At 33.0% G+C, this 144,179-nt stretch overlaps 7 protein-coding genes across 13 annotated transcripts; 4 read left to right on the top strand and 3 right to left on the bottom strand.

Annotated features, from left to right (window-relative positions):
• Positions 1-495: 495 nt before the first annotated feature.
• LOC105320621 (diphosphomevalonate decarboxylase) lies at positions 496-20,423 on the bottom strand. 4 transcript variants are annotated; one of them, XM_034482965.2, is made up of 11 exons: positions 20,274-20,423; positions 19,236-19,306; positions 18,864-18,931; positions 13,467-13,513; positions 12,000-12,140; positions 11,560-11,614; positions 10,894-11,038; positions 9,320-9,487; positions 8,526-8,648; positions 4,768-4,920; positions 496-791 (listed from the first exon to the last, which is right to left on the bottom strand). In XM_034482965.2, the coding sequence occupies exons 1-11, from the start codon at positions 20,344-20,346 to the stop codon at positions 654-656; spliced, it is 1,182 nt and encodes a 393-aa protein (XP_034338856.2). In that variant the 5' UTR covers positions 20,347-20,423; the 3' UTR covers positions 496-653. The 4 variants fall into 4 exon arrangements, with proteins under 4 accessions (XP_034338856.2, XP_034338859.2, XP_034338857.2 ...); XM_034482968.2 differs by having other exon boundaries at positions 19,231-19,306; positions 20,274-20,324; XM_034482966.2 differs by lacking the exon at positions 18,864-18,931 and having other exon boundaries at positions 19,231-19,306.
• Positions 20,424-22,525: 2,102 nt separating this feature from the next.
• LOC105320601 (heat shock 70 kDa protein 12B) lies at positions 22,526-25,662 on the bottom strand. The gene is made up of 4 exons (XM_011418598.4): positions 25,260-25,662; positions 24,406-24,624; positions 23,777-23,927; positions 22,526-23,633 (listed from the first exon to the last, which is right to left on the bottom strand). Exons 1-4 carry the CDS (start codon positions 25,578-25,580, stop codon positions 22,588-22,590), a joined length of 1,737 nt encoding a protein of 578 aa, XP_011416900.3. The 5' UTR covers positions 25,581-25,662; the 3' UTR covers positions 22,526-22,587.
• Positions 25,663-41,147: 15,485 nt separating this feature from the next.
• Positions 41,148-42,978, top strand: LOC136273340 (latrophilin receptor-like protein A). The gene has a single exon (XM_066077769.1). It carries the CDS (start codon positions 41,386-41,388, stop codon positions 42,760-42,762), a length of 1,377 nt encoding a protein of 458 aa, XP_065933841.1. The 5' UTR covers positions 41,148-41,385; the 3' UTR covers positions 42,763-42,978.
• A 9,617-nt stretch (positions 42,979-52,595) lies between these two features.
• On the top strand, positions 52,596-54,483 carry LOC117693038 (G-protein coupled receptor Mth2-like). The gene has a single exon (XM_034482970.2). It carries the CDS (start codon positions 52,596-52,598, stop codon positions 53,670-53,672), a length of 1,077 nt encoding a protein of 358 aa, XP_034338861.2. The 3' UTR covers positions 53,673-54,483.
• A 3,672-nt stretch (positions 54,484-58,155) lies between these two features.
• On the top strand, positions 58,156-67,074 carry LOC105320602 (uncharacterized). 3 transcript variants are annotated; one of them, XM_011418603.4, is made up of 4 exons: positions 58,156-58,395; positions 64,499-64,676; positions 64,890-65,172; positions 66,276-67,074. In XM_011418603.4, exons 1-4 carry the CDS (start codon positions 58,377-58,379, stop codon positions 66,279-66,281), a joined length of 486 nt encoding a protein of 161 aa, XP_011416905.3. In that variant the 5' UTR covers positions 58,156-58,376; the 3' UTR covers positions 66,282-67,074. The 3 variants fall into 3 exon arrangements, with proteins under 3 accessions (XP_011416905.3, XP_019919777.3, XP_065934771.1); XM_020064218.3 differs by lacking the exon at positions 58,156-58,395 and adding an exon at positions 61,438-61,720; XM_066078699.1 differs by lacking the exon at positions 58,156-58,395 and adding an exon at positions 63,278-63,737.
• Positions 67,075-69,195: 2,121 nt separating this feature from the next.
• Positions 69,196-96,277, bottom strand: LOC105320603 (neural-cadherin). Of its 2 annotated transcripts, none has more exons than XM_011418604.4 (36): positions 96,080-96,277; positions 94,400-95,670; positions 89,451-89,636; positions 88,953-89,214; positions 86,704-86,944; positions 86,297-86,405; positions 86,032-86,161; positions 85,677-85,933; positions 85,290-85,564; positions 84,696-85,160; positions 84,120-84,500; positions 83,714-83,917; positions 83,363-83,555; positions 82,908-83,054; positions 80,875-80,990; positions 80,493-80,666; positions 79,814-80,120; positions 79,230-79,702; positions 78,739-78,980; positions 78,454-78,602; positions 77,935-78,192; positions 77,534-77,749; positions 77,262-77,376; positions 76,979-77,163; positions 76,620-76,849; positions 76,101-76,375; positions 75,603-75,966; positions 75,260-75,493; positions 74,830-75,040; positions 74,175-74,353; positions 73,771-74,074; positions 73,121-73,325; positions 72,727-72,983; positions 72,278-72,406; positions 71,878-71,982; positions 69,196-71,736 (listed from the first exon to the last, which is right to left on the bottom strand). In XM_011418604.4, the coding sequence occupies exons 2-36, from the start codon at positions 95,643-95,645 to the stop codon at positions 71,483-71,485; spliced, it is 9,078 nt and encodes a 3,025-aa protein (XP_011416906.3). In that variant the 5' UTR covers positions 95,646-95,670; positions 96,080-96,277; the 3' UTR covers positions 69,196-71,482. The 2 variants fall into 2 exon arrangements, with proteins under 2 accessions (XP_011416906.3, XP_065934772.1); XM_066078700.1 differs by lacking the exon at positions 96,080-96,277 and adding an exon at positions 95,810-95,891.
• A 368-nt stretch (positions 96,278-96,645) lies between these two features.
• Positions 96,646-99,358, top strand: LOC105320604 (serine/threonine-protein kinase Pink1, mitochondrial). The gene is made up of 2 exons (XM_011418605.4): positions 96,646-97,011; positions 97,725-99,358. The coding sequence occupies exons 1-2, from the start codon at positions 96,729-96,731 to the stop codon at positions 99,242-99,244; spliced, it is 1,803 nt and encodes a 600-aa protein (XP_011416907.3). The 5' UTR covers positions 96,646-96,728; the 3' UTR covers positions 99,245-99,358.
• Positions 99,359-144,179: the final 44,821 nt, after the last annotated feature.

Genomic DNA, 144,179 nt, shown 5'->3' on the forward strand with positions numbered 1-144,179 from the left:
AATCAGCTGACGGTTTTCCAAACTATCGTTTGTTATAAAATCAGTATTACCATCATTTACAAAAAATATAAATATTATTATTATTTCACTTTATTTAAAAAAAATCCAAATGCTTTTTTAATTTGAGTATTCTATATATGCATCTTAAAATTGCATGTATTTTTAATAAAATTTGAAATGGAAAATATTTGTAATAAAAATGAGAAAATATGTTATAAGTTTGCCAGCGGGGTCTTGAAATTACTTCGTTATAGCCGTAAATTTGTTAGAGGCGTATTCGTTATATACAGCAATTTTCTATAGGTTTATTTAAGATACATGTGTTTTTGCCAGGACATAAATAAGAATTCTTTATAGCCGTAAATTCGCTATACACGTGTTCTTTTTATTGGAGTTTTGCTGTACCTGGTTAGTAATACAGAGCTCAGCTTATTTCATAGAATTCAATGAACTTTAAAGATCAATACCAAAAAATCACACAAACTTTTTTCAAGTTATTTCTTTATTCTGAAATACTTATTTTTAGCACTATTCGCATACAATATTTCGTACATACAAAATGAATAAAAAATTTATGAAGACATTGTATATAGAAAAATGAGGAAAATGTTGAGATAAGGTTGGATCTAGAACTTTCTACTGTTCTGTTGAAGTTATTTTGGTAATCCATCCTTTGTTAATAGACCATTATCGCTTTCCTGGACACTTGGGCCTGGTCCAGGTTTTGTGTGGATGATGAATTTTAGAGCTCTAGGAATCACTTTTATGTCACTAAATGCAGTGTAATCCACCTGTCAATGAACAGATTTAGTACAAAGTTTTATATATTGGTACATGTATGAGTATTATCATTGGATTTGGTCACAGGCTTTGACCTAAAAAAATATTACTTTTTATTGATAGATAGTTTCCTGTACAGTAACTATAATAATAACAAGCTTCATCATAATCTCCATGAGATGGCGTTAATCACAAATTTTAAAGATTTATTGATAGGAGAAGCAATTGACATAATAATTCAGAGCATGTTTTTAATGAAAGAAACAGTTGTATCGTAAATTCAAATGAATGACATAAACATAAACACACGTATCTGCATAAAAGTAGTAAGTAGTTACGATAGTAAATGTAGGAAGTAGCGATTGGAGGGTAATCAACTATTAATTCCGCAAGAATTACGAACAGAAATTTTGGCAAATGAGCCAGTCTAAAAAATTCAAAAACCAAGACAAACCTTGTTAATATTATAGTAGCATTAAACTATCAAGACAACTTATAAAAAGATATTTTTAATGTCAACTGCCTGTGAATTGGGTTGGGTGGAGCATACATTCTTATGTAAGAAAAAAAGGCTTTTTGATATATTTTCATCAACTAGACTTTGACCCGTGCGTGCACGGATTGACATTGCATATTGTACATTTACGAAATTAATACATCGACATACCGCATTGTTGACATTTACATAACAAAGCTAAAGGCCTACACTTTCCTTTGTTAGGATAATCTATCTGTGTCTCGGGAAAGGCTCTCACCATCGTTAAAGTGCCTCCCCCTTTACCCGTAATGTAGCAGAAAATTGCAGAATCGCTCCGAAACGATTTTGGAGAAAAATTAATGAAGTTGCATTGAAAATAACAGTCAAATTAATCATAATAAACTTTTTTGAGACTGTAAATACCTTTCATCTAAAAATTTAATCCATATAATGGAAAAATTCAACACTTTTTCACCAATATTTTCTTCACTCTTAAGAAATATAATGTGAATTTTTTGCATGGTTTTGCCATCACCAAAGCAAAAGTAAGTATTAAGTTGATATGTATATTTGTTATTTTAAAATTTCTCTCATAAGATATGATAAATATATTATATGAACAGAGTATATAGATCAAATTTTCAATGAAATTTTACACGTATTTGTATTATCGTTTCTGAGTTTACTCATGAAAATATGATATTGTGGAAACATAAAGATCCCGTTAGCGAAAATGTATTGCGCACGCGAACGATTGTAAAAAAAATCTAGATGATTTCCGTAATTTTTTTTTTTTAGGAATTTTCGTTGATTATTAATTAGCGAAGCGAGAAAAAATAAAAACAAATTGGTAATCTTCAAGTACCAATGATGTTTTAAAAAAATAAAAGACAGTACTCTTCTGATTTATCGGTATTGAAGGCCAAAAATTCGAGTCTATTATTTCAATATAGTAGTATAGATATGGATATTTAAAATGTTGACCTGCTTTTTTTCTAAAGGTGTGGGAAATGGAAATATACATGTTTAACATTTGAAATACCATTTTCCTGTTGTATGAAAGACACAGGATGGGGCTCGAAATGAGAGCAATAGTTTGAGCTAGACCTTGCCCAGTATATATCATAAAACAGCAATTTTTACGATCTCCGATTCTCAGCAATGTTCGATAACTCTAAATTATCAAGAATTTTTTCGTACCATAAATCTGCCTCTTTTATAGGCAAATTTAATAAGTCTTAGAATTGTTCATATAATGCTAAGCCATTCAACTAACTGTTGGCTTAGTAGCTCCGGAGACTTACTACGTGGAGGTAAAGGAGTTCACGCCACCGGTGCAACTTTTTTTTCTAATTTGATCTCAACTTGTATAGGTTATTTATTTCAATACATTCATCGTGGCCAAATATGCAATATTTTTGTATAATGCACAGATTCCATTAAAATATTTTTTTTAATTTTATTTCATTTTTAAAGTTTGAAGGATAAATAATATTTTTAAGATGAAAAAAATACTTTGAGGCTGAGGTTCAGAGAACCTTAATAAAATGTAATACCAGCCGGTTTACCAAAGAGCTAAGCATGTACATGTATGACCAACAAAGAAAGATGGGCTCACAGTTGATATTGTATGACACAATTATATCAAGATTTTGATTTTTACATACATACATACATGTATGTAATTAAAAATATATTTTGGTTGTTTGTGTACAATGGGATTGCCCATAAGTTCTATATCTGTAAAATATTGATAAAAATAAGCAAACAGTACGGTAATGTGTGTACAAAATAAGAGTTGAAAATGATTGATAACCTTACGGTAATAGGGTTATTGAAATTTAAACATTAGGAGGCAAGTTTGGTTATGGATACAATATTTTAGAAATAAATTTGATTATTTCAAACATTTGAATATCTATTTCATTTTATCATCATGGTTTTAAAATATTAAATTTTACACTTGGAGCCAATATGCACCCCCCCCCCCAACAAAAAAAGAAAGATATTAAATATTTAAATATTAAAACAGCAGAAATATGGATGAGAGTTTGATGTAAGTGATTAGAAGGAAAGAAAACTTATAGATAGCAGCTACTGAGAATCTGATTAATTAATTTTTCAATGTTTAAAGCATGTCCAAATATTGTTCATCAGCCTAAACTGCAATTGTATAGGAATTGAGGCAAAATGTGATTTTTACAGAAATTCATCTTCAGGGTATACATGGGTTACAGTTTAAAGTAACTCATTAAAACCATTCTTTTAAAAATCCTTTTGCTTAAATGTCATACAAAAGAATGAAAATAGTTTAACATGACCTACATTGAACTATGAGGCATGTTTTTTGTGTTGTATATAACTCTAATATGTACGTCTGCCTCCCAAAACATGTATTTACTAAGATTTGAGAAAAAAAATTGATTGTTATCTTTAAATCAAATGCTTAACACTTATTTTGTGCATCAAAAAATTATCCTTATTCACAGAAAAACAAAACTCTTGCAAATATTCATATTGTCACCGATTGGCTATGGGGTGCATGTTGCTGAGAGCTGATCATAGTAATAAAAAAAAAATATCACAGATACTTTTTCTTTTTTTAGTCTATCAAGTTCTAAGATATACATACATCATGAACAAGAGGCCCAGTGGCCACATCACTCACCCGAGCAACAATAGCTCAGGTGAGCAAAAAACCAATAATTTTGAGATTGATCCCATTTAGTGCCAGGTGAAGGACTACCTAAATCACACTCTCCTAGCTGCAGAACTGTAGCTCCACAGGAAATTAAGGTTAACGGACTATGGAGAACTTTACTATAGATTTACCACTTTACTTCTCTTAAATGTTTTCCTAAACACCCTAACCAACCTTTAAAAGTAAATTTTTAAAATTTCAAATAGGGATCAAGAGTCACAAATTTTAACCAGAAGATTGCGTAATGGAAGTGTCAACAGTCAACCTGTCTCCCGAAAGTGTCAATTAACTGTCAACCATCGACCTGTCCCTGATCAACATCAGAACATAATTGTGAAAATATCATCGATTATCAACCATATATCTGTATGTGATGAAGGAATACCTCAATACAATATTTATAAAAGAACTACTTTTTCCTTAGATTGGAGTTGAGCCTTTTAACTGTAAACAAACCACACTTTCATTTCACAGGGCTTGTGAGGGTGTTTAAAAGATAATCAGAGGCAAGTAAAGTAATGACATCTAAAGTAAAATGTATCAGGAATTTTTTGGTATTAAAATTAGTTAAATAATTCCAAAACCATGCACAACACTTTGTGTGCAATACTGTGGAATAATTTTTATTTGTGGGGGCTAATGTTCATGGGCAGCAAAAATTTCCCCTAATAAGCCGAGAACATTTATCCCCCACCAACGATGATGATTCCACAGTAAATATACAGTTTTTTGTATGAATGGAACCATAGCTCCACGATTTGTCCATCCCGCTGAGCTATCGTTATGGGGGTAGCCCTGTCCTACTTACATGAGTGTCATGCTTCCCTGGCACATGTATCCCTCTGATGAAATGTGGGTCGGAGCTGGGATAGAAATAATGCAGAATATCAAGAACTGTGGGTACATCTTTTTCTTGCATAAACAAAAAGGCGTTTGGTCCTGCATCAAAGCTGTAGGCAACCTATCAATGAAAAATGTCACAAAGAACTTTGTAAGCAAGTCTGTATTAAATTGAAGAAAATTCAAAATTCTATGTACAACTAGAAATATTGATCGACGCATGTGTAAATCAGAAATTGTGTGTACACAATAGTTATTGTACCAATGTGTGATCTTGCTTCATATGGACAAAACCTTAATAAAAATGTTAGCCACATCACTCAACTGGGCAACTGTGTCTTTTGATAGCTAGCAATATACATGTACATGTTTTGTAGTATTTTTATATAAGCAGGGTACAGTTTTTCCAACTCAAATTCAGTACTATTGAGGCTCTTGTTCAGTTTTGAAGTCTTCAACTTACCACATGTTTGTTTGACCTAAGTACATGTATACTAGTATATAATATCCATCCAATAAACGTACACGTAAATCTATGTGTCTTTATAATTCTTGCTTACAGAAAATAACTATCATATTCTGCAAAGATATTTTTCTACACAATTTACAGAAATTTTGGTCACAGTATCCTCCTCAGAAAATAACCTATACTACTATATTAAAATAATAGACTCGAATTTTTGGGCTTAAATACAGATAAATCGGACGAGCACTCATGTGACTGTCTTTTGTTTTCTATATTTTAAATACCATTGGTACTTGAAGATTACCAATTTTTTAAAAAATTTTCTCAATCAAGCGTCGCTAATTAATAATCAACAAAAATTCCTTTAAATAATCTGGAAATCATCTTGATTTTTTGGATTTTACAATCTTGCGCATGCACATTACATAGATGTTAAATCACGGGAGGCTCTTTAGTTTATGTTTCCACAATACATGTATTACATTTGCATGGATACACTCAGAAACAATAATACAAATACGTGTAAATTTTCATTGAAAATTTGCTATATATTCTGTTCATCAAAGAAAATACAGGAGATAACTGTACCTCAGTGCATTTAATATGAAAAATCCTGAGGTCAACATGGTGTGTAAATTTGAAGAGGGTAAAAAACATTGGTGAAAAAGTGTTGAGTTCTTAATTAAAATGAGTTAAATTTTTAGATGAAAGGTATTTACAGCCTCAAGATGGTTTGTTATGAATAATTTGACTGTTATCTTCAATGCAGTTTCATTTATTTTCTCCAAAATTGTTTCGGAGCGATTCTGCAGATTTTTTTTGCTACATTACGGGTATATGAGAAGCATTTTAACTGTTGTGAAGGCCTGTTTGAGACACAGTTAGATTATTCTAACTAAGCAGAGTGTAGTGAAATTAATAGCATTATTGTAGGCTTAAAGCTTGATTATGTAAATGTCAACACTACGGTGTGTCGATGTATCTATTCAGTGATCGGATATCATATGCAATATGTCAACCCATGCATGCATGGGTCAAAGTCTAGTTCTTATAACGAGAACAAACTTGATTCTATACTATCCATGAAATTCCCTTTGTGTCCCCATAAAATTCTGATCCTCAGTGCTCATAGTATATCTATTCTACAACTTTAAATTTCTTTCTTAGCTTACCACCATATCAATTTTGGCAAATTACAGCCTCTCTTTGCTTCAACATTTTTTAATGAATATTTCTATATAATTCAATAGGAAGTACGTCATAATATATTTATTTATTCATTCAAAAATTCAACCTTGAGCAATACAGCCCATCAGTTTACAATTATAATTAATATGCAGTCAGAATCCATAATTGTGACCCTCTCTGCCCACAGAAATTTTGATTCAGTTATAACAAAAAATCTTCATAATGGCTTAATGTTTCTACATTAGTTCTGTAAATTATAGCTTCCCTTCTCTGTACTAAATTTTTGTGTATTCAATAAACTGATTTCTTAACACAATTTCTACTATTGATAAACCCCTCCACAGTAAAAACTCTAAACCAAGTTATGATTACTTGCATTGAACATCTGCCTTTAACCCTTTAACCTTAATTAAGGGGGATGTGTGGCCATCTTTTACATTTAAAATGAAAAATGTAAACATTTCTTGAACTGGCTTGTTTCTGTCCAAAACTTACTAAAACTGTTGTCAAAAGATACAAAAGCAATAAATATGACATTAAACATGTTGTTTTGTAAACAAATTATGCACGTAAGGACAGAACAATGCATTTCAAAAACACTTAGAACTGCGCAGCTACAGACTTAAATCAAAAGATTTAAAAATCTGAAAAAATATAAAAGGAGGTCATTAGTGTCCACTCTTCAACGATTTGTTGAGAAACAGAGATGGGGTAATGGTAATTTGTAATGGTAATTGAGTGTAATTAATTACAAATTTTGATGTAATTGAAAGTAAAGTGTAATTGACCTATTTTTCAATTACATGTAATGGTAATTTAATTAATTACTTTAAAAAAGGGCATGTAATTCAAATTACTTTTCAATTACACACTAATAATTGTATAAACAAATAAGAAAGCTGTCCACTATCCAATGACCCCCCTCCCCCACTTCTAATAGTACAAAATTATAAAACAATACAAATACAAGATCAAGTTAGGAAAAGACTTAAAGCGCATTTAACTTTTACCAAATATATACATGCAGTTTTTTAAGTATATAAACATTTTCACTTATTCACTAATCATGAAGTTCCTAAATTTATGTTAAATGTGAATACCAATGTTTCTAATATTTATCAGGGACCTAATAGTTTTGATGGCATGCTCAATCTCTTTTACCTTAAAATTAATTATTTCATTGATTGATGTATTAACTGAGTTTGAATACTTTTATCTTATTTTACAAATAAAATCAATGTTATTTATTTGAACTGTATAAACTATTAGGTCATGTTTTTAAATTTCCAGTTTGCCTAGAGCTATGGCTTCAGTAGAGTTTTTAAGTTTTTCTTGCCAAATCTTGGTGGGTTCCCTATAAATGATCAATAGACCATTAGGTGTGAATTTTGTTTTGATAACAATTATAAAGTCTCTACCCCAGATTTACCTAACCTGTATTTTTACAATTTATAAAGAAGAATTCAGTAGAGATAAATGTTTATTTTCAGTATTCTAGAAAAGACAGGTAGACATGATAGATGTAGGTTAGGGAACATGGAAACTAAACAATTAATAATCATTAAAGGAAACTGTAAAAATTTGTATGTGCTGTTTCAATCATTAGTAAATTTTCATGACAATTTGTACATGTCTGTCTTGCTTTGATTCAATAATAAAATGTATAATTTGTAAATGTAATGTATAATTTAATTAATTACATTTGCAAAGTAATTGTACTTTAATTAATTACATTTTAAAATCTTTGTAATGGGAATGGTAATTTTATTGAAGGTTTTAAGCAAGTAATTGTAATTTAATTAATTACTTTTGAATGTAATTGACCCCATCTCTGTTGAGAAAAAAGACCAAAGCTTGCTTATTTAAGTTGCAACTTTGTCTCAAGAGAGGGTACCCTATTCTTAAAATGAGTCTCAAAAACCATCAATTTGCATGAGATATTTTTGTCTGTGTCTATTGAGGTACATTGAAGTCATTTTTTTTTTCATTGAAAAATATTTGTATGTGTGTGGAAAATCATGACTACATCATCTATGAATGCATAAATGATCAGAAGGATTGGAATAATTTACCATGTTGGAGCTGTTGTCTTGGTTGATGGCATGGACAAGCTGCATGATGTGATGGGAGGTGTCGGTGAGGTAGGAGATTGGAGGGTATGTGTCCAGACACACAGCATGGAGTTGATTACTGTCCTAAATGTAAAAAGAAAAATCACTTTGAGACAACTACCTGGTACATGTACTGTGGAATCATTTAAAGTCATGAGGGCCAATTACCATTATCCTGTATTGAATTTTTTTCTTACATTTTCGTGGGGACATAATTTGTTGGATTGATTTTTTTTAATAGTAGATCAAGTAGATATACAATACTGTAAATTCCTTATATAACACGAGTACATGTACTTAATTCTGCAATACCGCTGTTTTGAATCAAATTGCGAGAATATAAAATCGCAAATGCGGAACTTTTATCCTCATTGCTAATAGTATTCAGCTCTCAGAAAATAATGGCGAAATTTTAAAATCCCCAAAAGGTGCTTCCTGCAATTTTGCGCAAATATTAATTCCTTTCTTTTAATTAGGAATTTACAGTATCGATAACATTTCATAACTTGATCAGGATGTAAAATTGTGGCCTGGGTGATGTATACCCATGAAAATCAAGCCGCCATTAATGTATTGATTTTCAATTCATAAGTATCTTGTTTAATAGATAGACATTTTCAATGATCTAACATACCTTGACTTATGACAATACTAAAACTTCATAAAAGTCCCCAGCAAATGTTTGCTGCAATAGCAGGAAATGAAATGAAAGTTAAGTTATTCTTCCATGTTTGAACAGCATATACCGGTAGTACCTTCATAGTTATTTCAGCAAATGAATGAAAATCCTTTCTGAGAATGGCTTTCTTTATTCTCTCTATTCTTTTTGGCACCCCTTGTAGTCTCTGGTGAAGTAGATCAGAGGTTTCTACACTCGTCTGCATCCCTACTGTACTTGCTGTGTGTTTTGTCTGGTCTGAGACCTGAAAGAATCCAAATGATTTTAATATTTCATCATTAGGTCAGAAGGAGGGATAACTAGAAAACTGACCAGTCAGGAAGGGCCCCGCTATGACAATTAATATAGAGAAGTGAAAAAAACTTTGAATTCCATCCTCTTTATATTAACAATGATGAAAAATAAATGCCCGGCAGAAGATGTAAAGAACTGGAATATATAGGATCTCGTGATTTGTAGTTGGATATGATTTTCATCCAACAATTAAAGTGTTTTTTTCTTGAGCCTTAGTGAGGGGATAAAACACACAAGTTGGATAAAAATCATATTCTACTACAAATCATGAGATTCTATTTATCCCATATTTTATACACCGCAATCAATGTTTACACTGTTTATAAAACTCTACATTATTTTTACTTCATTATGCCTAGGCAAATCCCATTGTAAAGTCACAACTCTGGAATATCAAAAAAAATATCCAATGAGTCATATCCACGGGATAAAGTGGGTTAACATGGGATGAAATAAAATTTGTTAAAAAAACAAAGAATTGATACCAATGCAATGATACCTAGGCTTTGCCTCTATTCAATAAAACTATCATAAATCATTGTGTACGGTATTTTAACCCCAAAAAATATGAATATTATATTTCAAATCCATATTTCAAAGAATGTACACAATACTACACATCATTCAAAATTGACCTTAACTTCAAAACAAAGTTCATTTGCAGACACAGGCAGTGCAGTAATTAATCTCAATGTGACAGATAAAGATAAAGCTTAGGATTTTCTTCCTGTGGAAGGTTAATTAATCCCAAAGGACAAATATTGCACAGCCTTCCATGTATACAATGGTAACATTCTCAGCAGTTATCTCTCTTTGCCCATTCATTCTCAGCAGTTATCTCTCTTTGCCCATTCTTCTTATGCATAGTTATGAATCTACCCCACCACCCCAGCTCCAAACCAGAAGACATAGAGAACCAAACTTAGCATCAAAATATGTATTTCTGCCTACTGAACTACCATACCAAATTTGAACTTGATTGGGCAACCATAAAAAAAGTTATTAGAAAAAAACAGGAAATTTGTGGACGGAAGAGTGACAGACGGACGGACGGACAGAAGGACGGACGGACAGAGTGATTACTATAGGGCACCCGCAAATCCTTGCGGGGCCCTAATTAATCTTTGCTTCTAATTGTCATAATTTTAAGGCAATAAAACTAACAACAAAATGAGTTAAAAGTTCAAATGTGTTCAAAGTTTCACAATCCCTGCATCAATTCTACTCTGTTATTCTGAACACACATATTGGACCCGAGTTTAATATTTCGCATTACCAAAATATTATATGACACCAGTACATCATTATATATACAATATATGTGTGTTATATTATATGAATGTGCTTGATTCTTACCACAAGTATTAGAACACGGAGCTCTGGCCAGTGTGTTTCTGGAGCTATCTGTTCAGTCGATGAATCCTCCCCATCCTCTGCATCTCCTTTGTTCCAGATGACAAAACCCCCATGGATGCTTCGACAAGCACTGCCAGAGCCCAGTCTGAAAGCAGAGGATTACAAAATAAACAGTATTAGAAGTTTCTGGAAATCTTGATACAAGTGCTTACATAATCTATCACTGTAAAAGTGGTTATTTACGCATGAGGGAAATTTACACTAGTTACATGGTACGCTGAAAACCGTGTAAAATACCCCTCAAGTATGGTAAAAAAAAAATTAAAACTTTAGAGTAGTAAATCACACATCTGCATATTTAACACCCATGCGTATTGTTTGTCTATAGAAAACACGTACGTAACCATCAGCGTAAATAAACACTTTTACAGTATAGATATTACTGCCAGCTAGTGCACATGATAACTGCAAATCATTTTGAAAATCTTACTGTCTAAGAGCTATACACTCGAAAATGCCGTTTGTTTTCTTATGATCCAATATATTGTTCAGCATAGTATTGTTTAGTATAGTATAGTACATGTACTTGTATTAGCATTGTTTGACTACCATGAATCCAACATGTCTCATCTTTATTAAGATACACAATACCCTATAACTCATTACCTGGCTATTTTGGAAATATCTCCTTCCACTCCATACAACTTTGACAGAGCATACACTGAAAAAGAAAAAAAAACAATTTAAATCGCCATAATTCCTGGTTATCTCAATATATGTGTATCTGATAAAAAGCAATGTCATGGGAAGACAACTTTTACTGAACTTTAAGTTATTTGACCTTGACTTTAATAAAAGAATTCTTGTGTACTCTCAGGTAGTATCTATGCATGCAATCTTTGAACAAAGTCAATGAGCTTCATGTCCATTGCTGTTTTGAAGAGACAAAGGTACCTGATAGTTGACTGGTTTGTTGGTACTAAGATTGCTCATGACCTAAGTGAGTCCCATGACCTTGGCCTTAGCAATTTGATTCAATTTAAGCCACACACCCACATCCCACAATCTAGATACATGTATATATAAGCAATCTTTTATTTATTTACCAAGACAAGCATATCCAGCAGCAGAGGATGCCAGCCCAGCAGCTGTGGGAAAATTGTTTTCTGAGCAGATATGCAGTTTCCATTGAAGTTTCTCATTAGGTTGATCACCATCAATCTTGCGTTTCCTGCACAATCTTTTAACTAAATATATGATATAAAGTTGCACACTCAGAATGTTATTTCATTCCAAGCTACCTAAAACAAAGGATTATATAACATTTTTGAATAAGTTTTCTTGTTATTTCACAAATGGGATAATCTTATTACTTTGCCCTGAAAATTGCTGAATCACACTGGAAATAGTTGTATTTCTCTCCAAAAAAGTATTTTACAGGAAATGGTAATATTGCCCTCCCGAAACTGTTATATACCCCTTGTGTGCAATAACTCTGCATATTAATTACATCGGGTTCGAAATTTAGCTAAGCAAACGTAAATAGTTCCTCACCGGTTCCTCGAAAGTAAAAAAATGTCAGGACAGTGTCTGCTATTCAGAGAAACTTATATTGTTTAATTTGAAAATTCATCTTCTTTTTGGAAGCACCGATCGACATTTTACGCAAAAATTGATTTGTAAGATATGAAGATGCATTAATAATTAAGATACACCTGTTTATGAGGTAAAAGTATTCTTAAACACATTTTTACTTTTAAAAATGTTATATAACTTATATTACATGTCTTCTCGGGCAACAATACCAGAATATTTGTGCCTTCGGCATCGGGCGACATAACACTCCAGGGCTTTCCTATATATGTATAATGTTTTACAACTTTCTTGTATTATGATTTACAGTGTGGCATTGTATGGGAGTCGCAAAGATTTATGTACTAAAGCCTTTACGAATTTACGAAATACAATTCATTGAAAGTGTTGGGTATATTATCTTGATGAAACTCCAGACCATCAACGTTTTCTTGACATTGTGGCAGTTCTATTGTTGACTGTTGGTCTGTATTTGCCATGTTTGTAAACAATGATCAAATGTTAAAAAAAAAATAAAATGTTTTTCCTACCCTCTGCCACATTTTAAAGATGGAATAGGAAACACACAGAATGTATTTAATATATTCATTTTACTAACACTCATTGGGAAAAGCAGAGATGTGTTTTGCACCAATTATGAACCAATTAAGTTGCAACTTATGTCAGTCGTGTCAAATCCAACACGTTTGTTTTGGGGTTCAATATATCATTTGCATTAACATGTACCAGTAAGAACAAGAAAGAGGAATCTACATTATGCAGAGGATTATACTCTGCCTGATGAAGTTCTGAGGTGTCATATATGATTGTGAACATCAATTTTCATAGATTATTGACAAGTAAATATCCCAGTTTCATTTCTGGCCTATGATCCTATCAATACATGATAAGATATAGTTGCAAATTGTGGATCAAACTCAACGACAAATTCCATGAAAATTGGTAGTCAATGAATATGAATGAAACAACTGTACACTTACTTTGGGAGATCACGGATTGTAACCTTGCATTTTTCATTGACTGTTCCCTGTTAAAACAATTTCAGGAAAAACAATTTAGGTACATACTGCAGTATATGTTTGTATAAACAATAATGTCATTTTATATTAGATACATGCATCATGACATTGCATGAAATTATATCATTGAATCTCATTAACTTGAAGCTATAAAGGGCCATATCTTTGAAGAGTACCCCGGCACAATGTATATTCTTCCAATTTTTGAAAAGCTGATATTATTTGATATATTTGATAAATTTTAGATTTTTTATGCCTACTTGAGGCCAGACAAAATTATTCAAGAAAAGTAAAATTCTCTCCTTAGCTTGTACACCTGATGATCAATATTTTAGAAACAATTTGTGAAATTAACATTAAAACATAGGTAATCACAGATTACAAAGCTCACTGAGACGAGACATCATCCATATGAGACTTCACCTTATGAGACCACCTTTATCATATTAAATGAAAATCATACTTTAAGCTCACCGAGACGAGACATCATCCATATGAGACTTCACCTTATGAGACCACCTTTATCATATTAAATGAAAATCATACTTTATGATCTTGGATATTCATGGACTCTGTTTTGACACAATATCGTATATCATCTGTTAAAAAATTGTATGATAATCATATGTTCATATGTTAATCAATACAATAATATAAAATTAAATATTGCATCCTATCATATTTACAACATATATCATATAATACAATAAAATATCACAATAAACAATGATGAGATATGATATTGTAATTTGTTATACTTTCATGTTAAATACTGAAATCTGATTGGTTAAGACGCAGCTAATAATATTTACTATTACCCTCAGCGTTAGCAACGCACTTGGCAACGGGTAACATTAAAAAATGTTACATGCGCGAAAATTATGCGCGTATGGTTCGCTGTAGAATTCACGTTATTCCTTTTTTATCATTTTTGATACATAATACGATATTGTATCATATGATACAAAATAATTTGATACAACATTGTATCATATCAAATGAAACAATATTATGTGATAAAGTAAAATATTATATAATACAATATTATATTATACATATTGTATCATATGATACAATAATATATTTTACAATATCATACAATACAAGTTCATGTGATGTGATAATACATCATAATGATATTATAAACCAATATCCTATTATACAATATCGTATGATACGATATTATATAATATTACAGTTTCATATTATACAATTTCATGTGATATAATTCTTTATTACAGAAACTAATATCATATAATTTTATTATACAATATAGTATGATAAAATATTATAAAATATACAAAATTCTATCATAGGATACAATATTATATTTTGCAATATCTTATGTAATAGTATCATGTGATAAAATAATGAATTAATAATACAATACAATATTATACAATATTGTATCATAATATACAATGCTATACATAACAATATCATGATACAATATCATAACATAAAATATCAAAAAAATTGATACAATATCATATTATATCTTATTACTTTTTATAACATTACATATGATATTATATTGTATCATATTAAACAATAGTGTTTCATACTTCACAATACTATATCATAGGAATCATGTTATATCAATTATCAACAAACACATCTATCTTTCGAGCAAGTTTGAGTGAGGTAGGAAATTTCTTTAGCATCCTTGATAATGGAGATCAGGCTCTGCATCTGAAGCAACCTCTGCGTTTCATTTATAATATAGTTAAATCAACTATGCAAGCTATTATCTATAAAACATGTGACCTGTTCCATAAAAAACTAAACCTCATCCAGCATCTGAAACCTATGGCTCAGATTCAGCATTCAAGCCTGTCATGTGCATCAGTATACATAAGAAGCATCTCCATGCAAGTTTGGTGAAGTTCAGACCAGTAATAACTAAGATATCATCATCAGAGGGCACTAGCAATTAAAACCTTAACCTGCTCCAGCATCCGCAACCTATGGCTCAGATTCAACATCCATGCCTGTCAGGTGCATCTGTATCATAAGACACACCATCCATTCAAGTTTGGTGAAGTTAGGACCTGTAATAACTAAGATATACTTTTTAGCATCCTTGATAATGGAGATCAAGCTCTGCATCTGAAGCTTCCTCTGTGATTCATTCATATTACAGTTTAATCAACTATGCAAGTTTGAAATAGTACTATTATCTATTAAACATGTGACCTGTTCCAAAAAACTTAACCATATCCAGCATCTGAAACCTATGGCTCAGACTCAGCATTCAAGCCTGTCAGGTGCATCAGTATCATAAGACGCACCATACATGGAAGTCTGGTGAAGTTAGGACAAGTAATAACTAAGATATAATCATCAGAGGGCACCTGTTTCAAAAACTTTAACCAGCTCTAAAAACCTTAACCTCCTCCAGCATCCGAAACCTATCGCTCAGATTCAGCATTCAAGCCTCTTTGGTGCATCAGTATCATAAGACGCACCATCCATGGAAGTCTGGTGAAGTTAGGATAAGTAGTAACTAAGATATAATCATCAGAGGGCACCTGTTTCAAAAACTTTAACCAGCTCTAAAAACCTTAACCTCCTTCAGCATCTGTAACCTATAGCTCAGATTCAGCACCCAAGCCTGCCTGGTGCATCAGTATCATAAGACACACCATCCATGCAAGTTTGGTGAAGTACGGACCAGCAGTAACTTAGATATTGCTATCAAAGGGCACCTGCAACAAAAACTTTAACCTGCTCCAAAAACCTTAACCTCCTCCAGCATCCGAAACCTATAGCTCAGATTCAGCACTAAAGCCTGTCTGGTGCATCAGTATCATAAGACACACCATCCATGCAAGTTTGGTGAAGTACGGACCTGCAGTAACTTAGATATTGCCATCAAAGGGCACCTGCAACAAAAACTTTAACCTGGTTCAACAAACTTAGCCTCCTCCAGCATCTGAAATTTAGGACTCAGGTTCAGCATCCAAGTCTTTCAAGTCCATAAGTAGGTCCAGATGCATCATCCATGCAAGTTTGGTGAAGATAGGACAAATAATAGCTTAGATACAGGACCTGCAACAAAAACGTTAACCAGGTCCGGACGCCGACGCCGACGCCGAGGGTATAGCATAAGCTCCCCCTGACTTCGTCTTGGTGAGCTAAAAAGACTATTTATTGTCCTCTATCAAGTCTTTATAACAATTTTTAATTGCACAAAACTTTAAAATCTTATCATAATTTGATTTTAAATTTTAAAGTCTCGCTTTTAATTTTCGGACATATGTAAATAACATGAAACTTTGATAAAAATTTGGTGTCTTCCCACTTAGCCAACATTTTGAAAAAATACAGGTAAAATACAGGTAGATCTGTGTTGGCTAAGTGGGAATGGGGTGCAGGTTGAGAACAAATGAATTTAATTACAGGTAAGCTATAGTTTGTTTTCACATAAAAAGGGAATCTGAGGAAAAAATAAGCTTGCATTCAGAAGAATAAATATGATTTGAGCATCTGCCCCAGTATATTTTTTTATTTAATTTATTCCAATGAAAATGTAATTTTAAAATTATGATTTTTTAGTAATTAACTGTTACATATTTTCACTCAATGTATGCTTTAAATTGAGCTATATAATTATATAAATCTTGGATTGTCTATTAATTGTCATCATATTTTGAGTTAATTTTTTTAGTCGAGTTAAACTTAGCCTTAAAAATAATGTAATTATAAAAATACCGTTGGAAATTATAGCTATAAATCATATGGGTTTATAAAATTTCAATTTTTTTCTTCAATATTCTATGGCTTATAAAGTTATATTGAGTATTTCCAATCTACACAATATTTAAGGAATAAGGAATCATTCTTTGAGTATTATAAGGTGATAATTTTGGTCGGGACGTGATCACATCCAATAAAGCCCGAAGAAATTTGATCACTTCACATTTAATTGGATCGATTGTGTGATGATGAATACATAACTAGTTAAGAAGATAAAATTCTCCTCTGTCGTTCTGTAGAAAGTTGACTTGAACCTGAAGATAGGCCATTTTGATTTGATTTGATTTTTTAATATCTTTCAACCAACAGTTAAGATCTTATAATTTTGAGGCTTTTGATTCTGTAAATTAATTATCATAATTATGCTTACTTATTTAGTCTACATTCTTTAAAAACTGCTGATCGATCTCATTTATGTAATTATACATCCCAATTTAAACAGTTTATAATTATTTACTTAAATGTTTTAATCATACATGTATGTGTATTGGTTAATTCATACAACAGGTTTTATGTAATCATCTTGCAGAAGATTGCTTATCTATATTTTTTTTTTTTAAATATTCTATTGTTAATTTTATTTATTTTTTCTGATATAGGCAAAATAAATGTTTGGTTTTTTTAAAATAAATAACATAACAGATTTAAAGAAGATTTATGTGTAATTTAATTGGTATTAAAAGTATATTATATTAATTATATTTATTATTACCAGTATTTCTCTAAATAATTTTATGCATCATATTTAATTATTTTTAAAAATGTTATCGTTTATTTGTTTTCATCAAACTATTATCATGAAATTGACGACAAATACATTTGCATGTGAAAACAGACTATAGCCTCCTGATCACTCAGGTGTGAAAATCAAAATGTTGGCCAAGTGGGAATTGAGAATTTCAGAATGTTGGCCTTTCGGTATTTTATGTTCTCGCGATTTGATGGAAAACAGCTAAAATGCAGAATTAAGTACTCAAGTCAAATAAGGAATCTACAGTAGTTGAATACAAACTTTTGTTGTTGAGTTAATCAACTAAATTAAATACTCATTGATGTGCAATATCTTATAACTAATTGTATTCAAACTGATTAATTAATAATCCATTGAACTGTCAACAAATTTACATGTCCTTTGAATTGTAAATTTTCATTCAATCTACGAAAATCAATGCCCATCATGAGTGTTGATAGAACCATGCAGTATTATAGGCGAGTTTAGATGGTTGATCCGAGTTTTTTTTGGATTCTGACAAATTAAGGCATCTATTTTGCATTGAAAGACAATAAAAGATACAAAGGTTTTAAGTGGTTTAAGATTTTCACATTTTCTTTGTACATGAAATTGAAGACATCATGATTTTTTCTGTTGAAAATAAGTTTATATTTCATGTAGGCTTACTTTTCAACCATTTAAACTTAAACTGCTGGATTACTTTACCTGTTAATAACATGTTTATAAACAATTAAATGCTTTGTAAAATATTTTTTTTATGCATTCAATCGGTTTAAATGTGGTTGCAACAATGTTAAGTGTATGGAGAACTCAAAAACTGATTCAGATATACAAAGTTTTGGTATTAGAATTACAAAGCTACAAACCTCCCATTCAACCACATTTTGTCTTCCTTAAAATTTCTACTGACAGCTACTGTAGTTCTGGCCCTTAACTGTCAATACAAGCAAAAAAGTTATCTTATGGGGTTTTTGTTTAACCAAATCACACTTATTATTGACTTTGCCCCATTATGAATTTGCCTATGTACATGTAGGTGTGTGTTTAATTTATCATAATTGTACTGAAATTTGTTACTCTATTCATTTACCTTAAGTTTGATTAAAATATTTGAAATAAAAACTGGCATCCTTGGCCTTTGATTATTGAAATATATATGACTTAAACTATAAAACAGTGTGTTAATTTACCATAAATAAATTTATATAACTCTAAGATATCATGTTAATTTACCACACCTCCTCTTGGTTGAGTGTAACACTGACTGAAGAATTCAATGGCAAGATCAGCTTCTCATCTCTCTTTCCCCCTGTAAATGAATCATAAAATCTTTGAATAAAAAAAAAATTCTAAAGGTATTCGATATTCCACCCCACTGTTGTGACCCAAAACATACCATGGGGAACAATTGTTTCTCACTATTTATATGTTGTTTGATGGACACCCTAGACTTTTTATGCACAATGTTTCCTATTCATTATCTATGCTCTTGATTGTCTTAATTCAATTCAATTATATTTATAAGGTCCTTGTTCCTAATCTGAAAGGTACAATGTACCATTTTTCAGAAATATTTGAAAAAGAGAGTCCTAATTTTTATACTTCATTACTTGTCCTTATTCCTCAAATATTATGAAAAACATTTTATAAATTTTATATATAGATGGATTGATCTATTTGATGTATGCATGATTCATAAACAATGCAATCTCATGTTTCCTTATCTTAGCATAAGAAACCAGAAATACAGTTTTAATTGATAAAAAAAACACCATAAAACCAAAACACTGTTAAGATACCCAAAATTTAAAGTATTTATGATTTTCCCAATCAATATTAATCCCCTAACTCAGTAACTGCAAAATCATTCACCTTCCTAAATTCAGTAACAGAAAAATCAGCCAATTTCCTAAATTTCAAAAGGCCTCTGTACTATAATGAATTTTATAAGTCATTATTTTAAATAAAGTAGTTATGGTACACTAGTAGTAGCTGGCTTTTCCCACATTTCATCAAAATATTTCAGTGCAATAGTTAAAATATCACACAATTCTTCAAATATCATTATGTTTACCAACACTGTATGCTATAATACAATTTTGGAAGGAAAAAACCCAAAACAAATATTTCAGAAACCGAAAGCCTTCCTATTGATATCAAAGCTTGTGCATGTGCCGTACACATTGTATATTTCGAGGAAATTCGAAAATTCTATTTTTTCTAAACTAGGAAGAAAATCCAACTATAATTATTGGCGCTTTGAACCAAATACATACAATACTTAATGAGAGCAATATTCACAGGCGAATCACATGTCACCCACTCAACATCATCAGGAGCGAGCTCCATTTCGTATCAATCCTCAATCCGGAAATAAAATTATTTCGGTTTTCGATGCTACAATTGTAAGTGTTAATGCGTTCGTATATCATTTCGTATGAAGAAAAAAAGCAAGCGATGCTTTTTTTTCCTTTTATATACATCGTACTGCACAGAAGTGCTGCATTACTTGCCTCCTTAGATTTTAATTTCACAATAAACAACACTTTAAAATAGTGTTTTTCGGGTCATTTCCGGATATTTCGAATCAGTTTTGCTACCGAAAAGGTAGATTCTATGAATGCTGGAGCCTTGAAAACGTACCCAGGAGAAAACGTACCCAATTTATAGGGTACGTTTTCTCCAGGTTTTCTCCAAGAGAAAACGTACCCTATGGAGAAAACGTACCCTATGAAAATAATAAATAATGGTTTTCACAGATATTCTTAAATGAAACAAAATAAAATATACCATGAACATTTGAATCATTTGTTGCTGTTGTTCTTAAATGCATACAATCATTTGTTACATATACATACACGAACATGGCCTGAGCATTTTAATTAGTCGACAAATAATCCACCATAAACGGAACCGTTAAATAATTAGTTTTTATTGCAATCTCATTTGGAGAACTAAATGATGAGTATCTGAAGAAGTCGGTATCGCGTTTTTTAAAACATTTTTTTTTAATTATCTATAAAACAAAGTTGCTTTAATAAAAACCAAGTCCAAGTCTTTTAAATATTTGTTTGATTCATATATATGGAAAGTACTACGAGATGTAACATTGAACAGTCATTTTGCTTCCGACGCCACTGACATGAATAATGTGTGGAGAGTGAATATTTTTACCTCATGCACGGGGAGGCAATACATAATATTACATAATAATAACTGCTCAGGTATTTAATTGATTATCACTAGAATTAAAATCAGGGGATCTTCAATTCTTTATTCGCTCAAGATCAGTTCACTGGAATTTGAGGTTCAAAATCAGTATATACAAATGTACACGAACACAGTCAAGGATCACATGTACAGTAGGAATAATAAAGACAAAAAAAGTTTAAAATCACAATACAATAGGTTGTTAAAGTTGGTTTCTGGAAGAACAGACTTTGAAAATTTTCTTAATAAATATTGACAAGTTTTTTTTATTTTTTCTACATTAAAAGTATTCATGAGCTCGTTAAATTTTATAATATTTGGGTTTTCATAATATCTCTTGGGTAAAAACATTTTTCTGTCGTTTACAAAATCTAAAATATAATGAAATTCATCCCCAATACTATTAGAATCACACATTGTACATCTCGCATAGAGACACTCAAATCGGTAAGGCTACCGATAAATGGATAATTAGAAGAAGTAGACTGATAACACTTTATGACAGGTCATTCGTACTAAAATAAAAGTTGCTACAATTATTATAAAGATATCATTCATAAAATGAATATATTTCTATACATCTATGCATTGAAATATGCATAAAAGTAGCATTTGAAAATTATTTAAAAATATTAAAATCTATTAATTAGTATAATTATGATTTTCTTAGGGTACGTTTTCTCTTGGAGAAAACGCACCCGGGTACGTTTTCTCCTGGAGAAAAAGCAGAAACTAGTATCCACATTGCGACCGATTTATTTGCTAAATAAGTTTCACATTTAACAAATAAAGGACCAGACTATTAATTTTCAAAATATTATCACTAGAAAACAATAAAAGATTAAGTTCTTCTCAAGGGTTAAAATGCCTGTAATAAAAAAACCTGATATATATATATATATATATATATATATATATATATATATATATATATATATATATATATATATATATATATATATATATATATATATATATGAATAGAAATTTTTTATACATGTATGTACTTATTTTTTTGAGAAATGCTGGCATGAAATTTGGACAATCACGCCATTTTATTTATTTGGGCCTCTTATTACCTATAAAACATTTATCATCACACTTGCCCATGAAGAAGATTTAGATTGATAGCGTTAACTGTAAATAATAATTGTATACCCTCATATCAAATGTCTTTACTAGCCAAGGGTTTAAGATCCACACTGCTTCTGAGCAGTGGACCGTTAACCCTTGGCTAGTGAGGATGTTTCTTTTAGTCCTTTTAATTTCATATGTGGAAAAATAAACCACCTATAGCTCTAAAACAAAGTGAAAGACGTGCTTGAAACATATTTACTACATGTGCATTAATAACTAGTAACTTGCATATATTGTTCTCTATCATTGCAAGTCCAACGCCCCCTGTATTATCTCACCCGTCTCTAACACCTCTGCATAATATTTTAATTCCGTCAAGCCAAAGGTAAATGTACTTTTAATAATTCGGGGTTTTTCATTATCCTTCGGAAGAGAAAGTACATAGTTTTTCAAAAGTTTACAATTCTCATCCACAACTACCGGGTTTACATTCTCAGTGTAGTAAATTCTCTCCGAAACACTCATCTGGGTGTTTGTTATAGGTTCTGCGGTTCGTGAAATTTCCACACCAGAGGCGGATACTCTTGTTCCTTTAGCTATGAGAACTCGGAAGGCCCTCTTGCATCTCGACTCTCCATTATCATCGGAATATTTTCTTTCCTTTGGGTGCACCCCCTGTATGAATATGGAATCTGACGCAACCCCGTAGGAATACTTCATAATTCGAGAGGTTATTGAGAGAGGACTATGTCCATAAAGCACGGCACCTTTCAGGACAGATAATCCGCACTCGTTTGGAATAACAAATGTTTTTCCCTTAATATTTTCCTTAAGTTTTTCTTGCAGTAGACGGGATTCGCTAAATCCACCGACCAGGATGATACTTTTTATTGCTTCGTGTTTGCGTAGTAAGTTTTGAATTTGCTCAAGTATACCACAGATTGGATGATTAAATAAACTTTTGATCAAACATGGAGAGAATTTGATTTTGTTGTCATGGAAGGAAATTGAGCGCTCCAAACCGCACCCATTCAGAACTTTGTTAATTTTCTTTGATTTCTTTTTCAACCTTTTAGAAAGCATCGTCGGCAGATTCACACTAACATTCTCCGAGAACTCTTCACAAACCAGTCTTTTCTTTGATTCAAAACTTCTTAAAATGGCCAAGTATTCCATCATGTCATTCTCTCTTAACTTTTCCATGGTTTTTTCTCCAAACACCGTTTGAAAGAGCTTGAGATACGCCTCGTCAACGCTTGTTCCTGCGTAAGGACCCCCAGTTGCCATGTGAACTTCACTTAGAGAACCATCTTCATTCAGCTCGTGAACACTAAAATCCGCTGTTCCACCTAAAAATGTTTTTTAGTTCAAATTGCAAATGAACACTAGGATTAGTTATCAATAATCTTTCAAGTCAATATTGTTTTTGCAATGATAGGTCAAATTAAGTATACTGTTTTCGTAAGGCAATGCACATGTATATTATACGTACCTCCTATATCCGCTACTAAATATTGCACCTCTGGAGATCTTATCAAATGGCTTGTTCCAAACGACAGATGGTCGTCAGGAACCTTCTGACAATAAAGCGAGGCTGCTTCCGGTTCAAGAGCTAATATCAGTTGCTCTGTGTGTATCCCAGCCTAGAAAAATATTCGTTAGACTACACAACGCAACACAAAACACAAAATTTTACACAACGCATATGCAAATTTATTCATTGAAATACAAAACGCATTCATATGAACAATCTATTATTTTTGTTCTTAATTACAACTTTTTTTTTAGATATAATGATTTCAATGGTCAATGTAGTTTTTTCTCCTAAGAATACTCAGCAGTTGTACTGGAATTTACGTGCTTTACTTATTCCATATTTTTTGTTCATCATCCAGTATAAATCCCTTCACGGTAACTTTGGTATTACTATTTTGCAGGGCAAAATGACAAACTAGTAGTTTGGTGAAATATGACGTAACACTCAATGCTTCATTTAAGCCATTTTATAACCAGCTTACTAAAACTTCGGCAAAACATCATTTTGCCCCACAAAGAAAGCAGTACCGCAGTTATTGTACAGGGGTCTATTACTTCAAATATTACGAAAGATTAGAAATGTACCTTTACAGCTGCTTTCCGCATGAATAGTTTAGCAGACTCTGTCCATATAGCGGGCACAGTCAATACAAACATAATCTGACTGAGGTCTGCTAATGTTCCTCTTTCGTTCAGAGTCTGCACGAGGTGGTCCCTTAAGTACTGGATAGACATCGCAAACACGTCTATTGCTGGAAGACTTTTCCCAGAGATATCTTTTAACTCAGAATCATGTTGCATGTCCTATAATAGATACAGTAAAAAAAGTGAAATATGAAGCAATTATGATATAATTTGGGGATATCCAACAAAAAGTGAGACAGAGTAAAAAAAAAAGCAACGACACTATTTGTTCATTCTGCATTACCTGGATGAAACTAGTTGCATGACAAAACATTTCATGGTGCACCATTAAAATTTTTAAAAATTTGAAAGGTATTTTTATTTATAAAACAGCATCACGTTTGGTTAAATAAGCACAGGTTATTATATAATTATGTGCCTCTGCCCTATCTCAAATGCAAGATATGTAATGTAATATCAGGAGCTCATGTATTTTATCTGTATAAATTTACTTCAAACCTCTCGTAAACACGACAAAAAGAAAGTGTGGCGAATCCTTTCAGCATGTTCAGACGAATGATATCTGAACGATGAAAATATATAGAGTACTAATCCACCTCGACAAAATATGAATAAAAGAAGGTTACGAACAACATTTTTATGTCACCAGTAGTTAATAACACTTTTAGAATATGTTTTAAAACATGAAATTTGCGAGTCATACTCCATTAATATTTTTCAAAGGTATTCGTTTTGGGAACTACAGATATCGATTTCGATATAAAACTAAAAAAACCCAAACATATTCATTATACCTTCCAATGAAGATCCATTTTAAACCTTGAGAAAAAGAAGTAGTCCTGGTGTTTCCCCTCTGAAGCCAGATAAACATACTTATTTTCTGCTGTGTATCCGAACGAGTGAAACGATCGGTCCGGATTCAAAAGCAAACATGTCGGCGTCTTAAGCGAAGCGAGGTTGCCTTCACCAGCAAACCAAGTTTGAGGACAAAAGATTTTCAATGGATCCTGGTAAAAAGAATAGGCGTATCCACTGTAAGTTGTTCCAAAATCAAGCGCAACAACTACTCGGAAATCAAATATTTCGTCATAAACGTCGGTGGACTCATCGGCCATTTTTTATTTTGAAGTTTTAGTGCCTTTTTCACGGTGAATCCTTTCAAGGACAAGTTATGTTACATTCACCATTGGCTATATAACATTTCACTTCCTGAATATTTCTTAAGGAAAAAAGTATTTGTTAAAATGTACTCGAGTGGAAAAAATACCTAATTAACGAAGTTGTAAGCCGACTTTTTAAATTTACATTAAAAACCCTTTCTTATGAAAACCAAATTTGCAAATAAAGGTAACTGCATTCTAAACTGAAGTTTATTACATGTATTTTACTTATTTACCCAGGACAGCATCTCGAGTTTATCCATTACCTTTTAAGATTTTGATGATTGGCCCATCTTTTAATTGAGATTTTAGATACACCAGCTGTACACTGTTCAACATTTAATTAGGAAATATAAGGAATCATTCTTTGAGTATTATGAGGTGATCAAATACGATCGGGATAATCAAACCAAATAAAGCCCAAGGGGATATATTTTGTTATGCCCGACCGTATTTGATCACCCCTTAATTTTCAAAGAATGATTACTTATTTCTTATATCTATATCGTTTTCAGCAGTTTATAAACTTGAAAGGTTAAATACTAATATCAAAATAATCATTGATGAAATGTACTATATACTATACATTACAAAATCGATTCGTAGTGATGTCACTGACAAAGACACTGTAAAATGTAAATATTGTACAATAATTTAAATTTTAATTCATTTTATCACATTCACACAATAAAGCTCAAAGAATTACACTTAGGATAATGATGACGGGCTTATTTTGGACGAATTTTCTTTAAATCTAAAGATGGTTCATAATCCGACAAAAATAAACAATATATACAAGTATTACGAAACGTAAAATATATTGACTAAGACTTTCAATCGAAAAAAAGATTAATATGTACATTAATTGATTTTCTTCTGATATGCACTTTGACAAGATGTTGATGGGTGACCTTGTTTACATAAGCAACATATAGCTGGTCAATGTTTATTCCAGCAACGTTCACCCACAGAACCTATCCGAGTATATTCGTGATGATATAATTTTTGACTTTTTTTGGCGATAACTTACTCATCGCAAAAATAGTTTGCAAAAATTGCATCAGGTTTTGCTGGCTATTAGAAACTTTTTAAATAGCAAAAAAAAAAACAAAAACAAAAAACCAAACAATTGTAATAAAAAAAAAACGCTTATAAATTTTGTTTTTTAGAAAAAAATCTAACTTTAGACCACAATTTCATTAAGAAAAGTTTGCCACGAACAATTGAATCTGACATAACATATTTCGATCCCTAAAGTTTCCCTGGACTACAAGTAGTCGAGATTTCTAAGCTCGACGTTTTAAGTCCCGTTAGAGTAAAAATTTATAATTTCCATACAGAAGAACAAAGATAAGGCACACTCACTATATTTTCACAGTATAGAAGTAGACTAAGAGTAAGCGTTGTGGAATAAAGTTCAATTCCTTTAGAAGTTAACATCCTCATCTTTTGGTCTAAATCAATAACTTTATCTTTGACGTAGGAAATAAACCAAATCTGATGGAAAATGCTCAAAGCAACACAATATTAAAGGATATCATTGAAACAAACGGCAAAACCTGTTATAAAACCTATGACTGTTAATGCCCATCAGGTTTATTTTGTAAATCCTCTTAATATTTTTTTGATAGCATTATGGGGTGCAAATATAGAAAAAAATGCCACCACACTTTATTTGTGCTTCTTTTCAAACTTTACATAGCTGATAAGATGGATGATAAATAAAAGGTGTTTCCTGTAAGCCAAAAACACATCTTATGTGTGCGAGTCTTACGAATTTCAAAAACACTAAGTCATCTTTGAAAAAAATAAGGTTTACCGTCAAGATGAGACAAAAATCTCTGATAGATTTTAACAAGAAGAAAGTACGTTTAATATATACCTGTAATGTACATGTCTTTATAAATTTTGTTTGAGAGACAATGATAATTAATATATGGACAACCATGTTGAGTGAATAAGAATGTTTGCCGTTAATGGCTCGCAACACTCTAGCCTTATTTATAATGTATACTTTAAAAAAGCCAAAAAAAAAAAAAATAAAAACACCAACCCCCCCCCCCCCCAAACATCAATCTTATGAGAGGAAATATACTGTGGAACCATCATTGTTTGTGGGGGACCAATGTTCGTGGCTTTCTTAAGTAACCCTTGCCCACGAATTTACATACCCACGAACCTATTTAATATCTATGAAAATTATCCTGATTACACTACCAACGAAATAACCTCCACAAGAACCCAGAAAATTTGGGCTACCTATGAACATTGACCCCCACGAACAAAAATGATTCCACAGTAATTGGTATTCATAAAAGAACAATTTTAATCCCGCTCACGATTGTCTTTTACTGATTCACAATTCTAATTTTTCAATGAGTGTTGATTAATGAAAGACACTATTTATAGATTCTTAAAAACGATTGCATATGATTTGTTCACGTTTTGTTGTTTTTATTCTAGTGTCTCCACAACTGGTTTGAATATCGGTTTTATAAAACAAAGTTTATTTCTTTTTTACCTTTTTATGAAATGGTCAAATCTGATAAAAAATCAAAGGTCTGAGAGTACTGAAAGTCGGGGTCTTGAAAGTTTGAAGTTGTAATTGTCCTTGATTTTCTCGAATATGCTTCCAAAAATTATGAATTTTAATTGTTGTTTCAATCTACGTTAAATTGGCTTTTTGCAATTGTCTGATACTTTGTTTAAATTTTACTTAATCCCAACCTTCATAGTTGTAGAAATTTGACACAACGGTTTTTAATGTAAAATAAGACCCCTTGGAATTTTTTTTTAAAAATTACTACTAACCAGGAAAATCAAATCAACAAACAAACAAATCAAGGTAGATGATTTAAATCATTAGATTTATTCAAAAATTTTGATCTAAGAGAAAATCCACAAGTCGGACGGTATCCGTTATACAAGGTTTATGAAAACCCCGAAAACTCTCAAACTGCTGATTTAATAAACAAAGTTAATATTTGTATACCGATAACAAAAAAAAACACCTGACGTTAGAAATATTTCTTTTTACAATAAGATTCCAAGTACTCTAACAGTAAAAAGGTTTGTCAAGGTCGCCATTTTGATTTTTTAGCCGACTTATCTGACAAGATTTTCTTATAGCGATTCATGCAAAATTAATAGGTAAAAATAAATCCGTTCGCCACTTAATACTTTTTTGTGTAAACTCGTGCATCACCTTCACGAATTACGATACAACCGTTCCGTTCATTAAAATCATACTCCGAAAATCAGAGACATAAATAACAGAGATTGGCAACTCCGCCATTAGCTTGTAAATGTTACGGGACCAACCTTACTTTGAGAACTACAAGTGGAACAGCAATCTTGTATAAGTCATTAAATTTGAACCTGATAGTGAACACGAACCTGTAAATATGTTTAAGCATGTTATATTTATGAAACATATGCAAAAAGTTTAACTCTTTATTTAGCTTTTAAATTACTTTTTAAAAACTTATTGACTTTTCATAAAGTAATGGTTATGCATTACTTTACTCATTTAATGGTAATGTAATGCATTACCTCAAGAAAATTTAGTAATGGTAATGGTAATTTAATGCCCTAATTCATGAACAAATGGTAATGTAATGCATTACTTTACAATGTAATTCACTCCAAGCCTGATTACAACTAAGCCGGACAACATGAACATTAACATTTAACTTGGTTCTTCAATCGATAAGATTCGATTTATTATTTGATCTATATTGGCCACACAAAATGTATAATCTCTATAGATTTTGCTTACAATGCATTGTTCAAAATTTTAATTTTAATTAATTAAGGAGCCAATGAACGAGAATGCAAATTCAGACTTGTTTTTATTTCCTATGTACAAAATTCCTTTAGAGACGAACAGCAGTCATACCGCAGGTAGACTGGAAGCCAATGAAACATCTATTTAATATGTAAGACGTCTGTGTATAATCCGTCCTAATTTTAACTTCAGCTTGCGTATGAAGTTCGGTAGTATTCAGGTGAAAGATTGTCAAAATAAAACACATAAAAAGTCACAACTTTTCAAAAATGGTACATTGCGTTTGGGAACATTACATTCGATTCAACCTTCAACTTTTTCTATTGATTAATGAGCTCGAACACCAACTGAATCGTCAACGGCGTTGTGCATTCATGCAGTTACATAACTCATTCCACATTTGATCCCGAGCAAGAATATTTTGATCAATAAAACTATTTGTTTATTTTCTAAATAGAATTTAGTTTATACACAGAGGACTTAAAAAGATTTAATGCGTGTTTTTATAATATATATATTGACTGATATGCATGAAAACTTTCTGCACTATTTTCTTATGCGTAGACTCAATTCATGTGTTCTACGCGTGCCTTCCGGTTTGAGACTTCGGCTGACAGTAACTAATAGACAGGATCACGTGACCCCGTCTAAAAATATAGATTGACTAGTAAATTTAATTGTTTTAAGAGAGACACCAGTTTATGAGCAACAAAATTAGTGTAAAGAAAACAGCTAGTACGAAAAATTTCTGGTTCATCTAAACTATCACCAAAGAAGGGAACATACAAGAAACCTCTATAACGACAACAGTTTGTCTTCGTCTAATTAACGTAAAAGAAGATATGTTAACTGAAATTAAATGTCCCTTTGGTGTATATAAATAATGAATCAATAACAAATTTTGATGATCACAAAACGGAATTCGTTTTTACAACCCTGAACAGTAATGGGGGCTTTAGTCACTTCTATCTTTGTACGGGTAAATTATATTACTTCATTTTTATTCCTCTCTGGTTTTTTTTTATTATTTCATGATCAAAAATTTGTCCTCTTTAATTGCTTCAAAATCAGATTTCCATGTGACTTCTGCATTGTTAAACTCCTTTTTTCATTTCTAATAAATGTCATGAAAAGTAAATAAAGCTTTTTTTTTCTTAACATCTTGTGCTATCAAATTTTTGACTGAAAGAATAAAACATGAGTTTAATTACATTTTCTGTCATTTTGTATCTTTAAAGATAGTTTAAAATTTTGTTAATTTTCATCATTATTTAGATTTTTATTATTTTATTCATTTTTGGGAGTTGGTTATGATCAACTCTCCTATGCAGTTACTTTGGCAAAACGGAAGTGAAACAGTGTTTGGACCTAGGCACAAATCATCACCGCTGACAAGATTTAGTACTTGAAATATAATCGATAAATTCGATGTTGTGTATTCAGATGTTTTTCAAGACATCTTATACCTTGAAAATTGTCAGGTTTTATTTTGTAGGAACAAGTTAGATATTCTTTAAAGCACTATGCATAGCTAAGCGCCTTTTTGTCGTTAGACTTCTACTTCCGCTGCATCAAATAACCGCCCCCTATGAGCAGAAATATACATCATTTAAACTGGTTAGGGAACCAGTTTCAGGGGTTTACGCACATAGTTGCACGAGCTATTGTGAATACAAGCTTATCTTTTAAAAAGATTGGTGGGCTAGCGTTATAACCATCATGAAACACAGAAGCAAATTTCTAAAACATTGGTTTATATTTCTGAATCGATTCATTAAATAGAAAGGCACAGTGGTGTACTGGAATTGTGCTGGAGCCGGGTCTCACTTTAGAACTGTGAATCTAGAGGCATGGCATAGCTCATTGACTGCGCCTTAATCATTATGTATCTACTATAATTTCAATTTCGAGGTGAAAATTTTCAAGAACCATTGGTACTGTTTTGTAGCAATCATACCTTCAGGGGCCTTTCCGGCCAGCTCGGAAAACATATCCGTAGTTGTTTTCCGAGCTTGAAGAAATTTAAGATAAAGCTAGCTGTTTATTATAATATTGAAAATAATAAGACCTACTTTGTTATTTTTGACATTTACAATAAAACACAAAACTTCATGTGAAATTGATAAAACGAAATTCAAATTGTACAGTTTATCTACAGTATTACAGTATTCCCAGAATCCCCTATTATGGAGTCGAGCATGCGTATTCCATTGAAAAAGACTAACGTAGTTGCTAGGGCTCGAGAGCGCTAGCAAAAAGTACCCGTGGCTATTGTGAATTTAAGGTGCGGGACTTACGTACATCATTGCTGGGGCTGCCACACAGTGATGAGGAAATATAGTGCCTAAACAAAAGCTAAAAATCTAATTTTTTTTTCTTATAAGCTTACACAAAGTAACTTTCCTTTAGAACCAAGCTAGTCTAGCGCTTTTCAGTACTATCAGTACTTTGTTTTTTTTATATTTATAAAGCGCCATTTCTACAGTAATAACGTTTGGAATAAAGACTATCCAATATTAAGATAAAATCAGTCCTGGCGTAGGCTAGACTTTAAAAAAATTTGTTTTTTAAAAATTGCTTGGAGACAATTTTTCAGAAATATTTCGATTACTGATACATAATGCATTGAAGAGTTTGATGGCCCCACTACTATTTTTAAATTTTCTAGAACACGATCAATTTAAGTTTTTTCTGTCTATAGCTCGGAATTCTTGTAGGAAAAGATAAAAATAAAAATAAAAAAAGAAGAAAAAATAAGCATGATTATTCATATACAGCTAAGAAATTACTTGCTATATATGCGAAATTACATAACATTAAAAGTAAGTAATAATCAATAAAATCAAACTCCCATTCAATCTTCAAGTACTTTGATAATTTAGTTAATCTTTTAAAGAAGTCATTTTTACTAGAACAACATTTATATACATCTGCAGAAACATGATAAAATTGCATTTAACCTTAATATATTCTATTTAGAGACATAAGTTCCTCGATATGAACTGTTTCCTTGAATTGATATTTTTTAGACCTACAGAATTCGCAAACATTGTAATATCGAGACGGGTAATAATACTACTTAACTTGTATATCACTATATATCTTTGTTTTCCCTTGGACTGAAAAATTACATTTTCATTGGTTTAAACAAAGAACGTAATTGCCTCATATATCTCTATATTTGTTCTGTTAGAAATAATATTAGGCAATATGGCCGTCATTGGTCGACGCTTCGCTTACTTATTTCGACATTTGATAGTATTCAAATACATAAACCGCATGCCGTAAGTTCTTAAAGTATTTGGAGTAGTTGCCCTTTGAAATTCTTTAAAATTAGAGTAGTTGCCCTTAGAATATTGACGTCACATTGTTTTGTCTGGAGCAGAACAAAATGGCAGCGTCGAAATTTGCTCAAATCTCTGCAGAGGAAAGGGAGAAAACATTTAAAATTGAATAGCAACAAAACACTGTAAGTAAACATGGGTGAAGCAAGGATTTTTAAAGAGTATTTAAAAGGTGAGATTGAAAATTTTGAAGAGTTTAAATGGGATAAATTGGACGATATGTTAGGCATCTTGTACATGGCTTTACGTAGATCATCGCTATTTGTGAATAAATATGTCGCTTGATAACCCTCGGGAAAACACTTATTAGGTTAGTTACTGACTCACTACGGAAATATATTGGGTTGATCAATCTCATAGACGGCTCGGCTTCGCCTCGCCATCTGTGAGATTGATCAACCCAATAATTTCCGTAGTGAGTCAGTAACTAACCTAATAAGTAATAATGTATTATCGCACAAAATATCATTAAATTGTAACAGTAATAGTGGCTGATCACCAGAAGCGGACTATGCATGGGTGACATACTTTTAGTACTAATTAGTATTAAGTTTAGACAAAACATGATATGGACCCAACCATAATCATCTATGGTCTAAATTTTTAACTTGAGTACAGTTACTTTTGACGAGGAAATAGTCCAAACATAATTGGAATGTCTTTAGAGAAACAAACCAACGCATTTTAATAAAGTAATTCTTGAAATCATCGCCTATATCTGCTAAAAAACCTGAATTTTAATTCCCTTCAGGATATTTTGTAAACCCTCTTAATATTTAATTCGATACACTGATAGGGTTAAAAAATAGGGATAAAAAAGGCTCACACTTCGGTGTGAAAAGGGTTTGGGATTAATCGTACTTACTTACAAATTTTACATAGATGATAAATAAAATAAAAGGTGTTTCCTTTAAGTGTGCATTTTAATAGTCATGCAAATATGAAATACAACGAGTCTTGTCTGGAAAAAACAAGGTTTACCTTTAAAGTGAGACGAAAAAGTTTAAGAGGTTTTAACGTTTTGAGAGATTTAAACGTTTTAACAAAAATTATTATACTTGTAATGTTCATGTGTTTATAAATCTTGTTACAATGACAAGCAAAATGATTAAACTGATGCTAACCGTACTACCAGATCTGTCATGCAGTCGTCAGCCTTTTCACATCATTTTATTATTGTTTATACCGTTAAAACCTTTTGAAAGTAATAAATATTTTGAAAAAAAAACCCGTGATTTAGATCTAATCACACCTCCAACTGAATCAGAAGAACCAATCAACTTTATTCGTAAACATATTTAAGACATGCAAGTCATGAAGATCTCAAACTCTATGTCCATGGAAAAGATCTGAAAAACGAAGAGACAACTGAAGAAGTCCTAGAAAAGAAACTTTTAATCAACAAACAAGTAAGTTATACTTTCAAATGTTTGTTTCTATAAATTATGTTAAATTATGTAATAAGATTATTTTGCTACCGATATCATAATATGAATAATGTTATACATGTATAATAAACTTTAATGTACGAAATAAAACAGTTTTAAATAGTGAGTATGTAATAAATTAACAGTAGTAAAAAATTTATATGTTATTGCATTGAAATTCGAATCATTCGTTGTATTTATTGATTTAAATCATAAATTGACAAATTGAACCACATTCGTTTAATAATTACTTATCATACGGTTTCGAATAAAGATTTTTGTAAAGTTAATTCTACAACATAAAAGTTTTGAGCCTTGATGAATTATCATAATTATATGCATTACAACATAGTTAAAAGCTAATATATAATCGATAATATTTGTTGGAATCCTATAGCAAAAGCATATATATATATATATATATATATATATATATATATATATATATATATATATATATATATATATATATATATATATATATATATATGTAGATCTTGACTTAATCAATATGCACCCACTGGTTAAACTCTTATACTTGTGCAAACATATTGCCAACATTTTAAATGGAAGTTGCATGTAATAAAAATAATATACATTTCAAAATTAGATTATACAAAGGATTCTTAAAGAACGGTTCAATGCTAACTAATCTAATCTACTAAGGCATTTTCTTAAGATTCTTTTCTCATGTCATAAGACAAATGGACATAACAATGTTATATATATTAATAACACTTTATACCGTTAAAGTTTGCCAAATTAAACTTGAAAATGCCTAAAGATTACAGACGATATTTACTAGCAACAAGAGGCCCATAGGTCGGAATATTTTCCCTTTTTTATTTACAAATGGTACAGTATGATGCGTATAAAACAATACCGCTTTTTAAACCTACAGTGAAGTGACAATTGCTATGAAAATGTTTGGCATAAGCAACGTGTAGGTTTCAAAGGCGTGTTAGTGTGCCCATCTATTCAAACAAACAAACTTAGGAGTGAGTTTTAATGCACTTTTACTTGCATTGTGCGAATACTGCTAAGAAAATTATTGATCTGAACAGTAAAATGCTTTCTTTAGTGATTCATGCGAAAATAAGAGAATGAATTATAATTTTGATTTGAAGGCAAGTTGTAAACTTTTAATCGTAAATAAGAGCGTTATTATATAAATGCCCAAATCTGTGATATTTTACTGATCTTCAATTTCCATTTTTAAAAGAGGACAACATGGCTACAATGTGTAAAACAGGAAGCCCATGAGCCATATCGCTTACCTGAGCAACAGTTTCTTGTAACATTTTATTTTTGAATATGTACTATTTCTTTTTTAAACTTTGAACCCTTTCTAGGACCCCTAGTATTGGCTTTACCAATTTAAAATCTACACTATTTGAGGATCCTTGCACAGTAACTTCACAAACTGTAGCTTTGTCTTTTTTGTACATTTTTATATATATTTCTATGTTTAACTTTGAACTCCTCATGGGGCCCAAGTGTTAGTCTGGATGTCACAGCTTTATTAATTTAGAATCTGCATAATTCAAAGATGTTTGCATTGTATTGCATTGCATTGTAATTCTCGAGGAGATTTTAAAACATTTTATTCTATATTTACGAGTTAAACATTGAACTCCTTCTAGATCACCAGTATTTGATTGAGGATCACGGCTTGAATAATATAGAATCTACACTATTTGAAATGCGAATATTGTAATCTGACAAATTGAAGCATTATGGTTCCCGAGGAGAATATTTATAAACACATTCTATATGTATTTCTATGTTAAACTTTTAACCCGGCCTGGGGCTCAACTTTTGGTCCGGGGGACACGGCTTTTACAATTTGGAATCTTCACTACATATTCTAGCTTTTATGTAAATATTGGCATTTCTGGTGCAGTGGTTCTTGAGAAGAACATTTTAAAACATTTTCTAATGTATTTCTGTTAAACTTTAAACTCCGCCCGGGCCCCAGTTTTTGGTCCGGGGTCACAATTTTTACAATTTACAATGTTCGATATATATACAAGCGTTTGTGTAAATATTGGCATTTCTGGTTCAATGCTTCTTGGAAAGAAAATTTTTAAACATTTTTCTTACGTATTTCTTTGTTAAATTTTAAACCCCACATGGGGCCCTAGTTTTAATTCGGGGGTCACGGTTTTTACAATTTAGAATCTTCTTTATATATGCAAGCTTTTGTATAAGTATTGGTATTTTTGGTGCATTGGTTCTTTAGAAGAGGATTTTGAAAGTTTTCATATGTATTTCAATGTTCAACTTTGAACCACGCGTGGGGCCTCAGTTTTGGTCTAGGGTAGCGATTTTTACAATTTAGAATCTTCACTATACTATACAAGCGTTTATGTATATATTGGTATTTCTGGTGCAGTGGTTCTTGAGAAGATTCAACCAACGAGAGATATTAATATCAGTTGTAGAACTTGCTTATCAATCGTTGTAAAATAAATAAAGTTCAGTTCAGTTCAGTTCATTGTAAATACCAGCTTTATTGTAAAAATTGGCACTTCTTGTGCAGTGGTTCTAAAGAAAAAGATTTCAAAACATTTTCCCTACTTATTTCTGTGTTAAACTGAACCCCGTCTGGGGCTAAAGTTTTGGTCGGGGTCACAATTTTGAAATACAATTCAGAATCTTCACTTAATATACTAGCTTTTGTATAAATATTGGCATTTCTGGTGCAATGGTTACGATATTCTAACTTTTTCTTTATCATCTCCCTTTTAAAAAGGGTTTAGTCCTTTATTATAACAATTTAAAATCCCCTTTCAAAAAGTCAAAAGTCGAAAATGTGAAAATTTTTAGACGATCAGACGGACGAACGGACGGACGACGGACAATTTTTCACCAACATTTTTACAAGATTTACGTTTTGCATTGCGGTTTGATAATACCTATGAATCCGGTTTCCTTTTTTTTTTTATAGAACAAAATGGTAACCTTCAATTAGGATCAACATGATGTTACCACCTCGACTGTTTATCATACTTATAAGCCTTTCAAATTGTATTATTGGACTCAACATTTCTCGGTTGATGAGTCTTTACATCGGCGCCTGTGGAGAAAAGCACATGTGTTATGACTGGCCTGATCTAACCTACTACACACCACACCCGACTCTTTCACGGTGCCCTCCATGTTTCTGCGACGAGTCTTGTTTTCGAAACCTCAACTGTTGTCCTGATAAGTTTTTTCAAAGACCGCTGGCTGTATTAGATTCTCCGCTCATTTTCATAGCTGACTATGAGAAAAACAATAACAAGATCTTCTTGATGAGTTATGAAATTATTTCAACATGCCTTGATGCATCAGAGAAAGAAGATATAGAAAAGTGCGAAGAGCCCAAAGATAGTTTTCATTTTGACCGACCAGTTACCTCTCTAGCTACAAATTTCACTTACCGTAATATTTTTTGTGCAGTATGCCATGGAGAGAAAAATGAAGAAGATCTTATTTTTTGGGACATAGCTTTAAAAGAAACAGATATTAATTTCATAAATTTCATTGAATCAGAGAAACAACTCCAATTTTTTTCAAAAATATTCCAAATCACTCTTTTATTTACTCCACCATTCATATTAAATGGAATTGTCAAACCACATCAGGTGCTAACCGACAAAGATTTCACTGATCCATGCACTGATGACAAAGATTTACAAATAGCATGCTCATCTTCATACCACAATAGGTTTCGACTTTATCAAAACATATTTTGTTATATGTGCATGATGAATAGCATCGACAAAAGCAATTCTATCATAGATACTTGTTCAAATCCTAGTAACAAAATCACGCAAAAATGTCTACTGCAGCCTAAATCAAGCATGACTTATCCCTATAAAAATTTCTATTGTTACCAATGCAACGTCCCTCTGCAAAACGAGATTACTAATGGCAATGATAACTGCAACACAGAAGAATGTAGGTATGATTATCATTTTACAGAGCTGTCCTTCAATATAACGGAACGTTTCAAGGGCCAAGATGTAAACCAATTTTATCTTAAAGTTGAGAACATGCATTTTAACACTGGATATCTCCTACGCTTCATTCGAGAAACAGTTACCGATTCGACAACATTTGGAAATGTAGAAAAAGTTGATGAGAGAAATTGGGAAGCTGTGTTGAAATCTTTTTCGACCGTATATCCAAATCGTATCTGTAGGCAAGACCTACTGCCTGAAGGTCTAAAAAGAGAAAGACAATGTGATTGTTCATCCTCTTGTTTATTTGTCGGAAAGTGCACGTGCTGTGTTGACACAGCAATATTGCATAAAGTTGAATGCATCGATGTAACTTTGCAATCTTATGCTACGGAACAAAATGGGGAGAAGTTTAAACTAGCTGTTATTTCAAACTGTTTCGAAAGAATGAGTTTTTCCAACGAATATGAAAAAATCAAGCATTTGTGTGAAAAAAACCCTTCTCATTATGCGATTCCGATTTTTTCTGATAAAGTGACATATAAAAACATTTTCTGTTTTCTTTGTAATACTAACTTTACCACAGAAAATGATATTTTGAAACATAATTATTTTGAAGCACTGGATTTCACTGTTGTTTGTAATAATCAACTACGATTTGTTTATGCTTTAAATCTGGGTCAATTCCTGGAATTGGCAAAAACACAAGGATGCCGTATAGTTTATGATACAAGCAATTCTATCCTTTGCGACTCAGAAGACACAACAACTTTCGAATCCCAGTGTCCAAATTTGTCGGCTAGTAATCCTTTCAAATGGCTTTGTGAGAACACAAGTTCGAACTCATTTGTTTCTACTGACAAATATAAAAACGAGTTTTGTCAGATCTGTAATTTAAATGATGCAAAAGAACAACTTTCAATATCGAATCAATCCACTCACCTCACTTTCCCTTGTATTAATTGTGTTCACGACGAAAGGACACAATTATACAGGAATTTGACAGTTCACGATTGTGAGCCTTATACTGGAAACAAGTTTTATTTCCCGAGTTCTCTGATGCGTGATCTGTTCTCTCCCTCCAGGATAATCCAAGATTCGTTTCCAACGGAAAGAACTGTTCAGGTAATCTTTAACTTTATATCGATTGGTCTAGAATTAATGATTTGGAAAGAATGCCTTAATTCACAGGTACATGTAAACATGTACTTGCTGTGTGCTATTATTCATGTTAAAATTTGCTGCATTCAATTGAATAACGATGCCATTCAGAGTGAAATTAGCACGAAATAAAAACCAACAAAACAAGGTATCTTAAAGTGTCGAATCTAATACATAGATATATACTAAGCCAGCAAACAAATACATATAAAACACTGAAAAATGGCTAACGACACGTTCATAAAATTGTTATTGACCCGTTCAGACTTGTTGAAGTTGACTGTCGATTGATTACTACAGTGCGATCGGCCTCTTGGCCAACACCTTTCGAAACCTTGTGATTAAATTTGAACATGATTTATTAGCTGACATTTTTTCTATTCCATTTAAGGAGACCGATTTGGGGTTTTTTGCGGAAAAACTACAATAGCAATACTCTTTATTTTTTTTAACCATATGTCATTTAAACCAATTCTAGTTGATTTACAAAGTTTCAAGAAGATCGACCGTTTAGGTTCTTTTGAGACCATCTCAAAACAGAGGTACATTTATTCTAGGAATAAATAGGAAACTGTCATTTTGCGCACTTCGAAGCAGATTAAAAAATACTTCGATAGTTTTTTTTCTCAAATTATTAAATATGATTAGTCATATCATTTCCTACCTTTTATGTAAAAAATACTAGGTTCTACCGTCTGGGTTTTAATGGGGACTTTTTCAAAATATTAAAATGCACCAAATTTTGCTATATATTTGGAGCAATAGGAATGAAGATAGGTAGAATTGATTCATTCAAAACATTAGGAAAATGCCCCCGAGGATAGCATAATTCTCTGTATAAAATTATATTGGCGTACAATTTTTACTTTTTCTTTATTGTTTTTTCTTATAACGTACTCCTTCGTATAACGCTTCATTTTATCATAACGTCATAAAAGCGCAATGGCAACGCTCCCCAACCGCACAACGGAAAAATCGTTAAAAAAATAAAAATTTTCTTTTAAAATCTAATTATTTTTATCTGTATTTTGGTTATTGTGTGCAACTTTATAAATGATATCGTAAAAATTTCATAAGAAGTATAAATCTACTGTATTACACTAGTATGCGCAAAAACATGCGCAATGAAAACTAAAGTCGGCCTCCTTAATTAATTAATTTTTTCCTGATAATCGACTTGTCTGGTTTTCCCGAAAATCAGACAATTTTTATGTTCCTGACGTAAACCATTTTTTTAGAGCTTTAATTTTTTTTTACATACTTCCACATATAACTCGACATAAGAACCAGCGAAAGTAAAAGGTCTTTAAAGGGTTGTTTTCATTGTAATACAAAGGAAGAAAGGGAAGAACATCTTGTTGGTGTTGTGGAAGTTAAAGTAAGCAAGCGCACATACCCATTATTTGCTTTTGGATCACTTGATAGGCTTAATGTATGACAATATGAATTAAATGCAACAAATTGTTATAAAAAATAAACACATCTCACAGAAAAAAAACCAGGTATCGAATTTTCTGTAAATATGAAAATACGCTGACTTGTGGGATCGAGATACATGTATATTAAAATTAAAAAAAAAACCCCACCTAAAAGCACTGACGTATTATAAAATATAACACGAGAACACAAATTTGCATAACATGGTCGTTATTATACATGTATTAATAACGGCTTTGTTATGCAAATAAAATATTACACATGTATTTTATGTCGTTATATCGTTAACTTAATGATGAATATGATAGCTTTTAGTTCGCTTCTTTATGTAACTATTCTTACAAATATAATTATTTTTGTTCTTATCAATATGCAAATATATTGTAGAGCACGGGAGACTTTTGCTATCCTGGAAAAGTTCTAAGAAAAGGAAGATGTGTACCAGTAATTGCCAACACAAACAGAATTGAATATGCCTTGTTTATTTTTGTTCAGTTATCGATAACATCAAATTCAAATGATACGTCGCAATTGCTTCTGCTTGTCAAAGACTCTGTTCATCAGGAGTTAAAAGGAAAATTTAATTATCGTCGAGTAGAATTGAAAAACTTTTATTTTCTACCCAAAAGACCCTCTTTAGAAGAGTTCAAAAACGACATGTTTCACTTTTCTGTAAACGTTGATCTATATTTCCATGTCTCATACACTACTTATTTCAACAGAGAAGAAATAGAAAGAAAACTTTTGCAACTACCATTCACTATGTCCTTAAGAGGTTTCATAGATAATGATACCAATAATTTATATGAATCAAAAGGAATTAGGTTCTCTAATCTGAGTCAAATGCTACTATCAGAGGATTGTATTTTTAGAGAAGAAATGACTAAGTTTCGTATGTTTAAAAATAATGTTCTTGAACATAGTCCTCCATTAATGGTTTATGTAAGTCCTCTACTGTTGTGTAGACAGAAAAAGATGCTGCAATCAGAGGTCATAATAGACTTGATCAATTATCGTATAATATCAAAGAAAACGAACGAAATGTTTCACATCGGTGACTTTGTTTATGACTTAGAACTAGCATTTCGAGTTTGTTCATATGAAAGTCAGTTTGTGATTGATTCAGTAGACATGACAAATGTACTGGAAACCATAACAACCATTTTGAATATCATCAGCATCATTTCAATGGTAGCACTTTTGATTCTTTACATGGTAGTTCCGGGGTTAAGAACACTACCAGGTCTTAACATCATGAGCACAACATTTTCTCTTCTTTGCATGCAAATAACATATACCATTGCCAACGTTATGGAAAAGTCAACTCTCTTTTGTACGATAACAGGAATATTGTTGCATTATTTCTGGTTGGCCTTGTGTTGTTGTCTATTTACTTGTTCACTACACATGTGTCGGAGTTTTTCAGGTCAAAGAGGAAATATGCACAGACATACAAAAATCTATACCATTTTCGGTCGCTATGTTATCATTTGTTACACCGCACCGATTTTTATAATTACCACTAATATCATTCTCACTTATTACATACAGAACAAAATCGGGTACGGTACAACTTTGTGCTTTGTTGAGGATTTCGTTCAAAATCTGGCCACTTTTATCGCACCTTTACTTATTACATGTGTTGTTAACATTGTCATGTTTACTATAACCGCCACAAACATCAAATATGTCAAACACATACAAAAGTCAAAAGAAGATAAATCCGAGATTGTTATTTTTCTCAAACTATTTAGCTTAACAGGAATTGTTTGGGTATTTCAAATTCTAGATGGCATATTAAACGTATCTGTCTTCTCGTTTGTCGTCATAATACTGACCTCTTCACATGGTACCCTTATTTTTCTGAGCTTTGCGTGTTCTTCAAGGATTCATAACTATTTTAGATCAAAAAATGAAAATAAAACTAAAGGGGTTTTTATTGAAGGAAAGCAGATCAGAGATAATGTAAGCGATACATCCCAACAACACCACACAAAAAGTTCTACGTTCCACGATTCAAGCATCACAATATGATTCTGTTCTTCTCTACAATATTGAAGCTAATATCTAAAACTACAAAATCTCAATAGCGTATTTTAGCGTTTCATTTTAACACGGAAGCATTTATAAAACGTTTATGAATCCTTTTATACTCAAAGCTAACTATTATAAGTAAGAAAGAAAATCTAAAACATTGATTTTCATCTATTAAAAATGATAATCGAATTTCCTTTGGGAATTTGTCATATGGTTGCCGTAATAAAAATCTAGAAAATATTGTATTGCTTTCGTTGTTTGGTCTTCTTGATACTTATTTTTTAAATGATTTACTGTCAATTCATGAACTATTAGTTTTGTATATTTATACTTAATGGATATTGCTTACAGTTGTTTTTAAAAAAATCAAGTTTTTATAAAATATATATTCAGCTTTGCAGCATTTTGAATATATCTGCAGTGGTATAGATCGTATTTTTCTGAGATATTTTTGGACCGGACCTCAACTAAAAAATTAGATTATTTATTAATATATAATTATTTTTGGCGCCGGTAAAGGGACCCATTTATTTCAAATACTAGATATTAAGATAAATGATTCAACATGAAAAAAATATATTATAAAGATTTTTAAGAATAGTGCAAGTCTACAGCTTTCATTACCTAACAATTTACTATCAATTTCATAATTGCATAGAGAAGAACAGGGTCGTTTATCCTGTGCCTTATACAGATGTATCTAAAAAACTGTTTTGAGGAGGCTTGATAGTCAGGGTTATTTTAGACTGAATTGGTCTTCTTTAGAAGAAGAGCTCTATATTAAAATATAGGAAAATACCCAAATTTAAAAGGTAAATAAAACATGGATTTTTTCTTTTCTCAAAATTAATTGATAGCTAAACAAATTATACCTTAAAATTTTCGGCAGATCTGATGGTTAAATTGCTGACCATTAAGCCTCTTTAGGCTTTATGATCAAAATTTGTCTGTTGGCTGAAGTCGTTGTTGTCGATTTATCACATTTTGATATCCTTCCGTAGCCGATCATCAAAATTCAATGAAATCTTTATCAAACCATAACCATTCCGGGGTCATAGAGGATCAAAATAAAGGAGTGGTCCATATTGAATATGTAAAAGAAAACGCATCTCATAGGATCCTGCTCTTTAATGAAACAATTTAAAGGATTTAGCTCTGTTCTTAGCCTGTAACTCTAAATTTTGTTCAAGATTATCATAAAATTTTTATACATCAATCCCTTTTTGGGATGGTCTAACTCAGATAGGATTAAATTGGAAAAATGAAGATAAAAAAAAATTAACAGAAGTTTGCTAGGACCTGACCTAAACTTGATTCATTTGTTATTGCAAACCCCTAACCTACTGGAAGTTTAAGGTAAAATTTGAGGAGTTTAAGTACACAAAGAAAAAAAAAGATCTAATATGTTAGACGAACTTTACCGTGTGACATATCTTGTAATTGGTTTTAGAGGGAGTCATGTCAAATGCTATAGGGTTATTATCCCAAAAGTAATGTTACTGCACCGGTGTAAGTCCTTCATCAGTGAAACCGGAGGGGATTTTAGTCTTTATCATTATCGGTCATTCTGTGTTCCAACTTCGTTTTCCAAATATTTTTGGTTTGGTGAATAGATTTGAAATTTGCTGTGTAGCTTTATAATGAGAAATAAGTCAAATTAATCTACAGATGATGAACAAATTTATTCTCAACGGTTCCTTTTTACTTACTGAGTTCGTCCTTCAAAAACATTTCACAAAATTTTCATGAAATCTATTTAGCACATCTTAAGACAATGATGGTGGAAGAGCACATGGATTTCTTATTCAATACTCTCGGAGTGATAATGAGTCTCCTGCCGGTTTCATCGGAGGGGACTTTAGCTTTCTTCTATTTCAGTTGGTCATTCCGTCTGTATGTCTGTCCGTCTGTCCGTCCGTCCCACTTCAGCTTTTCACTCTATTTTTTAAGCGTCTGAGAAATGATATGAACTTGCTGAACAGCTACAACATGTCAAACAACAGATCAAGTTTACTCTTTTGAAGCGTTCTGTCGGTATATTTTTGAGAACAGTAGTTTTTTACATTCCAATTACTTTTTTTCATTTTTAGCAAACAAATAAGTTCTGTGAAACAGTGTCAAGTTTTGTGTTGTACGTTTTTAGACTTTGTGTTTAATTTCGATATCAACTGTATAGTTTAAATTTCCTCTGTTCTTTTTTCTCATATTAAAGTATAACATGTGAAATATTATCATGAAACTGAACAGTGGAAAATCCCATAGAAAATATGTTACATGCAATTATCTAAATAGGATTTTAAGATTGTTTGCTGTTTGTTATAACTTTTGTTAATAATTTCATACTACTCAAGATGAAATTTCCTAAATTTTCTGCATTTGTGATGGAATACATACAGGGTCTCAAAATTTTGGCATTCTCAATCAAAGGGGTTAGCGGTAGGGGACGTGTCATGCTTACGCAATGCTCTTAGAATGCTTGTTTTATCTAAATGTACCCAATTTATTTAACTGAATACAGAGTCGTGACAGGAATGATAAAAAGAGTCCTTTGAAACACAATATACGAACAACAAGGGAAGAAATTTTTCTCTATAACTGTAGGAAGTTTTTCATCAGAGCCACAAGGAGGTATCATTATGATACATCATACTTTCGATATTGTCAATTGATAGTAACAAATGCATCTGTATGTAAATTAAATTAATTTTACCTTGAATATAAAGTAAACAATTTTAAAAATATAGAAAAAAATATGTTTTGTATATATTGTATATTTTTTTTATTAATCATTGGAAAAATATAATTGGTTACGAATGAAAAAAAAAGATTGATCATAATTTGACTTAAATATGTATTATAAATAAATTTAATGTTTTTTTGGTTTGATATTTATATTGTGCATGTCTGTAGCTATAATAAATAAGTAATGAAAAGAATTGTTTTGTTACTCAATGACATTTCTTTAATATATATATATATATATATATATATATATATATATATATATATATATATATATATATATATATATATATATATATATATATATATATATAACTAGCATGTTTCTGACCGAAACTAGCCAAAACTATTGCCAAAAGATATAAAAGCAATAAGCATTTTATTTATATTTCTGAACCAGCGTCGACAGGTTTTTCACTGGACTGATAAATTATACATTTCTTTTTTATCTTAAACAATCAAATGCTATCTGCAGAGCATACTTTAGCTAATTTCTATCATATTTCCGTTACGATATATCGGTCGTGCTTTATATATCAGTCTTAAAATATTGCAATCCTTGTGTTCTGCTTTTAACTTAATTCCATTTACCTTTTGATTTTTTACCTTTCTAGTGTACTTGACACCGTTTTTTGTGGAAATCTCTTTCAACCAGCCCATATCTAACACCGAAGGAAATATAATTTTTAAAAACCTCTAGTTTACAAATTCAAAATAGAAATTAGCATCAAATATCCTTATCTTTACTCACAAGGATATTATTGACATAAAATTGTTTCAAAATTCAGTTCAAAATGCGTAATTTGTAGGACTGAAAGTAAAAGGCAGTAAAATAATTGAAAGACACTGATGTGAGAAAACCTTGAGATCCAACTCATGACACGAACGCAAAGTGAGTATTTGTATATATTCATTTTTTCGTAAGTATATTGTATTGCATGTGGATTTTCGTTACAATTTTAGGTGATTAGCACTTTATTCTATTCTGTTTCAATAGTTTTCATGATATATCTTTTGAGAATATAATTTGTATTAAAAGACCGAACTGTAAAGAGTCATGGTCACGATTTTGGTAAAATTTTATTTTCTTAATTTTATTATATACAATGCTTTAGTAATGCATTTTTATGACCGACCAAAATTTGAATCTCAGTCGTAGTTATAAGCAAGAAACAGAGCACACAATTCTTTACAGGAAAAATTCTTGCTGATTTTTCTGCTTATTTGTTTTGAACATAGATAAACAGTTCTTAGTGTTTGGCATATTCATTAAGGCCTAAACATAATGAATAAATAATGTAAGCAAAAAGTATGACCTGAGCTTTGTTTGTATAACAAATAATTGTGATTTGTAATTAATCGGACGGGGCATTGAGCACCAAAAAACTTACAGCAGCTTAGTTAAAAGCAAAAAATCTAGACCGAATTGACAGTGTTCAACAAAACCAATATGGCCGCGATGGGTACACTGTGTATTTTTAAGTAAGGCTTATTATTTTTTATGAGAAAATATATAACGTCAGGAGCCTGTCAACAGAACAGTGGCCTCACCAATGACAACAACGGTGCAATTTTTTTTTAATGAAAAACTGATTATATTCTATTATCTGATCCTGTTTTTAAGCTGTAGGGCCACATTTTAGTATCGACACAACTGCATCTCTTGCACCAATAACATTTTTCGAAATTAAATGTATCATCTCCAAAGAAATGAGTTGTAAAAGGACGTATATACACTAACGAGATTAGCAACTTCTTTATTGCAATGTTTACCTCCGAAAATTTCATGACAATGCAAGTTTTGAAAAAGAAATTGCAAATTTTGTATTAACCTTCCACTTTAGGACCGCATAAAGTAAAACATCCGCACCAACGAGAGATATTAATATAAAAAAAAATTGGTCATCAATCGATCAGAAATAAATAAGTTTTAAAATCTTGTAAAAACATTTCGTTTGATTAAAGCAAATGAATGTATTCTTCTTGTTGAGACGGATCTGTTTCATAAATTTTGAAAGATCATGTTTAAAACTGAAGGAGATATAAGGAAAATAATTTTTCAATTTTAACGGCATATATGAAAGTTTAATCATTTTAATTATGATCCTATACAGGACTGAAGTAAAATAACACATTCCTTATTTATATTTAAAGGATATTATGTTAATGTTTCCAATAGAATAAAAGAAAACTGATACATAAAACGGCCTTTGAAATCGCGTCACACGAGACTTTTGATAGTTGCTAATATGTCAATGGTTGTAAATAAATGCATATAAAGTACATGCCATGATGAATAGTATTAAAGAATGTGAACTAAAAGTAAAATTTAAACATAAAAAAGTTAAAAAAATAAAGCGTTCATAAATCTTACTAGTACTGCTCGAAGAACGACTTTGAATTTTTTTTAAATCACAATGCAATATGAGAACTAGCACCTAAGAATTTACTGTGTATAGCCTTAAAACAAGAAGTGGAACGGATATCGATATGCTTTTTGTAAAGACAGAAACAAATACCGACCAAATAGGTAAATTCTTTTGTTTTATATAAGTGATCCTTTTGACCAAAATCGTGACCATGTTCTTTTAAATCATTTAATGTAAATAGTCGATATTATTGAAAGACAAAGTAAAAAAAATACTTTAGTTGTACACACAGGAAATTATATACTGCTTGGTATCTCCTGTAAATAAATCACACAAGAGTCGGATAGACAAATTTTTTTTTGCACTGGCAATCTTTAATTAACGTATACATGTAGTATCATAACGAGGTCGAGTTAAAGTTACCAAATGATGAAATTCAAACAAGTGTTGACCTTTTGGTTTGGTTCAGGGATTATATCGAATCAAAGTTGCTTTTGATCAATGGCCAATCTCTCTTAATATAACTTGGCATATTGCAGTGTATATTGTCTTAAAAAATTATTTTGTATAGAACCAAAGCTATTTAAACTGCTTAATATATTTCCTTTTTATGCCCTGTCAATAAATTCACAGTGAACAAATCCATAGCCTACTCAAAGAAATGAGCGAGTCCTACTTTTTACTTCGACATTGTACATAGTTTACAATACTAGAAAACGATGCTGTCGTAAGCACCATTTTAGATTTTACCCGATTAAGATCATATTTTATCGGATTAAGATCATAAATTCACAATTTCTTAAACATTACGATAATGTTACTATCTAATTAAAAACACAATGCAAAAAAAGTTATCACTTTGCACCTACGATTTACATGAAAATAAAAAGATTGGCGAAGTCATGCACACTTGAACTGTACTCGGTCTCGTTAAGGTAGCACACTCCATCAAGGGCTTCACTATTCATGACACAACATCACAGTGGACGGAGACGAACGGATAAGAAATGTTGACATCTGTTGAAAATCTGTAAACATTATTCGTGTAACAGGAATATTAATCCTTCTTTTCTAGATATACATCAGGATTTTTAAGATAGGCACATCAAGATCATGGCGGTGATTTGGTTTAACGTATTTTGCATATCATGCACCATTCCTCAAATTACTGGATTCAACCTTTCTCGGTTGATGAGTCTTTACATTGACGCCTGTGGAGAGAAGCACATGTGTTATGACTGGCCTGATCTAACCTACTACACACCACACCCGGCTCTTTCACGGTGTCCTCCATGTTTCTGCGATGATTCTTGTTTTCGGAACCTTAACTGTTGTCCAGATAAGTTCTTTGAAAGACCGTTAGCAGTGTTAGATTCTCCCAGTGTTTACTTGGCAGACAATCCTGTCAGGCTCAACATTCCACAAACACACCTGAATAGTGTGAAATATCCTTTGATAAAATATGAAATCATAGAAACTTGTCCAGAATTCTCAAATTTGGAAGATAAACAAAGATGTGAAAAAACCAGTATCGATTTGAGGTTTGATGCACCAGTTACATCTTTAGCTAACAACTTTTCTTATCGCAATATGTTCTGTGCATTTTGTCATGGAGAAAAAGAAACAGATTTAATAACTTGGAACTTGGCAGTGAAAGGAAATGTAGTAAGGTTCATAAATTTCATCGAAACTGTCGAACAAATTTATATTTGTGCAAAAATGTTCGGAACTACTGTCATATATTCTCCACCACTCAGCTCAAATGATATTGTTATCGAGTATGATACACGCAGATACTACGATCTTTGTGATCCATGCGAACATGACAAAGACCTAAAAGTAGCAAGTTTATCATCTTACTTATTACGATTTGGACTTTATCAGAATATATTTTGCTATATGTGCATGATGAAAAATACTGAAAAACCTGGTTCTGTCATAGAGACTTGTTCAAGGTCGGTAAACATTACAAAACAAAAATGTTTGCAACATTCCGAATCAAGCATAACATATCCCTATAAAAATTTTTACTGCTACCAGTGTAATGTTCCTACGCATATTAATCAGTCTTTCGAAGGAGATACACCAAACAGTTATCATCGTTGTTATTTCACAGAAATGTCGTCTTTGATAAAGGAAGAAATTTTCGTTTCCTGGGACAACGTTCCAGAATTTCGAATAAAATTTGTGAACCTTTCAATCAATACAGAGTTTCTTGTGCAATTTGTGAAAAAAACACGTGTTGTTGGCAAAAGACTTAAGGACATTAAACACAATGATTTTGAAGGTGTTTTGAAATCCTTGACGACCATAGCTCCATCTCGTATCTGTAGAGCAGATCTCCTGCCGGGCGGCCTTGCACCAGACAGACAATGTGATTGTTCATATTCGTGTTTATTTGTTGGAAAATGCACGTGTTGTGTTGATACCGCAATAATGCACCCTATTGATTGCATCAGTGACACCAAGTTTGGTCAACCCCAGTCGCAAGATTTACAGCAATTCTTTACTGTTGTTTCAAACTGTTACAACAACGAATATCTGCAAGAAATAAGTGATAAATTTGAATTTGAGACAGTTAAACACCTTTGTGAAACAAATCCCCCTAACTTTGACATTCCAATCTGGTCCAAAAAAGTAACGTATAAAAACATATTTTGTTTTCTCTGTAATACTAATTATTCCATGGTAAACGATTCTCTTAAACACGAACAATTCGAAGCGTTGGAATTCACTGTAAAATGTCCAAATCAACTTAATTTTATTTATGCTGTGAATTTTACTCAGCTTATGAATCTAGCAAAAACTCAAGGATGTCATGTGACATATGCAACTGATAAATGTATCTTGTGCGAAACTGAAGACAGGGAAGTCGAGTCACGGTGTCCAGCTCTCCCGCCTGAACACCCTATAAAATGGCTATGCGAGAACACAAGCGTCAACTCCTTTGCATATGTCGACAAATACAAAAACGAGTTTTGTCAATTGTGCAATTCGAACAGAGCATACACACAAACAGAGGGGGCAAATTCATGTTTAACGCCAAACGAGGAACTGATTATCTGTCCTGAGTCAAACAATACATCAGGGGGCATACCTTTAAGTGATGAAGATGAAAAAACAACATTGTTTAAGAAACGGACCATTGATGATTGCAAGCCAACCTATGGTGACAAAGTTTACTCTGTGAGTTCATTACGCAATCTATTTTCACCAGTAAGAATCATTAAGGACACCATACCACCGAAAAGGAATAACAAGGTAATGTAATTGTTTTATTTTTGTAATAGAATTTCGCCGAGTATGTGAAAACCTTTAGGTGCATGTACAGGTGTATACATGTACATATCAGTAATAGTGATGTAAATTAGATTACTTTCGTTTTAACTGACAGTATTTCTAAAATGAAATGTATTATCTAAATATAAATGCCGTTAGAAGAATAACTTATTAAAACATAGGACTGTCAACAATACAACAATTCATAGAACATTTCGGTTCTGTATATCTCTATAAATGAAAACAATGTAAATTGACAAAGAAAAAATACATCTAAATTCTTCTATCAATTTCTTCAAAATATTCATCCAACCAATACACTGTAAGTATTTCATTTCCTCTTTCCCAAGTGATATTGAATATTGTTATATAGGTTGATTACATCATTACATTACATTACATTAATATTGTTATATAGGTTGATTACATTATTACATTATATTAATATTGGTATATAGGTTGATTACATTATTACATTAATATTGGTATAAAGGTTGATTACATTAAAAGTTACAAGGAGTTTGAATCATAGTAGGTATGTGCTATTTGTGGGATATTGTTAGGGAAGTCTATATTATCACGAACCTTCCTAATATTACCTCCGTGCATTATGGGTTCAAAATAATATCAAGCAAATTGCTAAATTTTTGTATGCGACATACGGGACCTGCTATAAAAGTTCTCAAATTGAGATAATGGGAATTAAACTTTATGGTGTTATTTGATTTTGATTTAAATGACAAAATTAAAGAATTTCAAACGATTTGAGACGGACTTCAAATTTAAAGTACTGCAAACAGATATGAAGAATTCTCTTTAGACGTGACATATCAGCTATGATTAAAAGAGTAATGCAATAAAATGTTTTGTGTATTGTAGAAAATTGGTGAATTGTGCTATCCTGGAAAGATTCTAAGAAAAGGAAGCTGTGTTTCAATCATTGAATATCCCAAAAATATAAAGTACGAGTTGTTCATATTTTCCCATTTATCGGTTATATCAAATATAACTGACACAGACACAGTGTTGACGGTTGTCAAAGAGTCTATGCATCAGATCTTAAAAGAAATGTTAGAAATCCCTAAGAGTACAGAGCTGACTAGATTTTTCTTTCTACCTAAACGTGTTTATCAAACAAAAGTCAAGAATGGTTTGTTCCATAAATTTTTATATCTACAAATTTATTTTAACCTGATGTACTTCACCCAGTTTCACAGAGAGGAAATAGAGAGATTTCTCTTGAAATTACCAAATAATTTGTCAATCAGAAAAGTTATTGAAAAAACAAACTTCACAGAATTTGATTTGAAAGGCATACGGTTCACAAGTTTACGCCAACCATTGGTATCAACTGATTCTACTGAACTGGCGTCTTTCCTATTATATCGGAAAAGGAATTTCCCTATGCCACCATCTACTGCTGTACACGTAAGCCCATTAATGTTTTGTAAACAGAAAATTATCGGACCAAGTATTGAATTTGATCGAAACAATTTTCGAATAATAGACAACAACAATAATAAAACTTTTTACTTGGGCGAATTTGTTGCTGACTTTGATAGACTGGTTCGAGTTTGTGTCGAGGAAAAACAATTTGCTAGTGCTACATTTGACTACGTTTATGTATTGGAAATGTTTGCAACCATTTTAAATGTCATCAGCATCGTTTCTATGATGGTACTTTTGATTCTTTACATGGTTGTTCCGGGACTGAGAACACTTCCGGGCCTGAACACCATGAGTACAACATTTTCTCTCCTATGCATGCAACTCACCTATATGTTTGCTAATGCTGTCGAAAAATCATCCTTGTTTTGTACGGTAATAGGTATATTGTTGCATTATTTCTGGTTGTCCCTATGCTGTTGTCTCTTTACTTGTTCCTTACACATGTGTCGGAGTTTTTCGGATCGAAGAGGATATTCGCACATTCATACAAATATCAAGTTTATTTTTGGTCGCTATGTAATTTACTGTTACATTACGCCAATTTTTATAATTACCACTAATATCATTCTCACTTATTACATACAGAACAAAATCGGGTACGGTACAACTTTGTGCTTTGTTGAGGATTTCGTTCAAAATCTGGCCACTTTTATTGCACCTCTACTTATTACATGTGTGGTCAACATCGTCATGTTCACCATAACCGTCACCAACATTAACAGTGTAAAACACATAGAAAAGTCGAAGAAAGATAAATCCGAGCTCGTGATATTTCTGAAGTTGTTCAGTCTAACAGGGATCGTTTGGATATTTCAAATTGTAGATGGTGTTTTAAACATATCGGCCTTTTCGTTTGTTGCAACTTTACTAACCTCTTCACAGGGTACTATTATTTTCCTGAGTTTTGCGAGTTCTTCGAGGATATTGAATTATCTTAGATCAAAGCGAGAAAACAAAGGTAAAAAAAAAATCAACTACAGCAAGCAAACCACACGAAAAGGAAGTGGTACTTCTCCTCTAGACCTCACAAAAAGTACTCAGGCGCAAGGCTCAAGTATAACAATATAATACTAGTAAATAATTCCCTCGTAAGACTCACTGATTAAAAACGGAATTTACAAAAAGATGAAATGTATGTAAATATAAAAAGGTCTATTTAAGGTAAAATATTTTCAAAAGCATGTTTTTACTTTATTTTTTTTTGTTCGCGTAATTCGGTTAGTTGCTTTTCGAACATAAAATCAATTCTGGCTAAATAATCGTAAATCTAAATTGAAACAAAAACTGAACCGTTTATGCTCTTATTGTTGATGTCATTTTCTGTTGAATGTTCGTAAAATGTTTAATTGTTGTCGTCAAATTACCAAACAACAGAATGCTCACTTAAGGGGGGGGGGGCACTAAGTGAGAAATATTTAAAAGAGGTTTTATGTTTTCATGTGATGTAGCACAGGACTGATCAATTTTCTAATTAATTCACAACGCATCCTTGGGGGCGTAGAATAAGAGGGCAAAACATCAGTGGAAGTTGAAAAAAAAAGTACAGAAAATGGAGAATATACTTCGTACACATTCTTTTATATGAAAAGGCATTGGAATTCATTTACAATTTAATAACTTCCACAAGTGTGTTTATAAAAGAGTGTCCAAAAACTCGCGATCGGGTGTAATCAAATCTATGATTAAGTCCTTCGAGATTTATTAGATTAGATAACCCGATCGTATTTGATTACTTCATAATAATAAAAGAATGATTCCTTGATTATTTCTTAAATAAAATCTACATGTTTATATGTAAAACCAGACCACGAATTTCAGAACAAATTTGTTTGCCATTGGTGTAATTGTATATAATTTGTGTTCGTACAATGTAGAAGTAAATTGGACTGTACTGTGAAGAATTTTACCGCGGAGATGGTCACCACGTTGCAGTTGAATTGAAAGCAAATGCCAATGTATGTGCTTATCGCAAAACTTAAATACATTTACCTGTGTAAATTGTAAAACTTGATTTGATGTACGTGTTTTAGAAATATTTCAAAGATATGTATATATTAATTTTGACTGCAGAAGCATTTTGTAATTTTTTACAATTTTCTTTTTTTATCTGTAAATCAACTGTAAGTGTATTTGATGTTAATTTTTTTTTTTTGAAAAAAAAATTCAAACAAAACCAAATCGTAAACTTTATGAACGTTGAAAAAAAAACGTAGACAGTCAAATATTGGGAATATTATGATGTTTTTTCTGTGTCTAACTCAAAATAATTTCCAAACCAACTTGATTATACCAATGAGAGAAAATGAGAAAATAAGTTTTATTACCCACTTATTACCATATATATCCTAATTTTTTTTAAAATAATAAGCATATATCTTATTCTCATAAATTAAGTTTTTTGTATTCATTTTTGTGTGTGATTTTGAATAAATGTGAAATCGCTTTGTTCTTGATTAATTGCGCCTATGAAAAAATACTAACAGTAAAACGAAGTTACAACTTATTTGTGTTGAACAAATGAACCATCAGTTCCACTTGTCGTAGAAAAATAGCATCTCTCTCTCTCTTCATAAGCTATGATTATCTATATAAAAGAAATTAAACAGAAAACAGCGAGAAGCATTAATTTACATATTGGCGTTTCGGTTTCGGCGTTACAAAATCATTACAAAAGCAGCAATGGGTCGCCAAGCAGGGCAGACCCAATGTAAGCACAAGAATGTCTTTTACTAATTACCGTTTTTTTTGTTTAAGTTTTACAACACATGTACATGTAATCATGCTTTATCATAAACACCAAAGCGGAAATTATGATAGAACCATTTTAACAAGATCTTGGACTTTGGGTAGTTGTGTCACACAGTAATGTGACGATGGCCTGTCTATTTCATTGTTGGCCACCCAGCCACGGCTCTTTGAAATCAACAAGATTTGTCTGGCTTTTGAGCTAAGACTACGCAATCGATGCATATTTCGCTCGAATCCAGCGTCATGTTTAACTACTTTTGACGCAGTAAATGGATAGTTACGTCCTACTAAAAGTCCAAGGTCTTGTTAAAATTGTTCTAATATATATTGAATGGTTGTGATAGAGAAATACAAGAAAATTTGATCATGGAGAAATCCTTGCCAAATATATATTTGATTACTTGTAAGACGTAACTACTTTCAATTTTTGTTTTGATATATCAGAAATCACGAGCCGGTAGAATAATAGGAAACATGGACATGAACAAAATTATTAACGTATGCAATGCTAAGGTCAAAAAGATTTTCTCTATTTATTGGCTGTGAACTTTATCTGTTCAGAGAGTATTTAATGTTTGATATATAACCTTTATCCTGGAAGCATTATGAATCATATTTCATGGGGTTTTTTTTTTGGGGGGGGGGGGTTCAAACGTTGGTGAGTTTAATGCAAATCTTCTTCAGGAAAACAAGAACGAGTTGTTTGAAACACGAACAAGAAAAAGGATTAGTTCACGTTTAGGTGTTGCTTACGTACTTGACGCGTCCACAACTAGATGGTGTTGTAATCCCTGCAGAAAGCATGGGGGCTATTGCAGAAACAGAAAACCATATAGATTTATTCATTTTTTTTTAAATTGGAGCTGAACTGGCAAAATTGATTATGTGATTCACTTCTTTTTTTCATATTTTGAGTTGAAATGTTGGAATTTATGTGTACTAAATGAAACACTGCATAGAAATATTACCTTCTTTCTATCACCTGTAGTAGTATTGTAAACAATATTGTATCTATTTAAATCTATAGTGAGATATACTAGTGTTAAATGCATGCATAACACCAAAAATGGAGAATGTCATTAAAAGACCTTTACTATGTGTGCAAAGCTTTTACTTTAAAATAACCGCTCATGTAAGAAAAAAACCCACAGAATTCATAGATAAAAAGGTTGAAACTGAAGGTTTCCTAATAAAATTAACTCGAGTATCGATTATGTAAACGTATTTTAGCAACACATTGTCATCCCCATATTTACTGAATTTTATATGTATAAAGAAAGATCAACTGTGAAAAAAGGTAAATAAAATATTTTTGCGAGATTGCGCCCTATTCAAGACTATATATATGATATTAACATACCCGTTTACTAGCTATGACGACGTGTTATTGGCCTCTGTGGGTGGCGGAAATTGTAAAAAAAAAAAAAAATAAAAAAAAAAAAATATGTTTTTAAAAATCAGTTGTTCGTTTTGCCTAAACGTTTTCTTTACCCTTTCCGCGGTACAAAGGCCTCAAAGCCGATGCATATAAAAAGGTAGTGTTTTTTAAATATCTGTTTTCGGAGATACAGAGTCCGTTATTGGTAAACAAATTCGAGTTATCGGACTTTGATTTCAGCATATTGGCTGCAATAACACCGGCTAAACGAGAACAAAATGCATCAAAAGAAACCAATGAACATTTTCTATGAATATCCACTATGGAAAAATAGCACGGAAATTATTTCACGTAAGCATGAACTAATGAAATAGCAGGTTTATTCGTCCTAATTTTACATCGAGGTGTGTAAGAAAAGTTTGTCGTTAATTAACGGCATTTGGACGTCCATCCGTCTTGTAAAATGAAACTAAATGACTATAAATTATTCACATCTAAACTGAAAATAATATTACAATCGGCTCTTTTTCTTAATCAATACTAACTATTTAAAACAAAATCAGGGTATACAGATACGTTGTACGATTACGGAAATAATTTTTTCACGGTAATTTTCAGTGTCCTTTCTATGCTCCATTTTAGACGTCTCAAAAATATTTGATGTCATACATGTATTATCGTATTCGTTCAACGGTATGTTTATCTTCAAAAGTTTATTCATAACATCGAATTTTATGTTTAAATGAACATATGTGGAAAAACAATTATAATTTAGCAACAATGCTTTTTCTCGTAGGAGGTCCACCGGTATTCTCTATCCCTTACCCCCACCCACCCCAAAGTATTTGTTTTCAAGTCTTAAACTTATTGACAAGCAAGCAAATGAATAGTAATCACCTATCTGTTCTTTTAGGAGCATAAATCATAATTTGTATCTAGATACATTTTCAATCTGCATGTACATAAAATATAATACTTATATACATGTACATCTCTTCGGAAAACATTACTCTTTTGAAATGCTTAAACCCTTAAATCATTGAGAGAGAGAGAGAGAGAGAGAGAGAGAGAGAGAGAGAGAGAGAGAGAGAGAGAGAGAGAGAGATTTTCAAATTAAACGTCGTCATTAGACCCTACACACATTACAAATGCGTAGCAGGAAGGGGGTCCAATGACCGTCCGGGTCACTCTATCCCTTGTAAAATCTCGCAGAAATTATCCTTCATTGACCATATCGGTAGATTTCAACTGATAATCGTCTATGGATGAAAAGACAAATTGCTTTTTAAATCCGGTAAAGATGGATATTTCCTTGTGACTTCAGCACATCTTTCTATATATCGCGTCACAAAAAAAAAACCCTTACACTGTAATTAGCTGCGGGGATACTTCGTTAGAAAATGTACATATGCTAGGGGGACACTGTACCAATACGGTATATGGATCGAGCCTTATTTTTGCCGGGAAGATGCTGGCGATGATACGCGGAATATACGCCACGCTTGACTGCTCGCCAATCAGATGATGAGTTTTTGCCTTCAGCGTGTCTCGGCGATGACATGCATTTGATATGTCACTAGAGTATAGTATAAAACATAGGAGCGGATGGTCACACAATCCGAAATTTGAATGGTGTATCTCTGGAAATGGATAAAGGCAATTCTCGTAAGTCACTTGATTAATATTTAATTTTTAGAGTCACACTGAAGAAATCATGATCAATCACGAAATCTCCTGACAGTGTGTTAATGAATGTATATTCTGGGTATACATTTTACATGTGTGTACGTATACACATAAAGGACAAAATATTTCACACTTTATTATATCATTGATGTTATACTTTCAAGTTTAAATGCATGCAGTTTTCAGCAATACTGACTGACAAATTTAAGACTTGGGTGTAAGAAGATTTCTAAGTTCGTGCGCGCGCGCGTGCTCTCTCTCTCTCTCTCTCTCTCTCTCTCTCTGCAAATATCAATAGAGTGTTTTGGTGATATGAATCATAACACCTAAGATATAGCAACTTAGCGCGGTAAGCACTTGTTTATTCATTACCGTAGGGTACCTACATAATGTACATATATAATGTATATAGATGTGGATTTTTGTAAAGCGCCTTTGACACGGTCAGAGGGTGCACTTGCTGTTTATACATCATATCGCAAACGTTGATTAAAAACATTACATTGCACGAATTCATTAGCTCATTCTGTGCATAGCATGCATCGATGTAATGAAATATATATCATGTCTGATGGTGTGCACCTAAGTTTAATTAGATAAGTTAGAAGGGTATGAAAAGGGTTCTCGCTGATTTCTGACGTGGTGTTAAAAAATTCTGGTAAGAAAAATTTCTTTATATGTTCCCTCTTCCGTGTATTCATTCACAGAGTTATTTCTTACGTTTAATAAATGATCATCCATTGTTCGCGAGGGTATTCGTGGAAATTTAATACTGTCAGGCTCTTTTTGAGTTTGCCTTTTGATGTGAAATCATTAACAGTAGTTATTAATTTCCCAAATGTCAGTCTCATCATTTTGTGTTTCCATGTCAACTCGTATTCCGATTATCGATCAAACACATCTGGGGGTAACGCCAGGCGATGCTACCCGAGCCTCTATATTATATTGCTAGATGACTGGTTTCTCCATAGCTTCTTTCTCTTTTTTGACTCCCGTATTTTTTCTTTCCTCGCATTCTCTCTATTTTTTCATAGTATATTTATTTCTTTTTCATACTCTCTCTCTCTCTCTCTCTCTCTCACACACACACACACAGAGGGTGTATCAATGAATCCTTGTACATGATGATCAAAAGGCATCGATCTCGATCTAGTCAAGAAAACAAATAAATAATACACACTCGCACGCGTGTATTTCTCTTAAGAAAATCGTTGTACAGCAACATCTGTTCCTAGAATCGATGGATAAGTGTGATGGTATTATTTCCGCGGAATTAGCCTTTATGTATATATGGGCTCATTGGTCACAGTTATGTAAACTGTGAATATAACTGTAATCTGGGTGTGGGAATGTTATTGGATATGTTGGATTAGTATTTCCACGAGCTAAACCTCGCGTGGCACGGTATTGGCTTTAATTTGGTTTGGGGTGTAAGGGGTGGTAGGTGGGGGGGGGGTGTTAAATGTTAAAGAGAGATTTAAATATATTAAAGTCGGGTATATTAATTGAAAATTGATTGAATTAAAATTATCTTAAAGAAAAACTCGCTTATTCATTACTATCATCTTTAGCAAAAGAAAAACGATCAAAAAACAGCAATCCCCCCATTGTATTTATTTGTATATGATAATAAGTTATATCAAATAAACAGCTTGTATTATTTTGCAAAAACATTCATGCGAGTCCATAAAGTCGTAAAAATGTCACAATGTTTTACAACAGTGAAACGACCCAGGTAAAACTCATTGTATTATTATCTCCCTCTCCCCCGCAAGCACGTGTATTCCAACAGTTAACGAACCGTGATGGAACGGCACAGGTATGCAATTAGCCGAGACAAATCGACAAATTACATCGTTATGTTCGTTTTATTGAAAGTTGATTCCCATAAATAGGTGCTGAATCAAATTCATGAACAAGCATTATTCAAAGAGGGGAGGTGTCTTAGCTGAGTGTGGCAAGCCACGCATTTCCTGGCTAATAAAATTGTTTGCTTTAGAAGATACGTCTTAAAAGGAAATAAACAGATCAAATAGGATTAAACCTCGGGTAGATACATGATTGTAAAATTAACTAAACCTTTTTCATGAAGAGGTTTAGTACTAGCGGAAGTGGTTTTGGGACAATTTGGTTGTGTATTTGTGTATAAAAAAATAAGAATTCAATTTCTTTTCATCATTAAACATTAAACGTGTAAATAAATATACTTTTTCTCGTGAAGTAAATGAAACACAGTTTAAGTTGTAAGATGTACCGCTTAAAAATTGGACAGATAAACGAATGTTTTCCACATCCATGAGAGATTTAGAACGAATAAGGGTTTAAAACAAATGGTTCATTTTTCTACATGAGTGAAAAATTGCCATAGGGGTTAACTTAAAACAAACTTCAGCAATTTTCCCGACAGAAGGACGGTTACTCATGCATGATTCAGACCAAGAAACAAAAGCAGAGAAACTTTTGAACTTTACACTTAATTATCATATCAAAAGAAGACTAAATTGTTAAATAAAATTATACGCCTTAATATTGATTCCAAGCGAAAAAATAATCGTTGTCGTTTACACGCTTTTGTCTGGGTGTCAAAGATGAAGTGCATCTCTGGGAAACCTAAGCGTTCTCCCGCATCTGGCGAAAAATCTGCTGTCAGCAATTAAATCCTTTTCCATTGTTTACCGCAAACGAAAACCGTTCATTACAAGACATGTGCGCGTGCCCCGACAAAAGGGCAACTTGAAATCAAATTATTTTCCCCCACCCGAAAATAAATTACTAAACTTGTCTATATATACATTTGCCGCGCGTGTCCACGCATCAACCAATAATTAAGAAGCCCAGATGTCCGATCCAAACTGTAGGCTAAACATTCGTTCTTTGGGGGGTCCCTAATGCTTATGCAGTATATATAAACTTCTCATTATACAAGAATCGATAAAAGACGGACTCTGTAAACATATAAACAATGGCCTCTGACACACGGCCTATCTCTTTCTCAGTTTCCTTCTTATCTTCACGACTCCTGCTGGTTCCTCCGCCAAGGGAGATAAGCAGGGGGCCCTAATAAGAGACGACTTCCTTCTTGAGCTCCTCTAGCGCTGTGACTGCAGGGCGGATGCTGCGAGTGGTCCTAATACAGCGCATCCCCGCGATGACGAATAATGGCAAATTAAGGCCTCTTAAACTCGCCCTTTTATATGGAAATTTGAAGTGTCAGTTTTTGTTAAGCAGATGTGCATTATACTCAGAGCCAGTAAGAGAAAGTTAATCATTAGATGGGATGCAATGGAGGGTCTAGGTCACAACAGTAAGTGTAATGTAACATATTTTAGATATTTAAACAACAAAAATGTGCTATTATTTTGTTTATTTGAAAATGGCAATTAAGTTTTTTAAATTATTGTGTTGTGTGACGATCATAGGTATATCGCATGCATCCGTATTTGCTCAATCCATCAAAAACAAATGGATGAATAAGATAAATAAGTTAATAAATAAAAAAATAAATGTGTCATTTTAATTATAATCAAATCAAGTCTAATTTATTATCAAAGGTAATACTTTATGGATGCAAACAGTCATATTTGTTTTAAAAAAGTTTCAGGTAATTCTTTTTTAGATAGATCCGATCTTCACATGTTTACACTATGTCACAACGTGCAAAACAAACCTATCAATTCAAAGGATGTGCAAATAAATATTACAACATAACGACAACAAAAACAGCCCAAAACAACCTTAAGCTAGATTTCCAACTGATGAAAGTTCGGGTTAAACAAGTAAAACAACATCTTTTTCAGACTAAGTGACAATTCAAAAGTTTCGTCCCGCCTTGAACACATAGTGATGTACACGCACTTATCAAAAAACAACAAAACCTTTCCCTCCAAAACTGGGTTTAAAACAATAGCGCGAAAACTATGTCGAACACCCCCCGGAAACAATTTTATCCAAATGTTGTGTATCTGTTATTTTACATTACCGTGTAATACCTCTATCATTAGGATCTGCAGACCCCTTTTTACCCGACAGTTACATGTGGTGTGCCTGCGTGCGATGTGTTTGGATGAACATCCTGGTTTTCTAGTCTGATCTACTCTGATATAGCGAATAGATCACGTGCCCGAGGTATTTTGACCTGATGAAGAGACCCGATTAGTATCAGATCCAGATTTTCGATAGGTGACGAAAAAGTATTTTTGGTTTTTTTTTAGCTCTCATAGATATAGAATTTTAATTTTATAAACATTTTTGTGTGTCACACACACTCAAGGGAATTTAGTATAAAGTCATCTAAATTTACACTGTGGTTACCTTCAGGTTATTTTAAAGAGGAATTAAAAGGCGTAAAGCTATGAAAATGATCACTAAACTAAATTTTAGCGATTGAAACAATGATTAATTGGAAGAAAGAGCGGTAAAACGCAGTATGTATTTGTTTGTTTTAAAGACAACTCAAGAAACGTAAAATGTTTCACAGTCTAAAAACTAGTGATCATTTCCGCGTCATTTAACATCAAACAAAACTTTATAAAGGTAAATTTAAATGTGATTTGAAATGAAAATTGACGTTTCCCTGTCTCCTGACATCATAAAACTTCCGCTAACAAGAAAACCAGGCCTGATGAGAAACATTAATTTACGTTAAGAAGAAAAGGCGATATCTTCCTTAACCCCGCGGGGCAGAGGTAGACAGAAAATTAAACTTATGTTTCACACCCATCTTATCCTCTAAGAACAAAGAAATAAATTTAAGGTCATCGAATTGACTTCAGTGCAGACTTGGTACTATTTCCTGGTGTTCTTCTATGGAACAGTATTCCTGGGCATTGAATGAATAGATCTCGAAACACTAAGACAACACAGGGACTGATAATCGCATGTGTGTCCAAATAAATAAAGGGATTAAATTATTTACAACCACCTCATAATCGTTTTGACAAATTTGATGGAGTGCAAATGTCCACCTGCGATGAGATATGAATTTGATAAAGATCTCGCCGCTTACCCCAGGGTGTGTTGTGGCTCGTGAGTTGGGCTTGATGGATGGTAAGACCCCGGGGACCAAAAGTCCGCCCGTTCGCTGACCACCGTGTTGGGGCCCCCAGTATCCGTGATAATTTTGGATTCCTAGCAGTGAAGCGGGCATACACTTGAACCGGGTTCATCGACTTTCTTTGTTACACTTACATACATACCTTGGGACTGCGGGCGTATTTAGAATTGTTGGTGCACGCGTTATATATAAACAATTTATTGTGTTACCTATATATTTATTTGTGAAAGCATCATGCCTGTAACTTGGAATAGACTTCTTTTTTCCGGTAAGTAAATAGGAAGTAACTTGATTTTAAACAAACCTAAGTTCTTTTTACCGATTTTCTATCTATTATGAATGAAAGGAACTAAAGAATTTAATGAAGATTTTTTTTTTCATTTTTAATGAAAAATTTATTTTATATTTTAAAAGATGTACTTAGAAGATCGCAACATCGAAAAATACCTATAAAGCAGATCGCTTGTGTAGTGAACAGGCACGTTAGCATGTATGGCTTCGATGATTCGGCTCTTTGATCTGAAAGTATTGATCTATCTTATTATCAAAGTCAAGACATTGCATATAAATACAAACAAAAAAGACCGCTACATGGGTCCTGCATGTTAACAGTCCTTAAGTCTTGACTAGTTTACGATGTCCGAGGCTTGTTTAATTAGCTGTACGCTTGCTGGTACAACACATGCAGTTTACGGCCGTTTATGGAATATTTATGAGGGGGCATTTGTATATTCTGCAGTTATTATATAGTCTATAAAATAAACCGATGTCAGCGCGTCTCGGTTCGCGGGGGATCCAACATACCTGTAATGTGTGAGGAACTGTAGTTTTTATCATACACTGAAGAATTATATGGCTTTGTCCGCGTATACGGACGGGTCCAAGAAACACGTTCCCAAGAGATAACATTGCTCGGACTGAGCATGAATGAATTAGGGACCATATCTCTAAGAGACTCTAACATTGTGTAAGAAGGGTTCATTGGTACGGAGGGCTTATCCTTAATTATGGATGATGCATTTGTTTCAGATGTGTCGGATACTGCGGCAAAAAATGGCACCAACATTATCGTGCGGGATGAGGTGAAAATCGAGACGGTCATCATCATTCTGTGGGTGGCTGGAGGGGTGTTGCTTCTGACCCTGCTGATTCTGCTAGTCTGTATCCTAAGGAACAACAAAAAGACTGGGGCACAGTGTGGAACTGGGTAGGTGTTCTTACCTATGTATAGCGCTTCTTGCAATTTTTTATCTAAATAGCAAATATACTTATCACAAATGTTATCCATATGACGGTAATCTTATGAAATATATTATCAGCAAGAAAGCGTAAGAATTGTGCTAAAAGTGATATCTTTGCAGTTCTTATACTAACGAATAACGATAAGAGTTTATCAAGAAATCCTCATTTGTATGAACAGGTCACACATGTTACGGATAGATCCAAGGCGTGCCAATCCTAGGGACGGGCGATTGAATCATGGGTATTCCAACTACGACGAGATTTGGACGTGGATACCCATAATCCGCGGAACGGAAGGCGATTGCTCGAGGTCAACCGTGTACGCTACCCCCTCCAGTAACGATCTCCAGCCTCCGTCCTACAACGAGGTCGTAGGGTCGTCTGCTCCTCGTCCAGCGGCAGCTAGTTCACAGTCTGTTGTGAGGCAACCAGGAATGACAGCGACGCATCCTCATAACCCGGTTAGTATTTCTATTTCTGCGACATTACCCCCTGTCCCAACCGCTTCTACAAGAGAGGTAGTTGTAGGTCAAACTCAAGAAGAGCCAAGTTTGCAGAATACATGTCATTCTGTTACTGTAAGAAATCCTCAGGCTGCTGTGCACGGTGCTGACTCAGATCAAAATGCCGCATCCAGCAGCACTGAACATCGTCGCAACACTGATAATCGAAATCAAATACAACAGGACTCACAATCTGTAAGAGGTCGTCTGCAAGACAACGATTTTGACAGAAACAATACGACACGGCAAAACGTTCGAGCCAGAAACTATAATTCCCCATACTTGGCACGTGCAAGGAATCAAACTGGAACAAACGCCAGTGCTTCACGTGCGACCGACATCGAAGATGATTATCGTGATGTGATTTATCATCCAGATCAAGGACTTTACTCTTTTACTACGAGTGAAGGCGGACGGAGAGCCTGGTGTGATATTCCACCTAGCCTCCTTAACGAGGACGGACCCCCGCCTTACACCCCAGCACCCGACTACCCTGGCAGACACCATAACACAAGACGAACCTCGTACAGAGCGGCGGTGAACGAGGTCTCTCCCCGATATTCCATGAGGAGTCATAGACGCCCCAACGACAGATCAGAAATCCCTCCAGCGGATTATCCAATATCGGATCAAGATTGTTCTAACCGTCAAACTGAACAAGTCTGGGGCAATATTTCTGCTCCAATTGTGAGGTATCCTTGCACGTGCACGCTGCATTCGTTCGTTTGCCGTCTGCTTCTGCATTCTTGTCAGTGTTCCTCTCTCGAATGAATCGACCATTCATCTTTTCCCCCATTACTACTCTTTCTACGTACATGTCTACACTGTTTTACTGCCCAGCCATGTCTTACTTTACAACAGAAATTTAACATTTGTTTCTAGCTTTTAATGCATTTTACGTTCAATAGCATGGATATGTTGTGATGCATGCTAAGATGTTTATATCTTTATATTAAACAACTATATAAAGCACATTTTTAACAGAATATTTTAATTTCTCAATTCAATATGTATTGACAATTGGACAAGTATTGACTAGTTCTTATTTTCTTTTATTTCAGGTGTGACTATGATTACTTCTAACTTCAACATTCACCAAAACGATGTGATTGACGTGCCAAATCCCACCAAGCGTAAACCTTGAGGCAAGGACATTCACAAAAACAGTCCGAAAGCGATGTGTTACTATATTTAGTGCTGAAATAGGTGCGCTATGTTCGATTTGATTTTCCAGATCTAATTCAGTGCGCACGGAACGTCTATTTCAAAACACTGCCCCGCCATTGCGATGTGAAATCTAGTCAGTATTATGTATCATCAGTATTCATTGTATGTAATAGTAAACTGTAATCAGTATTTATAATGTATATAGCTATAACTAATCAGTATTTATTGCAATTCAAATACATGTACATGATGCGATTAATATATATATATTTATACCACGCCGCAAGTTGGGTGATTTGGGTAGCTTTGCCATATATACCCGTCGAAAGACACAAACAAGTTTTACATCTAATTTGTAAAATACTTCATTTAACTGTGTCTGTTTGGCTGTTTGTGAGATTATATGCAGAATACTGTAAATGTATTTTCTTCAAAAGAGATGATTCATAATGTATAAAAGTTACGCTCAGAGACAATATTTGCAATCATAACCTTTTCATACTAATAATCTTTTGATGATTGTGTAATATGACATTTTTTATAGTTTGCCTGTATAATTACATGTACAATTATGTGTTCAAAGGACAAGTTTACTTACACATTAAAATCTCAAAGCCGGTATCTTGCAAAGGAAAAAAAATCCCGTCTTCCAATATGTGTGAATATAACAATTAAATCAAATGTTCAAATTTTGATGTGAAGTTGTTTTTCTACGGACCTTGAAGCCGTGTGTAGCCTTCGAGGAAGCATTTCCTACAGCCTTTTGGTGACCTAAGCGGGCATCCACGTACAGTACATGTATACGTGCAGCGACCGATGTCCTCAGATAGCCACAGGTTGTAATTAGACATTACGCCGTATTAAAATGTTTTTTTCCTTCTATCTGTCCTATTGAAGCAGGATGTTGACATAACAAGATATAGTAGGATTTCATTTTTTTTTTTTCGAGGCATAAAACTTTGAATATGTACTAGCTCGAACTAGATTAAAGTATTTACATGTACAATATGCCCCATAGAGATATCTTTAAAAAAAAAAAACAAATATAGGTGTACACGTGTCGTATGTATAAAACAGATGCACTTCACCACATAAAACCCTGTCCAGAACCTTTTTTGTATAAATAGTATTACCGCTGTTCACCTTGGTCTACAATGACCCTTGAAGGAATAATTTTTAAAAGAAAAAAAATATGAAAATATTTGTACAAATACCTCAGTGTTGTTTGGTAAACTTTCTCTGTAGTAAGGCTAGTTTCAGAGTGATCCATCTCTTGGGGAAGTTTCCATCTTCCAGCAGCAGAGGGGGGATGGCATGCACGTACTTGTACCCCCTACCCCAATTCAATTTAGTTTCCTGAATATATAGTCTTTTTCTAACGATGCACTTTCCCGTGGTGTGGGCAACACAATATTAATGAGGACGAATGTACACTATATTCAAAAATAAAAAATAAACTCGACGCTTAAAAATTCAAATTAATCAGAGGTAAAATTGTTAAAGTCCCAGTGGGTATTGAACCCACGACTTGCAAAGGAATAGCTTGCATTTGAGACTGTTCTGCTTTCAAATGCTTCCAAACTATTTACTGCAATCAGTAACGCTTACTTGTATTATCTTTCGTTACATGTTTGGTTTGTTATTACACGGGGTCACTTTAGTCCCCTTTTGAATTATTCCCAGTTTCCCTGTTTTCGGTGTTTGAATTCAAAACGGACTTATTTAAAATGACAAGTAATATTTGTTATAGAAATATATGATTGTTGGGACGTTAAAATTTGAGGTGAAATACAAGGATGGAAAAACTTCTCTGCAGTATCAACACTGAAAAAAAGACAGTGCAATTTTAAAAAAGAGAGAAATCAGGTTGCAAATTGCCGTTTTCAGATGAAGTGTTTTCGGGCAAGAATAAAATAATAGCATTTAATCAAATTATCACACTTACAATTGTATCTATTATAATTACAACAATTGACATGTCCAGTTGTTATTTAGAAAACAAAACAGAAAAGTCCTTGATAATAAATGCATTTGCTATAATAGATATGGTAAAATAATTTTTATTCCTATTTCTTATTCTCTTTTATTTCCTGGGTCTTCAACTACATATTTACAACATCAATGAATTCACCTAATTATACCTTTTTTAACCTGTAAAAATTAAAGAAAATTAACCCCCTGAACATATAGGATTTCACGACAGTGACGACACTATATATCGCTTGGGTACATTATACATCCATCTACATGTAGGAGTACCATGCCATCAAAATGACATACTCTAAGTCACAAACATGACCAATGAACAATTTGACCGTATAGCGTAGACTTCATTAAGTAGGCCAAAATGACCAACATTCAGATATCCACACACCTTTATAACTAAGTTCGATGAAGCATGCAAGCTACGATTGTGACGCTTTGGGAATGTAAAGCCAGAAAATTCCACCATGACCTTCTTTTGATTGAGACAGTATCCGCCATCAGTGGACTAAGTATGGTGAAACTACGCTTCAGATTGCTAAAATAAACGACCTGGGCATGGAACAAGTAATTGATGGACGGGAAAGAGCTCACCATAAGGCACGTCAAAGAGACGACAGGGTACAAGAAAGAAATATCCTGTCACATGACTTCACAATATTACGTCAAAAGGTAACTCAAAAATAGATTTGATATATTGTTCGACTCTTTTAATATGAAGTTCTATTTGCTTACATTGCTTTGATTGTTCACAACTATTTATCAGATTTGACTGATATAATATGTTGGAATCATTTGGAAATGCAGTGAATAAAAAGAACAAACACTATCTGTTTACCTTTTATGTTTTATCTAAAAATATGAAAGATGGTGATAAACAATAATTCACAACGCTCTGATCTGGTATTAAAACTACCGAAGCAGTAAAGCTTTTACAACTTAAAACGTGAACAGTAAAATAAAGAGACATGATTGAAACTATTGCACACACTTAAGACGGAAAAAAGGAAATAATGACTTGAATCTGAAATACTGACAACCTTTATCAAATCTTACAGCACCCTGTCTATAAAAAATCAGGAAAATCAACACCAAGTATTATCTTAGAAAATAAAAACAAGATATAGTAAATCATGTGTAAATTATCCAAATAAAACAGATTTAAACATTAAAGCAAAAAAAAAAGGATTTTTTAAAAAAAGAAAAAAAAGATAACCAACTCACAACCAATTATGACCCAAAATAATCAAATGTAATACAGCAAAAACATTTATACAGCTGGCAAAATACTGGCATATACAGAAAATTGCACCTACTCAGGATAATTAAAGCACCTTGCAATAAAGTGACATATTCAAGCACAGATAGAAATAGTCACATCTTCATTGACAGAAGAATTCACTTGGTGTGAATATTGCAGCAACACAGCGGAGAAAGAGAGTTATCTTCCGACATGTTTCTCCATACATTGTCATGCACAACAAACAACATTGATAATTTGTAAAAATACACCACATTTACAAGATAAAACTCTTACACTACATGGGAACAGCAATACAATTTAGAACACCAACATACTTCACGCTAAACTTGACTCATAAAATGACCACATTATGACTGTTAAAACTCTAAATGCAACAATCGTGTTTAAACTCTTACTAAAATATCTCAAATATGATTAATATTTAATATGGCGATGATGATAAGTCTGCTCAAACATTTAAAACAGAAATGATAAATATCTCCTTGTCTTTTTGTCATAAAACTGCTAACTCTCAAAATGACAGTGATAAACGTTCAGTTGCATGCAGAGAAATTTGCAAAATATCAGAATGTTCAATGTCTTCAACTCTAGCAGAAATTTGGCTTTTCTATCAGTTTGAAAACTTTTCTTCCATATATCCCAGCAACAATAAATCTACTAATACACTGTATATCAATATTACATGTGAACATTTATAGGATGATAAATTGTTCTTGAAACACTTCATGATTGTAAATCTGTTCTATTAACAATATACTCAGATGGCAGTGTGTATCTATCCACTGAAACTTTATTGCCTATGGTGGTCAATAAGACGTTGAGGTCATTTTGTGTTTAAGTTGCCAAGTTTTCCCCACTTCATCATGATTTTTGTCCTTCACAATCAGACACACTAACATCTAGGAATGATAATGATGATAAATGATGATGCTAATGCAAATACAAACACAAGTAAGGGCAATTACATTTCAGCATTTCAAAATACATTTATGGTAGGTGAGTACAGAAAAAGAGATGCAAACATTCATCTCTAACATTAGCAGTACAACATTATTGTCATGAAGTAAAGCAAAGTGCAAAATACGGACACACCATGAATGAAAAATGACTCAACACAATATGTTTCGATAAATAACAGAAAGTTATTATAATGGGACAGTAGTGGAATGTTTCCAATAATCTCAAGTCTTTCAGATCATTTCTTACATAAAATTTGTTCACATTGGCTATAAAGTTACTGTAGACATGACTTTGGCACTATAGTTTGGTGGGATAACAGGTCCATGATTGGGGGGGCTATTACTTGCGTAGTACAGTAAACAAACAAATTCATTGTTCACAACCTTATAACAGACTAGTGCGAAAATAGACTATTCAATTCTTAATGCTGTAGTATTATGTATTATGCAGTGGGAACCATGATAATAGAATATGATTATAAGAGGGTAAAAAAGAGTACTGTTTACAGTTAGACAAGTACTGTTAACAGTCAGACAATAAGTACAGTTTACAGTTAGACAAGTACTGTTAACAGTCAGACAATAAGTATTGTTTACAGTTAGACAAGTACTGTTAACAGTCAGACAATAAGTATTGTTTACAGTCAGACAAGTACTGTTTACAGTCAGACATTTAAGATGATTGACAAATTCCAATTGCATATACTACTTGATTAACAACGTTGCAAATTTGGACTTAAACCCTATTCTTAAAAAAATGTCACACATATAAAGATTAGAGACAACAACAAAAAAACAGAATTGTGTCCCTTGACTAGTGCACACATGCAACACATCTTTGGTACATTTAAAAAAGTTTTAAAACTATTAATGATGTAGCCTAGTAGAGCTGTCCTTAATCCTCTTCCTCTGCTCTGTACATGACGGCAAGTGATGAGAACTTTGGTCCCCAGTCATGAAGGTAATCATAGTCTTGATCGTTGTCACTGCTGTTCGTGTTCAAAGAACTGAGAGAACCTGCGGTACTGCTTCCTCCTTCGTACGAGAACACCATTACATTGTCATGAGGAAGAGTAATCGGATCTTCATTCAAATCCTGGATTCGGTCAGCTATGAAAGCATTGACCTCAGGACTATCCAGGGGTAGACCTACCAAATAAAAAGGTAGCTTATGGAAATACATACATGTATATTATACAGAATGTTTAGAGCATAATAACATCTGCTGATTCAGTTAGTCAGCTAATTTTTTCTAGCAAACTATGAAAAATGTATTTCATTTCAAGCTACCTTTCTGATATTTTGTTGACAATGAAGAGTAGTAGTATCCTCTATCAAATGTAGAATCTGGTTTCCTTAGTCTGCTTATGTCATAACAGGTTTGATCTTCTTCACCTGAAAGGTTCATGTACATGCATTTGAAATAACTATAAACTTTCTGTTAACATATTACATTTGGTTGTGTATACATTTAGCGTTTTAAGAAGAGAGTGTCTTTACCTAAATAATGTAAATTTTTACTCCATGTACATTTAGAAATGTACCTAATCAAATCTATGCTAAGTTGTTGATAATCAAGTTCGCAAAATATTGCACATGCTAAATATATCATGTTTTCAGTATCGTTACCTATAAAGTGTTTGTGGAAAAGGTTTGCTTTGCCATTCTCAATCTCTTTCCATTGACTTACCTGCCCCTTCCTCATCATGGTTGACCACATTCTCCCTGATGTCATCATACTGGTCATCATAAAGGAAGGACTTCCGCTTGTCTTGTTTACTGAGAGATCGCCAGAGGAGGAACACCAAGAAAGCAATAACTGAAATAAGAAGTAACAAAAATTACACATTTATGAATCAATTTTTCAAAAAGATAAAATAAATTTAGGCCAAACAAGAATTTTTATCTTCTTAAGCCAGCATTTTATTTTTTAAATATATAATGTGGCAGGCAAATAACTAATTTTCATTGGAAGATTTGAAAGAAGAAATCAAATTGATTCATATCAAATTCCCTTTTTCAAAAAAAGATAAAAGTAATAAAATTCTAACAGAGTCTGAAAAAGCAATCATAAATAAATACAATATTTAAGAAGTTGTCGACTATTGTTTTTCCCTTCCAATGAAGAAAAGAGCTTACAGGTGACAGCCACCAGGCTGACGATGATGATCACAAGGACCTCCATCTTTATTCCGCCTGCTGTCACCACTTCTTCCACAGTGCTGGCTTGCTGGTTACAAGTTGGGCCTGTCCATCCCTTGGGGCACAGACATCGGAAGGTTCCAGGGAAGGGAAGGTTAATACAAATACCCCCAGCTTTGCATGGGTTGATTCCCAGGCAGTGGTCTATTTGGAGGCAGCTGTTGCCTACCCCAGGCTTACTACCAGGGGGACATCTAAACATGATGTAAATTTACATGAGTATACATATTGTTAATTTAACATATTCTACATGTACAATAAAATTCCTGATGATAAAAACACTTTCCTTATCTCTTATTCAGAACAAATTGTGCTAGCAAATGGGACCTACCTGCAGTCATGGGTTCCCCAGAGCGGGACACAGATTTGTTTGATGGCTTTCCCCAGGTCATGGCAGCGGGCATGGGCACAATCATCGCGGACACAGCCCATCTTGACCTGGGATATCAAGTCCACCTCTGCTGCCTCACTGTGGGCGTTCTCTTCCATCATCATGGGGAACCACTCATTGTTAATCCTGATGTCTGTTACACAGGCTGTAGAGATGGATGTCAAAATTTAATATATTCCTATTCCAAATTCAAATTCAATCAATCTGTACTCACTGTCAAGATTTATTTTTTCATGAGCATGCATATGTTTAGTTAAGAAATCTGTAAGAACATCTTTTGAATGCACATTACTCTAATGAAAGTATCCACAGTTGGCCTGCATGTTGTTCATTCAAAAATAAAAATTCATACAAGGCCTTAAAAAATTTATCTTTAGTTTTAAGGGCCAAAAATTTCATAAATTTGAAAAAGAACATTCTATTATTCAGCTTGAAATTGAACAAAAAATTGATTTATTCCCCTTTACAAAAAAGCAAAAAAATGAACTGATGCTGCAATTTTAGAGCTGATGGAGAGGTGCCAGAGAAACCAAACAATGGCTTCATTTTGGCCGAAAGCACACAATATTTTGATGAGAACTGTCACTTACTATCTCTCAGGTCTTTGCCGTGGAAGTTAGCATTTGGGCGGAACTTGACCAGAGACCCCGACACAATCTGATCCCTTTTCAGGTTGAAAAACTGACTATCATGCAGAGAACCCCATGTCTCATTGTAGTATCTACCCTCTCCACTATCCATTTTTAGCTGAAACCATCTACCAATCCTTTTCATGGAGAGACTATGCCATTGACCATTGGCTGCTGGGGCCGAAGACAGGGATATTACGTTTTCCATCATGGAATTGTCATAATCTTTCAGATTGTATATCACAGCTACATGGCCATTGATAATCTGAAAAAAATAATAACCCAATACATTTTAATTCAGACATCCTGCACTAAATCAGGTTGAATACAATGACTCAGATGAATTGTCAATAGAAATATCTGACCTGCAATGAGATGAATTCATAGGAGTTTGAAGGCAAGTGGAGAAGTACCCCTCCATCAGGATCTCTGGTCCTGAATTTTATATGCACATCTAATGTAGTTTTCTTTAGCATGTTGAAGAAGTTGTCTTTCAGCATCCATGTCATGTAGGCTTTCTTGGTAAAATCCACAACAGTCGTCTCTAAAATAATAAGAGAAAAGCATACAATGTATAATGTAGAGATGTACAGAAATTAAAAGTAAAGAAATTGTTTTTACTTTAGTGTAATGTATGCTATTCTTAAAAGGGTATATTAATTATTTGAGCAGAGAATTTTCATATATTTGAAAGGAACTTTGAAAGAAGTTTTAAATTCTTATAAAAATCTGAGATAATCATGAATAACTCTCTGCTTGGTTCTTACAAATAGCCATATTTCAAAGATTTCATATAAAATCAGTGGTGCGGGATACTGGGAACATATTATATTGAACACATGTGATATTTGAGAGAAAATGATTTTTCAACAGGTTGGCATGGATTTGATTTAGCACATTTCTTGATGTACCTCTTTATCTACACATTTGACAATGAAATGAATTAGGTGGAAGCCGCTTTCCATCAAAAACACTAAATAAAATACACATCCAGAAGTAAAGTGTTTACAGTATGCAGACCTGTATCACACTTTGATGAGCCGGGTCTTGAGGGGCGGTATCCAGGCTTACACACACACTCCACCTCCGACTGCCCGAGGGTCACCATCTGACAGACACCAAAGTCCCCACACTTTCTACCACTAATGCTGCTACAGGCAGATTCTTCTGCAGGACACCCATTAGCATGGTTCACTCCAGGGTGGTTAAAACTGGTGTACAAGTCATAGAGCTGAAAACGCATCAATACACAATGACTATAACACAAATATCATGCATTGACAAAAGATCAAGGAAAATAAATATTTCAAAATGTAATCACTTATTATGATTTGCAAAGTTTATACATAAAGATGAATTATAAAACAATACTACTTGTTAGGTTTGTAAAGCTTATAAGTATGTACATGTACACAAATAGATCATAATAAATTGTGAGTTATTTTCCTACCTCTCCATTGTGATACAAATTCCTTATGCAGCCTTCAAATCTTTCTGTGGTGATATCTTTGGGGAAGTCAGGAGTGGAGTAACGCCCACCCATCTGCATCATTTGATTGACATTGAGGTACTTGTTTTGACCCGATGTTGACCCTGTCGCCTCGCAAGGTCTCCTATCTTCCTGATTTTCACTGCGAACGTGAAACTCAGCATTTCTACAGTGGTCAACTGTCAAGGTAACTTCCTACAAAACACAGGTAAATTTAACAATATACAGTGTTCACGTTCCACCTTTATTGATCAATGGACATAAATGTAAATTGACATTGGACATTATGACTAAGGCAACATACCCTTCCTTTCCTTATGATGTGGAGATGATGCCAGTTTCCGTCATTCAAGACAGGCATTCTAGTAATGCCTCCCTTATCTTTTCCCATGACCCTAAGGGTCAATGGTCCTGTTCCATGGTTTACAATCAGTTCAGGATAGCCTTGAATCAGTGATAATGAAATGAAATCCTGTGGGTCGCCTTTTTTCATCTTGTCCACAGGGCCATTGTAGAAAATAAGTCCGCTCTCCTTCAGTGTAGCAAACTCTATGCTTGTAATGCTCTCCTCACACTGAGCCAGGGGAGGGTAGAGGGTGTATCCTCCAGAGAAACTGTGCGTTGTCTGCTGGCAACGAGGCCCATCAAACATTGGGTGACACTCGCACCTATGGAAAATACAAGTTCCGACACATCCAAAATCTACTTAGATGTGTACTTACAGGTACATGTGCAGATACTTCTAATCTTTTCTAAAAACATTTTTTTTTAACTTTCAGATTCTAAATTATGCCAGACTTACTTAACATCTCCCCAGTTGTCCTTGACACAAGTCCCGCCATTAAAACAAAAGTCAGGGGCACACTTCAGGGGCCTCGCAAAATCTCTGGCTTTACACTGGCACTCTGCCACTATCTTGGTGCCCAGCCCCACGAAGGACTTTGTTTTGGTGTTGACAACACTCGGTTTCCTCTCATCCACATAGAGGATGTTTGAGCAGCCCCCACTCTCACAGATCTCTTTCTGGCACTCATCAATGTTGACCATCACAATCTGACCCCCAGCCACTGCAGCAAACTACACACAAAGAAATGGATGTAAATAAAACATGTATCCTCAACTTCTATTACTCAAGATAAAAGTTTTTATATATCATTTTTAAAATTTATGATTTTCGCTCTAAAATATCTGTAAGTGAACAATTTCAGCACTTCTTAAATACAGGTTATACTAATATCAAAGTTCCTTGAATTTCTTTTTTATGCTTTTCATTTTAAATATAGCATATCTACATATGCTTTAATTATTGATGATACATTACCTCGTCTTTGTTCAGTGCTATGATTCCATCCAGTTTGCTAGCCGGGTACCAAGGGGAACCGTGAGCAGCATACCTTACATCAGTGAAGGGACCATTCTTCATCACACTGAAAATCTCCACGAATGACACCTCTACTCTCAACTTCTCAGCTAGGAGTCTGCGGAATTTGTCATAATGACTCAGACCCGATATGTCACTCGATGTCTCTACAAATTCTTCTGCTGTTATTCCTGTTGAATGATTAAGGCTTATTTAAGAAAAACGTATGAAAAAGCTCTAGAATTGATAGTATTTTAGACTGTTTACACAAGACTGGTAAGAAAATCAAACGTCCTCATCAATAATCACGTCCTTCCTACCTGATAATCTGACTGAGCCAGACCTAAACACGGCTTCATCAGAGATTTCTGTCACCTTTACCCTGATCGTGGCAGTGGCATTTTTCTCAGTGAACACCTTAAAGTCATGAACTTCCACCTTGAATTCAAATATTCCGGTCGGTACTCCTCTCCTCATGGTGATGGTGCCATTGATTTTACTCACACTGAATGTCAAAAAAGTTCATGGAGATAAGATATGCATGCAACATGCTGCAATACACAGAAAAATTCAAGAATTCATTTTTAGAATGTGTTAGCTTACTTGAAAAATTGATCCATCCCATTTGGATTGATCATGGTGTAGTGTTTATCGATGAAATCCCAGTCATCCGGATCATTAGCATTGGCTCGGCCGATCTCAATGTCTCCAAACATGCCTTGAATGAAAATCGTATCAAAATATTGCATAATCACACTCTAGCCAATGACAACACATTGTGTATACAGTTTTTCATATGCAAAGCATCAAAACATTAAGCATGTTGTTTTCTACTGGTACAGTTCTCTATTGGTACATGCATTTGTTTTCTATACCTTTGTAGTTGTAAACAAAGATCTCCTTGTATCCATCAGTGTGCTGATTGTTGTTTTTGTCTCCGATTTCAATGGTCAGAGTGCTGGTCCCACTCATGTGGTTGCTCCTTCCTCCTGTGTCTCTCATAATGACCGGTAGGTAGTAAAACTTCTGTTGTTCTCTCAGAAACATTTTGTTTGCCAACACAGTGCAGGTTCCATTTCCTTTTGCACCATCTGTATTAGTAATTCAAACATACATGTAGAAATTAAATGGTACCTCAGGGCCTTTAACACCAATCAATTGCAAGTTCAATGAGAGGATTCATCAAAACAAAACTTTATCATGAGAATGAAGGCAGCACATGTAGTAGTATCAAACTTTTCTACACTGAGATTCAGATGGGAATACGTAATTGTACCTGGGTCAAATATGAGAGAAAAGGTCTCATCTCCGTTGTGACATGTGGGATTCTCCTTACAAGGTGGAAGCTCAAACACAAATGGCGGACCATGAATGAGAGTATCTGGGTCCATGGCACTGAAGGTTCCCACTGTAACGATAGGAGCCGTCTCCTCCATTACGATGGGTCGGTAATTCTCTGCAAACGTTGGGGGATTGTCATTGATGTCCAACACTTTTATCCTTAACGTGGCAGTACCTGTTTGTGCTGGAATGCCTAGAAAAAAGAAACAAATGATTCATGCATTGCTTTGAAATAAACCATATTTTACAGGGTGATAAAGTAATACAATGTACTATGGAATTATGATATTTCATGGGGGCCATTTTTTGCAGATTTACTTGCATCTTTAATGAAATAATACAGAGTGTTATAATTCATCAAGAAAGTAAATTCATTAGAGAGGCAGACCCATAAAATCCATGAATATAGAGCCATTACAAATTCTAATAATTCTACAGTATAAGAGTTACTTACCTTTATCAATAGCCAAGACCTGTATGCTATAGTAGTCGTTTGTCTCTCTATCTAATGTCTGTCCATCTAAACCAGCCTGAATCTTAACATGAGCTTGATTTCCTTCCTGCTCCACATAGAATCTGTCAGAGTGCTCCCGAATTTGGAAACTGAATTAAAAATATACACTGACAATTCAGTAACATTCTGAATAAGCATTCTTTTCAAACTAATTCTCACCAAGGATATATTAAAATTAAAATTCTTTATCTTGTTGTGGTTTTTTTTTTCAAGGTTACAACTTACTAGAACTCATTATTGGGATAGCTGTCTTTATCATATGCTGTGAATGTGTGGAGCAGAAACTTTTCTGGGATGTTCTCAGGAAATGTATCAGTCTTGACTGGCTCTGTAAACTTAGGTGCCTCATCATTGGCATCAGTGACAGTAATTTCAATGTAGGCCTCATCATAATGGAGGGGGTTGTTGTCTCTAGCTCTCACTGTTAGGTTGAAAAACCTTTGATTGGGGTCCTCATAATCCACAGGCTAGAAATATACAACAAACAAAATTAATGAACCACTTAATGTCATCCATAAATTGTAATAATTTAAAGTAATTAAACATGGATGCAAATACAAACTATTTACATACAAAAGCTTTATATGAAAGTACATGTACATGTATTTCTGTAAAAAAAATTTAATCTGCAATTCTAAAGCTTATCAAGAGACATCATTACTGTTCGTTCCCTAGACGAATTAAAATCAATCTTGATAACCCCTCAGTCTACTTACCTTATAGACATTCAGGGCACCTTTATTGGAAGGCAAACTGCTGATGGAGAAGAAATTGAGATCACTTTTCAGTGAATATGCGATTTTAGAATTGTTTCCAATATCATCGTCAGTGGCCGCTACTGTGATGATCAGCCCTGATTTCTGGCTTTCTGGCAGTGTGGCCCTGTAGATCTTTTTATTGAACCTTGGTCTCTCGTCATTTTTGTCGGTCACTTGGATGGTTAGAGTGGCGGTACTACTTAAGGGAACTTTTCCCCCGTCTGTGGCTACAACAGGCAGCAGGTACTGATCGACTTTCTCCCTGTCCAGTGTTCTCGTGTTAGAGATGACCAGGCCAGTTTTACCGTCAATCACAAACAAGCTGTCTCCCGTCTGTGGATCAGCGGGTCGATTGTTCCCGAGTGTGTAATATACAGTACCATTTTCTCCCAAGTCATAATCAACAGCTCTCACTGTCATGACAATTTTGCCTACAAAGAAAATTTAATAAATTCTATATTGTCACATCTTAAAGACATCATTTTTAAACACTTAATGAAATCAATTAAAAACATTATCCAAAATGCTATAAATTTTAATACCTTTCTCCGAGTTTTCTGGAACAAAACCAGTAAGTGCCTGAGTAAACTCAGGAGTCTTGTCGTTGATGTCCTGGGGTTTGACCTTGACATATGCATATCCAACCAAGGCACCTTCTGAGCCTGGCTCGTCAACAACTAGCACATTAAACTGGTACTCAGCGTGGCCGTACGGTAGATCTCGGTCCAATGACTTGTGAAGAGTTATCACCCCAGTTCTTGGGTTGATTTGAAAGGTATCACCATACTCTGTATTCAGACTGTACCTGAAGAAGGTTTGCCTAGATGTGTCCTTGTCTGTAGCACTCACCTGTGTAAAAAAATTTCAAAGCATGAAGTTCCACTAGAATGTTCTTTTTTTTAATTTCATCTCGTCTTTGATATCCAACATACATACATGTATACAGCTGTAGTTGTAGTTATTTCACAACTGTATTATGTAAATGAGACTATGATTAAATTCGACAAAAATCAAAATTACTGCAAGCATTTCATCTCAATTATTATATGTTATTATAGGGTTAAGTATAAAAGACTATAGAGATTTAGTTTGAACAACATCTTATATAATCACAGTACGCATTTGATGATCTGAATTATTTTTTTATTATTATGGGTATAATATATAAAGAACTACAGAGATTTAATTTGACCAACAACTAAATTATTGTAAGAATTTGACCTGAATCAGGAACAGCCCTCCAGGAGGGGGTTGATATTCCTCGATTACGCTGGTGACAATGTACTCAGACTGGGAAAACTCGGGGGTGTTGTCATTGATGTCTCTCACCCTGATCTTGACTTCTGTGTAGTTGCTGTGGTAGCCATCATTGACAGTAATATTCAGCTTGTACAGCTATAAAAATGATAATATTAAACATTTGATTTCAATCACAAAGAACACATCATTATCTATGAACAGTTATGTATGTATAACCATTATGCTAAATAATTTTGTATGAATGTAATTATGATGAAACCCCCCAAAAAATTGCCTATGGAAATCATTTTTCTTTTTCTACAATACACAGATTTTTTAGGATGAAAATGAAAATGGATCTTACATTTGGTGGAGTCTCAAAATCCAAATCCTTGGCTACATAGATGTCCCCTGTTTTGGACTTGATGCCAAAGACATTGCCTGTATTTCCACTAGTAATTGTGTAGGTGAGAGTATCAGCTACAATACAACAACCAAACACATTCAACTTAATGTTTGAAGTACAGCCTAACCATGGTAAATGACAACAAGCATATGTTCCAAATTTTTTTAAAAGAAATTTTAGGCATAGTTGGATGTTACGATTAAGAATGTTTACATTTTACTGTAATATTTTCTATGTTGTACTACAGTGGGGCCTCAGATATCCGGACGCCAGATAACCGAACGCTTCAGTTTACGGACGATTTTATTTAGGAACAGATTTTTTTATACGTTATTTTGTCTCATTTATCCGGAATTCCGCGTTCCGGATCCGGACGGTCTGTTTTTACCACAAAACCCTGATTTACTACTAATCTTGCTTCATTTAACCGGACGGTAAAATTTGATGATACCCTACTCAGTACAAAAGATTACCCCTGTCAATTAAGTTTCACACCTTTTTTTAACGTGCTAGACCCTCATGAGTAGCTGCAATAATGTAGCCCTCTCCGATTTTTTATATCTGATGTTTACTGGAGAGGGCTACAATTCCATAGGATCTCCGTAATGGTGCAAAATTAAGTTTTTAATGCGACTGACTTCGGTTTGAAAAGATCGATTTTATATTTGACTTCCTTTAGACAAAATGATTTTTTAATTCAGGTTGAACAAACTAACCGTATATAAATCGAAACCAGATAAAACACATCAGCATGTTTACCAGTCGTCTTTTTCAGCAGCCATGACAATGATTCTCGCGTGATTTTATGGGGTTTACGCTTGGAGTTTTGATGTGCTTGATAACGTGAATGTCAGTGTAAATAATCGATCTTACCTCACTCTATCACTAAAACATCATTTAAGGAAATGGTATATAATGGAAAATTCATATTTACCGCGTTAATTATGTTTAAAATAGGGGAACTCCTATATTCAGTTCAAGATCCGCTCCTAAATTCCCATTGGCTGTCCCAAAATAAAACCGGTCAAGGTCAGTAAACATGGCGGACAAATTCAACTTGCGTTGTTGACATACACGAAAAATAACAGATAAATGGACTATAATTAATATTTTTGGATTAATTTATGCCATAGACATCTGCATTATTTGAGTTCAGGTAAGAAATGCAGATGTTATTGTCATTTATATATACGATTTGAGACGAAATCGTTGCGGGAGTGATTCACTCCTGCACTTGCACCATTACGGAGATCCTATGGAGTTGTAGCCCTCTCCCCCCAAAAAAAAAATCGGGAGAGGGCTACATTATTGCAGCTACCTCATGAGTAGCTTGTATAACCACACTGACTTCCCAAATCACTTTCAAAAATTGAAAAATTGCGAACAACAGTGTATCACACACATATCACACTTGGACACAAAGAATTTAGCTAGATTCGGTTATCATTATTGTCTGGTTAATATTTAATGACAAAATAATTAAATAAAGCAGAGTTCTTTATATTTAAAAACGTTCATATCAATAGACAACTCTAGTATGTGTTGCTATATGGTATGAAAGGCAAAAAAAACTTGTATCAACACTGGGAGCCATTGAATACAATTACATATTTATCATTCATGACAACAATAGACACATTTCAGATATCCAGACGCTTCACCTATCCGGACGATTGGACTTGGGAAAAGAAAGCGTCCGGATAACTGAGGCTCCACTGTATATTGCAAACAAAGAGATAATGAACTGTTCAGTCATCACAGATAAATGTTGATAAAGTGTTGGGTTTTCAATATCTTTAAAGGTCAATCTTTTATTTTCATCATGATGGTCTTCTAATAAGAAGGATTATCGATCCCAAGAAAGTTAATTAAAGGCAGTTACAAACAAAAGATTCTAGAGAGCAGGAATGTACAAAAAAAGTTAAAAAAGTAAAGAGAAATCTTCTTCTCTGTTCAAGAAGATAGAAATCTCCTTCTCTTTCAGAGCTTACCATCATCGATATCCCTGGCCTTGACTGTGAGAATAGATTTACTGCTGTCTGCTGGCTGTTCGTCCACTTCCTTCTCATACAGTAACTTCTCAAAGTAGGGAGTGTTGTCGTTCTTGTCAGCAATGGTCACCATTACCTGTGTAGTGGCTGAAAAAAAACCCCCAATATCATGACAACATTCTAAATGGACTGAGTATTCAGATTGTTCTTTTACTCATACTGAGACATCATCACAGCTGGAGAAAGGTCTACATAATGGGAGGACCTTTGTTCATCATTTAGTGCCACTAAACAAACTTATCTTTACTGTTCCAACTTTAATTTGGTTTGAGTAAACTAAAAGACACAGCTTTGCAAATTTCTGAGTAAACTAAAAGACAACGGTGTGCAAATGCTCATCAGCGCAAATGGCCTTTACTGAGAACTACTTTTTGTGCCAATAATTAAAGACATACCACTGTTGGGTGTTCCCGGAGGCTCGTGATAAGGAGTGTCTGAAGCCCTTCCGTCCTGGGCCATTACGGTGATGTAATACACTTTGAGGGTTTCTCTGTCAAATGTGTAGTTGGTGGAGATCAATCCTCTCTGGGGGTCAATTTGAAACTTTTGGTAGGCGCCATACTTATCAGGGACCAGACTGTAGCTTACCTAAACATCCATGAAATGATATGTAAAATTTTAGTCTCAATACCAATAGAGAATAGATAGCCAAACTTAATTCAAATACATGTACAAATTAACTAGGCTTTAAATATTTTGAAAACCAATTACATTTTTTAAAACTGAAAATTTATGTCATTTCTTACCACATTGTTTGGTTCCTGGAGATCGGGATCCACAGCTTTGACTGTTATAACAGACTGGCCAGCATCTTCATTTTCTGGAACACTGCCTCTGTAGGAGTTACTCAGAGTGGGGTCCAATCCTTCAAACTGTGGCTGCTTGTTATTCATGTCCAGAACTTTAACAGTGATCCGGATCTCATTTGACAGAGGAGTCAGTCCCTGATTCTAAAATTATAAATTTATTTCTGCATCAAAAATACCAAAATTGTGTACTCGGCCCTAAATTTATTAAAATTCTTTGGTACTGTATTTCTGACAAAAAATCAAGTTCAAATTAAGATTAGAAAATGAATATATTTTTTAAAATATCTATAAATTGGCATTTCCATAAAGCCAATAAAAAACATTAAGTAGGCAAATTGCTTACTGTGACTCTCAGCCTGAGTGTATAAAGGCTCTTCACACTGACATCCAGTTGGTTGGCCACCTTCAACTTCATGGTCCTGTCTTGGGAATCTACCCTGAAATCTTCAACCATCTGCTGGGAATTGCCATTGGAATCAACTAGGGCAAAGCTAACTCCATCCAAAGGAGGGTCAACATGGGATGTGGCGCTAAACGTAGCTATAGGGTAACCAATAGGGGACGTCTCATTGACCAGGTAGGTTTGACCTTCGTAGTTCTCATTCCAAGTGGGAGGGTTTTGATTTCCAGTTGTCAAGGTAATTGTTATGGTGGCATTTGAGGAGAGAGGAGGAATTCCTTTATCTTTGGCCATTACTCGAAGCATGATTTTCTCTTGGTAATGCTGGGGAAAAAATGTCAATTCTATCATCATTTGTAAGAAATAAAATTTCCTTTGCTTCAAAAACAAGACTGAATGCAAAAATGAAAATGATACTGGCTAAACATCAGGAAATGCAAATGTACATTGGGAAATATTTTATCCCATATCATTTTTGCTACAAATACATTTATCATAAATATTATTAAATTGCCTTACCGGCACAGTTGAGAGAGATTTTTGAAGATAAAGCCCTCCAGTGTCTGTATCCACTCTGAAATATTCCCCAGGGTTATCTACCAGCGAGTACTGCACTTCAGCATTTATTTCTTTGTCCTTGTCTACAGCTAGAACTCCCATAATTCTCTTGTTGACACTCGTGCTCCTCAAAACTGTCTGCATGTATGACTCTGTATCAAATAATGGGGGATTGTCATTCAAATCTTTAATCTTAACCCAAAATGTGCACAGTGTGTTCAGTTGCTGAGATTCCCCATGATCCTCTGCTTTTATAGTGACCGAGTAACCACGCAGACCAGCCTCACTTTCACGGTCAAACATCTTTTTGGTATAGACAGTGCCATTCTCTGCGTTCACCTGGAAGTTTTGTTCTTGGTTGTTGGGTGTCACTACAGAGTAGGTGATTTTACCATTTTCTCCTCTGTCTGGATCTGTGGCTGTAACCTTCATTAAACAAATGTATAAGAATAAACACATAATGAATCTTCCCCTAAATTTTGAATGCATCAAATGAGAGAGTAATATAAGAACATCATCTCGGACAGTCCTTTTTCTCTGATCAATTGTACTTACATCAACAACTCTGGTTCCGGGTGGTTGGTTCTCTAACACAGATGGAGCATAGGTACAACTAGGGAAAGTGGGGTTGTTATTGTTGATATCCATAATCATGATGATGACAAAGGAGCTGCTGCTGAGACGAGGGTAGCCCCCACAACAACTTCCGTCATCATACGCCGTAATATTCAGGACATAACTTGGGATACTGGGTGGAATGGCATTGGTCAAAGTTATTATTCCTGAATTTGGCTCAATCTGGAACAAATTTTCTGCATTCTGGTGTTTGGCTGAAAGAGATTGATACAAAATACTTATACACATTAGTTACTATGATAGTATTCACAATTAATAGATTTCAGTCTTCCTTTACATTATTAACTACCATTTAAGTTCACTTACGAGAGAAGTAGTACTTGATATTGTCTCCATCTGGGTCCACTGCTTGTACTGTGGTCACGTAGCTCCCAGCTCTCTGATCTTCTCGTATTTTAGCCACAATGTCATCCTTTTCCTCACTGAAGACTGGGGCCTCATCATTAATGTTAGTGACATACAAGACAACACTGGCCTGTCCAGAGAATGATTTGTTACCATGGTCTGTGGCCCTGACATCAAATTTGTACTGACGGTCTGCTCTGCTGTCGTAATCCAGTTTCCTAAAAACAAATATTAAATAAATGGGATTTTCCAAAAGCAAATAATTATAGTGAAGTCTGATTTAGCGATTTGTTTTCTATAAAAAAAATTCACTTACTTTGCTACCCTTAAATCCCCAATGTACTTTCCAGTGATATTGTCTCTCCTTGTTTCAATGACAAAATTATCATCGCTGACAGTATATGTCAACTCAGCATTGGACCCAGAATCCTTGTCTGTTGCAGTCACTACGATTATCAAAAAGATGCCATGTGACAAATAATCTTGCATTCAATTTAACGGACTGAACTGATTAATATTGTCATTTTTTCCATCAGAAAATGAGAAATGCAATAACTAGTGACTTGTCCAACAAGTCTTACCTGAAAAAAGGAGGGAGTTGACAGGTGTGCCTTCACTTGTGACATTGGTGTAGGTAGAGAGTTCAAAGACTGGAGCATTGTCATTATCATCTTCAAGGTATACAATCAGCTGCAACATAGAATAAATAAGTTACTGGGCAATTGACATTTTCCATATATGTACCAAAATCCAAAGATGATAGAATAGATCTAAAATCAATTAATATCAAAAACAGAATTTTGTTTACAATAAAATACATTTATAAAAATGTGCCAGCAATATTCAATATTGATTTGTTATAACTGTAACTCTTTACATCCGATTTGTTTTTTAATACAATTTTAAGAAAAGGGCATTGAGACTGCCATTGCCATAACCTTAAATTCATCATAAGCTATAATTATGTTTTACTGAACATAAGTTATACCTGGGAGGCACTACTAAGCCCTGTAGATTTTTCCGTTCCCACAAGCTTGAGTGAATAAGAGTGAGGAGAAGTTTCATAGTCCAGACTCTGTAGAGCTTCGATCTCGCCGTCCGAGTTGATGGAGAACACGGAGCTGATGTAGCCACTACTGTCTGTGAGCTGGTAATCCACCACTCCTTTCTCAGACTTGGACTGGAAAGCTTTGGCTTGGACGATGAGAGTTGTGCCTTCAGACTGCAATCTGTTTTACAAACAACAAAATTGTAGAAATATAAATCATAAGATGCTAACGATAAAAACTATGTTGAAGAGGTAAAATAACTCTTTTGTTTACAGAATATAGAATGCAGCTGTATATTTTTGCAATCTTTGCTATCATCACACCTGTTTGAACCACTACAAAAAGCTTTTTAAATAATAATTTAAGTACCATAATCAGCATTTTATGTCAAATCGTGTCCAAGTCCCTTTAACTTGACCAATTTGATTATCAATGAACTTTAATAGGCTTTTATTTTTTTTAACCAGAAATAGCACCAGCATCACAGATCTGTATTAACTTTTCAGAAGGCAGGGCAGTATACATTTATAATAACACAATATATGTGTAAAATAGATGAGCTCAAATTCCATACACACCCAACAAACAAGTGCTCTAAATAAATTAGATGAATCTTTTGCAGAACAAATAAAGCTATAATTGGTATATAAAATCTAACATCACTAGAAAAATCTATAATGTAGCTTCCAGTTATTTTCAATTCCCCTATATTGGGGGATGGGATTTATGGAGCAATGAGTTTTTTTCCATAACACAATTTACAGTAAGTGCAGCTGTATTTTACCACGATACCATCATCTGCTATAGCACTGTTGAAATCTACCAGGCTTTACAAATCCATGATAATGTAAACAAATTGCTCACACTCAATACATAGAGAGGGTTGAGTTTCTTTTAGAATTTTGCAATCACTCTACAAAATCCTCATAAGAAAAGCATCATGCTTGCAAATTGCTGTGGAGTTGAGGTGTTACATTTACAGAAAGAGATAAACTTGATAGCTAGAGCAGATCTAATGTGCTCAAATATATTTCTACATCAGTGTACTAGAAATGAAGGATGCATATAATTGAAAACTGCGTGATCTTCCCTTCAACTAAGAATCTAATTTTAGACACTGAGGTGTTAACTTTCTTTCTAAATGCAAACTTGCTCTTTGTTCTTAGACAACAAATAAAATCCTTATTTCCTCGATATCAGTTTTTTTAGTTTTGCAGATTGAAATTACAATAATAATTTTATTACCGTGCTCTTCCTAGAACTTTGTACTATCTGAGAGAGTCACTGCATTTCATTAATATAGCAAAATATTCTGTAAATTGATTTAATATCATATATTTTGAGGAGAGCAGCCAAAAGCACAGCTTGTGTGTTTCTTATCTAAAGCTAAAAGGTACTTCTCCTGGAGAAAAGAACCACATGGAAGGAAATGAAAAGTTATCTAAGTATTTATAGTCACAAGACCACATACCACTGCATCATTAAAAAAAGCACCAGCCTGACCTAACCCAAACTGATAAGGGTGTGACAGTTACCCATAAAACACATCACAAAAACTGCTAAACGGCAACTCCTATTTTCTAATTGCTGACTCAGTTAATAGAATTTGGCCTGTATGTATATGTATGAGAGTTTAAACAGTGCCAAATCTAAAAATGCTCTTTTTAATCTTCATTGCTAAAAACAAATTATTTGGCCGATATATATTTTACATTGTATAACAAATTTCTAGTCCTGCACAACCAGGTATTCAATACATACAAACACAAGAATCTTCTAACTACGGTATTTGCATATATACACTCTATCCAACAGCAAACACATGCATTAAAGACTGGTGCTGCAAAAAAATGAAAAACCACCAAAAACTCAACAGTTAAAAGAACACTAAAAGAACACCAAAAGATGCAAGTACCAGTGTATTAAAGTGTAAACCAGTTATTGTGATGTCTTTGTTTTGGGATAAACCAGAGATAAACTAGCTCCCAGTGATATACACAGTTTTCACAACCGAGCATATGTACAAAATTGTCCATGCATTTGATACATGTTAATTTGCAGTGAGAAATAATCGTGAGGTAATAAATATCTCAAAAACCTTGCAGAGTATTGTAACATGCAAATAAGATTGGTTTACTTTGAGTAAACTATGTTTGTCATGACATTTACTATATGCTCGTTTCCTTACTTATATCCCGGCTGGTTGTTTTCCGCGATAAAAGCTACATATTGCTCTCGGTAAAACTGTGGCGGCCTTGATCCAACCAGCACACTGACCACCATGAAGTTGGACTTCTGGACCCCGGGGGCGGCAACGTCCTGAGCCGACACCACAAGGTCGTAGATCTGACCGGGCTCGAACTGTCCATTTCCGCTGACTGTTGTTACAATTCGACCGAGGCGACCAAAGTCTCCTTCTATGTGCTCTATGGTAAACTTTCCTTCACCAGCTACAGAGTAAATTAAACTTTATTGGTAAAAGAACAAAATACAGAGACATGCATTGTTTAGTTATGTACATGTATAATTAAATTATCCTTAATTTGCTTAGAACTATAAACAAAAGTGGTGGAATCAAACAGGTTTTCTTTAAAAAAAAAATGTTTTGGCAAAGAAGCCTCTAGACAGTTTTGAAAGATATTATTAATGTTGAGGAATATTATATCTATCATCTTTATATCATTACCAGACTCAAGGTTGTAATGGATGTCTGAGTTTGTGTCAGGATCTGTTGCCAGGAGCTCATACACGAGTTGCCCGACTCTCGGATTGACAGGCACTGTGGCCAAGAAAGGGCGGGGCTGATTCACAAATCTGGGTTTCTCATCGTTTACATCTGTTACATTCAAATGCACAGTCCATATCTGGACATCTAAAAATTTAAGGAGATTTTTTCATCAAACAAGATGATAAAATACTGAAATAGAATATTCTTACACTTCATTTATAAATATATTATATTACATGCATAATTTAAAGCAATCACGATTCATTATATCGCTCAGAATTTGTCACTTGTTTATAACAACCCTGTTAACAGTATCACAAACAATTAAGGTAAATACATCGAACTGCATCAATTCTGTTCTGTTAGACATAAAGGCAATCCTACACGATAGTTGTATTTATGTGTATGGCTAAATACTGACACAAAGAGTATCAATAATACCCTTGCAGAAGTTTCATCAACACAGCATAATAGCTCATAAAATGAGCCTGTTCAATCAACAGATCTGGAAATTTTCAATTACTTTATGCCAACATGTTTCAAGGCATCCAACACTTCCATTTCAATATTGCATCATCATAGTTGGACTTGATCAGTGTGCATTATTGATGTCTGTGATATAATTGCTTTCATTATTTGAGTGCATTAGAATGTGTCCGACTGTAGCAGAATGCTTTGTTTCTAGACTCTCTGGGTTTGATCAATACATCAAGAGATGATACTAGTGGTGCTGGACCATCAATCCTTGCAAGCCTCCTCCTGGTCGATACAAAAGCAGAACAGAGTGCTAGCATTCAAATTCTGAGCAGAGTTTTTTGCAGGACTTGCAAAATTGGCACTTGATGCAGCAGAACTGAACCATGAAGCTCTATTGCTTAACAAAATTCTCATCAATATTTTGATAAATAATTTAGAGTTTGTAGTGATACTAAAACATAAATGAAAAATATGAAAAACACATTTTCTGCCTTTCTGATCAATTAAGGATTGCTCAATAAGACTATAAGGCTCATATTTCCAAGAATCTTACCAATTTAATTTTGTTTCTCTTTTAAATATACGGTTCACAATAAAGAGACCTGAGCAAAGGAGAAGGTTTCGGGATAGAAGTAATAATTAGAACCATCTTAACAAGATCGAGCTTGGACTTTGGGTAGTTGTGTCAAACAGCAATGTGACATAGGCCTGTCTATTTCATTGCTGGCCACTCAGCCACGGTTCTTTGAAATCAACAAGATTTGTCTAGCTTTTGAGCTAAGACTGCGCAATCGGTGCATATTTCGCTTAAAACTGTGTCATTTTTAAGTTGTTTTGACACATGAAATAGAAAGCTACGTCCAACCGAAAGTCCAAGGTCTTGTTAAAATGGTTCTAATACAAATGCATTCTTCTCTATACACAAAGATCATCTCACACTTTAGTGATCTTTAATTAGTTCCTGAGTTCGTAAGAGAAATGTGCATGTTATTATTGATTGGTGACCCTATTCAAAGAGTTCCACATGCCTGCGTGTGATGGCCACTGAGTTTATTTTCTTCTGTCACATCCAGATCAATTTATAAGGTGACTCTTCTTGACTCGCACACAATCGATCAAGACATTTCTTACTATGGGGAGAATGTTTTCTATCATGTATGAGACCTTTTTTCTTTTCATTAAAAGGAAGAAAATTAATTATTCAGTTTTCCATCTTTAATACTTTTTTTCATCAATACCTGGTACATGTATTTCTGAAATATTGCCTTTAGATACCTGTTATCTAGATCATACATTTATTTTACACACAACTTAGAAAAACAAGCCTTAATTGTCATGTATAATTAATATTGCAATAATCTTAGACTAGCATCACATATATGTATGATGTATTAAGTATTATTTTGGAGAAAAAGATGGATTTCATGCCTGTATCTTATAAAGGGAAGGAAAAAAACATCTTTACACTTGACTAGTATTGTTTGTACCCTGAAGCAGGTTCTTGATTTAATGCCTTAAAACAACATGTGAAAGTTATTGATTTTTTAATCAAAATTGTGAGTAAATTTTCTCCACGCAAGTCTTGTGGGCACATTTAGGTAATTTGATTTATTGGACATCATAGTTGCAGAAAGTTAAGATTGAAAATCATCTTCGAATCTTGCCAAGATTTTACGCAACATTTTCCCCCACAAGTGTTCAGAAAGAGATCGGGTGACATGAAGAATGTGATTGATGGCCAAAGACCTGTTCTAGTCAGGGGTCTCCTGTGCAGCATGCAGACCTCAAAATCTAATTACCATGGTAATTAGGACTCCATCATAAGGGTTCCCATTACAATACATCAAATCAATTATCAGAGCATGTTGGAGAATAATCTTGAGCTCTGAGCAGACTGGATGAAACAAGGGGCAAATCTAAAGAACACAGGGATGACTGTGGAATACAACTTCTTTGATCTATGATTCATCTTCAGCTCAATACTACTTGGTGTCATTTCTCCTTCTAATGGGAAGATTAACAGCGTTAGAAATGGATTTATTTCTGCAATATAAGTCTATTGATTAACAATGTGTTCAACATTGTAAAATCTATAACTTTCAATCTTGCTCAAGACAAGAAACAAGGTTAAATGGGCATTTACAACTGGACATGAATGAAGTTTTTACAGAGATTTCATCACCATCTACAATATAAAGGTCACAGTACACATATCTACACTGTCCTGAGTCATTTACAAGGGCAATATACATGTTTTGACACTAACACAGTATACTAGATGGAAACCAGAGAGTATTTCTTGTGACAGACACAAGGAGATACCAATGTTGGTTGTTACATATGTTCTTTACTGGCACACTCTGGCACAACGTACAGTCAATTTAACAGTTAGATCACGTAAAAGTATTATAAAGTTCAAACTTCACTCCTTTGCAAAAACACCTAAGTTAAAACAGTACCTTTAACCAAATTTGCAAAGAGTGATATGAAACAATGTAAGAAGACTGGGCATTGACTTCCCTTGTGTTTACACCTGGATTTGGTCAAGCTGACACATGCAAAGTGGCCTTACAACAAAACGCTTTCTACCTAATAATTAAAGCAGTTATAAATGTGTCAGGTGCAAGCACCCATTCTTGGATGGTCATAGAAATCCTCATTTCCATCATCAACAATGAAAGGAGGGTGAATTTCACAGCTCATAAATTACTGGAGTGTTTATGGCACATGGCACTAGTACCCTGACAATTCTGACCCCTATCTAACAGCTGTAATTGCTCTCTGTAACCCTGAGTGACCCCGAGCTGTTGTTTATACTCTAGCTTTCCTGTCTAGACTTTGCACCATCCATTAAACCACTGTATAATCTCTGCAGTCACTGGTAAATTTCTAATGCATTTAAAATTTGTCCCCCCATCCCTCCTTCAAAAAAGTCCTTTCCCAAACAAATTATTTTTAAAAATTCCTACCACTTTATCAAATTTATTCTCACTTACATTCATTAAGGCAATTAATTCTCTTTTGTCTTAACATGTTATCTTGTTAGTCTTCTCATTATTGTAATGAGTGAATTGAAATACCCTCAACAAGAGATACTGGAGTATGACTCAGGGAAATGTTATGCAACACAAAAATTAGCATGCCACATGTCTGATTTAGAGATAAACCCTAAATAAACTCCTATGCAATAAAAATGCAGGCTAACTTCACATAATATCTAAATGCCCAAACTGTCAAACACATTAAAAAAATTCATGACATATTTCTTTAATATAGAATTTTATAACAGATTGAAATTTCTAAATAAAACAGATGCCGCGGTATTTCTGGTGTCCATCATTTGTAACTCTTGATGTTGAAAGACCTGTTTTATAGTGACAATTACAAAGACTGTCAATCTAACACAAACTATAAAAGACAGAGAGGTGGGTAATTATAGGCCTGTGTCGACCCTAGGGCTCTGAGCTACTTCTATCTGCTTTGTAAAGGCCCTGTAGGAGGTCTAGATAATCCAATTCTAGAAACCTGGCTTTCCAGTTTCAAAGAAAGATTGGAAGACTCATTACTAGCAGAGACCGACTGATGTGATGTGTTAAAAGGATTACTCTCTCCCACCTTCTCTCTCTCTCTCTCTTCCCCTTTCTTTCTCTCATTACAAGATGGTTACCATATAATCTATAAAGACTTGTAAATATGCAGAAAAAGAGTGTATAACAACTGAAAAGTAATAAAGTACATTTTATAAGCCCTTTATGCATGGTTTGTATAAAATTGATACTACATGTACCGTAATTATTTCACATCCAGCAACTCGGTGAAAGATGCTTGTCAGTGATCAATATTAAAATTGCACGCATGCATTATATAGCAGCTACTAGCAATTAACTCACACAGCATACATTAATTTCTACCCCTGTTTGAATATTGTAAATTTGAAATGGTAAATTGTTATAAATAATTTGAAACAGTAATCAATAAAATGGATACATTTTTTTCCAATTATCGATGTCATATGTTCAACTTCCCAAAAGTTAATTAATTGTTAATAATGAAGAGGAAGAAAACTAGGCCTATCTATCATACAGAAATAAAATTTTAGGTCAATTGTTTTAAACCCCACTGACCATAGGCATATTACAAACCTCTGTTTCTGTGAGGTAAAATTCTGGATTTCAGAAATGTTTCAAATTGAAAGATTGCACATGAGCATACATACATAAGGCAAAATTCAAAATTCAACAAAGAATGGATTCTATAAAATGTTGTATCTAGCATAAAATGGTATCTATCAAAGCATTTCTTAAAAATATATGCATCATAATTAAAAGATGGTTATCTATTAGACATGGTTATAATATATTAGAATTATAGACATTCCTATCACGTCTATATTTCCATTTCTTTCAATTATTTCAAAGAACTCGTTATACCTTGAGATAGCGATGAAGTGATCTTGAAGCGAATGGTGACATTTCTATGTCGTGGGTTCTCATAGTTAAGGGTCAGGCCATTTTTTAGGTAGACATTTCCCCTTGTATCCACTTGAAATGATTCAATAGAGTCATAGAGAATGGAGTAGAATTCAGTTCCTGCGGGTGGGGGAGGTTTCGAGGCAACACCGAAGACAACTGTTCCGGCGGTTTGATTTTCTAGAACCACATACGTTTTTTCTACTGTCATGATCTTTGTTTGTCTTTTTGAAATCTGATGGAATGGTCTAAACTTGAGGGTACTAGAGAGGACATGAATCGAAACAAACGCAGAACACTGATTTCCATTGGTATCTGTTGCAAACACTTTTAATTTATGAAATCCGGGATGTACTTCTTTTAAGAACAAAAGGCCAGAATTTGGAGTTATGTAAAAACTTGAGGAGTCATCTAAACTGTAAATTATCTTATCATTATTTTGATCAGTAGTTGACACTTTCAGAATGCTATTACGAGGTGCATGTGTGATGTCTCCTCCAACTGTGGCGTGATAAACCTTTTCTGAAAATTTTGGAATGCAGTCGTTGGCATCTATAACTTTGATTTTTAAAATAGTTGATGTGAAATCTATATGATTTATCCAAGCTTTTAAAATAAAAACATGTTCCCTATCACTGGCATGAACTGTTTCACTTGTAGTCAAAACTTTCACTTGAGATCCAGCTGAGGAGTCTGTTGATTTTAATACTTTTAATTTAAAATGTTTCGATGTGGGTTCCAATGTGAATTTTGCTGCATCAAAATGGATTGATATGTTTTCATTCCATCTCACTTCTGAATCAAGTGGCAAATTCTCTCGAATCATTCCATGAAATGTTTGACTTGTAAATGATTTCAAATTCCATGAGGTACTGATTTTTAGATGGATTGTGTCAAAGAATGGATCTTCTAGATTATCATTTGATTGACTCAATGTGAAAGATCTTCCAGCATGTGAAATAAGTTCCTTTTTCGTTGCTAAACTTCCATCCTTAGAAATGTCAAACAGAGAATTTGCTAGCTTGTCATTGATGCTGAATTCTGCATGGCTGGTGGAAAGTTTTGTAATAAAAGAATTCACTGGGATGATAAAAGGAATCACTAATGAATTGGTTTCTCCAAAAGCATTGTTGATACAGCAAAAATGAATTATTGTCAGATAACATATCACATACGCACTGGGCCCATTCCATCCCATTGATTTCATGATGTTTCTTTAACCTTTCTTACATCTGCAATAAAAAAATCAAAATTTAAATGTGTTAAAGCAGAAAAGCATATATTTTGCATTCTTCAATTTCACCCACACATATTATAAGAAGCCCTAGTCAGTAAATTGGGAAAAAGTCAATATATAGATCTAAATGTAACCTTCATATGTCAATAAATCAGCATTAAGAACACTACTGCAGTAACGTTTACATTCAACTTAATCATATGAATAAAACGAAATCCGATTTGATGAAGATGAAACCTCTCTGTGCAACAGAATCTTGTGCAGCTCTTGTCCAAGTATCTCAATAACTGAATAAACTACGGATTTCCGAAATGTCGGCTTAGCGAAATCTCACAACATTATTCTAAGAGAAGCACGTCGTTAAAGCGATTTGATAATTATGTTTCTCACATCTTTATACTGACCTTTAATCTCAATTCACATACACATTTTAAATCCATTTTGGCTTCGTATCCTAATACCCTTTTAAAAACATGCTCAGGTGTCAAATGAGTTTGGCTATTCCATCAAACTCCTTTGGAGGCGCATTTCCTGAAATACAATGCGCATGCAATTACCATATTACAATACCTTAGTGTTTGTTTGTTTTAATTATCAAAGTTGTTTTTAATTTTGATCACTTTTGGATTTAAAAGCCAATTATTTAAATCCATTCCGATCATACATTGCTAAATTAAAATCAAAATGGAACAGCCAATGGGCGGGATCATGTGCACAATGAAGCGAAACGATATTAAAGGTGCGTTTAGTTTTAAAACAGATTATAAACAAATCTTGTAGATGTACATCGATTGGTTCTCTGTATTTTTTCGATACTGTTATATTTACCTTAATTTTAATTGCATGATTGCTTATTTTTTTCAATAAGTAATCATGCAATTTCATATCTAACATATCTTACAGCATGCTTAAATAGCCATGATAACAAAATATACAATCAAACGTGCCTTTTTTTTAACACCCAGAATGCATCGCGTGCAGAATTCCCAAAAATAAACAAACATTACGATTCTTGCGTCAGCTCACGGTTAGGGAAGAAGACTTAAAACTACGATGTTTGTCAAAGTAGGGTTTGGGCCGCTGGCCCAAACCCTCAAGGACCCGTGTGGTAATTTTCTAACAAACAACACATCGACAAAAAAATGGTTTTTGAAAGGAAAGCTATTTTTGGAAAAAATAATCAAGAGAAGAGTTCAAGATGGAAAGCTCATTCAAAACGCAGTCGAAATCAACAAGAATGCCTTGGTCCCAGCAAGTAAATCGCCATCAACAATCAGCAGATTTGCAAGTCGATATGCAGTTGCAACTGTCGCACGTGAACTTAGAAATCGTGCTGGTATGAACCATTTCTTCTTCATTACTTGATAAAATTTAATAATTTGTAAAAAAAAAAAAAAAAAAAAAAGAATTCTGAATATTTTAACTATGTATTAGAACCATTTTAACAAGAGCTTGGACTTTGGATAGTTGTGTTAAGCAGCAAAGTTACGTTGACCAGTCTATTTCATTGCTATAGACCAATCCACACTTTACAAAAGTTATGTCCCTTGGCCGCCATCTTTGGGGAAAAACCCATATATTTCTCACAGTAGCCTTTGTAGTTTGGAGGGTAGCAACTTTGTCATTTGACATTAGAAATCTGTTTCCGCTGTGAATTTTATTGCCCCAAGTTGGGGCAACCCACACATCGAAGGACTAAATTAAATTCCATGAGATTTCTTCACAGGACGCCCAAATATTTGGTTGCATAAAGAAGGGAAAAGTTGTTTTTTCCCTTTTGACCTTTGGGTTGACCTCGCAAAGGGAACAACTTTTGTAAAGTGTGGATTGGACTAAGGCACTCAGATATGGCTCTTTGAAATCAACAAAATTTGTCTGGCTTTTGAGCTAAGACTACACAATCGGTGTAAATTTCGCTTGAACCAGCGTCATTTTTAACTTGTTTTGACCCAAGAAATAGATAATAACGCCCTACTGAAATTCCAAGGTCTTGTCAAAATGGTTTTAAAACCCACAATGATTTAGAATTCTTCATTTTTCTATCAACAGCTTTGGAATTTTCACGAAATAGACGACCAATCTTCTCGTTTGTTGCTGTGATGTTGTCATCTGCTGCTGCAGAGGAAGACGATGAAGTGTCTGGCACAATTCGAAATGCTTATGCCATGAAAGTGAAACAAACATTTATCAATAGTTACAACTTTTCTGCTGCAACTTTCTCTGATTTCCAAATTGGACAGATGATTGGCCAGGGTTGCAACTCTGCTGTTTATGAGGCTAAACTAATTTCAAATGAAGTAGAAAACATGCATGAAACAAATGTAGACTTGCATTCTCCAACAGAAAAGCTTTCAGATGTGGATTCAAACGAAAGTTTTGAAGTTATAATGGAGTCAGATTACGATGTTGAATCAGAATTTAGCAACAACATACTGACTACAAGTGATGTCCAAGCTGAATCTGCAGATCTACCATTTTTCCAAAATCAAGAGAAATATGATCTGGCTATCAAAATGATGTTCAATTATGATTTTGAATCCAATGCAGACACGATTTTCCAAGGAATGATAAAGGAAATAACACCTGCAAGATTATCCCCTGAAATGGAAGAAGAGTCCTTGTGGTTGGTAAAACATCGTGTAAAACTTAAAACTTTACCACCGCATTCAAATATTGTGGACATGCAAGGCATCTTTGTTGATCATGTTCCAAAAATCGACAACGATGAGCACAGATACCCAGCTGCCCTTCCAACCAGATTAAATCCAGAGAATGGACTTGGGAGAAATAAGACTTTGTTTTTGGTGATGAAGAAGTATGATATGACATTGAAGAGTTTTGTCTCTGAAACTGATGTAAATCTGAATACAAGATGCTCTCTTGTATCTCAGTTGATGGAAGGCATTGCTCACATGGCTGAACATGGAGTGGCACACAGAGACTTGAAAAGTGATAACATTTTGGTTGATTTGTCCAATGGAGAACCAAAGCTGGTAATAAGTGATTTTGGTTGTTGCTTAGCCGAACCCGAATATGGACTGATAATTCCATACAACACAAGCAATGTTGACAAAGGCGGAAATGCTGCACTGATGCCTCCTGAAATTGCTCTAGCTGAGCCTGGACGAAATGCATGGCTAGATTATAGAAAGTCAGATATTTGGACTGCTGGAACCTTGGTGTATGAAATATTTGGAGAGGAAAATCCCTTCTACAAAGGCCCTTTGAATAGCAGAACCTATGATGAAAAGGACCTTTCACCTCTTCCTAGTCGAGTTCCATATGCTTTACAAAAGTTGACAAAGCTGTTACTGAAAAAGGATCCTTCATCTAGACCTAACCCAAGAGTTGCAGCAGATATTGCACTAATGGTTACTTTATTTCCAAAGTGGATAGATACTTGTGAAGAATGTCCATCAGCAGAGATGATTAGAAAGAGCATTGTTTTACTAGCTGCATCCAACTTGCTCCAACCAAATGCCAAGAAAGATAACTCTTTGGCAAGTTTTCTTCAGAGAGTTGAGATTTCTTCCCTTTCGAAGTCGCTTGCTTTGTTTCGAAATAATTGATATGGACTGAGGATTTACAATCCAAATAACTTTCAACCATTAAAGAAAATTTTATAAAGACTGAAGTGCTTATAAAAATTGTTATAAAAAGATAATAAAATTGTTTTTCCGTTATTACTGTACTGATACACTGTACTTCATGCTAATTTAAGGTGGTATGGGACACTTCCATGTTGTGACATATTGTTTATCGAAATAATTAAAACATTAAAATGAAGTGTAATTATATAAGTAGTTTTTTTTCCATTATTGTTGCATAACAGTGTAGCACAGTGGGTTAGAGGGTTGAATACGAATCTGTAGATCATGAGTAAAACAAATCCCACTGGGGATTGTACAATTTTTACCTCTCCAAATATTTTTAAAAGCTATTTTTGGTTAAATATTGTAAAATTTTGAAATTCTAGACTGGTGAAAGTATTTAATTTATAATGTACTTGATGTATAGATGTCCCATACTACCTTAAATAAGTGACAAGAATTTTATTATCATGCATATATTTATCTCCAATTATGATTGCAACCTACCTTGAGGTAATGATTTGAACTTCAATCTATACTATCTGAGTATGCTTCCATATAATTGATATAAACCCCAAAATGCTTTCTTTTTTTTGGTGGGTTCTGCCGCATTTGCATTATTATTCATTGAGACTTATTTTGCTCAGTCGTGGGGAACATAAGTTGATAATGGGCCTTGACCCTTTTTGTAAATATGGCACAGGGTCTTGAAAGAAAAAGAAAGATGGTGAGTTTGGTGACTTAAGATTAAGCAAGAGATTGGGTTTTGAGTTACAATATCATCCTTTGAATAAAGGGGCATTTTTCATATGTACGTGTATTTTATTACACGAAATACTCATACCTCATTTGATGACCAGTCTTAGTACCAAACACTCTTTTCTTATATTAGGTCGACAATCTTCCCTCTCAGGTGTATTTAAAAGATTATAAAAAAGAATTAATGGTAGAATTAGATGTTTAGGTTCATCAAGCATTGAATTTTAAAGATTTGAATGGCAAACTTAATGAATTACAGGCACGTAGCATCGTTTTTGAAAGCTGGGGGGGGGGGGGGGCAGACTCATCCAAAAAATCTTGACAAGCCAAAAAAACCCCAAACCCTATTTCCAAAATCCTGATGAAAATCCTAATCCGGGGTGTGTGTGTGTGTGGGGGGGGGGGGGGGGGGGTATTCCTTTAACAAAAGTGGTGGGGGGGGGGGGGGGGGGGGCGGGGGCAACTCCATGCTAATTCAAGTTTTTGTATGTAAATTTTAAAAAAATCTTCCCTGTGCAAAAAAGTCGGTACGAAGCGGCAAAAAACCCCCCAAAAAACACCATTAAGTTAAGCTCCACATCAGAAGATATGATACTAGTAGTTAAAAAAAATGCAAGGTCGAAAGCAAACACCAAGCTACCCCCCCCCCCCCCCCACCCAATCATAAAGAGCGGTCTATAAATAAAACGTTCTTCATTTGTCAAACCATACTCCTTATTACATTTCGAGTTATGTAAGAGACCTTCTTCTGTCCAATGATTGAGTATTTAATTGTAAATGTACACGTGTGACGTATCGTCATTTTGTATCGCACGTGTGTCTGTTCTGAGTATTAATTATCTATTAATTTTATATACCAGCATCTGTTACCCCAATGTCTAAACACTTTGACTTAGTCAGTGTTCGTGATCTATGTATAGCTATCGTTACGAAAATACAACGTCATTATTATCTAATGAATCTTTATACAAGTCTAACTTGTTAACTAAAGTCTATTATCTTGGCTTCAAGAATCAGTGTCATACGTCACAGAGGCGGATCCAGCAATTTGAAAAGGGGGGGGGGGGTTCCATATGATGAAAACCAATATGTGCAAAATTCATCATTTGTCAACAAACAAGGAATTTTTGAACGTTTTCCGTGCTTATACAACTGCATTTAATAAACCTTTATCTCATCACTATTTATTTCAAATGTATTTCAACAGCAGAGTGCACTGCATTATTGAGCGTTTTGCCGTTTTGGTTTAGGTAATGAAGATTTGCATAATATCTAACCTCAAGAAACTCAAGTCTCCAGCAATGAGAAAGTGCGTCTATGATTGATAGAAAAGAAACACTAACTTAAGAAACAAAAAATAACTCAGGCTAATTACAACAAACTATTATAAAAATGGATATGTTGGTATTTTTTTTTTTTTATATCTTTGATGTTTTTAAATTCTGAACTATTTATCGATTTTGATTTTTAAAATAAAGGTCTAGATGATAGGATATGACAAAAGAATGGGAATAATTTATCTGCTGAATAAATGGTACGTGTGTAATACAATGGTAAAAGCAATTGTCGTCCCAGGGAACTTGATGTGACCTCTGTAATGGGTGCGCTACATCATCTGGCACTAGTACAAATGCGATCATATTTAGAAAAGTTTTGAAAAGTTGGGCATTTTCATATAAACCCTTTACACGGTATTTTTGTAACAGAATTTCTGATTCTTGGAAACAAAAAAAAAAAAAAAAAACTTTCTTTTGTGTTTCATGTGGGGATGAAGGTATCTAGCATTCCAGAAAAATAGCATAACCCGCATAAGCGGGTCATGTAATTTTCTTTGTATTTTTCGTATAAAACGAAGTAAAACTCATTTATTATAATTACTTTAGTTAATTAACTAAACAATACATTTGAAATCGGCTTTTTAAAGCAAAACGAATGCGTGTACTCGTACTTGAACGTCGTTTTACTCGATGGCTTGACAGTTCAAAACTGTATATGAACTATAATCAATTTTTTTTTTAAGAAATAGAGTAGAAATTACATTGTGGATGTTATTATAAATCTGTGTTTTTAGCGATACTGCTTAATTTTATGTATTTTTTTGCTTTAATTTTCCACATGTTTACTCAGTGTAGTAAACACCAGATGCTGAAGGGTTTATTCCCACTTAGCCAACATTCTGAAATTCTCAATTCCCACTTAGCCAACATTTTGATTTTTCACACCTGAGTGATCAGGAGGCTATAGTCTGTTTTCACATGTTAATGTATTTGTTATCAATTACCTGAGAATAATTTGTTGAAACCAAATTAAAAAAAAGCATTTAATTTTGCCTATAACATGATAATCAGAATAAATAAATAAAAATCAACACATTTATTTTTGAATATAGATAAGCAATTTTCTGCAAAATCATTGCACTAAACATTTTATATGTTGAAACCAATATGGGCACTTGCATGATTAAAAGGTTTATGTAAATAATTTTATAAACTGTTTAAATATTAGATGTATATAATATATATACATATAAGATTGATCAGCCGTTTTTAAAGAATAGACTAGAAACATGTGTTACTATGTTGTAATATAATGTTATATTTAATAAGACCATTGACATTACAATTTCATGCAAATAACACAATTTTGTACCTCATGTTCATGTGTATTTTAATGGTTTGAGAGAATAAACAAATTGAAATTGAAAGGATTATTATGGCCATTAATTTACAGAACCGAAAGCATGAAAATCATGAGTTTTTAATTGTTTTCAACTGCTAGTTGAAAGACATAAATAACCAAAATGCATAATCTTTAGGTGCAAATCAACTTTATAGAAAATGACAACGGAGGATTTTATCTTCATAACTATTATTGATCATCATACAATGAGTCTTATTAAATGTGAAGTATACACCATTAAAAATATAAGCTCTTTACTCTAGCGTTTTTGTGTTTTGTTAATTTCATATTCTATAGATTGGAATTAATCAAAATAAACCAAAGAAAATTGAAAAAAAATTGAAATATGACCCATATGATGTATAGTTAAAATTTCAAACGTGATTCTTAAAATTACATTATTTTTTCAATGCCAAGTTTAAGTTAAATCAGCTTATATAATTAAAAACTATGATATTTGTACCCTAATTAAGGGCATGAATTATTGGGGAATATGTAACAGTTCATTTTCAAAAATTACATTTTTATCTGAATTTATCAAATAAAATAAAGTACTGGGACAGAAGCTCAATTTATATGTATTTTTCTGTAGGCTAACAAATATATATTATTTCTTCTACTTTCATCTGAAAACAGACTATAGCTTACCTGTAATTAAATCCTTTTGTTCTCCATCTGCACCCCATTCCCACTTAGCCAACACAAATTTACCTGTATTTTCCTGTATTTTTTCAAAATGTTGGCTAAGTGGGAAGACACCTGCTGAAGGGGAGTACAATGTACATTATTTCGATAAAAAATCGATCAGTTTTTTTCATGTAAGAACAAAATTATGGGACGCTGTACGAAATTCTTTAAATAAGCAATTTTAAAAGCATTTATTTGAGATAATTACAGTATTTCTTTTAAAAATGGGAAAAATTGCCTTTAAGTAGGCATTAAACGTTTTCAAAAAAATTCATATGTCCCAGAGAAAGCGGGGGTTCCGACCCCCGGAACCCCTCCCCCCCTCTGGATCCGCCAATGCGTGTCATACGCCGTGTTGAAGAAAATGGGATTATTTCTGACGGGGTTTTTCTTTTTTTTTTATTGGGGGGGGGGGTGGGGGGTACTTGTCACATGTCTAGATCCATTAAAACATTATTCAAAAAATTGCAAAATATAACAAGTTGTCTCTCTTAGGGAAAAAAGTTTTACTTGCATGGTTTAATCATAATGAACGTTTTGGTAATTGACGAAGTTTATATACACACCAAAATGCAACTCTTTGCTTCTGGGCATTTTTACTTGCCGGCGCTTATGTCAACTTTCTATTCTTTTTGGGTGGTGGATGGGTGAGTGTACATGTACACTAGACTATGAAAAACTGTTAACTAAGTGTACTTGAGCATGTATATGAACAATTAGGTTGTATAACATCATTATTGTACCATCATTGTTGAAAAAAAGTAGTATTTGATGCACACCTTTTAAAAACCATTGCTTATAAAAGACATATTTGTTATTAATACATATAGACTCATTAAACCATATCGGGCTTAAAAGAGACAATTCGTTGTCAGTACATTTTCTAAGCTCAAAGAATTACAAAAAAACATCTTTCCAAATTAGATTTTTACAAGTTTTTGACAGTTGATATAGTATTTGTCTTCCAACAATTGTCATATTTAAAATATTTGGAAAAGTACTTATTATCAAGTCTTTCCAACTTGACTGACAAGCATCATTAAAAAATCTACGTATCCAAGTGATTTTCAAGCTTTTTCAAAAAGAGTCAAGACATATCATTCTTAGCCCACCCTTTTCATAACTTTGAATAATGCTACTTTTGGCTACTCTTGATGTTTTTGAATTCCATATGTATTATAAAAAATTGTTTCAATTTCCTTTATATGTTTTCTTGGAGGATTAGGAAGACTTATTAAGAGATGCGTAATTTTTGGAAGAATCAAATTTTTAATTACTGTGATACATCCTGCTGTAGATAGCATTCTTCTAGACCATGCGCTTATTGATAGTTTCATTTCATTGATTTTTGGTTTAAAGTTTAACTCGAACATATATGTATTATCTAAGTTTACACAATAAGTAATGCCTAAAACTGTAAATGGTTCCCGAGACCAGTTAACTTTTTCAAAATCCTTGAAATATTCATTTGATTTGTTTGATAAGGGTCCTATTTTTACACACTTAGTTTTATCATAGTTCGGTTTTAGTCCTGAGTATTTTGCATATTCATTAACCAAAGAAAGTGCTGACTTAATTGAATTTTTCGAACCTTTTAATAATAACACTGTGTCATCTGCGTATTGTAGTAATTTATATTCTTTGTTCATTACACTTATCCATTCAATTAATCTATTGTTTCTTATCATAAGGCCCATTATTTCCGCACAAAGTATAAAAATATATGGTGAGATAGGGTCCCATTGTCTACATCCCCTGCCCATATTAAAAAATTCTGAAAATATACCATTTTGTATCACAGAAAGTTTTGCATTATTAAATAAAGTTCTTATTGCATTTTGGAAATTCTCACCAAAATTAAAAAATGTTAAAAATTTAAAAATAAATTTCCATGAGACTGACTCAAATGCCTTTTCAAAATCAAGTAAGAGAATTAGACCTGGGGTATTAGCTTCTTTGCAGTATTGTATAATATCATAAAGTAGTCTGGAATTCTCCCCGATATATCTCCCTGCTAAAACACCATTTTGATTTTCGTGGATTATATCAACAAGAATGGGCTTCATACGGCTAGCAAGGACACTTGATAATAACTTATAGGTTACATTAAGAAGTGAAATTGGCCTCCAATTTTTAAGATATTCTCTGGGTTTTTGTCCTTTTGGTAGGATTGAAATTATTCCTTGTGTTTGTGAGTGAGAAAGGATACCAGAATCGAGACTACATTTAAAGGAATTAAATATATAAGATCCAATATCAGACCAAAATTTTTTTAAAAATTCTGCTGTAAAACCATCTGTTCATGGTGATTTATCATTTTTAAATAGTTTTAATGCCTCTAATATTTCCTTTTTAGTTATTTCTAATTCTAATTGATTTCTCATACTTTCTGTAACTTTTTTTACATCCTTTTACATTATTACTTCTTGAAGATTAACCTCATCAAGTAAATGATCTTTATTCTCATACAATGACTTATAAAATTTTTTTACTTCATGTAAGATTTCATTTTGATTATTGATCTCTACTCCCTGGTCATTTATTAGCCTAGATATGTTTTTATTTATATGGTTTCTTTTTTCAAGTGCAGCAAAATATTTAGTAGGTTTTTCTCCTTCCTCTATCCATTTGCAATGACTTCTTATAAGTAGTCCATTAAGTTCATATTTTCTTATATCTTCCAACTCTGTTTGAAGTTCATTTAATAAATCTGAATAAAGTTGCGTAGGACACGTGTCATACATTTCTTGTAGAGTTTTAATCTGAATGATAAAATCTTTTTTCTTATCTTTTCTTTCTTTAGCTTTAAGTGATGAGTAATATATGGATAAGCTTCTGATTTTCATTAGCAATACATCTAAGAATAAATCCTTACGGATATATGATTCCGCATCAGGCCCTGGCACGTATGGAGGCCTTGTATATTAAAAAACTGTGTCATTAATAATTTCTTTGGTTTTCAATATATATTATTTGTCTCTTAACAAAGAGTTATTAAATCTCCAGAATCCTCTACCTCGTTCGTAATCATTAATCTTAAATTCAATATTAATTATTGAGTGATCTGTTCTATAACCTGGAATAATCTTAACATTTCCTAAAATTGACATTAACTCTTCAGATATGAGAAAATAGTCTAATCGAGCTTGTTTTGTGGGATTTCGACGAGTCCAGGTAAATTATTTTGAAGTTGGGTTATTTACTCTCCAGGGGTCTACCAGATTGAATTTATTTTTAAGATTTTGTATTTCTATCCTATTTTTGGGGTTGTTTTCTTTGACATAATTATGGCAATCTAGCTTAAAATCTTGGACTACATTCCAGTCTCCACATCAAATAACAAATTCGTTACCAATGAACAAATTTTGGCCCAAATCAACGCACTTTGAAATATTTTCTCAGTGTGCGTTATGAGTGTAGACCAACATTTTTTTTTACATCATGACATTTAACGCACTTTGAAAAAATAAATTCTTAATTCTTTTTAAACATCTAGATGTATATTTGTGTTTATATATGAAATATTAACTGTTATTTCGTGTTTGATGAAGCGATACGGCGATCCATTCTTTCAGCAAGGTAGATAATAGCGTCAGATGGTATTGACAAGGACGTTCCACTTTGAAAAAATTCGCACTTTGAATTTTTTTTTCAAAGGGACAATGTTAACGCACTTTGAAAAAAAATAAATTTTTTTCAAAGTGCGTAAATATCGACGATATCAACACACTTTGAAAAAAAATCGTCGATTTCTTGAACTTTCTGATAAAATTGGTAGTAAAATTAATATTCCCTGGCCTACCCATAATGCCCCGCAACAGTAGCATTTTGGGTAAGCCAGGAAACAGGCTACGCAGCACTGTTAAGGCTTACTATGAAAATACCAGCGGATTTAAACGCTCATAAAACGACGCATCTGTTATAACAAAATATTTATGTAAAGTTATTTTATCATAATGTAAATGTAATATAAAATGAAACAGTATAGTAAATGCTACTTTGTATGACACTTAGTATGGTCCCCTAAATTGATAGTCACGTGGCATATGTTGATAATTCTCCCGAATGGAGGTCATAAACAAATGTCAATATTACAAAGGCATACCCTTATTTGAATTAAAAATTGAAATGATAATTAAATTCTACTTTTCTGGTATATTCTGAAAAGTGCTGCTGCTTTGAATATAGTTCTTCTTTTATTAGAATAAATATCAAAGCAATGAGCTCCGGTTAGACTTTATTTTTATCGTGGTTGGACTTATTTGTCTACAAAGTTGCACGCATAGGTACTTTTTCATCACCTGACGATGAATATTTTAAACGGGGCGTTTACTGTACGTCTCGGCCAGTTACAACAATTTATTGATACTTTAAAATTTGTTCGAATCAAAATATATTATTTGAAGAAAGATCTTAACTTAAATGGAGCTTTAGTGAAAAAAGTCTCACACGAACATTTTATTAAAATGTTAAATCAACATAAATAGCTTTTATATTAATAATTATACATCATTCAAAGTCAATTGAATAACCACAAAGTTTTTACGTGTTTGTAAAATGATTTATTCAACAACAGGCAAGAATCCTCAAATAAAGTTAAACTCTCTGACATATATAAATGAAACAAATTATTGTGCAAGTACTGGATAACTAGATCGTATTCAAACGAATTCTAAATGGTTCGTCTCTTTCATCTTCTACTGGTGAAGACACGCTTTTGCTGTGTATTTTTCTTCTCGTTTGAATGTCAGTTCTGTTGTGCGTAACGTTTTGCAGATAGTTGTTGAAAAGAATGATGAATGGGCATCCAATATTTACACAGAGTTTAGCACTTGTCTCGGAAAACAACTTTGTACGATTACTGTCCGCTAGGGCTTCGGCTGTGGATACTCTTCTTTTTGACCCAGTGTCTATTTTATTGCCCACTAGAACGATGTTTGTGAACAAGTTTCCTGCAAGAAAAGAAAGGTTTTAGAAATCGAAAAGTGGTATTTTTTAAAAGTGATTTGAAACAGTTTGAAATAAGACTTTAAAAAATATTCACAATACCTTTGATGCTGTATATTTCATCGCAAAGGGACTTGGCAAATTCATAAGACGGTTTATCATCAATTGCATAAACAATCACAAAAGCATTCCCAGTTTCAATGTACACCCTCTTCATGGCTGGAAATTCGTGAAGATCCGAAGTGTCAACAAAGTCCACCCGACGATGAATACCATCTACAAAAGAAAGCCAAATTTGTCAAAACACTTACAAAACTTCCACAGAAATGATGGATAGGGATTAGAACTCCTAAAAAGTGATGAAATCTGCGACGGATACGATTAAAGAGAATCAAATTATGTTTTAACCAAAATACAAAATAAATTGTTACCTGGAAAGCGAATTGTTTTCCCATTTACTTTATATACGTCTTTTGAGGAGCTGCAGTCTGATCTCTTTTGCACTGGGTCGTTTGCTTTCAAAAATTGGTCCAATAATAAACTTTTGCCAACCTTTTCTGCACCTAGAATTACCACTTTTAGCACTTTCATCGTTATTTTTTGCTTGAACAGAATCTTTCATTTCTTGCATTTTTAGTTTTATCCCTCCTTATATAGCAGTGTTTTGGGCGACACACACAATAAGTTTATGAAGTGCTAATTAATTGTTAGAACTTGTTTATGATGCAACAAATGAGAAGCTGGATTATAAAGAGATGGGTTGAATTCTGAAGGGAGACAAAACAAAAATGAAACCCACCGACAAATAAGTATGACTGATATTTAAAATATTTATCTATAAACGAAAGTAAAGAAAATTTGTAATATAACAAATATTTTATATGTCAAACTGTCTGTATCAACAAAACTATGTTTTCGTTGGATTTAAAACTCTGGTGAATTAAAGAATTTCTCTATCAAAAATAAACACATATATAACCTTCTTTTCATTCCTAATAAATTACTACATTGTGCTTTATGTTTTGAATTCTCTTTGGCGTTTTACACCCTGTACAAGTACACAATGTACCCATGTCACAACGAAACAGTTTCTATACTATTATTGTATTGTACATCATAAACACCTTTAAGTTAATGCTACTTGAATACTAGCAAACAAGCTTGTTCACCATTGTGGGGCAGTTACTGCTCTTTAAAAGAGAATGGGCGAATATGATGCTGCAAATACAAAATAGAAATGGAAAATTGTTGTACTTTTGTTTTAACATTTATTGCTTAACCTGACGTAAAAACATAGGCCAAATATTGTTTACAATATAATTTTTTTTCCTAACGATTTTTATCTATGCATCATTGCCAAGTTCATGAAAAATTTCCTTGCCATAAATGTATCATTTATGGGGAAATGTTACAGTATTATATATTGACTGTTTTATTTTATGCCCGGTTCGGCTCAGATTTCTCGAAAATCCTTTGTTATACAGTCATCCAATACGGTACAAGGGTACATGGTAGATGGTCATTATTGGTTGTCAAAAAATCCAAATTAGAGTGCTATTATATCTCGAGATCACGTTAATTGATACATATGTACAACTGTGTTTTTTAAAAAGTAGAATTTTCTATTGATGTTAAGGTCATGAAGTCAAAAATGAAACCACTCCATACAATATATTGACATCAATTATTTGTCCATAATTTAGTTCGTTTTCAAAAAGTTGCTTCAGTATTGCCACGTAGAAATGTATAATATTTCTAACACATTTCATTTTTTCATACTTGTAGAGACAACAAATCATCCCTTTTAGGTAGACATAGGAAAACAGACTGTCATTACTTTTCTTTAAAACAAAACGAGCCATACGAGACATTGCGACGTTGTATAATTTGGTTGACATCAAAATGTCTGCGGACGATGCAAATCACAGGTGAACTTTACAAAGTTACATTATTATTTATTTGATATGTGGTTGTGACACTCTCTAACTATCTCGTTCTATATATTTATGTATTAGATACGGTAACCATTCACTGGGCAAATAAAAAAAATAGTGTGTTTAGGGTAACACTGATGAAAAAATTAGATTAGATAGGTAGCGATTTTTTTTTAATTTAACATATTTTTTTCTGCATAAATCCTAAGAATGTTTGTTTGTGTCATATTTAATAACAGAATTTTTAATAGAAATTATATAAAATTCACAATCGGATGAAAACAGACATTTAAAAATGGTAGGATCGGGGCATTTTTGTAGGTTAGGTCGGGTTACCCTAAACACACAACTTTTTTAGGCCTTGTGATGTGTAGGACTACGTGTATATGCACTTTGGATTATACATTCAATAGTGTTTGATGGTCATGGCCATTCGAAGGCTGTATCATTCTCTCTTTATAACGATATATAGAAAATGATACAGATTTCTAAGCAAAAATAAATGGACTTTTCTTTACTAAATTGTAGTTAATGGTTAAAATAATCATATCTAAAGTCTTAAGGCAGATCTGGTGGGTAGTTTTATTTTTACTATTTAGCCTCCTTAAGTCCAAGTAAAGGTATTGTAAAGAGTTACCAGTATAAAGATTCCTTATATTAAACATGCATGTTCTCTATATAACAGAGGGGAAAAACATTAATATATGACCCAAATCAAGCCGAGGACAATTGCTAGTAATATGTTCATGAAGCCGCAGTATCTACGGTAATCATGAAACAATTACATACTGAGATGAATACAATGAATATGATCCAATGTTATTGATAAAGAAATTGTAAGATAAATAATTAAATGCAATGAATATGATCCAATGGTATTGTTAAAGAAAATGTAATATAAATAATTAATTGCAATGAATATCATCCAATGGTATTGTTAAAGAAAATGTAATATAAATAATTAATTGCAATGAATATGATCCAATGGTACTGTTAAAGAAAATGTAATATAAATAATTAATTGCAATGAATATGATCCTATGGTATCAATATTGATAAAGAAAATATATAATAATATTAATAATTAGAGAAATTAAATAATTAAAAAAAAATAACCCCCAGTCGGGTTCAAACTGAAGTTGTCTCAACAAAAAGCACTTTGCTGTTTAGTAGACATAAGTGCTGATGATCAACTCAAATGTAAATCAGCAAACTTTAAAGCACATGATGGCGAAGAAACGTGTTATTTCTTGCCAGACATATATAAAACAGAATTAAAATTAAAAAATGCGAATTAAGTTGACATATCTTTATATTAAAAGCACCAAATTTTATTTTTTTAACAAAAGGTTTTGAACATTGATCTGTTCTATTTTGAAATTAAATTCAGCTCATCATTGGATACGTTGTTTTTGCAAAATAACATTATTGGAATTAATAATAATCCCAAGTTATTTCATTTTATAAATAAAAATGAACTTTGACACATTTCAATGAGTGGACTCATCCATTTTAGCTGTTGCAGACTGACGTCGAATCTTTCGGCTAAAAAAAAGCACAGAGATGAAACTTCTATAACAATTGATCCCATATCATATTTTTCACAATTATATCTAATATTTTGTTTTCTTCTAAAATCAAGATTAAATTCTTATTAAGGTCATTTTTTGACTCATTAGGGTCATGACATTTGCATGACGAATGTGGTTACCGGTATTTTTCTTGCATCCTTTTGAAATAAGAAAAGAAAAAAAATTAAAGTCAGTGATAGCCTACTTATACACATGTTCATGATGCAAATTAGAATGTTATACGTCCTGTTATGTTTTACTGTTTTTAACAAGACAAAGTTGAAAAAATTTTCATAGTTAAATGACACATTGAGTAACATAAATTAACATCAAATAAACAACAGTAAAGAAATTTGTTCAAAAAAAATTCCATATTTGGTATCTATCTGATATGGCATTGAAAATATCACTTTCTTCTGTCTCAGAATTATCTGCTCGTAACATATCTGCATAGCTACAATGACACGGTCAATTTTATTTACTAGTAATCATTAGCTCTCCAAAATTATGACTTATAACAAAAAGCATGACGCCAAATTAAATGGGCATAGACACGGTTTGATCGCAAAGTATTTAAATTTTATATCGTCCACTTCAGTACATTGTTGATATAACGTTAACTTTGACATTTCTCCTATATCGAAGTTGCATTAGACAGTGTGTTTGCTATACGTGTGTTTTAAATTTGTCACAAAGTTTGTGCTCTGACACGACCGCAAAGTCAGATAAAGTATCATCTAAAATTTAACAAATACTAGTATTCATTGTTGATGAGATAATATCCAAACCGGTCTATAGCAAAGTAGAAACAAACACAATTTCTAATCTATGTTAAACATGTTTGTTGAGTTGTTTTGCTAAACAGTTTGAATTCGGAGTCAAATCCTGTAAGACTTGCGAACCCTCAGTCTAAGCAACGCATAGAACTTCTTCAGCTATTGATCCTATACTTTACATGTATTTCACAATTAACTGTTCTTCACAAAACTCTTTATCCCTATTTTGAAATAAACAAATATCTATTTTGGCGAAACATCTTCTTTATATTGTATTTAACAAGGTAAGACCTTTTCTTAGTTTAATGACAGATTCAGCAATGAAAATAATATCAAATAAATATCAGTATTAAAGTTTAGTCCAATCAACTTCCATATTTGCTATTTATCTGATATTGTATTACAAAATACATTCTTTCGACTCCGAATCATCGGCTCGCAACCAATCGTTATTTATTAAATCATCAATATCATCAGATGAAAAACACGTACACAACTTTCTTGACAGGATTTTTTTTTTATTTAAAGAATTGCAACAAAAGGTCCATGTGTCAAAATGCTTATCTACACATCTGCATTGTATCTCTTTTAAAATTTGTTTTAAGATATTGTAAAACTAGCGAAATGTCTTACTTACTTATCAGTTCTTAAGAAGAAGATTTATGTTAAACCTCAGGCCTTAATTTTGGCATAGGGGTTACAGTTTTAACAATTAAGAATCTTCACTATACATGTGTATACAAGCTTAATGTAAATATTACTATTTCTGGTGCAGTGGTTCATGAGAAAAAGATTTTTAAGACTTTCAAGCTATTTTCACTATTTTGTGATTACCTCCCTTTTCAAAAGGATTTAGTCCTTTATTTAACAATTTAGAATCCCCTTCTCATAAGTATTGAACCAAGTTCTGTTAAATTTGGCCCAGTGGTTCAAGAAATGTCAAAAATGTTTACAGACGGACGGACAACAGGTGATCAGAAAAGTTCACTTGAACCTTCGGTTCAGTTGAGTTTAATGACACTCTTATTATGAGATTTATAGATATATAGCTATGGTCCTGCATGCAATGAACTTAAATTTCGTTGCCTTGTATAAAGAAGCTGCTAAAGCCAAAGTACTTGCTATCCATATACATGTATACACAAAGAGGTCACAATGTTTGAACCTTGATGTGACTGCAACGTAAGGTCAAGTTATTGACCAGATTACATCCGTAACGTTCCAGGGGGCCAACATTCGGAGCATGGATTATTAATATAAGTAAAACCTTTGGCTTCACAGTTTTAATTTGGGGAAAAAATCTTGTTTAGAATTGCATAGATCTCTTATGTATTCCACTTCCGTATATTGTCCCTTTTCTGGCAACGGAGCCTTGGCATTTACTCGACGTATTAGGATCAAGTTATCTATTTTAATCCAATAACTTATTTCACAACAATATTGGATAAATCCCTTTCTCCTTATTTAAAATAAACAAGTCTCTGATTCAAAGGAGCCAGGAAATTTATTGTACATGATTTGTTAACGTTATTTACATGTATATGGCAATGACATTTTACATGCATGACGCATAATTAAGACATATGATTTTGCAAATAACAAAACGCCTGCACCAAGGCCAGACTAGCTGCTTTCACGTGTGGTATGAACACGTGAGATGATGTCCGTAAGCTACAGTTTGAAATTAATCAAAATCCTACTTTCATTTTCGATAAACAAGCCCGAAATAGCAAAAATGAGAGTAAGGTGGTGGACACGCTATGGCGGATCTTAGTCAGTGGGAGTTTGCATAAAAATAATATACTAGCATTAAAATAATAATGAATGATGACGTTAAGCATGAATAATATTTACTGGGAACTTATTTAGGGTATACAAAGAAATTAAGATTTGGTAATTGTTGAATAAATGAAATGAGTCAATTCGTTTCTTTAATGCGCGAATTTAGTTTGAAGGACAGACCCTTGAGAAGCACGACCCCTGGTAAGAAAATCGGGTAGAATTTTCCAGAACGAGGTAAACAAGGACGCGAGTTGACACGCACCACAGGATAATGCCTTGAACCGGCAATCTTACTCTCTTTTGAGAAGTGGACAGGCATAGCCTACATCCACTTGAAGTGGATGTAGGCTATGCCTGTCCACTTCTCAAAGGAGAATACGGCAATCTTTGTTTAATGTTAAAAAAAGAAACTTTTTTAAAATTGGTTAATTTGATACGGTTTTAGTTAAGGACGAGTTTACCATTGGGCAGATACTTTATATTCGACAGTTTAAAATATGCAAATAAATAAGGAATAGGGAATCATTCTTTGAGTATTATGAGGTGATAATTTTGGTCGGGGCGTGATTAAATCCAATAAAGCCAGAAGGGCTTTATGATAGATTTGATCACGCCGCGACCTCATAATATTCAAAGAATGATTCCTTATTACTTATATTTATATAATTTTAAGCAATCGTACGATTACATATTTAAATATAAATAAGCAAACCCCGCTGGCGCCTCAATTTGGCGTCATCTGTATATGGGTTATATAGTACAAAATCGATATGTAGTATTATCACAGGCAAAGACACTGTAAAATGTAAATATATATGTATACACTAGCGCAGAATGGCGCAGTGAGCCTTAAGCAGCAAGGTTGGGCACAACCCTCCGTTTGGTGGTTTGAGTAATCCGCGATGAACAAAAAAATGAGTCCCATTTGGTCGAGAAAACAAGTATACCATTTGGGCATTTAACCACCAAATGGAACTCACATCACCAAACGGGGGGGGGGGGGGGGGGGGGGGGGTGTCCGACCTGTTAATCAATGAACATAATTTGTGTTCTACGTCTATATTTAATTTAATAAATTAATGATGGATGCATAACACGTGGAAGTTGAATGGGGAAGGACGATTGTATTTCTTCAAAACAGTCTTTTATCTGAAATTCTTATTTGGAACAGTAAAAAGAAATTATGGTTAAATTTTAGCTTTAAAAATACAAAATTTGGGAATATGACGCAGTAAATACCTACTCAATGGTTTGAAATTAAATCAAAAACTTTGCTATTTTTTTTTTCTCGGTCATCTGGGTTGCGTTCAAGATCGTAGCTGCTACGTAGGGCTACGTAGTTGGACTGTTAGCTAGCCTAGCCGCTAGATAGATATTCGTAGCCTAAATATTTTATGCTAAGCATCAAATTCAAGGTCAAAAGCAAACACCAAGCTAACCCCCCCCCCCCCCCATCGTCAAAAGCGGTCTATAAAACGTTCTTCATTTGTCAAACGATACTCCTTATTACTCTTCGAGTTATGTAAGAGACCTTCTCCCTCCCGCTGAGTCTTCTGTCCAATGGTTGAGTATTTGATAGTAACCGTACACGTGTGACGTATCGTCATTTTGTATAGTACGTCTGTCTGTTCTGAGTATTTAACTATATACATGTATCTATTAATTTTATATACTAGCATCTGATACCCCAATGTCTAGACCCTTAGTCAGTGTTCGTGATCTATGTATAGCTTTCATTACGAGAATACAACGTCATTATTATCTAATAGAACCATTTTAACAAGACCTTAGACTTTCGGTAGGACACAACTTTCTATTTCTTCCATCAAAACAAGTTCAAAATGACACTGGTTGAAGCGAAATATACACAGATTGCGTAGTCTTGGATCACTTGTTGATTTCAAAGAAATAAACAGGCCAACGTCACATTGCTGTTTGACACATCCAAGCTTTAACAAGGTCCAAGCTCTTGTTAAAATGGTTCTAACTTAACAGTGGCGCATATAAGGAATTACAGACTATGTAAAAAGTAGAAGCTGCTAGGAACATAAATTAAAAAACATCAAATCCTGGTCAATGTGAACATCCACACACTAGGCTATATATCTGTATTAGCTATAAGAATTTAAGGATTTTTTCTGAGTTGCGATGACTAAGACTTTCAGTGGGATGCTCAATAGTGATTGTAATATACACCCCTTCGAATGTGTTCGGAATGTTGTTTGTTTTTTTTTGTTGCTGAGTATGTAATAATCCAGAGGTGCTCGAATGAAAGTTCACGAGACTTCCCCGAGATTTGTTCAGTTCCTAAAATTTCGAGCGGAAGTATAAGTGTTCGGATATTATTCTCAAAATACGTAAGTACTGGTCGTTATTCATATCATATCCTACTTTGATGTATGTTAAAACATGAAAATCTATTACGATATAATTATGTCTTATTTCATCATCTACGGTTTTTTAAACTAAACGATGGTTATCGTTCGTGGTCAACCACTCTACACGTATTCAAAAATATAAACAAATGGTTGCTACATAAAATTATAGCCATGTTTGTTGCTTTTGATGTGCAATAGCATGCTTTTTAAAAAATGAATGAGTGTCTGTTTTTAATTCAAACTTGGTATATCAAGCCATTTTCAAAGAACATTCTGCATAAAATAGTATAGTCTGTTTCACTTTTGATTTTATTACTAGGTCAGACGCGGATCGAAAATTAATCCTTGGGGGCGCTACTAAGCATGTTTATTGTTGTAACAACAGAAAAACCTATATTTTCACATTTATTTCTAGAAATCATTTTATCCACCAATAAGAGAAGATAAAGTTTTTAAATTAAAAAATGGCTAGATTTTTAATTTGACTACAAATACGTAGATTCTAGGAAATAGACTATAAACACGAGGCACGATTTTTACTGAAACTGAGGGGGTCAAATAAAACCACTTGGTCTAAATCTAAATGACAATAACATTTGCAGGGGTGATATATACGAAACAAAATAACATCATGATGTAGATTGCTTTTTCATCTTTTGACAACAGTTTAATCCAGTTTTAGGCAGAAACAAGCCAATTCAGATGAGAAAATTTATTTAAACTCCCAACGAGCATAATTTTTTGTCACTTAACGGTCTCCGATCCTCAGCGATGATTTATATAAAAACTAAATTATCCGGAATTTGTTTATTCGTACTATAAATCTATTTGTTTATTCGTACCATAAATTTTATATAGACAAATTTAATAAATTGTAGTGTTGCTATTACAAACAGTTATTCAACGAACTGCTTGGCTTAGTGGTTCCACAGGGACATTCTACGTAAAGGTAAAGGTGTTCGAGCCATCGATGCACCAGTACAACTTCTTTTTTTTCCAAAGTGTGATTTCAACTTGTATATTTATTCCATTACATCCATTGTGGCCAAAATTGCAATTACTTTGTAATATGCCTGGATACCATCAACAAATTTCTATTTAATTCATATCATTTATAAAGTTTGAAGGAAAAATAACATTTTTATGATGAAAAGATACTTTGATCGGCGAACCTTGATATTTTATTTCATTTTGAAATGTTCTTTCTTTTATCAGTACAGGACACTGTATCTTAAAATGTATTTTTGGTGAAAATAAAGAATTTCATTAATTGAACATACTTTTATCTGCTAAAATTGTCAATGAAATACTTCTTTTAATGATTAATATGTAACTTTTGTTGATATATTTAACATGTAATATATGTTTAACATGCATAACTCTTGTAATATACTTTAAATCGTATTTATTTCATATTCTCTGCTGTATATTTACGCTGTTATAAAGTGATCTGATAGAAAATCTGGAATTTATGAATAAATTCATACGAAATTAGTGGAATTCGATTATCTTTTGTGGATTTCTTTGTGTTTAACACCTGAATTAGATAAAATTAGTAACCCCTGTATTTATTTAGTTAGGTCCCGCTTGTTAATTCAGTTTCGACAGACAACGAAATTTGAGAATAATGAAATTTGTTGAAAACAATCAGTAGTTTTGTTTGTATATTAGAAGCAGATGTTACTTTTGGATATGTTTCACTTTTTTTCAAGCATATACTTATAGTGGGTAATACGTTCGGCGATAAATTATAGTCCATACTTTACTTCACTTACTGAAAGAAACAACACAACAATTTATGCATAATAACTCACGGTAGTTAGGTTTTATTTCGTTGTCACAGAAAACAGATTATTATATATAACATAAGCTTATTATATATAACATGAATTTAACACAACTACGCTTCCCTTGTCGCCCAGGAAAACCCATTGATTAATCCTGACAATGCATGCTACAATGTAAGTGTCTAAAAACTATAGAAACCTGTAAGTCCAAAGCAGTTGTGAGGTAAAGAAAATGAATGGCAAACTTATTCTCACAAGCATAATCCTTATAATGCAAGTTATAAAGAAAGTTTACAATAATTTAATTCTGGCTTGCACCGGTAGAGCTTGCGCTAGAAACTGTCTGAACTTCAAAATTCTAAGAATACTATTCAAACACGTCATATCAAAAACTCTTTGAATATTACTACAAACAAAAAAATGACCTTCAGTTTCGGCGAACACAAAGTTTTTACATGTCTTTAGGACAACTATTTCTCGCTATATTATCGTAACCCAAGAATACATTTTCAATATCGTACACGGAAATTCTTAAATGCCTATTTGCTTCATAAAAGAGCTGCAAATATGTAGCAGAACATTAGGGTGGGAGTTATAGTTATGCCCAAACATAGAACTTATGACGCACAAAAAAGAAAGATGTTAAAAATAATCCAGATCAAAGAAAGTAAATATATGCTTTGTGCTTTAAAAAGAAATATGTCAAGTATTTTTTTGTATGGGAGAAACTGTAGTTCTGTAGTCTGTCGGCCCGAATTCACTCCGTAAAGTGAACATAGTTACCTAATCAAATGAGAGATAAACGACCGAGTTTAAAATACATCATCTATGGTACTAGTATAAGGTACTAATCTTCTTTGAAAATAATTTTAAATATCATACATGCATTACATTGTCATTATGACGTCAGCATATAACAATAAACAATGCGATTCTTGAGAAGATTTTTTTTATTGACGATAAGATATGACAACTTTTCCCTACTTTCATAAAATTTTCAAATAAATGATATAAGTTAATCGGTCATCCACCTTGCGACAGTCCTCAAAACAGCAATGTGATATAATGATAAGTTAATATTTAAAATCAAACAAATAAAACTAGTTCTTGTGTAACGTACTTTAATGTCTAGCAACTAGCTCGAATGCAGATTAAACTTACGCAAGAATATCCCTCTCACCGATCAGATTCCACTGCTAAAAATAGTACCCACTAAAGATTGATCTTTATTCCGCTGCCTGTCATTTTCATAATTTTTTTCTCTTGTTTTTCATTTTGTCTTATTTTTATACCACAAACTAACATGCCAACATCGTCGAAACCTTGCTAACGATTTAGAATAATTTTTCATCACCTGACGATGAATATTTTAAACGGGGCGTTTACTGTACGTCTCGGCCAGTTACAACAATTTATTGATACTTTAAAATTTGTTCGGATCAAAATATATTATTTGAAGAAAGATCTTAACTTAAATGGAGCTTTAGTGAAAAAAATCTCACACGAACACTTTATTAAAATGTTAAATCAACATAAATAGCTTTTATATTAATAATTATACATCATTCAAAGTCAATTGAATAACCACAAAGTTTTTACGTGTTTGTAAAATGATTTATTCAACAACAGGCAAGAATCCTCAAATAAAGTTAAACTCTCTGACATAAATAAATGAAAAAAATTATTGTGCAAGTACTGGATTACTAGATCGTATTCAAACGAATTCTAAATGGTTCGTCTCTTTCATCTTCTACTGGTGAAGACACGCTTTTGCTGTGTGTTTTTCTTCTCGTTTGAATGTCAGTTCTGTTGTGCATAACGTTTTGCAGATAGTTGTTGAAAAGAATGATAAATGGGCATCCAATATTTACACAGAGTTTAGCACTTGTCTCGGAAAACAGCTTTGTACAATTACTGTCCGCTAGGGCTTCGGCTGTGGATACTCTTCTTTTTGACCCAGTGTCTATTTTATTGCCCACTAGAACGATATCTGTGAACAAGTTTCCTGCAAGAAAAGAAAGGTCTTATAAATCGAAAAGTGGTATTTTTGAAAGTGATTTGAAACAGTATGAAATAAGATTAAAAAAAATATTCACAATACCTTTGATGCTGTATATTTCATCGCAAAGGGACTTGGCAAATTCATAAGACCGTTTATCATCAATTGCATAAACAACCACAAAAGCATTCCCACTTTCAATGTACACCCTCTTCATGGCTGGAAATTCGTGAAGATCTGAAGTGTCAACAAAGTCCACCCGACGATGAATACCATCTACAAAAGAAAGCCAAACTAGTCAAAACACTTACAAAACTTCCACAGAAATGATGGATAGGGATTAGAACTCCTAAAAAGTGATGAAATCTGCGACGGATACGATTAAAGAGAATCAAATTATGTTTTAACCAAAATACAAAATAAATTGTTACCTGGAAAGCGAATTGTTTTCCCATTTACATTATATACGTCTTTTGATGAGCTGCAATCTGATGTCTTTTGCAGTGGGTCGTTTGCTTTCAAAAATTGCTCCAATAATAAACTTTTGCCAACCTTTTCTGCACCTAGAATTATCACTTTTAGTACTTTCATCGTTATTTTCTACTCGAACAGAATCTTTCATTTCTAGCATTGTCATTTTCATCCCTCCTTATATAGCAGTGTTTTGGGCGACACACACAATACATAAGTTTATGAAGTGCTAATTAATTGTTAGAACTTGTTTATGATGCAACAAATGAGCAGCTGGATTATAAAGAGATGGGTTGAATTTTAATATCTGATATGAAATTATAATCAGAGTGCATTACAGAGGGTGTCAGTAAATGTCATCAAAGTAATGAAGTACTGACGGGAGTTGATTTTATCGATTATTATTTAACTTAAAATCATCGATATGTTAATTTGCTTGGCAAGTAGTTTATAATCTGTATTTGAATTACGCACATTTTTATAATATGAATTTTTCGACAAGAATTTCGAGAAAACGTCTCATGAATCATGTTGTGTAATATTTAAAAATAGAATTGATTTCATCAAATTATGTATCGGTATTCGAAATATTTCAAAAATTGTATGGATCCAACCAATAATGAACTCTAGCCTCGTTCAATCAGATGCTCGGCTATCTCCGTTAATCTCCGACATGTAAGAGATACAGCCGAGCTTTGTTTGCATAACAATTTGATTTGACAGACATATCATAATATATTTTACTAATTATTCATTAACACGAGAAGAAAGTGTGCGACATTTTATGCTTATCAAAATACATAATTAATTTTTCAAACACCAGGGAAACAAGACGTTATTATATACAATTTGAAGACAAAGTGGTTGCTGATAGAATTTGTTTATCTTCAGTTGTTTTTGTTTGGGAAAAGAACGAAACAATTACTTATTATTTATTAAAAGCACATGTATAATATATATATAAAGACGGTAAATATATTTCTTTGTGTCTTAAGTACAAAATACTAATTGTTTTGGTTTATTTTGATCTATAAAATAAAGGTTGAAGATACTAGTAAAACTTTTGAATCCCGCCTGAGTATTAGAATATTCCATTTGACCACTTATTACTTACAAACCAAAAAGGATATCCCCTATCATCGTTTTGAATGAAGATGACGATAAATAACTGCCACCTGTTGTTCAGAAATATGAATGGATAGAGATTTAAATAGTCTTAAACTCGACATTTTAAAACAGATTCCATTTTGAGACCTTTCAATTTTCTTTGAGTAAAAGATCATTATCCCAGCGATAGATATGAGGAAAAAAAACTGTTTAGGTTCTATTTTGTCGATTATGATCTCTTAGCGACATACACCAACTTACATCTGATAAAATATTGCAGGTCTTTCGATTATTATTTTTTTTTTCAATATAATAATAATACAAAATAAGAGGAACAAATGAGCAAACTCATGTACCCTACTCTCCTACATAACTTAACAGTGGCGCACATAAGGAATTACAAACTATGTAAAACTAAGTAGAAGTTGCTAGGAGCATAAATAAAAAAAATCAAATCCTGGTCAATGTGAACATCTACACACTATATATCTTTATTAGCTATAAGAATTTAAGAATTTTTTTCTATTCAGTGATTTTAGAGGAGTTGCGATGACAAAGACTTTCAATGGGATGCTCAATAGTGATTGTAATATACACCCCTATGAATGTGTTCGGAATGTTTTTTTTTGCTGCCAAGTATGTAATAAATCCAGAAGTGATCGAATGAAAGTTCACGAGACTTCCCCGAGATTTGTTTAGTTCCTGTAAAATTTCGAGCGGAAGTATAAGTGTTCCGAATAATATTCTCAAAATACGTAAGTACTGGTCGTTATTCATATCATATCCTACTTTGATTTATGTCAAAACATGAAAATCTATTTCGATATATAACTTATTTCATCATCTAGCGGTTATTTATTCAAAATAAACGATGATATTTAGAACAATTTTATCGTTCGTGTTCAACCACTCTACACGTGGTCAAAAATATAAACATATGGTTGCTAAATAAAATTAAAGCCATGTTTGTTGCTTTTGGTGTGCCATACCATGCTTTTTAAAAAATGAATGGGTGTCTGTTTTTAATTCAAACTTAGTATATCGAGCCATTTTCAAAGAACATTCTGCATAAAATAGTATTGTCTGTTTCACTTTTGATTTTAATACTAAATCAGGTGCGGATCGAAAATTAATCCTTGGGGGGAGGGGGGGGGGCGCTACTAAACATGTTCATTGTTGAAAAAACTTATATTTTCTATTGTCACATTTATTTCTAGAAATCATTTTATCCACTTATAAGTGAAGATAAAGTTTTAAATTAATAAACGTCTAGATTTTTAATTTGACAACATATACCTATATTCTAGGAAATAGACTATAAACACGGGGCACAATTTTAACTGCGAAACTGAAAGGGTCAAATAAAACCACGTGGTCTAAATATAAATGACAATAACATTCGCAGGGGTGATATATACGAAACAAAATAACATCATGATGTAGATTGCTTTTTCATCTTTTGACAACAGTTTGGCCAGTTTTAGGCAGAAACAAGCCAATTCAGATGAGAAAATTTATTCAAACTCCCATCGAGCATAATTTTTTGTCACTCAACGGTCTCCGTTCCTCAGCGATGTTTTATATAATAACTATGTTTATTCCTACTGTATTCGTACCATAAATTTTATATAGACAAATCTAATTAATTGTAGTGTTACTATTACAAACAGTTATTCAACAAACTGCTTGGCTTAGTGGTTCCATGGAGACATACTACGTATAGGTAAAGGGGTTCGAGCCATCGATGCACCGGTCCAACAGTTTTTTTTCCAAAGTGTGATTTCAACTTGTATATTTATTCCATTACATCCATTGTGGCCAAAATTGCAATTACTTTGTAATATGCCTGGATACCATCAACAAATTTCTTTTTAATTTATTTCATTTATAAAGTTTGAAGGAAAAATAACATTTTGATGATGAAAAGATACTTTGATCGGCGAACCTTAAATTTAATTTTATTTGGAAATGTTCTTTCTCTTATCAGTACAGGGCACAGTATCTTATAATGTATTTTTGGTGAAGATTAAGTATTTTATATATTGAATATACTTTTATCCGCTAAAAAATGTCAATGAATTACTTTTTTTAATGATTATGTAACATTTGTTGATATATTCTTAACATGTAATATATGTTTAACATGCATAACTCTTGTAATATACTTTAAATCGTATTTATTTCTCTGCTGTATATTTACGCTGTTACAAAGTGATCTGATAAGCAATCTGGAATTTATAAATAAATTTAAACGAAATTAGTGAATTCCACTATCTTTGTGCATTTCTTAGTGTATAACACGTGAATTAGATAAAGTTAGAAAGCCCTGTATTAATCAGGTCCCGCTTGTTTTTTTTTTCAGTTTCGACAGACAACCACATTTGAGAATAATGAAACTTGTTAAAAACAATCAGTAGTTGCTTTTGTTTTCCAAAAAAAAAAACCCCATTTTGTTTGGATATGTTTCCTTTTTTCCAAGCATATAGTGGGTAATACGTTCAGCGATAAATTATAGTCCATACTTTACTCCACTTATGGAAAGAAACAACACAACAACGCACTGTAGTTAGGTTTTATTTTCTATTTCGTTGTCACAGAAAACAGAGCAGTATATATAACATAAGCTTATTGCATGTACATATAACATTAATTTAACACAACTTTGCTTCCATTGTAGCCCAGGAAAACCCATTGATTAATCCTGACAATGCATGCTAAGTATCTAAAAACTATAGAAACCTGTAAGTCCACAGCAGTTGTGAGGTAAAGAAAATGAATGGCAAACTTATTCTCACAAGCATAATCGTTATAAGGCAAGTTATAAAGAAAGTAAACAATAATTTAATTCTGGCTTGCACCGGTAGAGCGTGCGCTGGAACCTGTCTCAACTTCGAAATTCAAAGAATACTATTCAAACACGTCATATCAAAAACTCATTGAATATTACTACGAACTACGATCTGACATAAATAAAAGAAACAAATTATTGTGCAAGTACTGGATTACTAGATCGTATTCAAACGAATTCTAAATGGTTCGTCTCTTTCATCTTCTACTGGTGAAGACACGCTTTTGCTGTGTGTTTTTCTTCTCGTTTGAGTGTCAGTTCTGTTGTGCATAAAGTTTTGCAGATAGTTGTTGAAAAGAATGATGAATGGGCATCCAATATTTACACAGAGTTTAGCACTTGTCTCGGAAAACAACTTTGTACGATTACTGTCCGCTAGGGCTTCGGCTGTGGATACTCTTCTTTTTGACCCAGTGTCTATTTTATTGCCCACTACAACGATGTTTGTGAACAAGTTTCCTGCAAGAAAAGAAAGGTTTTATAAATCGAAAAGTGGTATTTTTTTAAAAAGTGATTTGAAACAGTTTGAAATAAGACTTTAAAAAATATTCACAATACCTTTGATGCTGTATATTTCATCGCAAAGGGACTTGGCAAATTCATAAGACCGTTTATCATTAATTGCATAAACAATCACAAAAGCATTCCCACTTTCAATGTACACCCTCTTCATGGCTGGAAATTCGTGAAGATCTGAAGTGTCAACAAAGTCCACCCGACGATGAATACCATCTACAAAAGAAAGCCAAATTAGTCAAAGCACTTACAAAACTTCCACAGAAATGATGGATAGGGATTAGAACTCCTAAAAAGTGATGAAATCTGCATCAAATTATATTTTAACCAAAATACAAAATAAATTGTTACCTGGAAAGCGAATTGTTTTCCCATTTACATTATATACGTCTTTTGAGGAGCTGCAATCTGATCCCTTTTGCATTGGGTCGTTTGCTTTCAAAAATTGGTCCAATAATAAACTTTTGCCAACCTTTTCTGCACCTAGAATTATCACTTTTAGTACTTTCATCGTTATTTTCTACTCGAACAGAATCTTTCATTTCTAGCATTGTCATTTTATCCCTCCTTATATAGCAGTGTTTTGGGCGACACACACAATATATAAGTTTATGAAGTGCTAATTAATTGTTAGAACTTGTTTATGATGCAACAAATGAGCAGCTGGATTATAAAGAGATGGGTTGAATTTTAATATCTGATATGAAATTATAATCAGAGTGCATTACAGAGGGTGTCAGTAAATGTCATCAAAGTAATGAAGTACTGACGGGAGTTGATTTTATCGATTATTATTTAACTTAAAATCATCGATATGTTAATTTGCTTGGCAAGTAGTTTATAATCTGTATTTGAATTACGCACATTTTTATAATATGAATTTTTCGACAAGAATTTCGAGAAAACGTCTCATGAATCATGTTGTGTAATATTTAAAAATAGAATTGATTTCATCAAATTATGTATCGGTATTCGAAATATTTCAAAAATTGTATGGATCCAACCAATAATGATCTCTAGCCTCGTTCAATCAGATGCTCGGCTATCTCCGTTAATCTCCGACATGTAAGAGATACCAGATCACGTGATAACTTGATGATGCGACCTCTAAATATAGACTGACTCTCTGTTTGTCGGAGATGTACGGAGACAGCCGATGGTTGAACGAGACTATATTGAACTCTGGCGTAGGAATACACACGACTGCAAAAAACTTCTAAATTGTTCCTACTATTTAAAATCTGACTTTTTCCAAGGTATTCATAAATAAGTTTCCTTTAAAAAAATGTTTCAGCGTACATTACATCGAATTTATCGATCATTTTCAAGAACTAAGTCTTGTCATCGGTGATGATTTGTGCTTAGGTCCAAACACTGTTTCAGTTTCTGATTGCCAGAGTAACTACATAGGAGAGTTGATTAAAATCAACTCCCAAAAAGTGTAAAAAAAAAAAAAAAAAAAAAAAAAGAAAAAAAAAAAAAAGAAAAGAGGGAGACAAAAAAAAGAAGAAACCCACCGACAAAATAAGTATGACTGATATTCAAAATATTAATCTATATATGGAAGTAAAGAAAATTTGTAATGTAGCAAATATTTTATATGTCAAACTGTCTGTATCAACAAAACTATGTTTTCGTTGGATTTAAAACTCTGTGTGAATTAAAGAATTTCTCTATCAAAAATAAACCCATATATAACCTTCTTTTCATTCCTAATAAAATTACTACATTGTGCTTTATGTTTTCAATTATCTTTGGCGTTTTTACACCCTGTACAAGTTCACAATCTACCCATGTCACAACGAAACAGTTTCTATACTATTATTGTATTGTACATCATAAACACCTTTAAGTTAATGCTACTTGAATACTAGCAAACAAGCTTGTTCACCATTGTGGGGCAGTTACTGCTCTTTAAAAGAGAATGGGCGAATATGATGCTGCAAATACAAAATAGAAATAGAAAATTGTTGTAGTTTTGTTTTAACATTTATTGCTTAACCTGACGTAAAAACATAGGCCAAATATTGTTTACAAAATAATTTTTTTTCCTAACGATTTTTATCTATGCATCATTGCCAAGTTCATGAAAAATTTCCTTGCCATATATGTATCATTTATGGGGAAGTGTTACAGTATTATATATTGACTGTTTTATTTTATGCCCGGTTCGGCTCAGATTTCTCGAAAATCCTTTGTTATACAGTCATCCAATACGGTACAAGGGTACATGGTAGATGGTCATTATTGGTTGTCAAAAAATCCAAATTAGAGTGCTATTATATCTTGAGATCATGTTAATTGATACATATGGTACAACTGTGTTTTTAAAAAAGTAGAATTTTCTATTGATGTTAAGGTCATGAAGTCAAAAATGAAACCACTCCATACAATATATTGACATCAATTATTTGTCCATAATTTAGTTCGTTTTCAAAAAGTTGCTTCAGTATTGCCACGTAGAAATGTATAATATTTCTAACACATTTCATTTTTTCATTGTAGAGACAACAAATCATCCCTTTTAGGTAGACATAGGAAAACAGACTGTCATTATTTTTCTTTAAAACAAAACGAGCCATACGAGATATTGCGACGTTGTATAATTTGGTTGACATCAAAATGTCTGCGGACGATGCAAATCACAGGTGGACTTTACAAAGTTATATTATTATTTATTTGAGATGTGGTTGCGACACTCTCTAACTATCTCTCTATATATATTTATATATTAGTTACGGTAACCATTCATTGGGCAAATAAAAAAAATTGTGTGTTTAGGGTAACACTGATGAAAAAATTAGGTTAGGTAGGTAGCGATTTTTTTTTTAATTTCATCATATTTTTTTTCTGCATAAATCCTAAGAATGTTTGTTTGTGTCATATTTAAAAACAGAATTTTTAATAGAAATTATATAAAATTCACAATCGGATAAAAACAGACATTTAAAAATGGTAGGATCGGGGCATTTTTGTAGGTTAGGTCGGGTTACCCTAAATACACAACTTTTTTTTAGGCCTTGTGATGTGTAGGACTATATGCACTTTGGATTATACATTCACTAGTGTTTGATGGTCATGGCCATTCGAAGGCTGTATCATTCTCTCTTTATAACGATATATAGAAAATAATACAGATTTCTAAGCAAAAATAAATGGACTTTTCTTTACTAAATTGTAGTTAATGGTTAAAATTATCATATCTAAAGTCTTAAAGCAGATCTGGTGGGTAGTTTTTTTTTTTACTATTTAGCCTCCTTAAGTCCAAGTAAAGGTATTGTAAAGAGTTACCAGTATAAAGATTCCTTATATTAAACATGCATGTTCTCTATATAACAGAGGAGAAAAAAATTAATATATGACCCAAATCAAGCCGAGGACAATTGCTAGTAATATGTTCATGAAGCAGCAGTATCTACGGTAATCATGAAACAATACATACTGAGATGAATACAATGAATATGATCCAATGTTATTGATAAAGAAAATGTAAGATAAATAATTAAATGCATTGAATATGATCCAATGGTATTGTTAAAGAAAATGTAATATAAATAATTAATTGCAATGAATATGATCCAATGGTATTGTTAAAGAAAATGTAATATAAATAATTAATTGCAATGAATATGATCCAATGGTATTAATATTGATAAAGAAAATATATAATGATATTAATAATTAGAGAAATTAAATAATTAAATAAAAAATAACCCCCAGTCGGGTTCAAACTGAAGTTGTCTCAACAAAAAGCGCTTTGCTGTTTAGTAGACATAAGTGCTGATGATGAACTCAAATGTAAATTAGCAAACTTTAAAGCACATGTTGGTGAAGACACGTGTTATTTCTTGCCAGACATATATATAACAGAATTAAAATTAAAAAATGCGAATTAAGTTGACATATCTTTATGTAAAAACCACCAAATGTTATTTTTTTAACAAAAGGTTTTCAACATTGATCTGTTCTATTTTGAAATTAAATTCAGCTCATCATTGGATACGTTGTTTGCAAAATAACATTATTGGAATTAATAATAATCCCAAGTTATTTCATTTTATAAATGAAAATGAACTTTGACACATTTCAATGAGTGGACTCATCCATTTTAGCTGTTGCAGACTGACGTCGAATCTTTCGGCTAAAAAAAGCACAGAGATGAAATTTCTATAACAATTGATCCCATATCATATTTTTCACAATTATATCTAATATTTTATTTTCTTTTGAAATCAAAATCAAATTCTTATTAAGGTCATTTTTGACTCATTAGGGTCATGACATTTGCATGACGAATGTGGTTACCGATATTTTTCTTGCATCCTTTTGAAATTAGAAAAGAAAAAAAAATTAAAGTCAGTGATAGCCTACTTATACACATGTTCATGATGTTTTACTGTTTTTAACAAGACAAAGTTGAAGACATTTTCATAGTTTAATGGCATATTGAGTAACATAAATTAACATCAAATAAACAACAGTAAAGAAATTTGGTAAAAAAAAAATTCCATATTTGCTATCTATCTGATATGGCATTGAAAATATCACTTTCTTCTGTCTCAGAATTATCTGCTCGTAACATATCTGCATAGCTACAATGAGACAGTCAATTTTATTTAGTAGTATTCATTAGCTCTCAAAAATTATGACTTAACAAAAAGCATGACGCCAAATTAAATGGGCATAGACACGGTTTGATCTCAGAGTATTTAAATTTTGTATCGTCCGCTTCAATACATTGATAGAACGTTAACTTTGACATTTCTCCAATATCGAAGTTGCTTTAGACAGTGTGTTTGCTATCCAGGTGTGTTTAAAATTTGTCACAAAGTTTGTGCTCTGACACGACCGCAAAGTCAGATAAAGTATCATCTAAAATTTAACAAATACTAGTATTCTTTGTTGATGAGATAATATCCAAACCGGTCTATAGCAAAATAGAAACAAACACAATTTCTAATCTATGTTAAACATGTTTGTTGAGTTGTTTTGCTAAAAACTCTCAGTCTAAGCAACGCATAGAACTTCTTCAGCTATTGATCCTATACTTTACATGTATTTCACAATTAACTGTTCTTCACAAAACTCTTTATCCCTATTTTGAAATTAACAAATATCTATTTTGGCGAATCATCTTCTTTATATTGTATTTAACAAGGTAAGACCTTTTCTTAGTTAAATGAATTTTGGGGGGAAATCATAATATTTTATGCAAAATTACATATATTTCGCTTGTTTTTTAAAACTTCTTATACATCATGCTATCTTTCAAAATCAAGTAAATGTCTGCTGATTTGAGAAACCTTTTAAAGGTGTAATACGCCATCTTTAAAGGGCATAGACAAGATGTTAAAATTCATATTTTACATTTTAATGCTTCGAATGGATAACTTGTACAATTCTAATACTTCACCAAAATATGAAGGTGGCAAAGTAATAGACAAATTTACAGAGTTCGGAAATCTTAACTTTGTAAACAAAGCTCGATCCTTGTTTTTGTTTACGTTGAAGTAATACTGGTTAAATTTTCACTGCAGTTTTGTTTTAAGAGTTTAAAAAGGCATTGTTCTGCACTTGTCTGCATTCAAAACAACATGTAAAACCTGATAATTATTGCATTCAGTTTTTTGCCCACATGTTTGGGAGTAAAGAAGAAGATTTTTTAAGACTTAATACATTTTTACTATATGGCCATATTAGCCCCACCCTAGAGTCTGAACCCCTTATACAGGGGTCATGAATTTCACAATTTTGGTAGAGGGCTTCATGGACATCATAATCATGCATTTAGTTTTTAACAAATATACATGGGAGTAGAGAAGAAGATTTTCTAAGATTTAATACATTTTTTCTTTATGGCCATATTGGCCCCACCCTAGAGCCAGAACCCCTGATCCAAGGGGCCATGAATTTCACAATTTTGGTAGAGGGCTTCATGGATATCATAACCATGCAACCAGTTTTTTCCTCAAATGTGTGGGTGTAGACCAGAAGATTTTTGAAAATTTGGCTTTTTTTTTGCATATTTGGCCCCACTTGTGGTGCCCCCGGGGTGGTAAAGCCACGAATTTCACAAATTAGAATCCTCTTACCATAGAGCTGCCAACACCAAAAATAGTAACAATTAGCCTTGTAGCTTTTAAGAAGAAGTTAAAAATGAAAAATTGTTTACGCACGACGGACCACGGACGACGACAGACGAAAACGGATAGCAATAGGTCACCTGAGTTTACTCAGGTGACCTAAAAATCAACTATGTTCATATTTAGTATGAAAAAACGAAGAATGATATAATCGTTGGGTAATTGTACAAATAAAAAATGCTGTATTTGATGATACTTACATTTATTAAATCAACAATATCATCAGATGACTCACATGTACACAACTTTCTTAACAGGAATTTTTTTTATTTAAAGAATTGTAACAAAAGGTCCATGTGTCAAAATGCTTATCTAAACATCTGTATTGTATCTCTTTTAAAATTTGTTTTAAAATATTCTAAAACTCGCGAAATGTCTTACATAATTATCAGTTCTTAAGAAGAAGCTTTATGTTAAACCTCAGGCCTTAATTTTGGCATAGGGGTTACAGTTTTAACAATTAAGAATCTTCACTATGCATGTATATACAAGCTTAATGTAAATATTTCTATTTCTGGTGAAGTGGTTCATGAGAAAAAGATTTGTAAGACTTTCAAGCTATTTTCACTATTTTGTGATTACCTCCCTTTTCAAAGGGATTTAGTCCTTTATTTAACGATTTAGAATCCCCTTCTCATAAGTATTGAACCAAGTTCTGTTGGCCCAGTGGTTCAAGAGAAGTCAAAAATGTTGACAGACGGACGGACAACAGGTGATCAGAAAAGTTCACTTGAACCTTCGGTTCAGTTGAGTTAATAACACTTTTATTATGAGATTTATAGATAGCTATGGTCCTGCGTGCAATGAACTTTAATTTCGTTGCCTTGTATAAAGAAGCTGTTAACGCCAACAGACTTTACTATTTTATGCAGAATGTTCTTTGAAAATGGCTTGATATACCAAGCTTGAATTAAAAACAGACACTCATTCGTTTTTTAAAAAGCATGGTATTGCACATCAAAAGCAACAAACATGACTATAATTTTATTTAGCAACCATATGTTTATATTTTTGAATACGTGTAGAGTGGTTGACCACGAACGATAACCATCGTTTAGTTTAAAAAACCGTAGATGATGAAATAAGACATAATTATATCGTAATAGATTTTCATGTTTTAACATACATCAAAGTAGGATATGATATGAATAACGACCAGTACTTACGTATTTTGAGAATAATATCCGAACACTTATACTTCCGCTCGAAATTTTACAGGAACTGAACAAATCTCGGGGAAGTCTCGTGAACTTTCATTCGAGCACCTCTAGATTATTACATACTCAGCAACAAAAAAAACAACAACATTCCGAACACATTCGCAGGGGTGTATATTACAATCACTATTGAGCATCCCATTGAAAGTCTTTGTCATCGCAACTCAGAAAAAATCCTTAAATTCTTATAGCTAATACAGATATATAGCCTAGTGTGTGGATGTTCACATTGACCAGGATTTGATGTTTTTTTAATTTATGCTCCTAGCAACTTCTACTTAGTTTTACATAGTCTGTAATTCCTTATATGCGCCACTGTTAAGTTAGAACCATTTATACAAGAGCTTGGACCTTGGGTGGACGTGTCAAACAGCCATGTGACGTAGGCCTGTATATTTTATTGCTAGCCACTCAGCCATGGCTCTTTGAAATCAACAAGATTTGTCTGGCTTTTGAGCTAAGACTACGCAATCGGTGCATATTTCGCTTGAAACCGCGCCATTTTTAACTTGTCTTGACACAAGGAATAGATAGCTACGCCCTTCCGAAAGTCTATGGTCTTGTTAAAATGGTTCTGTGTAGGAGCGTAGGGTACATGAGCTTGCTCATTTGTTTCTCTTGTTTTATATTATTATTCAAATAATTATAATCATTTATATTGAAAATAAATAATCGACAGACTTGCAATATTTTATCAGGTGTAAGTTGGTATATGTCGCTAAGAGATCATAATCGACAAAATATAACCTAAACAGTTTTTTTCCTCATATCTATCGCTGGGATAATGATCTTTCACTCAAAGAAAATTGAAAGTTTTCAAATGGAATCCATTTTAAAATGTCGATTTTAAGACCACTTAAATCTCTATCAATTCATATTTCTGAACAACAGGTGGTAGTTATTTATCGTTATCTTCAATCATAAACGATAATACGGGATATCCTTTTTGGTTTGTAAGTAATTAGTGGTCAAAAGGACTATGGTGGCATATCTCTGTCCCTTGTGTGCAAGTTATTTTTCTATCAAATATGTCGACATGCAAGATAAATATATTGACATGCAAGATAATTATGTCAACATGCAACATAACTATGTTGACATGCAAGAAAATTCCAATCAGATAAGAATTATACTAAATCTCAAAATATCGCCCACCTGTGACATCCGACATGCTAGATGCTACATTTTTATGTCGATATGCAACTTATTTATGTGAACATGCAAGATAAATATGCTGACATGCAACTTATTTATGTCAATATGCAACTTATTTATGTCGACATGCAACTTATTTATGTTGATATGCAACTTATTTATGTTGACATGCGAGATAAATACTTACTTATGTTGACATGTGAGATAAATAAGTCGACATGCAACTTAGTTATGTTAACATGCAAGATAAATATGTTGACATGCAACATATTTATGTCGACATGCAACTTATTTATGTTGATGTATATATACAACTTGTAAGTTGCATGTCAACATATTCATTTCACATGTAAACATAACTAAGTTGCATGTCAACATATTTATCTCGCATGTCAGCATAATAATTTTCACACAAGGGGCAGAGATATGCCACCATGCTATACTAATACTCAGGCGGGATTTAAAAGTTTTACTCGTATCTTCAACATTTATTTGATCATTATTTTATACATATACATGTTCTTTGAATTGATAATAAGTAATTGTTTGTTTTTTCCCTCACAAAAACAACTCAAGATAAACAAATTTTATCAGCAACCACTTTGTCTTCAAATTGTATATAATAACGTCTTGAAAATTAAGTATTTTGATAAGCATAAAATGTCTCACACTTTCTTCTCGTGTTAATGAATAATTAGTCAAAAATATCATATGTCTGTCAAATCAAATTGTTATGCAAACAAAGCTCGACTGTAAACTGAATTTATTTATTTTTGAAATCCTATTTTAGCATTCTTCATACTTAATGTCCTTTTCAGCTTATTGCGTTACAAACATAGAATTTAATATCTAACACTAAGTAATTTGACGGCTACTTCTGTTGAATTAGCCCTTCAATTCGAAAAAAAAATATGAACTCTCGTAGACAGGGATTTTGAAATAAGGATCTACAATATGTAATATGAGCTAGGGCTATTTGTTTTTTTAAAAAGCTATTCTATTTACACAATTGCAAAAAAAAATTAACGAAGAAGGAGATACCTTATTGACATTTATGTCCTTGTTGAAATTTAAAGGAATTAATTTGATTTAGAATTACTGCTTTAAAATGTCTATACTTAAATACTAAGTCACATTATCTTCACAGTAGGTAAATGGCAAATATGCAATCCTTGGACCAGAAAGTATTAAATCATAAATAAAAAAATTAAATAAACTCTCGTCAGTACTCATAGTACTTTCAGTACTTCGATTTGAAAATGTAGCCTCATTACTGTAATATTACTGTTATCACTACTGTAATATTTAGGCAAGGCAATTAATTATTTGCACACAGTTTAAGTAGCGATACAACATTTTTCAAATTATAATATGATTTAATTTTACTACGCAGCACTGTTAAAGTTTACTTTGTAGTCGCGCCTACCAGAAAGAACGGGAAATGTTAACTATGACATCACACAAAACAACAAGTCGTCAAAAATGCTAATAAATATAGTAATTACTTATTTTTATGGGTACGAAAGCATTAAACTACATTCAAAATTACCTATGCGTGCAACTTTGTAGACAAACAACGATAAAAATAAAGTCTAACCGGAGCTAATTTCTTTGATATTTATTCTTATAAAAGAAGAACTATATTCAAAGCAGCAGCACTTTTCAGAATATACCAGAAAAGTAGAATTTAATTATCATTTCAATTTTTAATTCAAATAAGGGTTCCTTTTAATATTGACATTTGTTTATGACCTCCATTCGGGAGAATTATCAACATATGCCACCTGACTATCAATTTAGGGGACCATACTAAGTGTCATACAAAGTAGCATTTACTATACTGTTTCATTTTATAATACATTTACATTATGATAAAATAACTTTACATAAATATTTTGTTATAACAGATGCGTCGTTTTATGAGCTAAATCCGCTGGTATTTTCATAGTAAGCCTTAACAGTGTTGCGTAGCCTGTTTCCTGGCTTACCCAAAATGCTACTGTTGCGGGGCATTATGGGTAGGCCAGGGAAACAGGCTAAATATTAATTCTACTACCAATTTTATCAGAAAGTTCAAGAAATCGACGATTTTTTTTTCAAAGTGCGTTAATATCGTCGATATTTACGCACTTTGAAAAAAAATTTTTTTTTTTCAAAGTGCGTTAACATTGTCCCTTTGAAAAAAAAAATTCAAAGTGCGAATTTTTTCAAAGTGCAACGTCCTTGTCAATACCATCTGACGCTATTATCTTCCTTGCTGAAAGAATGGATCGCCGTATCGCTTCATCAAACACGAAATAACAGTTAATATTTCATATATAAACACAACTATACATCTAAATGTTTAAAAAGAATTAAGAATTTATTTTTTCAAAGTGCGTTAAATGTCATGATGTAAAAAAATATTGGTCTACACTCATAACGCACTTTGAAAAAATATTTCAAAGTGCGTTGATTTGGACCAAAATTTAACGCACTTTGAAAAACTCTTTTAAAGTGCGTTAATTTTGTCCCAAATTTAACGCCCTTTCAAAAAATTGTTTCCAGGTGCGTAATTTTTTCAAAGTACGTTGCCACAACGCATACAATAAACAAATTGTTATTTCAATCATGAAACTGTACTATTTCTATATATAGGTTGTCAATAACAACGTAACCAAAGAGATTTGATAAATTGTAAATATTCTTATTAATGTGCATATTTTAATGACCACCTGTCAATAATTTACTTGTAAATTTATACAAAAAAATAAGATATTGTTGATTAACCACAAGCACATAAAACTGAACATCAAAATATTATAAAATAAAAGAATGTATCAATAGGGCTAATGGGAAAACAAACTTTAAAAACTCTTTTAGTCGAATCTCGGATATAGCTAAGTGTTATGGAATCTCTGGCAAGATTCTTAACAATTCCTAACATTTTTTACGGCTTCGATGAACTTGGTTAATATAACAAATTTACAGATATAGCGAACTGATTTTAAGTCCTGTAGAAATGAAAAATATCGAACTTTACACCTTTAGGCTAACTGCGAATGGATTTACTATTTGAAAACTTAAGTAATACCAATTGCCACAGTTGTTAGGAATAATTTATTTTCACATCAATTCTTCAATTCTTCAATTTCTCATCCGATTATTTAAGGTTTTCAGCGAATGTGTTTCGTTCAGGCCATGAAAAGCAAACTGGTATAAATGTGGAAGAAAAAAATTATAATACGAAATCGGTATACTGTTTATTACGAATTCGTAATACGGATATCACTAATTACGGATCTGGCGAAGTATATCCACTGGGTCCGAGGACATTGCTATAACCAGTTTTACTGTACCTTAACAAAACGTAAACTTAATCGTTTCACCGAGATAAAAAAAAATTAACTTTAATGCATATATATTAATTTTATTTAACGATGCAACACTCTCCTCCCGTCAATTTATTTTTGTGTTTTTTAGATCTAAAGAAGGAAAAAATAAAATCGTTATTCTACCCAAATGTTCAAGTACACTTAGTTAACAGTATTTAATAGTCTAGTGTATACATTTACACCCACCCATCCACCACCCAAAAAGAATAGAATGTTGACGTAAGCGCAGGCAAGTAAAAATACCCAGAAGTAAAGAGTCGCATTTTGGTGTGTATAATTTGGGCAATTAATAAATACGTACATTATGATTATACCATGCAAGTAAGACTGTTTTCCCTAAGAGAGACAACTTGTTATATTTTGCAATTTTTAGATTTCTAGACATGTGACATGAAGGACACCCCCTCCCCCCCCCCCCCCCAAAAAAAAACCGTCTGAAAATTAGGAAAGAATTGTATGCAAAAATAATCCCCATTTCTTCAACACGGCGTATGACGTATGACATAGATACTACCACCATCAGTCTGTCTTGATTCTTGAAGCCAAGATAATTGACTTTAGTTAACAAGTTAGACTTATATAAAGATGTATTAGATAATAATGACGTTGTATTTTCGTAACGATAGCTATACATAGATCACGAACACTGACTAAGTGTTTAGACATTGGGGTAACAGATGCTGGTATATAAAATTAATAGATAATTAAATACTCAGAACAGACACACGTGCTATACAAAATGACGATACGTCACACGTGTACAGTTACTATTAAATACTCAATCATTGGACAGAAGAAGGTCTCTTATAACTCGAAATGTAATAAGGATTATGGTTTGATAAATGAAGAACGTTTTATACATAGACCGCTCTTTACGAATTGGGGGGGGGGGTAGCTTGGTGTTTGCTTTCGACCTTGCATTTTTAGATGGAGGCTGTTTAACAGCCTCCGTATATTGTGATTGTCTTGCCTGTGACGTCAAATAATGAGGATTCCTTTAGCACCATCTAGCGGTGGACGAAATAATGAATAATTATGAGATTCAATGAATAAACATGGTGTGCTTCTTGTCATTTTCGTATATCGTTCGCATATTATCAATTAATTTCCCGCGTGAAAAAATAATTAGAATTGACAAAAAATCTTTTATATGATGGAAACAATAGCCATAATATATATCATTAAAACTGGTACCATATAACTGAACTTGAGTTCTCTGCAAATTCAAAATCAAAGGCCTGAAGGGCCACAATGGCGTCGAGTTAAAGTTAATTTGAAGAATAAAAACCCAAATAATTTTTTTTTAAAGTCAAAATAATCTACACTACTACAAAAATTCATAGTTTTTAAGATTTGTGTTATCTATGGTTCTCCTTCATTGATCACATGTACATTTAGGTACTGTAGATTAACAATAATCCTAAAAAACAAAGTATGATTCTGTAACTCTTTGTAATGTATGTACTTAACTTGAGTCCAACTTTTCTTGTTGTTTTGCTATAAATTTTTATGAAAATTGAGTTGGGCGGTCAATTTAACAAAAATTGAATTTAATATGGATTTTATGCAGTCAACTAAAATTATAGAAATATTAAAATGAAGCGTGATTTTATTTTTCTATTTTCAGAAATAATTTTGATTTGGTTTAGAAATTGGTATGAATTATAATTACTTTTTAAAGTATAAAGACAAATACATTAGTCGACTACTTTTAAATAAAAAAAAATATGTTTTTTTATCACATAATAAATTAAATTACAATTCATTAGTAATTGACTCACCTAATTCTTAAAATGTTTTAAATGTTAATTAAAAATCTAAATTTAGAAATATCTTAGGAGTTAATTTTTTTTTTAGAATACACATATATAACTAATTATTATAATTATAATCATATGACTTCATTTTATTACCGAGCGCAGCGAGAGGCGGGCGAAGCCCGCCTCGCGAAGCGAGGATTAATGGTAACACGTATATATAAGAAAATCAGTGAAAAATGAAAGTTGAATCAGGGGTACTAAGGCCAAAAAAAATTTCTTCCAGCCCTGGGCGCCGCCATATTGGCAGCCATTTTGTTTTTTAAAAGTTAATTCGATCATTGATTGACTGGTACTTTTCGATGTTTATTGCCCTAAAACTCGATTAAATAAGTTCCAATGTTTCAATAGAAGGTAATTTGAATTAAAAGAAATTAAAAAGGAAACCAGATAAGTTTCAATAGTGCTTCAATCAAGAAACACGACTTGTTCTATGTATGTCTTATCAATTATCAGATGGAAAATAAAAACATTAACGTCAAGGAACTGATCTTTTAGATTCTGAATAAAGTATTAAATTTTATTACATTGACATTCATGTGAATTAAATTGATGAACAATGAATGAAGAAATAAAAAAAATTCGGAATCACGTAACTCTCTTCGGCTATTTCCGAAGACAAAACTTGAACGTTTTACGTCTGAAATATGACGTCATAATGTAGACTGAGCACGCGACGTTTAGTTTAACTTTGACGAATGATTTGAGTAGGCAACCATACTGGCGGATCCTACTTTGTGCGTTTTAAATATATTTTATTATACAAAAATCAAACTGCACTGTGTTAAATCTGCGCTCAGTCCAACGGTCACACCGTTTACATATTAACTTTATATTGTAAAAATATAGATGTATAATGTATCTTTATTTAATGTTACAGAATAACCGATCCAGGGAGCCCCTGGCACCCTAGGTGAGGTATATAATGAGGGCCTCTGCGGAGGTGTTGCCTCAAACAAATATTTATGTAATTTCAAATTTTAAAAAAAAATTGAGATTTTTTTTTTCTCTATTCAAATAAAATTAAATAGTATATTACTGAGCGCAGCGAGAGGCGGGTGAAGCCCGCCTCGCGAAGCGAGGATTAATGGCAACACGTATATATAAGAAAATCAGTGAAAAATGAAAGTTGAATCAGGGGTACAAAGGCCAAAAAAATTTTCTTCCAGCCCTGGGCGCCGCCATATTGGCAGCCATTTTGTTTTTTAAAAGTTAGTTCGATCATCGATTGACTGGTACTTATCGATGTTTATTGCCCATAAACTCAATTAAAATTTTCCAGTGTTTCAATAGAAGGTAATTTGAATTATAAGAAATAAAAAATACAATATCAATAGTGCTTCAATAAGAAACATGACTAGTTCTATGTATGTCTTATCAAATTATCAGATGGAAAATAAAAACATTATCATCAAGGAACTGATCTTTTAGATACTGAATAAAGTATTCAATTTTATTACCGCAGCATTTATATGAATTAAATTGATGAACAATGAAAAAAGAAATAAAAAAAGTTCGGAATAACGTTATTTCCGAGGATAAAAACTAGAACGTTTTACGTCTGAAATATGACGTCATAATGTAGACTGAGCACGCGACGTTTAGTTTAACTTTGGCGAATGATTTGAAGACGGATCCTACTGTGTGCGTTTCAAATAAACTATATTTACATTGTACATATTTTTTGCTTGTAAAGTGTGTTAAGAGCTACGGCAGTTATAGCACTGTAGTGCACACAGGGTAAAAAAAGGTTAAAATGAGGAGTTTTATTATGACGTTACAAACGTTGAACGCTGTAAACTGCAACGTCACAAGCGAAAATAAAATATGAACTTACTCTTAGGGTAAGATAGGAATTTTAAGGTATAAATCACATTTGCAGACAAGGCATGAAGTTAAAATAATGTAAATATAAGCATTAAATCATGATTTTTTGAAGAATCTCATAACTGCAGCGATGTTTGCATACAAATTTTCATAACGCGCTAACGCGCGTTACTCAATTTGTTTGCACACACCGCTGCAGTTATGAGGCTGAATACTTCAAAAAATCATGATTCAATGCTATATTGTTCTACAAAAATCAAATTGCGCTTTGTTTAAATCTGCGCTCGGTCCAACGGTCACACCGTTTACATATTAAAATTATGATTGTTTTTAATTCTGTATTAATATTGTATACTGCTGATAAACACTCTGTCTCTTAATATCAATTTGATTTAAAATTCATATGGGTCCAAATGACACGGGCCGAAAAGATCGGGGGTAGATAAAAGAAAGCACCCATTGACGTTGTTTACGAAGTGAACGTAGTTCACCAGTTGGTTTAAAATAACTTTTGGTTGTAGATAAACTTATCGCTCGATGTAGGATGTTTTGTTTCTAAAACATCAAAACATTTGTGCATTGTCAGCATTCGATATGGATACAAAATAATCTGTTTTGCAGGAAGGTATATTTCATAAGCAAATTAATAGCGAGCGCACCGACGCGGCGCGAAGCGCCGCTCGCATAGCGAGCTCCATAGACAACGTGTACGAACGGAGGAAATTCGAGTTGAAATCTGCATATTGTTCAAAGAAAATATTGTGGACCAATAATCCTTTGCAGTGCATAGCAACATGGTGGAACAGGAAGCGTTTCTACGGAAAATTCTTACCTGTAAATCGCATACTTATTTTCATTTAACAATAAAAATTCCCTTTAAAAGCATTAAAGTAAACAACACATAAAAAAACTGTACCTATCTGAACTTTTGTTGACATATGACGTCATTTCCTTTCCCGAATTTTTCCGACAATTTACGAAAATTGTCGAGCGCAAAAGAATGTTAAGTATGACGTCACAGTGATTTCCAGCGATAAACTTTTTGCAAATTTGATGATGAATAGAATATTACTTATTAGGTTTGTTACTGACTGTTTAAAGAAATTTGTGGGGTCGGTAAAGTCCATAGAAGGCGAGGCGGAGCCGAGCCTTCTATGGACTTTACCGACCCCACAAATTTCTTTAAACAGTCAGTAACAAACCTAATAAGTGTTTTGTTTTGTCGAGGACCTAAAGTTTGATATGTAAACAAACGTTTGTGTAGAAAATCCGTTCAAATAACGTTAAGTCCGCCATGTTGCGCTATAAATTTTGACGCTTGCCTTTTAAAGAAATTTGTAAGGCAGCCACGTGACGCGTTTCATCCAATGACGTCGCGACATTCTAGTCCGAGGCAAAACAACATAGCATGCTGGCTTGGCACTACATGGTCTTTGAGATGGAGGTGAAATACAGTAAAAGGGAATCTGAGAAGATTGTAACAATACACATTGGATAGATATATATGTATTATAAGCACAGACATTGCAATAACTCTCAAATTAATTGACATATACCGATCCATAGTACTTGAGTACTGACGGAAGTTGATTATATCGTTTATTAATCATTTTAAAATCAACGATATGTTACTTTGCTTTGCAAGTAGTTTATAACCTGCGTTTGAATTACGCATATTTTTATAATATGAATTCTCGGACTTTTCCGACAAGAATTTCGAGAAAACCCCGTATGAATCGTGTTGTGTAATAATTAAAGATAGAATTGATTCCATCAAACTATATATAAGTAATCGAAATATTCCAAAAATTGTATGGATCCAAGCAATAATGAACTCTAGTCTCGTTCAACTAGATGCTCGGCTCTCCCAAAAGCAAGAGAATGTGTACAACAGGTCACGTGATAGCTTGATGACGCGACCTCTAAATGTAGAATGACTCTCTGCTTGTCGGAGATTTACGGAGACAGCCGATGGTTGAACGAGACTATATTGAACTCTGGCATATGAATACATACGACTGCAAAAAATATCTAAATTGTTCGTACTATTTAACATCTGACTATTTTCAAGGTGTTCATAAATAAGTTTCTTAAAACACAATGTTTCAAGATACATTACATCGAATTTATGGATTATTTTCAAGAACTAAATCTTGTCAGCGGTGATGATTTGTGCTTAAGTCCAAACACTGTTTCAGTTTCGGTTTGCCAGAGTAACTGTATATGAGAGTTGATTGAAAATCAACTCCCAAAAATAAGATATATAAAGCACAGAAAAATTCACTCACCCCAAGGAATATGCAGAGTTCATGAAGGGAAAATATTGAAAAATTGTTTTTAAAAAGCTTATTTCTAAAAATTACAATATCACAATTAATGATATTGTATAGATGTTACGTTTACATCTGCTGATAATGTTTTCCCATATTTTTTTTAAGTAATCTCTTTGGTTCAAACAACTACTATGATAATATTGAAACTTTTAAAAACAACCTTTGGATGCATTTTTTTTAGCAGTGCTTGGTTCAATAAGTCTCAACATTTAGTAAAATACACGATAAACAAAGTGTGCATGATGAAATCATACACTTTAGAAGTTAATTGACTATACGTATGGATTACATAATGATTGAAACCTAATTACATGAACAATTTTTTAACAAGTAGAATATCCAGTGTCTTTTTTAAACTATTATTTAAGTTATTATTGTCTCATGGAAATATTTACAGAAGTACCAGTACTTATAATTAAGAGTGTTTTATTTTAATATGTATGTGGGTGCATAAGATGAATTGAATAAAAATTAGAACCATTTTAACAAGACCTTGGACTTTCGGTTGGACTTACCTATCTATTTCTTGGGTCAAAACAAGTTAAAAATGACGTGGTTTTAAGCGAAATATACACCGATTGCGTAGTCTTAGCTCAAAAGCCAGACAAATCTTCTTGATTTCAAAGAGCCATGGCTAAGTGCCCAGCCATGAAATAGACAGGCCTACGTCACATTTCTGTTTGACACAACTACCTAAAGACCAAGCTCTTGTTAAAATGGTTCTACCAATATTACACAAAACTAAACATCCACAGGGATTGACGTTTGCTTACAATGCAGGAATTGTTCTCGATGGGTTACCTTCAT

Source organism: Magallana gigas, chromosome 3 (assembly GCF_963853765.1).
Source record: "Magallana gigas chromosome 3, xbMagGiga1.1, whole genome shotgun sequence".
NCBI classification, from domain to species: Eukaryota; Metazoa; Mollusca; class Bivalvia; order Ostreida; family Ostreidae; genus Magallana; species Magallana gigas.

Coding starts and splice junctions, on each gene's coding strand:
- LOC136273340 (XM_066077769.1), top strand. CDS start 41,386: ATGTTTCACTTTTCTGTAAACGTTGATCTATATTTCCATGTCTCATAC.
- LOC105320603 (XM_011418604.4), bottom strand. CDS start 95,645: ATGAAATCAATGGGATGGAATGGGCCCAGTGCGTATGTGATATGTTAT. Junction 85,934..86,031: donor GGGGATTTAAGGGTAGCAAA/GTAAGTGAATTT, acceptor ATTTGTTTTTAG/GAAACTGGATTACGACAGCA. Junction 71,983..72,277: donor CCATGATGAGGAAGGGGCAG/GTAAGTCAATGG, acceptor TGAACCTTTCAG/GTGAAGAAGATCAAACCTGT.
- LOC105320604 (XM_011418605.4), top strand. CDS start 96,729: ATGTTTGTCAAAGTAGGGTTTGGGCCGCTGGCCCAAACCCTCAAGGAC. Junction 97,012..97,724: donor TGAACTTAGAAATCGTGCTG/GTATGAACCATT, acceptor TTCTATCAACAG/CTTTGGAATTTTCACGAAAT.
- LOC117693038 (XM_034482970.2), top strand. CDS start 52,596: ATGTTTTGTAAACAGAAAATTATCGGACCAAGTATTGAATTTGATCGA.
- LOC105320602 (XM_020064218.3), top strand. CDS start 61,645: ATGTGCATTATACTCAGAGCCAGTAAGAGAAAGTTAATCATTAGATGG. Junction 61,721..64,498: donor GGAGGGTCTAGGTCACAACA/GTAAGTGTAATG, acceptor CATTTGTTTCAG/ATGTGTCGGATACTGCGGCA. Junction 64,677..64,889: donor GGGGCACAGTGTGGAACTGG/GTAGGTGTTCTT, acceptor TTGTATGAACAG/GTCACACATGTTACGGATAG.
- LOC105320621 (XM_034482965.2), bottom strand. CDS start 20,346: ATGGAGCTCGCTCCTGATGATGTTGAGTGGGTGACATGTGATTCGCCT. Junction 18,932..19,235: donor TTACACTCAACCAAGAGGAG/GTGTGGTAAATT, acceptor TTGTATTGACAG/TTAAGGGCCAGAACTACAGT. Junction 12,141..13,466: donor ACAATCCGTGATCTCCCAAA/GTAAGTGTACAG, acceptor TCATATATTTAG/TTAAAAGATTGTGCAGGAAA.
- LOC105320601 (XM_011418598.4), bottom strand. CDS start 25,580: ATGGCCGATGAGTCCACCGACGTTTATGACGAAATATTTGATTTCCGA. Junction 24,625..25,259: donor AAATGGATCTTCATTGGAAG/GTATAATGAATA, acceptor TATCTATTATAG/GACATGCAACATGATTCTGA. Junction 23,634..23,776: donor TTTAGTAGCGGATATAGGAG/GTACGTATAATA, acceptor AAACATTTTTAG/GTGGAACAGCGGATTTTAGT.